Source organism: Crotalus tigris, unplaced genomic scaffold (assembly GCF_016545835.1).
Source record: "Crotalus tigris isolate CLP2741 ecotype Arizona unplaced genomic scaffold, ASM1654583v1 scf7180000024422.1470167, whole genome shotgun sequence".
In the NCBI taxonomy this organism is placed as follows: Eukaryota; Metazoa; Chordata; class Lepidosauria; order Squamata; family Viperidae; genus Crotalus; species Crotalus tigris.
The window spans coordinates 656,643-767,974 of NW_024100588.1; the positions used below are offsets into that span (position 1 = coordinate 656,643).

Genomic DNA, 111,332 nt, shown 5'->3' on the forward strand with positions numbered 1-111,332 from the left:
TCACAAGGACAAGGTAAGCTACAAAAGAGCGGATTCTGGACAAAGTAAATCTCCTCCTCCTCCTCCTCCTCCTCCTCCTCCTCCTCCTCCTCCTCCTCCTCCTCCTGTTTTAACTTCAGCTTAAAAATACTGCAAGCCACAGGATGTGGTTAGTGATGAAGATGCTAAAAAGTATTATAGAAAACTCAACAGTCAGTGAAGGCTGAAGGCTGTCTCAACATTGCCACCTTGTGCTTCAACATGATATTAAATATCATTGTTTAAAACAGTGGTTCTCAACCTTTTTAATGCCGCGACCCCCAACCGGTCATAAGTCGAGGACTACTCAACCAGTCATAAGTCGAGGACTACTCAACTGGCGCAGCACTGTTTGCAGACTGGGACTTTTGGCGGGTTCAGCAGGGCAGAGACAGCCTGGACAATTCCTATTGGCTTTTGAAAGCCAATAGAATTAGACTCTATTCAAGAGGGTCTATTCTATTGGCTTTCAAAAGCCAATCGAATAAAAGGGAGTAGCACAGCTAAGGGGGGAAAAAATGGCGGACTGCGTTGTTTGGCGACCCCCGTGAAATGGTCGTTCGACCCCAAATGGGGTCCCGACCCACAGGTTGAGAACCACTGGTTTAAAAGTAAGCTAGAGTTGTATGAAACCCAACTCCCAGTGCTGATATGGGTGTATCTGTGTGAGAGAGAGACAGAAAAAGAGACAAAGAGAAAGAGAGACAGAGAGAAAGCGAGATAGAGGGAGGGGGGGGGACAAAGAGACAGATATGATGGATAGATGCTACAGCTATTAAGTGAATCACTGCAGTTGTTAAATTAGTAACATGGTTATTGAATGAATCTGGCTTCTCCATTGACTTTGCTTGTTAGAAGTTTGCAAAAGAGGATCACATGACCCAAAGACACTGCAACTGTCATCATCATCATCATCATCATCATCATCACAACAACAGCAGCAGCAGCAGCAACAAAACAACAACAACAACAACAACAATAATAATAATAATAATGTTGGAAGGAACCTTGAAGGTCATCAAGTCCAACCCCCTGCTCAGGCAGGAAACCCTACACAATTTCGGACAAATGGCTGTCCAGTCTCTTCTTAAAAACTTCCAGTGTTGGAGCATTCACCACTTCTGGAGGCAGGTTGTTCCATTGGTTAATTGTTCTAACTGTCAGGAAGTTTCTCCTTAGTTCTAGGCTGCTTCTCTCCTTGATTAGTTTCCATCCGTTGCTTCTTGTCCTGCCTTCTGGTGCTTTGGAGAATAGCTTGACTCCCTCTTCTTTGTGGCAGCCCCTGAGATATTGGAACATTGCTATCATGTCACCTTTCGTCCTTCTCTTCGTTAAACTAGACATACCCAATTCCAGCAACTGTTCCTTGTATGTTTTAGCCTCCAGTCCCCTAATCATCTTTATTGCTCTTCTCTGTACTCTTTCTACAGTCTCAACATCTTTTTTACATATATAACTTAAATAACTTAGATAACATTTTCTCTTATCCCAGCCCAGATGGATATTCTTCTTCATATCAGACTACTCAACTGCTACAGCATCGTTTGCAGAATGGGACTTTTGGCGGGCTCAGCAGGGCAGAGACAGCCTGGACAATTCCTATTGGCTTTTGAAAGCCAATAGAATTAGACTCTATTCAACAGAGTCTATTCTTGTTGTTGTTGTTGTTGTTGTTGTTAATTGCGAAGTCGTGTCCGACCCATCGCGACCCCATGGACAATGTTCCTCCAGGTCTTCCTGTCCTCTACCATCTTCTGGAGTCCATTTAAGTTCACACCTACTGCTTCAGTGACTGCATCCAGCCATCTCATTCTCTGTCGTCCCCTTCTTCTATTGCCCTCCATCTTTCCCAGCATTAGGCCCTTCTCCAGTGAGTTCTTCCTTCTCATCAGGTGGCCAAAGTATTTGAGTTTCAACTTCAGGATCTGGCCTTCTAAAGAGCAGTCGGGGTTGATCTCTTCTAGGACTGACCGGTTTGAACGCCTTGCAGTCCAAGGGACTCGCAGGAGTCTTCTCCAGCACCATAGTTCAAAGGCCTCAATTCTTTGGCACTCAGCCTTTCTTATGGTCCAACTTTCACAGCCATACATTGCAAATGGAAAAAACATGGCCTGGACTATACACACTGAGTCTATTCTATTGGCTTTCAAAAGCCAATAGAATAAAAGGGAGTAGCACAGCTAAGGAAAAGGGAAAAAAAATGGCGGACTGCATTGTTTGGTGACCCCCGTGAAATGGTCGTTCGACTCCAAATGGGGTCCCGACCCACAGGTTGAGAACCACTGTTCTAGAGTCTCAACATCGTTTTTACATCGTGGTGACCAAAACTGGATGCAGTATTCCAAGTGTGGCCTTACCAAGGCATAAGTACATACCAGTTGCCCAAGCTTCTGAAGTTTGATCACATGACCACGGGGATGTTGCAATGGTTGTAAGTGTCAAAAATGGTCGTAATTCACTTTTTTCAGTGCTGTTGTAACTTTGAACAGTCACTAAATAAACTATTGTAAGTTGAGGACCACCTGTATTTTTTTTCTCCTGTTTTTTGATTGGCTCTCTTTCTGCTGCATCTCATTATGTCAGCTAAAGCACAGAAGTAGACAACAGAGTCCTCCAACTGGATGGCTTGTTTCTCCATGTTGAAAATCCCTTTATTCTTGTTTTCATAGTGAGTAGCCTGGAAGCCTTGGACCTTGTTGTCAACTTTGGTCAGCCAGATCTTCAGAGGCTTAGCAGGACACTGAATATACCAGTATGGGTAATTTGTGACAAGAAATTCTGCCTCATAGGAGCGATTGAGAGAAACAAGTTGTCCTTCCGTCACAATCAGAATGCCAGATGTTTGATCCACTGACTGACCTGTGCTTCCCCCTGGAGAGAAGATCATGAAGAAGACATGAGGTGAACTGGAAAGATAGACAAATAGGTCCTTTCCCCTCTTTTGCACCTTGTGTTGTTTGTTGCTGACAGCAAACTTTTATGCTAATTAGGAGGATTATCCTGTACAAATTCCTTCTTTGCATCATGCCCACCATCACTCGCATTAAACAAACACACACAAACATACACTCAACCTTCACTACAGCTGATTACATCTGTTCTTGTCCTTATAATTCCTTGCAGATAATCTACTGCCAATTTTCAAGATATGTTTCATGGGATTCTATTCTGCCTGATTTCAAGGAACCCCAATAATTGAATAAATGACTAGCAAAAACTTTCGTCTAACATTGTGAGAACACAAACACTTACTTAAAAGTGAGATGATGATGGCCGAAATAGGCCACAACCACATTTTTTCCAGATGAAGAATGGGGTTACTAGCCCCAAAAATATCTTTGAAGAACTTCAAAGCTGGTGATCAGCTTTAGAGCTTCCCCGTGAATTCTGCTGTGAAAGAGACTTAGAGGCTATTCAGCTTCTTCCTCTTGAAAAAAAAAACTGGTTTCTAAGATGTAAATTTGGTGGTAAATGGAAGACAAACCACAGGGTATGGTTCACAGAGCATATGTGCTACAGAAGAGGTCATGTGTGTCATCAGGTAAAACTGATGTTGTTTCAAGGTTGCCACCGTGTGTTTCAAAATAGGTGTAAAAATTAGTTGAAAGACGGATCCCAATATTTGAACTGATTTCTAAAAGAAATATACATGATTGGCCAGATGAAAGGAGAGGGAATTGGGAAGATAAATAAAACAGAAAGACAGAGAGAGAGAGACGGAGAGAGAGAGAGAGAGAGAGAGAGGGAGAGGGAGACAGAGAGAGGGAGACAGTGAGACACACACACACACACACACAGAGAGAGAGAGAGAGAGAGAGAGAGAGAGAGAGAGAGAGAGAGAGAAGAAAGATTCTCCATCATATGAAATGTGAGTTGGAATGAGTCATTTTAGAATCTGAAAGGTTTAAAATGGAAAGATGAAGTCCTAAATTCAAAGTGCTTCCAAACTGAAAACTCACAATGCTGTCACCTAAATGACACGAAAGTTTTTTCAGCATGACTATGGAGATAAGTGGTGTAGGAAGGCCACTGTTGCCTGTAAATCCAGTCATGACCCCTACATGATCCCATAGGAATCTGGCAACAGCCATTAAAATATTAAGGACACATTCTTGCACAGGAACAAGCATCTCAATCACAAAGCCCCAAAATTGTATAAAAGCCCATCCACTCTCAATCCCAATTTGTCAGCCACCCCAGAAACATGCTGTTGTCACTGTTGTTCCTGGCCACCAAATAAATGGAGACCTCCTTTACAACTGCAGCTTGCCTCCTGCATCTTTCTCCCACCTTGGAACCGGACCAGAGTTTTCTTCCAACAGTGGTTCCAGATGGTTAGGTAACATTTCCTCTTGTCCCAACCTGATTGGTCATTATTCTTGGTGTGAGATTATGAGGAACTTCTATCCTGAAGGGTTAATATGACTTTCTACATCTCAGTTCCATTGCAAGGTTGATCTGGATGCAAATCCAACTATTTCAAGGAACTTTAAAGTCTATGCATGACTATGCAGCTAAGTGCTACATCATCATCATCATCATCAACATCAACATCATCATCATCATAAAGTTGGAAGGGACCTTGGAGGTCATCGAGTCCAACCCTCTGCTCAGGCAGGAAACCCTACACCATTTCAGACAAATGGCTGTCCAGTCTCTTCTTAAAAACTTCCAGTGTTGAGTATTCACCACTTCTGGAGGCAGGTTGTTCCACTGGTTAATTGTTCTAACTGTCAGAAAATTTCTCCTTAGTTCTAAGTTGCTTCTCTCTTTGGTTAGATTCCATTTTTTGCTTCTTGTCCTGCCTTCAGGTGCTTTGGAGAATAGCTTGACTCCCTCTTGTTTGTGATAGCCCCTGAGATATTGGAACACTCATCCTTCTCTTCATTAGACTAGACATACCCAATTCCAGCAGCCGTTCCTTATATGATTTAGCCTCCAGTCCCCTAATCATCTTTATTGCTCTTCTCTGTACTCTTTCTACAGTCTCAACATCTTTTTTACACAGATAACTTAAATAACTTAGATAACATTTTCTCTTATCCCAGCCCAGATGGATATTCTTCTTCATATCAAACACTGAGGAACGTCTACTCCAAAATAATTTGATGAGCTAAAAATCTCAAAGGTGCTTTTTCAAAAAACAACTGGACTTCATTTTTCCTTGAAGACATTTCCAAGAAGCTTCTTAAGTTCTTTAGTTATCATCCAAGAAATGTCTTCAAGGAAAACAAAGTTCAGTTGCCTTTTGAAAAAAGCACTTTTGGGACAACCATGACCTTGCATAATTGAGAATCTCCATAGACAAGAGTTAAGAATATTTTCCACATCTTCAATTTCATTGCAAGCTTGATCTGGATTAAGTCCAAGTGCATTCAGGGACTGTAATCCCAAAAGAACCATTAGAACATTGATTTCTAAGTTCACCTTCATCGCTTTTCTGCCCCTTTGTGCCTTTTTTGTTAGCTTCTCATCTACTTTGCCTCACTGTGTGTCTCTCAAGGCTTTGAAGCCAGAAAAAGAACAAAAATAGGCAGCGGAGTCATTCAGCTGACTGGCACGTCTTTGTAAATTGAAAGTCCCTTTTTGTTGGCTTTCATGGGGAATGTGAACAGCTTGAAATCCTTGGGAATTGTTCCAATAAGATGCCAAATAGAATCTCAGTGACTGACCAGGAAACTGAACATACCAGAATGTGAAAAATGTGTCACTAAATGTTGCTTCATAGGAACAATTGAGAAAGACGGATTCTCCTTCAGTCACTGCCACAATGCCAGATGTTTGGTCCACTGACTGTCCTGTGCTTCCTCCTGGACAGAAGATAATGCAGAAGGCATGAGGTTAGTTGGAGAGATGGACATGTAGGTCCTTCTGCTTCTTTTCAGAAACAATCTTAATGCTGCTATGAACCACATTCTCACAGTCTTCAAACATCTATACTAATTATGAGAGCAACCCATAACCCATTCCTTCCCAGTTTTATATTATTTTCATAATGCTCACCACCAAACACATAACACACTCAAAGACACAGAGAGACATCACACAACTACAAGAAACTGGTGAAGGAGAGGAGAAGAAAAAGCAAGGGTGGTTTTGGCTTAGGAGAAGGACATGTCTAGACAAGACTCTCCCATCTGATTGCATGAGACCATTAGGCACACAAATAGGGAAAGATACTGAAATACCCACAAGGGTGGAATGACTGGGAAAGATGACAAAATTTGCAGAGAAGCAACATTGACTGTATTGGACTGGGGGAAAAATAAGTACACTTATTAATAACGGGAAACCCTTTATGGACTTTTTGCTGAAAATTTGAAAAAAATGAACCAGGAATGTATGGATTCAGAAAGAGCACAATATGGAAGACAGAAAATGATGATGTTCTTTTAAAAAATAGATGATAAATTTGTCTGTAAGTGCTGTTTAAAGCAGTTCTTGTAACACCTTGCAGAAAATTTACTGCCAATTTCTCAGAAATCTTGCAGGGAATTCTTCGTTATCTCATTTCAATGAACTCAAAGGAATGAGTAGATGCCCAGCCCCAAACCATAGTTTAACATTGTTAAGAAATAAATACTTACTGAAAAGTGAGGTGATGACCAGAGACCACAACCACATTTTTCAAAGTAAAGAATGTAGGTAGTAACCCCCAAAAGTCTTTGGAGAACTTTCAAGGTGGTGGTATCAGCTTCAGAGCTTCCCTGACAACTTTGCTGTGAAAGAGACTTAAAATCTATACAATGCTTTCCTGTTACAAAGAAATGGGCTTCTAATATGTAAATTTGGTGGTGAAAGAAAGACAAACCACAAGGTATGGTTCACAAGAATATGTGCTCAAGGGGACATCAGAGATGTTGTCTGTTAAGACTCATGTTGTCTCAAGATTGACATCCTGTGTTTTAAAATAGATTTAGCAGCTGGGTTGAAGGAAAGATCCTAGTGTTAAAGGTGATTTCTGAAAGAAACCAATATCATCGGCCAGCTAAATGGAAAGTAATTGGGGAGATAAATAGAGGTAAAAGAAAAAGAAAATGAAACGAAGAGAGAAATAGAGACAGAGATGAGTTAGAGTCATTTTTGACCCTGAGATAAAAAATAGAAACATGAATCTCAATATTAAAAGTGCTTCTGAATAGAATAGAATAGAATAGAATAGAATAGAATAGAATAGAATAGAATAGAATAGAATAGAATAGAATAGAATAGAATAGCAGAATTGGAAGGACTTAAAGGTCTTCTAATCCAACCCCCTGCTCAGGCAGGAAACCCTATACCATTTCAGACAAATGCTTGTCCAATCTCTTCTTAAAAACGTCAAGTGTAAGAGCATTCATAACTTCTGGAGGCAAATTGTTCCACTGATTAATTGTTCTAATTATCAGGAAATTTCTTCTTAGTTCTAGGTTGCTTCTCTCCTTGATTAGTTTCCATCCATTGCTTTTTGTCCAGCCCTGAGGTGTTTGGAGAATAGCTTGACTCCCTCTTCTTTGTGGCAGCCCCTGAGATATTGGGACACTGCTATCATGTCACCCCTAGTCCTTCTCTTAATTAAACTAGTCATACCCAATTCCAGCAACTGTTCCTTGTATGTTTTAGCCTCCACACCTCTAATCATCTTTGTTGCTCTTCTCTGTACTCTTTCTAGAGCAGTGGTTCTCAACCTTTTTAATGCCGCGACCCCCAAGCGGTCGTAAGTTGAGGACTACTCAACCGGTCGTAAGTCGAGGACTACTCAACTGCTACAGCATTGTTTGCAGATGGGACTTTTGGCGGGCTCAGCAGGGCAGAGACAGCCTGGACAATTCCTATTGGCTTTTGAAAGCCAATAGAATTAGACTCTATTCAAGAGAGTCTGTTGTTGTTGTTGTTGTTGTTAATTGCGAAGTCGTCTCCGACCTATCGCGACCCCATGGACAATGTTCCTCCAGGTCTTCCTGTCCTCTACCATCTTCTGGAGTCCATTTAAGTTCACACCTACTGCTTCAGTGACTCCATCCAGCCATCTCATTCTCTGTCGTCCCCTTCTTCTATTGCCCTCAATCTTTCCCAGCATTAGGCCCTTCTCCAGTGAGTCCTTCCTTCTCATTAGGTGGCCAAAGTATTTGAGTTTCAACTTCAGGATCTGGCCTTCTAAAGAGCAGTCGGGGTTGATCTCTTCTAGGACTGACCGGTTTGAACGCCTTGCAGTCCAAGGGACTCGCAGGAGTCTTCTCCAGCACCATAGTTCAAAGGCCTCAATTCTTTGGCGCTCAGCCTTTCTTATGGTTCAACTTTCACAGCCATACATTGCAACTGGGAAAACCATGGCCTGGACTATACGCACTGAGTCTATTCTATTGGCTTTCAAAAGCCAATAGAATAAAAGGGAGTAGCACAGCTAAGGAAAAGGGGGGAAAAAATGGCGGACTGCGTTGTTTGGTGACCCCCGTGAAATGGTTGTTCGACTCCAAATGGGGTCCCGACCCACAGGTTGAGAACCACTGTTCTAGAGTCTCAACATCGTTTTTTCATCGTGGTGACCAAAACGGGATGCAGTATTCCAAGTGTGGCCTTAAGTACATACCAATTGCCCAAGCTTCTGAAGTTTGATCACATGACCACGGGGATGTTGCAATGGTTGTAAGTGTGAAAAATGGTCGTAATTCACTTTTTTCAGTGCTGTTGTAACTTTGAGCAGCCACTAAATAAACTATTGTAAGTTGAGGACCACCTGTATTTTTTTTCTTCTGTTTTTTGATTGGCTCTCTTTCTGCTGCATCTCACTATGTCAGCTAAAGCACAGAAATAGACAATAGAGTCCTCCAACTGGATGGCTTGTTTCTCCATGTTTTAACCTCCAGTCCCCTGATCATCTTTGTTGCTCTTCTCTGCACTTTTTCTGGAGTCTCAACATCTTTTTTACCTTGTGGTCACCAATACTCGATGCAGTATTCCAAGTGTGGTCTTACCAAGCCATTATAAAGTTCACTAACACTTAACACTTCACATGATCTTGATTCTATCCCTTGTTTAATGCAGCCTAGAACTGTGTTGGCTTTTTTTGGCAGGTACAGCACATGGCTGGCTCATATATTTTTTTTATTAAAAAGTTTTACAAAAATTACAATATATACCCCAAACCCACCCACCCTTCCACCCTCCCCCCTCCCCCACTTCCCAGAGCTGAATACAGGGTAAAAAATATAATAATCATAATCTAACTAACATTAACCAACTATGTAAATAAACAAATACAATGCGCTTTAACTCCCTTTTAACACAGAATAAACAATTTGCAAATAAACTTAATCATATAAACAAATTAAAATCCTAATTCATAAACAATACAATATAATAAAAATTCCACTATACTAAACTAATAATAATAATATTAATATTCTAAAATTTATTCATAAAATAAATGGAACTTTTTAGTCCCATATTTATTCTGAATATAATCTATCCATCTTCTCCAAACTGAAATGTATCCTTCAAATAAGCAGAAATCTTAGCCATTTCTGCTAAATTTGACACTTTAAGTGTCCATTCTTCTATAGTTGGCAAACAATCCTTCTTCCAATATTGCCCTACCAACAGCCCTGCTGCTGTTATTAAATTCAACATCAAATTAGTTTCCTTAACATCAAAATCTACAATTATACCCAACAAAAATAGTTGAGGAGTAAACTTTTATTTATTTATTTATGAGACTTATATACCGCTTTAAGTGCAAGCACTCTCTAAGCGGTGTACACCAGTAAGCAATGTATATATATATTTACATTGCCCCCAACAATCTGGTCCTCATTTTACCTACCCCGGAAGGATGGAAGGCTGAGTCAACCTTGAGCCAGTGAGATTTGAACTGCTGACCTGCTGAACACAGTCAGCTAAAGTGGCCTGCAGTACTGCACTCTAACTGCTGCGCCACCTCGGCTCATATCTTTATCTTTCTTTTAAAAATATTTTGAATGTTCCACCAAATTTTAATCAAAAAAGCTTTTATATATCTACAAGTCCACCAAAGATGAAAGTAAGTTGCATCCAAACTACCACATCTCCAACATTTGGGCTGCAAGTTAGGATACATACAAGACAACTTTTGGGGATCCAAATGCCACCTATGGCTAGCTCATATTTAAGTGATTATCCACTAGAACTCCAAGATCCCTCTCATAGTTCCTACTACTGAGCATGGTACCACCTACACATTTTCTATTACCTCAGCCCAGATGGACATTTTTCTTTGAACTAAGGAACTTCTAATTCAAGATACCATGAAGGGTTAATATGTTTTTCAGCCTCAGTTCCATTTCTGGCACATTTTGATATAAGAGACCTTAATCCCAAAGGAACTTTCATTGGTGAGCCTAGGTTCACTACTTTTCTCCCCCTTTCTATGTTTTTTGTTGGCTTCTCCTTTACTTTATCACATTGTGTCTCTGAAGGCACAGAAGTAGACAGCAGAATCTTTCAGCTGGATGGCTGGCTTCCCCATGCTGAAAGTCCCTTTTTGCTTGTTTTCGTGGGGAATGTGAGTAGCTTGGAATCCTTGAGCATTCTTGGAATATAAATCCAGAAGGTATTTTGGAGGTTGACCAGGATGTTGGATGTACCAGTATGTCTCAAATTCACCTGTAAATTGTGCTTCATAGGAACAATAGAGAGAAAGAGATTGTCCTGTAGTAATGGTCACAATGCCAGATGTTTGGTTCACTGTCTGTCCTGTACTTTGTCCTGAAGAGAAAATAATGGTGAATACATGAAGTTAATTGGGGAGGTGGACAGGTAGGTCCTCCTCCCGCTTTTCATAAACAACCTTGGTGTTGCTTGGACCTACTTTCTTGCTGTCTGCAAACTTCAATGCTAATTATGAGAGCTATCCTGGACAAATTCCTTTTCAGTTTTATATTCTTTCCATTATGCCCATCATCAAACACACTGAAAACACACACAAACATCATTTCAACTGAATACTTTTCTTTGGATTCTTTAAATTCCTTGCAACCAATCTACTGCCAATTTTCTAGGCATTAGCCTAGGCATCCTGGTCTACCTGATTTCATGAAACCTAAATAACTCAAGATATTCCCAGCCAAAACCAATAGCCTAACATTATGAAGAAATAAATTATTACTTAAAAGTGAGATGATGGTGACGATGAGCAGAGGCCACAGGCACATTTTTCCAGATGAAGAATTGGGGTACTACGCCCCCAAAAATCTTTGGAGAATGTCAACACTGGTGCTGCCACCTTCAAAGCATCCCTGCCAAATTTGCTGGAAATTCAACTTAAAGGCTATAAAGCTCTTTCCTTTCACAAAAATATTGGCTTCTAACATGCAACTGTGGTGGAGAAATGAAGACAAACCACAGGATGTGGTTCACAGCACATATGCGCTACAGAGGATATCATATGTCGTCCAGTAAGACTCATGTCTCAAGATTGCCACCATGTGGTTTAAAGTGGATGTAACCTGCCAACTTTGCTGTGAAAGACACTTTAAAAGTCTATACAACGTTTTTCTAGTACAGAAAGAAATTGGCTTCTAATATATAAAATTGGTGGTAAAAGAAAGACAAACCACAGGGTATGGTTCACAAAAAAAATACGTGCTCAAGGGGACATCAGAGAGATTGTCTGTTAAGACTCATGTTGTCTCAAGATTGCCACACTGTGTTTTAAAGTTGAGGTTAGTTAGCAGGTGGTTTGAAGGAAAGATCGAAGTATTGAAGGTGATTTCTGAAAGTAAAATATTGTCATGGTTCCGGCTGATGAACCCAACAAAGTAAGCACAGCTGAGACAGTCCAATCTCCAATGCAAAACTTTATTGAGTACATCTCTTTGGCACGGATGAAAGGAAAGCTAGCTTTTACATATATGGCAACAAACTCAGCTTATTAAAAGTATAGAAACTCCCGTTTCCCTGATAGTGCAGGTCACGTTGTCCAATTAAGCTCCAGACAGTTATTATGAGAGAAAGTCAGTTCTTTGTAAACAGCATTTGGTTGACCTTGGTTCTTATGGCCTGGCCTTTTGGCACCTGAAATCCACACTCCACTCCTCCCCCCTACCCCCCTAAGTCCGAAGGTAAGCTAAGAAGCAATAATGGCCGAAACAACATGAGCATTCTTCACAGCTTGATAAATATATTATTGGCCAACTGAATGGAGAGGAAAATGGAAAGATAAATAGATGTGAGAGGGAGGGAGAGGGAGAGAGAAAGAGAGATCTACATGATACAAAATGTGAGTCCAGAAAGATTAAAATGGAAAGAGGAATCCTGATATTCAAAGTGCTTCCAGATGGACAACTCACAATGCTATCATCTAAATGGCATGAAAGGATTCTGTCCGTGACTATGGAGATAAGTGATTCCAGATAGTTGGATAACATTTTCTCTTATCCCATCCCAAATGGTCATTTTTTTTTATTTCAGATGCTGAGGAACCTCTAGGGCAAGATATCCTGAAGGGGTAATGTGATTTTTCTACATCCCAGTTCCATTGCAGAGTTGATCTGGATGCAAATCCAACTATATTCATGGGAGCTTTTATTTCTGAGCTCAGCTTCACTGTTGTACTTTTTCTGTTGGCTTCTCCTCTGCTTTGTCACACTGTGTCACCGAAGGCACAGAAGTAGGCAGCAGAGTCCTTCAGTTGACTGGAATCTTTCTGCAAATTGAAAGTCCCATTTTTCTTGTCTTTATGGTGAGTAGCCTGGAAGCCCGGTGCATTGTTCTCATATGATCCCAAAAGAAATTTCAGAGGTTGACCAGGATACTGAATGTACCAGTATGGGTAATATGAGCCAATAGTCTGTGCTTCATAGGAACAATAGAGAACGACAGGTTGTCCTTCAGTAGCAGCCACAATGCCAGATGTTTGGTCCACTGACTGTCCTCTGCTTCTTGCTGGACAAAGGATAATGTAGAATTCATGAGGTTAGGTGGAGAGGTAGACAAATAATTCCTTCTCGCTTATTTCAGCAATAACCTTGATGCTACTGCAACCCTGTTTCTCACCATCTTCCAACATCTATGCTAATTATGAGGGTCTACCTTGAATAAATTCTGTCTTAGTTTTATATTCTTTCCATCATGACCATCAGCAAACACACTGAAACCACACGCACACACATTAATAACATAAGTGCAACGAACCAGTAGAGGAGAGGAAAAAGCAAGGGTTTTTTTGTTTTGTTTTTTACATACAAAGTGATCGTGTCTAGAAAAGATATCTCCATCTGATTGAAGCACAACTATTAATCACACAAAGATTCTGGAAAGATTCTGAAATATCCACAAGGGAGGAATGGCTGGGGAAGATGACAAAATTTCCAGAGATGGCTAAACTGAATTCTTGGCTTGCTATAGAGTGGGAACGACTGGAAACCCTTTATGGACTCTATGGACTTTTTGCTGCAAATGAACTGATGATGTACAGTATGTCTACGGAGATGCTCAGTCATTCAGGTCACAGTTATCCCAAAGGTGCTTTTTCACGAGGCAGCTGGACTTTCTTGCTTTTTTTTTTCTTTGAAGTTGTTTCACTTCTTATCCAAGAAGCTTCTTCAACTCTGACACCATCCAGTCAATGCTGAAGAAGCTTCTTGGATGAGAAGCAAAACGTCTTCAAAGACTGGAAGCTAAAACATATAAGGAACGGTTGCTGGAATTGGGTATGTCTAGTCTAATGAAGAGAAGGACGAGGGGGGACATGATAGCAGTGTTCCAATATCTCAGGGGCTGCCACAAAGAAGCTATTCTCAAAGCGCCTGAAGGCAGGACAAGAAGCAACGGATGGAAACTAAGCAAGGAGAGAAGCAACCTAGAACTAAGGAGAAACTTCCTGACAGTTAGAACAATTAACCAATGGAACAAGCTGCCTCCAGAAGTGGTGAATGCGCCAACACTGGAAGTTTTTAAGAAGAAACTGGACAGCCATTTGTCCGAAATGTTATAGGGTTTCCTGCCTGAGCAGGGAGTCGGACTAGATGACCTCCAAGGTCCCTTCCAACTTTATCATTATTATTATTATTAAAAAACAAGGAAGTCCAATTGCCTCGTGAAAAAGCACCTTTGGGATAACTGGTGATGTATGGATTACGTAAGTAGAAAGGATAAAATACATAAGGAAGGAAATTGGGATGCTCTCTTGAAAAGGATGATAGATAATAAATTTATGGATTTTTTAGAAAAAATGCATTTATTTGTAACTGCTGTAAAGAAATTCTTGTAATTCCTTGCAGATAATTTACGGCCAATTTCCCAGAAAGCTTCTAGGGGATCCCGCGCTACCTCCTTTCAAAGGACTCAAATAAATGAGCCAAAATATCGTAATCTAACATTGTTAAGAAATACATACTTACTTAAAAGTGAAATGATGATTATGAGCACAGACCACAGCCACATCGTTCCAGATGAAGAATGAACGTAGTAAAACCCCCCACCAAAAAAAACCCTCTTTGGAGGATTTTAAAGATGGTGTTGTCACTTTCAAAGCTTCCCTGCCCTGCCAACTTCGTTGTGAAAGAAGGTTAAAGGCTATACGACTCTTTCCTATTACAAAGAAACCAGCTTCTAGCATGCAAATGTGGTGGTAAAAGGAAAACCAACCACAGGATATGGTTCATATGCTACAGGGGACTTCAGAGGAGTTGTCTGGTGAGACTCATATTGACTCAAGATTGCCACCCTGTGTTTTAAAGTAGGTTTTAGATGACAACAGGGTTGAAGGAAGGATTCCAGTATTAAAGGTGATTTCTGAAAGAAATAGATAATATTGGCCAGCTGAATGGAAGGTAATTGGGGAGATAAAGCATATAAGGAAAGGCTGCTTGAATTGGGTATGTCTAGTTTAATGAAGAGAAGGACGAGGGGGGAACATGATAGCAGTGTTCCAGTATCTCAGGGGCTGCCCCAAAGAAGAGGGAGTCAAGCTATTCTCCAAAGCGCCAGAAGGCAGGACAAGAAGCAACAGATGGAAACTAATCAAGGAGAGAAGGCACCTAGAACTAAGGACAAATTTCCTGACAGTTAGAACAATTAACCAGTGGAACAACCTGCCTCCAGAAGCGGTGAATGCGCCAACACTGGAAGTTTTTAAGAAGAGACTGGACAGCCATTTGTCCAAAATGCTATAAGGTTTCCTGCCTGAGCAGGGGGTTGGACTAGATGACCTCCAAAGTCCCTTCCAACTTTATTATTATTATTATAAATAGATGTGAGAGAAAAAGAAAATGAAAGAGAGGGGAGGGAGGGAGGGAGGGAGAGAGAGAGAGAGAGAGAGAGAGAGAGAGAGAGAGAGAGATGAGTTAGAGTCATATTTTAGCCTGAGGTTAAAATAGAAAGACAAATCCCAATGTTAAAAATGCTCCTGGATGGAAATACTATAACTAAATGACATGAAAGCATTTCTGAAAGAAACATTGTTCACCAGCTGAAAGGAGAGGAATTGGGAAGAAAAATAGATCAGAGAGGCAGATGGTGACAGACAGACAAAATGTGAGTTGGGAAGAGTCATTTTAGAGTCTAAAAGGGTTTCAGAGGAGAGATACAGGCCAATGCTTAAAGTGCTTCCAGATGGGCAACTCCCAAAGCTATCAACTAAATGATATGAAAGGATAATCTGCCTGACCTTGGAGGTAAGTGGTTCCAGATGGTTAGGTCACATTTCTTCTTATCCCAGCTCAGATAGTCATTCTAGTTGGTATCAGGTGCTGAAAATGTTCTAGACCAATATACCCTGAAGGGTTAATGTGACATTCTAATCTCAGTTCCATTGTAAGGTTGATCTGGATGCAAATCCAACTGCTTTAAGGGACCTTAATCCCAAGGGAACCATTGGAATAGCAATAGCAATAGCACTTAGACTTATATACTTCTCCATAGTGCTTTACAGCCCACTCTGAGTGGTTTACAGAGTCAGCCTATGACCCCCAACATTCTAGTCTTCATTTTACCCACCTCGGAAGGATGGAAGGCTGAGTCAACCTTGAACTAGTGAGAACTGAACTGCCAAACTGCTGACAGAAGGCAGTCAGCAGAACTAGCCTGCAGTACTACATTCTAACCACTGGGCCATCACAGCTCTTCAGAAATGATAAGACTCATATGTCTGCTAAGACTCCTCAACTCATTTCTCTCAAAATTACTACTCTGTGTTTTAAATTAGGTGTACGAAGGCAGGCAGTCAAAGGAAGGATCCCAAAATTAAAGGTCCTTGGGAAGGGACCCTCCCTAGCGTCTTGGCTTGTGAAGGCATTGGGGGAGAAATTTTCATTCAAAGTTGCAAGATTCTTTTCATGTCACCTTACAATAAAGTAGAATTACTTCATCTGGCTGTTTTTCTTGTCTAGACTAAGTTGTCAATGGCAAAAAAACAACAACAAACCCATACTATGTGGACCCACACATAGACTACACCGATACATTAGGACATCTCCTTGGGAATAACCTGATGAGAATGAAGGCCAACACCAGATAAAACAGTGGAAGCTGGGGATTCGTTTTGTTGTGTATTTAATAATAATAGTAATGTTTTCTTAAAAATTATGTCTCCTGATTCTCAAATTTCTGGGAAGCTCAAGCAACAAGCTAAACCAAGTCTCTTAGAAGGGGCTGGAGAAATAATGTCATGGGAAACAGAATTGCATGTTAGAATAGAATAGAGCTGGAAGGGGCCTTGGAGGTCTTCTAATCCAGTCCCCTGTTCAGTCAGGAGACTCTACCATTGTCTGAAAGCAAGCTGTTCCACTGGTTAATTGTTCCCACTGTTAAGAAGTTTTTCCTTAATTCCAGGTTGCTTCTCTCCTTGATCAGTTTCCCTCCATTGTTTCTTGTCTTGCCTTCTGGTGCTTTGGAAAAATAAGTTGACCCCCTCTTCTTTGTGGCAACCCTTCAAATACTGGAATACTGCTATCATGTCCCCCCAAGTCCTTCTGCACTTTCTTAGATGCTTTCTGAAGCATCTCAGAAAGAAAAAAACATGAGAATTATAGCAGCTTCAGATGTATTGCCAATAAAACATTTTCCTCTCTGGCCCCACTTGTATGGTGGACAAAGTGGTCAAGAGAAATGTTTAGCTTGAGAACAATTTTGTGTGTACAAGTGGCCCATCTCCTTGACTATAGCAAAATTCTCCTATCTCTGCTCTTAATTGTTTTTCTTCTGTTTTTGATTGGCTCCCCTTCTGATTCCTCTCATTGTGTCTCTTTAAAGTTCCTTTTTTATCATTTTCATAGTGACCAGCCTGGAATCCTTGGGCATTTTTGTTAAACCTGGTCAACAAGATCTTCAGAGGCTGACCAGGATGCTGAATGTACCAGAATGGGTAATGCGTGCCACTATACTGTGCTCCATAGGAACAATGGAGAGAAACAAATTGTCCTTCCATCACAGTCACAATGCCAGATGTTTGATCAACTGATTGTCCTGTGCTTCTTCCTGGAGAGAAGATAATGGAGAAGGCATGAGGTTAGTTGGAGAGGTGAACAAGTAGGTCCTTTTCCCTCTTTTGCAAAACAATGTTGGTGCTGTTTGGATCTACTTTTCTGAAGTCTGCAAACTTTTATACTAATTATGAGGGTTATCCTGGACAAATTCCTTCCAAGTTTTATATTTTTTTGCATCATGTCCAACACCAAGCATGCTGAATTCACATACACAACCTTCGTTTCAGCTGAATACTTCTGTTTGTGTTCTTTAGATTCCTTGCAGATAGTTTACTCATTAATAAAGAAGAGTATTTCTAGCTCAGAGTTGACATGAGGGATCCTTGGTGCTCTCTGAGCTTTCTTGTTTTCTTGTAGATGTTTCATTACTGCACTAATGATGTTACCTAGTTTGGGTAATGAAACATCTGCAAGAAAACAAGCCAGCTCTGAGAGCATTAAGCCACACACACCCCAATTTACTCATTACTCATATATTTTACTGCCAATTACTCATATATTCAATGCCATCATTCCAAATATTCTTCTCACTAAATTGACTCATCTAGCTGCAATGGAACCTGAGATGTGGATCATAAGCTTTCTAACAGATAGGAAGCAGCAGGTGAAGCTAGGCAAAAATTGCACCAGATACCATACAATTAACACAGGTACAATCCCAGGGCTGTGTGCTCTCTCCATTACTCTTGTCTCTCTATACCAGGGGTGTCAAACTGCTGGCCTGTGGGCCAGATGTGTCATGGCAAAACCACACCCACCCCATTGCCGGCAATGGAAAAAAAGTCATGATATGTCACAACACATAAGATGTTCTTGCTTGCCATATATGAAGAAGCAAACATGTTTTATTTAGCCTGCATATCACTTCTAGAGTTAAAGCAGATAATACTAGCCTAGTGGATGGGAAAATATACTAGCTAACCATAACAATATCTCAGCACAGCATGCTAGGGTCAGCTGTAATGGGAGGGACACTTCACACTTCACATTAATTGGAGAATGTGATTGATGTCTGTAAAATGAAGGAGTGAGTTATGCCTTGTTACGGGTGATTGGGGGAGGGAGGATTCAGTTTTTGGCTTAATTTTGTATGTGCCGAAGCTATGCAGAAATAAAAGGATTCTTTAAGGTAAATAAGCCTCAAAGTTCTTTGAAAAGCTGCTTCTTTTCAGAACCATGACAGTGACATTGTGAGTGTGACACCCCTGCTCTATACCAATGACTGGATCTCAAAAGATCCCTCTGCTAAAGTACTGAAGTTTTGCAAATAATACAACAGTTATTGATCTCATTCAAGATGAAGTTGAATCTGCATATAGCTGGGAAGTTGAACAGCTGGCCCCATGGTGCAGTCTGAACAATCTTGAACGGAACACATGTAAAACTGGAGAGATGATAGTAGATTTTAGGAGAAGCCTTCCTATTCTACCACCTCTTACAATACTAGGCAACACAGTGTCAACAGTAAAGACCTTCATGTTTCTGACTTCTATAATATATCAGGACTTGAAATGGACACCTAACATCAAAAATGTCATTAAAAAATCACAACAAAGAATATTCTTCCTGCACCAACTCAGAAAGCTCAGACTGCCCAAGGAGCTGCTGATACAATTCAATAGAATAGTTATTGAGTCTGACATTTGGACCTCTAGAACTGTCTTTTTTGGTACAGCAACCAAACAGGATAGACACAGACTTCGACATATAGTTAGGACTGCAGAAAAAACAACTGCAATCAGCCTGCCTACCATTGAGGATCTGTACACTACATGAGCCAGAAAGAGGGTTGTGAAAATATCTACAGACTCCTCACATCCTGGACATAAACTGTTTCAACTTCTTCCCTTAAGACGACACTAAAGGGCATTGCATGGCAAAACAACTAGAAACAAGGTCAGTGTTTCCCCCCATGCCATCACTCTGCTAAACAATTAATTCCCACAACATTGACCTATGCCCTAGGATATCAAACCATGTAAGAGGGTTGTATTACTATTATCCGTCTCATCTTTCCTATTATCTATTTCTTTAGCATCTTAGGACTATAACTTAGTTGTTTGTATCTTATGATTTGTGTTGATTACTTTTATTTAGTATCCTATTATGATTTATGTTGGTTGCTTTTATTTGGTATCCTATGACTATCACTGAATGTTGTATCTTATGATTTATGGAGATTGTATTTTATGATTATGATCATGATTTATCACTTGTTGCTTGTATGGTAAAACTCTTTGTCTCAAGATTGCCACCCTGTGTTTTAAAGCAGGTGTAATAAGGCAACTGGGTTGAAGGAAGGATCCCACTGTTGAAAGTCTTTGGGAAGGGACCCTCCCTAGTTTCTTGGCCTGTGAAGATATTGAGGAAGGAATGTTCATTTAGTGTTGCAATATTCTGTTAATGTAACCTTACAACAATGTACAATTAGTTCCTCTGGGTATACTTGTTGTCTGGACTACCTTGCAAGGCAGGTAGGCATAGAGGTAGACAAAACTAAGAGAAGAATGCCTCAAAGTTCTGCTTTGTGTATAATATGAAAAAATAAGGGGAAATGCTCACGATAATTCTTAATCTGATCCTGCTTTTTTCATCTAAGCATTTAGTATCTACCAAATAATAACAATTCAAGATACAAAAATCAAAGTGGAAAAAAATGGCATAACTTGTCTGTGGTCATCCAAAGTGTTTACCAGGACCTTTGCCTTAGCAAACAATCTTTGATGGCACTTAGAAAATCAGCATATTGACAAAATTTCCATCTGTCAATGTCAAAAGACTTGGATCCCCACATAGACTATGCTGATACATTACAACATCCTAGGTCCTTGGGAAGAACTTGGTGAGAATGAAGATCAACACCAGCTAAAAATCTGGAAGCTGTGGTTTTGTATTGTTGTGTCTGTAATGATGGTAATAATACCTTATTACTTCCTACTCTCAAATCTCTGGGGCCAGAGGAATAATGTCATGGGAAAATTGAACGGCAGAACATCAGAAAGAAAAAAGAAAGAAAGAAAAACGAGGATTATAGCAGATTCAGTTCAAGTGGCAATAAAACATGACTTCTCTGGTCCCACCGGTATAATGGACAAGAAGATCAGGATCTATTTTTACCCTTGAGAAGAATTTGGAAGTGCCCCAAATGCAAATTTCTCCTGCCTCTACTCTTAATTCTTTTCTCCTGTTTTTGATTGGCTCCCCTTCTGCTTTATCTCATTGTGTCTCACTGAGGGCACAGAAGTAGACAGCAGAGTCCTTCAGCTGACTGGCATCTTTCTCTAAATTGTAAGTCCCATTTTTCTCTCCTTTATGGTGAGTAGCATGGAATCCTTGGGTATCCTTTTTATACTCACTCAACAAGAGCTCCAGAGGCTGACCAGGGTGCTGAATGTACCAGTATGTATCCCGGTAAGTTGAGCTACTAAATTGTACTTCATAGGAACAACTGAGAGAGAGATGTTTTCCTTCAGCAACAGTTAGAATGTCAGATTTTTGCTTCACCGACTGTCCTGTGCTTCTCCCTGGGCAGAAGATAATGCAGAAGTTATGAGATTAGCTGGAGAGGTGCACAAGTAATATCCTTCTGCCTGTTTTGTGAAACAATCTTGGTGCTGCCTTCTTGCTGTCTGCAAACTTCACTGTTAATTATGAGGGCTCTCCTGAACAGATTCCTTCCCAGTTTTATGTCCTTTACATCATGCCCACCATCAGACATACTGAACATGCACATGGAAGCTTCATTACAGCTGAATACATCTGAATACATCCTATTCTACCTGATTTCAAGGAGCCTAAACAACTCAAGATATACCCAGACAAACCCTATACCAGTGGTTCTCAACCTGTGGATCGGGACCCCATTTGGGGTCAAACGACCATTTCACGGGGGTCGCCAAACAACGCAGTCCGCCATTTTCCCCCCTTTTCCTTAGCTGTGCTACTCCCTTTTATTCTATTGGCTTTTGAAAGCCAATAGAATAGACTCTCTTGAATAGAGTCTAATTCTATTGGCTTTCAAAAGCCAATAGGAATTGACCAGGCTGTCTCTGCCCTGCTGAGCCCGCCAAAAGTCCCATTCTGCAAATGGTGCTGCACCAGTTGAGTAGTCCTCGACTTACAACCGGTTGGGGGTCGCGGCATTAAAAAGATTGAGAACCACTGACCTATACCCTTATCAAACAAATACTTACTTAAAAGTGAGATGATGATGATCATGAACCGAAGGAACACCCACATTTTTCCTGATGAAGAATGGGGGAACTACCCTCAAAAAAATTCTTTGGAAGATTTCAAAGCTGGTGTAGTCACCCTTCAGAGCTTTCCTGCCAGCTTTGGTCTAAAAGTGACTTAGAGACTGTACAGCTCTTTGCCTTCTCAAAGAAATTGGCTTCTAATACATAAATTTGGTGGCAAAAGGAAGACAAACCACAGGATATGATTCACTGAGCTTATGTGCTGCAAAGGATATCATATGTGTCATCTGATAAGACTCATGTTGATTCAAGATTGCTACCATGTGTTTTAAAGAAGGTATAAGAAAGCAATAAGAAAGAAATCCTTCCATTCCCCATCATCCAGTCAGAGCTGAAGAAGCTTCTTGCATTGGAAGTGAAATGTCTTCAAAGAAAAACAAGAAAGTCCAGTTGCCTCATGAAAAGCATCTTTGGGACAACTATGGCCTGGATGACTGAAAATCTCCATAGACCTATAAGAAAACAGCTCCTTTAAAGGAAGGATCCAGGTGTTGAAAGTGATTTCTGAAAGGAACAGACAATGCCCAATGAAAGAAGAGAGAACTGGGAGGATAAATAGGAGGGGGGAGAGGGAGAGGGAGGAGAGAGAAGAGAGAGAGAAAGAGAGAGGAGGGAGATAGAGAAGAGAGAGGTGAGAGAGGAGAGAGAGGAGAGAGAGGAGAGAGGAGAGAGAGAGAGAAAGAAGAGAGAGAAGAGAAGAGAAGAGAAGAGAAGAGAAGAGAAGAGAAGAGAAGAGAAGAGAAGAGAAGAGAAGAGAAGACAGATGGGGAGAGAGAAGAGAGAGGAGAGAGAGAAGAGAGAGAGGAGAGAGAGAAAGAAGAGAGAGGAGAGGAGAGAGGAAAGAAGAGATAAAGAGAAGAGAGAGAGGAGAGAGAAGGAGAAGAGAGAGAGGAGAGAGAGAGAAAAGAGAGAGAGAGAGAGGGAGGGAGAGAGAGATGTATCATATGGAATGTGAGTTGGAAAGAATCATTTTGGAGTCTGAAATGATTTAAAATGGAAAGGTGAATCCTAATGTTCAAAGTTCTCCTGGATGGACAACTCACAATGCTAAATGATATGAAAACATTCTCTGCCATGGTTATGGAGGCAAATGCATCCAGATGTTTAGGTAGCATTTACTCTTATCCCAGCCCAGATGGTCATTCTTCTTGGTATCAGACACTGAGGAACTTCTAGCCCAAGAAATTCTAAAGGATTATATGACTTTTTACATCTCAGTTTCATTCTGTGTTTTAAAGTAAATGTGAGAAGGCAGATGGTTTGAAGGAAGGATCCCACTGTTGAAGGGAAGGAACCCTCCCTATTTTCTCCCAGAGTAAAGACCAGGAAGGAGAAATGAACTTTCAGACTTGAAGATTCTGTAATCTTACAATAAAGTAGAATATATGTTCATCCAGGTGTACTTCTTGTCTGGCCCACCTTGCAAGGCAGTAGCCAAAAGGAAGTGAAAAAATAAAAGACTTTCCTAAGAATTCTGCTTCTGAAAAAATAGGGATAAATTTTCATGTTCGTACTTAATCTAATCCTGCTTTTTTCATCTAAGGAACGAGAACGTGGCTGTTAATCCATCAAATAATAATAATTCAATCATTACAATTCAGGATCTGGAACAAAATTATGGCATAACCTGTCTATGGTACTCCAGGTGTTTACCAAGACATTTGACTTAGTAAATAAACTTTGTTGGCACTTAGAAAATTTACTGACAAAATTTCCATCTGTCAATGGCACCATATTACTTGCATCCACACATAGGATGCCAATACAATAAAACAGTCTAGGTTCTGGGAAAATGAACACTAATGCCAGCTGAAAAGCTAGAAGCTGTGGTTAGATATTGTTTCATAATAGTAGCAATAGTGCTTTGTTATTCCCAACTGTCACATTTCTGGAAAGCTCAATCAACAAGCAGAAGAAGTGAGTCTCTTAAAAAACTTCAAAATGCCAGAGGAATAACGTCATGGAGAAACCAAATTGCAGAACCTCAAGAAGAAAAAAAGAAAGCAAATAATGAGGATTATAGCAGTTTCAGTTCAACTGGCAAAAAACAGTACCCAGCTGGTGTGGTGGACAAGGAAATCAGGAGCTATTTTCATTCTTGAGGACAATTCTGAAGTGCCAAGTGCCTCAAATTTCTCCTGCCTCTACTCTTAATTCTTTTCTCCTGTTTTTGATTGGCTCCCCTTCTGCTTTATCTCATTGTGTCTCACTGAAGGCACAGAAGTAGACAGCAGAGTCCTTCAGCTGACTGGCATCTTTCTCTAAATTGTACGTCCCATTTTTCTCTCCTTCATGGTGAGTAGCATAGAATCCTTGGCTATCCTTTTTATACTGGCTCAACAAGAGCTTCAGAGGCTGACCAGGGTGCTGAATGTACCAGTAGGTATCTCGGTAAGTTGAGCTACTAACTTCATAGGAACAACTGAGAGAGAGATGTTTTCCCTCAGTAACAGTCACAATGCCAGATGCTTGCTTTACCGACTGTCCTGTGCTTCTCCCTGGGCAGAAGATAATGCAGAAGTCACGAGATTAGCTGGAGAGGTGCACAAGTAGGTCTTTCTCGCGCTTTTCAGAAACAACCTTGCTGCTGCTTGCACTTATTTTCTTAATGTTTGCACACATCAGTGCTGATTTTGAGATCTAACCTGGATAATTTCCTTCCTGGTTTACTATTGTTTCCATCTTGCCCACCACCAAATACTCCAAAAACAGACATACAACTTTCTTTTCAGTTAAACACTTCTGTTCTGGCTTGCAATTCCTTGCAGATAATTCCCAGAAATCTTCCAGGGATTCTATTTTACCTGATTTCAAGGAACCCAAACAGAAGATTCACCCAGCCAAAAAACTGTAGTCTAATACTGTGAAGAAATAAATACTCACTTGAAAGTGAAATGATGATAATGATCAACAGAGGCCACAGCCACATTTTTCCAGATGAATAATGAGTTGCCAGCCCCAAAATGTTCTTTGGAGGACTTCAAAACTGGTGTAGTCACCTTCAGAGCTTCCCTGCCAACTTTGCTGTGAAGGGTTATATTTCACTTCACAAATACATTGGTTATTGCCATTTAAATTTGATGGTAAAAGGAAAAGAAACCACAGGATATGGTTCTTAGAGCATATGTACCAAAGAAGAGAACACGTGTGCCAGCTGGTAAGACTCATGTTGGCTCAAGATTGCCACCCTGTGTTTTAAAGTAGCTGTAAGGAAGCAGCTGAATTGAAGGAAGGATTTAAACATTGAAGGTGATTTCTGACACAGTTGGTGAGATGAAAGAAAGGGAGTTGGGATTATAAATAGATGAGAGAGAGAGAGAGAAAGAGAGAGTGAAAGAGAGAGAGAGAGAGAGAGAGAGAGAGAGAGAGAGAGAGAGAGAGAGAGAGAGAGAAAGAGAAAAGAGAGAGAAAGAGAGAGAGAGAGAGAGAGAAAGAGCCACATTTTTTAAAGATGAAGAATGGGGTACTACCCCCAAAATATTATTTGGAGGAGTTCAAAGATGGTGTAGTCAACTTCAGAGCTTCCCTGCCAACTTTGCTGTGAAAGGTATACAGCTCTTTCACGTCACAACTACATTGGTTATTGCCATATAATTTGGTGGTAAAAGGAAAAGAAACCACAGGATGTGGTTCACATAGATTTTGTACTACAGAAGGTAACATGTCCACCATCTGGTTGTCTAAAGATTGCCATGTTCTGTTTTAAAATAGGTGTAAGAAAACAGCCTGGCTGAAGGAAGGATCCACATGTTGAAGGTGATTTTGGAATGTCCAGACATTTTCCAGGGAATCCTACTCTACCGTACTGAGCATGTGATCCTCAATGGAACCACATCTACATGGAGGGAAGTGTGTAGTGGGGTTCCCCAGGGCTCTGTTCTGGGCCCAGTGCTCGTCAACATCTTCATCAACGATTTGGACAAGGGGATAGATGGGGAACTTATCAAATTTGCAGATGACACCAAGCTGGCAGGAATAGCCAACACTGCAGGAGACAGGCTTAAGATACAGAAGGTTCTGGACAGACTTGAACACCGGGCACTAACTAACAAAATGAAATTCAGTGGTGAAAAAAGCAAGGTTCTACATTTAGGCAAGAAAAACCAAATGCACAAGTACAGCATAGGTGGCACCATGCTCAATAGTAGTAACTGTAAGAGGGACCTCGGAATCCTAGTAGACAATCACCTAAATATGAGCCAGCAGTGTGCTGCAGCTGCCAAAAAGGCCAACACAGTGCTAGGCTGCATTAACAGAGGGATAGAATCAAGATCACATGAAGTGTTAATACCACTTTACAATGCCTTAGTAAGGCCACACTTGGAATACTGCATCCAGTTTTGGTCACCACAATGCAAAAAAGATGTTGAGACTCTAGAAAGAGTACAGAGAAGAACAAAAAAGATGATTAGGGGACTGGAGGCTAAAACATATAAGGAACGATTGCTGGAATTGGGTATGTCTAGTTTAATGAAGAGAAGGACAAGGGGGGACATGAAAGCAGTGTTCCAGTATCTCAGGGGCTGCCACAAAGAAGAGGGAGTCAAGCTATTTTCAAAGACGCCTGAAGGCAGGACAAGAAGCAACAGGTGAAAACAGAAATTAACCAGGTGGAAGAACAGAGAACTGAGATAAGAGGAGGGGGAGGGTAATATAAAATGTGAGTTGGAAAGAATCATTTTAGAGTCTGAAATGATTAATATGTAAAGATGAACCCTAATGTTCAAGGTGCTTTCGGATGGACAACTCACAGTACCATCCCTTCAATGATATGAAAACATTCTCTGCCATGATTTTGGAGACCAGTGCATCCAGATGTTGAGGTAACATCTGCTCTTATCCCAGGCCAGATGGTCATTCTTCTAGGTATCAGATGCCGAGGAACCTCTAGTCCAAGATATTCTGAAAGATTATCTGACTTTCTACATCTCAGTTCCACCCTGTGTTTTCAAGTAAGTGTGAGAAGGCAGATGGTTTGAAAGAAGGATCCCAGTGCTGAAGGAAATGAACTCTCCCTGTTTTCTCCCAGAGTAAAGACCAGGAAGGAGAAATGAACTTTCAGACTTGAAGATTCTGTAATCTTACAATAAAGTAGAATATAGGTTCATCCAGGTGTACTTCTTGTCTGGCCCACCTTGCAAGGCAGTAGCCAAAAGGAAGTGAAATATAAGAGACTTTCCTAAGAATTCTGCTTCTGAAAAAATAGGGATAAATTTTCATGTTCGTACTTAATCTAATCCTGCTTTTTTCATCTAAGGAACGAGAACCTAGCTGTTAATCCATCAAATAATAATAATTCAATCATTATAATTCAGGATCTGGAAAAAATTATGGCATAACCTGTCTATGGTACGCCAGGTGTTTACCAAGACATTTACTTAGTAAGTAAACTTTGTTGGCACTTAGAAAATTTACTGACAAAATTTCCATCTGCCAATGGAGGCATATTACTTGCATCCACACATAGGATGCCAATACAATAAAATAGTCTAGGTTCTTTTTGGAAAATGGACACGAATGCCAGCTGAAAAGCTAGAAGCTGTGGTTAGATATTCTTTCATCATAGTAGCTGGTTTGAAGGAAGGATCCCACTGTTGAAGGGAAGGAACGCTCCCTATTTTCTTGCAGAGTAAAACCAGGAAGGAGAAATGAACTTTCAGACTTGAAGATTCTGTAATCTTACAATAAAGTAGAATTAGTTCATCCAGGTGTACTTCTTGTCTGGTCTACCTTGCAAGCAGTAGAGAAAAGGTAGAGAGAAAACAAGAGAATTCTCTAAGCATTTTCCTGCTCAAAAAAGAGTAGGAAATTCTCATATTTCTTCTTAAGCTGATGCTGCTTTTCATTTAAGAAACCAGTATCTAGCTGCCAATCCATCAAATAATAATAATAATTCCTGTGTGAGCAGGGGGTTGGACTAGATAGGGGGAGAGGGGGCTTCCCACACTTCATAATAAGAAATGTGAGTCTGAAAGAATCGTTGTTGTTAAGTGAATCAATGGACAATAGCAAAATCCCCTGGTTCTCTGCTCTTAATACTTTTTCTCCTGTTTTTGATTGGCTCCCCTTCTGCTTCCTCTCACTCTTTCTCACTGAAGGCACAGAAGTAGACAGCAGAGTCCTCCAGCTGGATGGCTTGTTTCTGCATGTTGAAAGCCCCCTTTTTACGGGTTTTATTGTGAGTAGCCTGGAAACCTGGAGCCTTGTTGTCAATTTCATCCAACAAGATCTCCAGAGGCTGACCAGGAAGCTGAATATACCAGGATGGGTAATTATTGCCACTGTACGCTGCTTCATAGGAACATCTGAGAGAAATAGATTGTCCTTCAGTAACAGTCACAATGCCAGAGGTTTGGTTGACCAATTGACCCGTGCTTCCTCCTGAACAGAAGATAATAGAGAAGGGATGAAGTTAGCTGGGGAGGTGGACATGCAGATCCTTCTCCTAGTTTTCAGAAACAACCTTGGTGTTGCTTTGAGCTACTTTCTTGGTGTCTGCCCATATCAGTGTTAATTATGAGGGCTAACCTGGAAAAATCCCTTCCCAGTTTTATATTCTTTCCAGCGTGTCCACCACCAAGGACACTGAACACACACACACACACACACACACACACAGAGACACACACACACACACACACACACACACGCACTTTCTATTCCAGCAGATTACATCCATTGTTGTTCTTGCAGATAATTCCATACCAATGTCCCAAACATCTTCCAGGAGATCCTATTCTACCAGATTTCAAAGCACCTAAACAGCTCAAGTTATGGCCAGCCAAACCTATAATCAAAAATAGTGAAGGATAAAATGGACTTAAAAGTGAGATGATGATTATGAAGATGATGAAAAGAGGCCCCAGCAACATCTTTCCAGATAAGGAAGCGGTTATTTACCGCCCCTTTGGAGGACTTCAAAGCTGATGTGGTCACCTTCAAATCTTCCCAGCCAACTCTGCTGTGAGAAGTTACACAACTCTTTTCCTTCGAAAATAGATCAACTTAGGGTATCTAAATGTGATGGTAAAAGGAGACAAACCACAGGGTGTGGTTCACAGAGCATATTTTCTACAGCAGCTGAGGCTCATGTTGATTCAAGATTGCCACCTTATGTTATGAAGTAGGCATAGGAAGACAGCTGAGTTCAAGGAAGGATACCAGTGTTAAAGGGCCTTGGGAAAGGACCCTCCCTAGTTACTTGGCCTGTAACATCAATGGGGGACAAATAATAATAATAATAATAATAATAATAATAATAATAATAATAACAACAACAACAACAACAACAACAATAATAATGATAATAAAAAGTTGGAAAGGACCTTGGAGGTCATCGAGTCCAATCCCCTGCTCAGGCAGGAAACCCTATACCATTTCGGACAAATGGCTGTCCAGTCTCTTCTTAAAAACTTCCAGTGTTGGAGCATTCAAAGCTTCTGGAGGCAGGTTGTTCCACTGGTTAATTGTTCCAACTGTCAGGAAGTTTCTCCTTAGTTCTAGGTTGCTTCTCTCCTTGATTAGTTTCCATCCATTGCTTCTTGTCCTACCTTCAGGTGCTTTGGAGAATAGCTTGACTCCCTCTTCTTTGTGGCAGACCCTGAGATACTGGAACACTGCTATCATGTTCCCCGCTTGTCCTTCTCTTCGTTAAACTAGACATACCTAATTCCCGCAACCGTTCCTCATATGTTTTAACCGGTAATTGAGGGGCTGCCACAAGGAGGATGAGGTCAATTTATTTTCCAAAGCACCAGAAGGCAAGGATGTAAACTAATCAAGGAGAAAAACAACCTGGAATTAAGGAGAAACCTCCTAACAGTGAGGACAATTAACTAGTGGAACAGAAGTTGCCTTCAGAAGTTGTGGGTGCTTCATGACTGGACGTTTTTAAGAAAAGGGCGGACAGCCACTTGTCTGAAGTGATACAGGGTTTCCTGCTTGAGTAGGGTGCTGGACTAGAAGACCTCTAAGGTCCCTTCCAGCTCTATTGTGATGATGATGATGATGATGATGATGATGATGATTAATAGGGAGATAAGTGTTTCCAGAGGTTAGGTAACATTTCCTCTTATTCCATCCAACACAGGAATAACGTCACAGGAAAACCAAATTGCATAACATCAGGAAGAAAAAAGAAAGAAAGAAAGAAAGAAAGAAAGAAAGAAAGAAAGAAAGAAAGAAAGAAAGAAAGAAGGAAAATGAGGATTATAGCAACTTCAATTCAATTGGCAGCAACAGACTACTTCTCTGACCCAGTTGGTACGGTGGACAAGGAAATCAGGAGCTATTTTCAGTCTTGAGAAGAATTTTGACGTGCAAAATTCCCCTGTCTCTACACTATTTTTTTTCTCCTGTTTTTGATTGACTCCCCTTCTGCTTCATCTCATTGTGTCTCTTTGAAGGCACAGAAGTAGATAGCAGAGTCCTCCAGCTGGGTGGCCTCTTTCTCTAAATGGAAAGTCCCATTTTTCTTTCCTTTATCATGAGTAGCATGGAAGCCTTGGGCATCATTTTCATACTCTGTCAACAAGAGCTTCAGAGGTTGTTGAATGTACCAGTATGTGAAAAATGAGCCACTAATTTCTGCTTCATAGGAACAACTGAGAAAGACAGATTCTCTTTCTATCACTGTCACAGTACCAGATGTTTGCTTCACAGACTGTCCTGCACTTCTTCCTGGACAGAAGATAAATGCAGAAGGCATGAGGTTAGCTGCAGAGGTGCACAGGTTGGCCCTTTTCCCTCTCTTCAGAAAAAAATCTTGCTGCTGGTTGGACCTACTTTCATGCTGTATTGAAACATCGATGCTAATTTTCAGGGTTGCTATGGGCAAATTCCTTCCTTGTTTTATATTCTTTCATTCATACCTACCACCAAGCATACTGAACACACACAAACCATCACCTGCCTTCATTCCTATTAAATACTTCTGTCCATGTTTTTTGCAATATTTCTGTCTGTGTCCTTGCAATCCCTTGCAGACAGTTAATTTTCCAGACATTTTCCAGGTGATCCTACTCTACCTTATTTCAAGGAACCTGAACAACTGAATAAATTGCCTAGCCAAAACCAATAGCTCAACCTTCTGAGGAAATAAATACTTACTTAAAAGTGAGATGAGGATGATAAACAGCCACATGATTCCAGATGAAGAATAGGGTTAGTAACCAAAAATATATTTGGAGGATTTCAGAGCTGGTATATTCACCTTCAGAATTTCCTGGCCAACTTTGCTGTGGAAGAGACACAGAAATTTCATTTCAGAAAGAAGTGGGCTTCTCATATGTTAATTTGGTGGCAAAAAAAAAAAAAGACAAACCACAGGATATGGTTCACAGAGCATATGTGCTATACAGGATTTCATATGTGGCACTTGGTAAGACTCATGTTGCCTCAAGATTGCCACCATGTGTTTTAAAGGAGCAGTAAGAAAGAAGTTTGGTTGAAGGAAGGATCCCAGGGTTGAAAGTGATTTCTGAAAGAAAAATATATTATTGTCCAGGTGAATGGAGAGGAAACTGGGAGGATGTGAGAGGGAGAGAGAACTACATAATATGAAATCTGAGACTGAAAGAGTCACTGTTGTTAAGTGGATCAATTGACAATTGCAATATCTCCCTGTCTCTGCTCTTAATACTTTTTCTCCAGTTTTTGACTGGTTCCCCCTCTGCTTCCTTTCACTGTGTCTCGCTGAAGGCACAGAAGTAGACAGCAGAGTTCTGCAGCTGGGTGGCTGGTTTCTGCATGTTGAAAGTCCCTTTTTTGTCTTTTTTATGGTGAGTTGACTGGAAACCTTGCACACTGTAGTCAATTTCATCCAACAAGTGCATCCAGATGTTGAGGTAACATCTGCTCTTATCCCAGCCCAGATGGTCATTCTTCTAGGTATCAGATGCCGAGGAACTTCTAGCCCAAGATATTCTGAAAGATTATCTGACTTTCTACATCTCAGTTTCATTCTGTGTTTTAAAGTAAATGTGAGAAGGCAGATGGTTTGAAGGAAGGATCCCACTGTTGAAGGGAAGGAACCCTCCCTATTTTCTCCCAGAGTAAAGACCAGGAAGGAGAAATGAACTTTCAGACTTGAAGATTCTGTAATCTTACAATAAAGTAGAATATAAATTCATCCGGGTGTACTTCTTGTCTGGCCCACCTTGCCAGGCAGTAGCCAAAAGGAAGTGAAATATAAGAGACTTTCCTAAGAATTCTGCTTCTGAAAAAATAGGGATAAATTTTCATGTTCGTACTTAATCTAATCCTGCTTTTTTCATCTAAGGAACGAGAACGTGGCTGTTAATCCATCAAATAATAATAATTCAATCATTACAATTCAGGATCTGGAACAAAATTATGGCATAACCTGTCTATGGTACTCCAGGTGTTTACCAAGACATTTGACTTAGTAAATAAACTTTGTTGGCACTTAGAAAATTTACTGACAAAATTTCCATCTGTCAATGGCACCATATTACTTGCATCCACACATAGGATGCCAATACAATAAAACAGTCTAGGTTCTGGGAAAATGAACACTAATGCCAGCTGAAAAGCTAGAAGCTGTGGTTAGATATTGTTTCATAATAGTAGCAATAGTGCTTTGTTATTCCCAACTGTCACATTTCTGGAAAGCTCAATCAACAAGCAGAAGAAGTGAGTCTCTTAAAAAACTTCAAAATGCCAGAGGAATAACGTCATGGAGAAACCAAATTGCAGAACCTCAAGAAGAAAAAAAGAAAGCAAATAATGAGGATTATAGCAGTTTCAGTTCAATTGGCAAAAAACAGTACCCAGCTGGTGTGGTGGACAAGGAAATCAGGAGGTATTTTCACTCTTGAGGACAATTCTGAAGTGCCAAGTGCCTCAAATTTCTCCTGCCTCTACTCTTAATTCTTTTCTCCTGTTTTTGATTGGCTCCCCTTCTGCTTTATCTCATTGTGTCTCGATGAAGGCACAGAAGTAGACAGCAGAGTCCTTCAGCTGACTGGCATCTTTCTCTAAATTGTACGTCCCATTTTTCTCTCCTTTAAGGTGAGTAGCATGGAATCTTTGGGTATCCTTTTTATACTGGCTCAACAAGAGCTTCAGAGGCTGATCAGGGTGCTGAATGTACCAGTATGTATCTCGGTAAGCTGAGCTAGTAACTTCATAGGAACAACTGAGAGAGAGATGTTTTCCTTCAGTAACAGTCACAATGCCAGATGCTTGCTTCACCGACTGTCCTGTGCTTCTCCCTGGGCAGAAGATAATGCAGAAGTCACGAGATTAGCTGGAGAGGTGCACAAGTAGGTCTTTCTCGCGTTTTTCAGAAACAACCTTGCTGCTGCTTGCACTTACTTTCTTAATGTTTGCACACATCAGTGCTGATTTTGAGATCTAACCTGGATAATTTCCTTCCTGGTTTACTATTGTTTCCATCTTGCCCACCACCAAATACTCCGAAAAGAGACATACAACTTTCTTTTCAGTTAAACACTTCTGTTCTGGCTTGCAATTCCTTGCAGATAATTCCCAGAAATCTTCCAGGGATTCTATTTTAACTGATTTCAAGGAACCCAAACAGAAGATTCACCCAGCCCCCCTCCAAAAAAAACTGTTGTCTAATACTGTGAAAAAATAAATACTCACTTGAAAGTGAAATGATGATAATGATCACCACAGGCCACAGCCACATTTTTCCAGATGAAGAATTAGTTGCAACCCTCAAAAAGTTCTTTGGAGGACTTCAAAACTGATGTAGTCACCTTCAGAGCTTCCCTGCCAACTTTGCTGTGAAGGGTTATACAGCTCTTTCACTTCACAAATACATTGGTTATTGCCATTTAAATTTGGTGGTAAAAGGAAAAAAAAAACACAGGATATGGTTCATAGAGCATATGTGCCAAAGAAGAGAACACTTGTGGCAGCTGGTAAGACTCATGTTGGCTCAAGATTGCCACCCTGTGTTTTAAAGTAGCTGTAAGGAAGCAGCTGAATTGAAGGAAGGATTTAAACATTGAAGGTGATTTCTGACACAGTTGGTGAGATGAAAGAAAGGGAGTTGGGATTATAAATAGATGAGAGAGAGAGAGAGAAAGAGAGAGTGAAAGAGAGAGAGAGAGAGAGAGAGAGAAAGAGAAAAGAGAGAGAAAGAGAGAGAGAGAGAGAGAGAGAGAGAGAGAGAGAGAGAGAAAGAAAGAAAGAAAGAATGAATGAATTATAACAACTTCAGTTCAACTGGCAACAAAACACTACTTCTCTGACCCAGTTGGTATGGTGGATAAGGAGATCAGGAGCTATTTTGAAGTCTTGAGAAGAATTTTGACGTGCATGTGCCACAAATGCAAAATTCCCATCTCTGCACTAAATTGTTTTCTCCTACTTTTGATTGACTGCCCTTCTGCTTCATCTCATTGGATCTTTGACAGCACAAAATAGGAGCCAGAAGTGTGCTGCAGCTGCCAAAAAAGGCCAACACAGTGGTAGGCTGCATTAACAGAGGAATAGAATCAAGATCACATGAAGTGTTAATACCAATTTACAATGCCTTGGTAAGGCCATACTTGGAATACTGAATCCAGTTTTGGTCACCGCAATGCAAAAAAGATGTTGAGACTCTAGAAAGAGTACAGAGAAGAGCAACAAAGATGATGAGGGGACTGGAGGCTAAAGCATATAAGGAACGGCTGCTGGAATTGGGTATGTCTAGTTTAATGAAGAGAAGGATGAGGGGGGAACATGATAGCAGTGTTCCAGTATCTCAGGGGCTGCCACAAAGAAGAGGGAGTCAAGCTATTTTCCAAGGTGCCTGAAGGGATGACAAGAAGCAACAGGTGGAAATTAAGCAAGGAGAGAAGCAACCTAGAACTAAGGAAAAACTTCCTGACAGTTAGAACAATTAACCAATGGAACAACCTGCCTCCAGAAGCAGTAAATGCTTCAACACTGGAAGTTTTCAAGAAGAGACTGGACAGCCATTTGTCTGAAATGGTGTAGGGTTTCCTGCCTAAGCAGGAGGTTGGACTAGATGACCTCCAAGGCCCCTTCCATCTTTATTATTATTATTATTATGGATCATCGCACAATAAGCCAGATGTTCAGACTGGATTTGGCATTTTGTCTACCTATCAAGTCCTTACCCAGGACCTGGGATAGGCAGATGTGGATGTTTGATGGTATTACAGATATCGTCGCAGGATGGAAGCAGTTCCTAATAAGGCCGCCTTTTGCAATTGACTAATAGCGAATTTGTCAATGCCAATGGTGTTCAAGTGGTGCTCCAGTTGTTTCGGGATTGCACCCAAGGAGCCTATGACTATTGGTACTACCCTTGCTTGCTTTTGCCACAGTCTTTCTATTTCTATTTGTAGGTCTTTGTATTTTGTTATCTTCTCCAGTTCTTTCTCTTCTATTCTGCTGTCTCCAGACACTGCCACGTCCACTATCCAGACTTTTTTGTCTTTCTTATCGATAATTGTTACGTCTGGGGTGTTATATTGTTGTTTTTGTTGTTTCTTGTTGTTGTTGTTATTATTATTATTATTATTATTATTATTATTATTTAGCACTTAGCTGCATAGCCATGCATAGATTTTAAGATTCCTTGAAATAGTTGGATTTGCATCCAGATCAACCTTGCAATGGAACTGAGATGTAGAAAGTCATATTAACCCTTCAGGATAGAAGTTCCTCATCATCTCACACCAAGAATAATGACCAATTAGGTTGGGACAAGAGGAAATGTTATCTAACCATCTGGAGTCACTGTTGGAAGAAAACTCTGGTCCGGTTCCAAGGTGGGAGAAAGATGCAGGAGGCAAGCTGCAGTTGTAAAGGAGGTCTCTATTTATTTGGTGGCCAGGAACAACAGTGACAACAGCATGTTTCTGGGGTGGCTGACAAATTGGGATTGAGAGTGGATGGGCTTTTATACAATTTTGGGGCTTTGTGATTGAGATGCTTGTTCCTGTGCAAGAATGTGTCCTTAATCTTTGAATGGCTGTTGCCAGATTCCTATGGGGTCATGTAGGGGTCATGACTGGCTCTACAGGCAACAGCGGCCTTCCTACACCACTTATCTCCATAGGCATGCTGAGATTATTAATAATAATAATAATAATAATAATAATAATAATAATAATAATAATTTCAAGGAACCTAAATACTGACTAGATGCCTAGCCAAACCCTGTAATTCAACATTTTGAGGAATTAAATACTTAATTAAAAGAGAGATGATGCTGATGAATAGTCACATTTTTCCAGATGAAGAATGAGGTTAGTAACCAAAAATATCTTTGGAGGACTTCAAAGCTGGTCTAGTCACCGTCAGAGTTTCCCTGCCAAATTTGCTGTGGAAGAAGCGCAGAATTTTCAGTTCAGAAAGGAATGGGCTTCTACTATGTAAATTTGGTGGCAAAAGAAAGCCCAACCACAAGATATGGTTCACAGAGCATATGTGCTACACAGGATATCACATGTGTCACCTGGTAAGACTCATGTTGTCTCAAGATTGCCACCGTGTGTTTTAAAGGAGCTGTAAAAAAGGCACTTTGCTTGAAGGAAGGATCCCATTGTCGAAGGTGATTTCTGAAAGAAAAATATATTATTGGCCGGCCAAATGGAGAGGAAACTGGGAGGATAAATAGATGTGAGAGGGAAAAAGAAAGAAAGAAAGAAAGAAAGAAAGAAAGAAAGAAAGAAAGAAAGAAAGAAAGAAAGAAAGAAAGAAAGAAAGAAAGAGAAAGAGAGAGAGAGAGAGAGAGAAAGAAAGAAAGAAAGAAAGAGAGAGAGAGAGAGAGAGAAAGAGAGAGAAAGAAAGAAAGAAAGAAAGAAAGAAAGAACCATAATATGAAATGTGAGTCTGAAAGAATCATTGTTATTAAGTGAATCAATTGATAATTGCAAAATCCCCCTGTCTTAATACTTTTTCTCCTGTTTTTGACTTTTTTCTGCTTCCTCTCACTATATCTCACTGAAGGCACAGAAGTAGACAGCAGAGTCCTGCAGCTGGATGGCTGGTTTCTGCATGTTGAAAGTCCCTTTTTGTCATTTTGGTAATGAGTTGCCTGTAAACCTTGAGCATTGTTGTCAATTTCGTTCAACAAGATCTCCAGAGGCTGATCAGGATGCTGAATGTAGCAGAATGGGTAATTTATACTAAATTGTCCTTCATAGGAACAATTGAGAGAAACAGGTTGTTCTTCGGTAACAATCAGAATTCCAGATGTTTGCTTCAGTGACTGTCCTCTGCTTCCTCCTGGACAGAAAATAAGAGCAAATTCACGAGTTTAATTAGAGAGATGGACAAGTAAGTCCTCCTCCCACTTTTCAGAAACAATCTTGCTGCTGACTGGATTTACTTTCTTGCTATCGTGAGGATTACCTTCCTTGTTTGATATTCTTTCAACCATCAAATACACTGAACACGCGCGCGTGCGCGCACACACACACACACACACAAGCTTCATTACAGCTGAATACTTCTGTTTGACTCTTTATATTCTTTGCAGAAAATCTACTGACGATTACAAGATATTTTTCCAGAGGATTCTATTCTACTTGATTTCAAGGAACCTAAACAACTCAAGATATGCCCAGCCAAAACCTGTAGTCTAATATTGTGAACACGTAAATACTTACTTAAAAGTGAGATGGTGATGATGATGAACACAAGGCACAGCCACATTTTTCCTGAAGAAGAATGGGGGAACTACCCTCCAAAAAATTCTTTGGGGGAGTCCAAAGCTGGTGTAGTCACCCTTCAGAGCTTCCCTGCCAGCTTTGGTCTAAAAGCGACTTAGGGACTCTACAGCTCTTTCCCTTCAGAAAGTAATGGGGTTCTAACATGTAAATTTGGTGGCAAGAGGAAGACAAACCATAACAAAGTTATGTTTCCCTGAGCATACGTGCAACAGAAGAGATCATGTATGTCATCTGGTAAGACTCATGTTATCTCAAGATTGCCACCGTGTGTTTTAAAGTAGGTATAAGAAAGCAGCTCCTCTAAAGGAAGGATCCAAGGGTTGAAGGTGATTTCTGAAAGAAACAGAAATTAACCAGGTGGAAGAACAGAGAACTGAGATAAGAGGAGGGGGAGGGTAATATAAAATGTGAGTTGGAAAGAATCATTTTAGAGTCTGAAGTAATTAATATGATGAACCCTAATATTCAAAGTGCTTTCGATGGACAACTCACAATACCATCACCTAAATGATATGAAAACATTCTCTGCCATGATCCATGCATCCAGAGGTTTAGGTAACATTTGCTCTTATCCCAGCCCAGATGGTCATTCTTCTTGGTATCAGATGCTGAGGAACCTCTAGTCCAAGATGTTATGTCCCGAGCCTTGCAAACAGCTCGGGCGTTTGCAGGCAGTCCCAGGCAGGTGCAAGGCTGCCCGGGACCAGACAGGCTGTCACCAGCGCCGTGCGCATGCGCGGGTGCTGGCGCGGGAAAAGTAACACATTTACCTGGGAGTTGCCTATATAAGAGGCTGCGAGCGTTTGGGAAACTTAAGGAAAGCCATCTACTTGTAAGCTGAACGCAGAATAAAGAAAACTGAGAACTCCAACTGCTTCTCGTGTCTGCTTTGCGCCAAGGACTCAACACTGGCGACGAAGGTGGGATTGCCTTACACCGCCTGGAAAGGAAGAAGTGTAAGCTTACCCAAGTGAGTCCTGAGCGGCGGAACGGCGTCGACTCAGCAGCTACCCGCCAATCCAGTGCGCATTCGGGGGTAGGCTGGCTGATAGACCCGTCTCCTGAAGATGGCAAAGGTCGGAAGGCTTTCGGAGTTCGACGTCTCACATCCAGAGCGGTGGGAGTCATACGTAGCCAGGGTGGAGAACTACTTCAAGGCAAACCAAGTGAGGGAAGAGAGCTTGAAGGCTGCCACCCTGCTTTGTGTTTGCGGTCAAGACGCCTTCGACATCGCAGAAAACCTTGCAGCACCTGTTCCAGTAGAGTCTGTCAGCTACGCAGATCTGAAGAAGCTATTGAAGGAGCACTTCCACCCCAAGATGTCCGTCATCGCATGGCGCCACACCTTCGAGCAGAGGGATCAACGGCCCGGTGAGTCGGCCAAAGAATTCATCGCCGCATTACGGAAGGCCGCCAAGCACTGCGAGTTCAAAGACCTCGAAGAACGACTGAGGGACCGATTCGTGTGCGGGTTAAGGCATCGAGATCTACAACAGAGACTTTTCGCTAAAGAAGAGTTGTCCTACCAAGATGCCTTAAGGGAAGTCACCGCAGAAGAAGCAGCAGGCGGCGCTGTCAAGAACATGCGGCCGATCAGAAACAGTCCAGAGGTTGCATCCGTGCACCAGGAAGACGTCCAAAGAAACTCCGAGGAGGATCCGGACGAGGAAGTCGACCGTCTCCACCCCACGAAGGAAGAAAATCAGAAGGGAAGCTCTTCAGCTCCGCTCAAGTGCATCGGCTGTGGAGGTCGCCACAGGAGAACCGACTGCAAGTTCCGCTCCGCTACCTGCCGGGCATGCGGCAAACAAGGACACATTGCAGCTGTGTGTCTGGGCCGACGAAAAGGTACAACCTCAGGAAGAACTGCGCCTGAAAGGTACCAGGGTCCCCAGCCAGAATAGGGTAGGGTTTTGCGCTTCGCGAAGAAGCATCTTCAGGACAGGCACACACAAGCCCATCAAGAAAAAGCTGTCACTCAAGGTGAAGCTACAAGGGGTTCCATTGTCTATGGAACTGGACACAGGGTCTGCCCTTTCAATCATCTCCTTGCATACGTTTAGGAAGATTTGTTCCGGTAGTGGAACTCAGGCCAAGTTAAGGCCTTCTGACATTGTGTTAACAGATTTTCAAAATTCAAGAGTGTGTGTTAAGGGGGAGGCCACCCTTAACATGCAATACAAGAGTTTTGAAGGTCCACTAGACGTATTAGTAGTAGGGGGTGAACGAACGAGTCTCATAGGACTCGATTGGTTTGAGGCCCTGGGGATACACGTCACAGGACTCAACAGTTTACAAACACTCGACCTACAGGAAGTCTGCAAAGAATTTGCAGATGTTTTCAGCCCCCAGCTGGGCACATTCAAAGGACCCCCTGTGTCCTTAAAGCTAGACCCCACTGTCACTCCCATTAGAATTAAAGCAAGAAGGGTCCCTTTTGCTTTAAAGAGTAAAATTGACACTGAGTTAGACAAACTGATTCAACAGGGAATCCTAGAACCTGTTGATTCCAGTCCTTGGGAGACCCCCATTGTCACGCCTCTAAAGGCAAATGGGGACATTCGCATTTGTGCTGACTACAAATGCACTCTGAATAAGGCATTGCAGCAACATGCCTATCCTGTTCCTGTGGTCAGTCATATTGGCCTCCCTCAAGGGGGGGGCGCGTTTTTGCAAAGCTTGACCTAGCTCAAGCATATCAACAGCTGCCTGTTGATGATGATGCTGCTATAGCTCAGACTATTGTGACCCACAGGGGAGCCTTTAAGGTAAAAAGGCTACAGTTTGGAGTGAATGTCGCTCCTGGGATTTTCCAAAGCGTAATGGAAAACACACTACGGGGCATACCGGGGGTTTGCCCCTACTTTGATGATGTCTTAATTGCAGGAGACTCCACACACATTCTAGCTGAAAGGCTAAGGGCTGTTCTGTTAAGGTTCAGGAAAACAGGCCTCAAGCTCAAAAAAGACAAATGCAAAATTGGGGTGCCTTCTACTGAATTTCTGGGATTCAAAATTGATGCTGCTGGAATTCACCCTGCTGAATCCAAACTAACTGCCATTTTAGAAGCACCTAGGCCAAAGTCCAAGGCCGAACTTCAGGCCTTCCTGGGTCTCCTGAATTTCTACAATTCTTTTCTTCCACATAAAGCTAGTGTAGCTGAGCCTCTTCACAGGCTACTAGACAAGCAAGCAGTGTGGCGGTGGTCACAGACGCATGAGGCCTGCTTTAACGAAGTCAAGGCCTTGCTCACTTCTAACAGTGTACTTGCACATTTCAACGAGTCTCTTCCTGGTGTGCATCGCGTGTGATGCGTCCCCTTACGGGGTTGGAGCTGTCCTGAGCCACCTCAGGTCTGATGGAACTCAGGTTCCTGTTGCATATTATTCAAGAACATTGTCTTCTGCTGAGCGCAACTACGCTCAGATAGACAGGGAGGCTCTGGCTGTTGTTGCGGGAATTAAAAAATTCCATGATTTTCTATATGGCAGGCATTTCACGGTCTTCACTGACCATAAGCCTCTGCTGGGACTGTTTACCACACGTAAGCAGACTCCCCAAATCATTTCCCCTAGAATGCTTAGGTGGTCTATTTTTTTGTCTGCATATGATTTTTCTTTACTCCACAAGCCTGGGAAAGAAATGGGCCATGCTGATGGCCTCAGTAGACTGCCTCTGCCAACAGTGGAAGCTGACCCTGCGCCAGCTGTCAACATTCTATCAATCCAAGCCTTGCCCGAGCTCCCTCTTAGTGCCAGGGATGTTGCCGCTGAAACAGGTACAGATCACACACTTTCACGTGTCCGTTCCTGGGTTTGTCTGGTTGGCCTGAGGACTGCCCTAGTCCTGAGTTTCAGAGTTTCTGGTCCAAAAGGAACGAGCTGTCTCTTTCTCAGGGTTGTTTGCTTTGGGGAAACAGAGTTGTCATTCCCACATCAATGAGGACTAGGGTCTTGGAATCCCTCCACGAGGGTCATCCTGGCATTGTTCGTATGAAGGCTCTTGCACGCAGCCACTTATGGTGGCCTGGTTTAGATAAAAATATTGAGGCTAAGGTGCATGCATGCCACCTGTGCCAACGATCTCGCCCAGAGATGCCCCAAGCTCCCGTGCACAGATGGGAGGAAACACAGTCCCCATGGTCTAGGGTGCACATTGACTACGCTGGGCCCTTTCAGGGCCAGTTCTTCTTGGTCCTTGTTGACAGCCACTCGAAATGGCTTGAGGTTGTACCTGTCTCATCCACCACCACTGCAAAGACTATTCAGGTACTGAGGGGGATTTTTGCTGCACACGGGCTGCCAGATGTCATTGTGTCCGACAACGGCCCTCAATTCACTTCCTCCGAATTCCAAGCTTTTTTACAGGCTAACATGATTCGTCATGCCACGTCTGCGCCTTTCCACCCGTCCACCAAAGGTATGGCTGAACGCATGGTGCGCATCACAAAGGACGCCTTGAAAAGACTCACCTACGGGGACTGGCATCACAGGTTGGCTGACTTTCTCCTTTCTTATCGCACCACACCGTCCACTTCTACAGGGAGAAGCCCAGCTGAACTTCGTTGGGGGCGTCAACTTACTACTAAACTTGACCGGTTGCATCCGGACAGATTGCCTTCATCTACCTCACATCCTAGGGCACCTAGACAACTACTTGAGGGTGCCCCGGTCTGGACTCGCAATTACGGGCCTGGTCATACATGGGTCCCCGCTTCTGTCTCCAGGGTCACGGGTCCTCTATCCTACGAGGTAGCTCTGGACAACGGTCATGTCCTGCGCAGGCACATCGACCAACTCCGCCCTAGGCGGCATCTTCCAGCTGAGACTCCTGGGTCTTTTCCAGGGGGGGAGGGGGACCCTTTGGAGCAAAGGGAAGGGCACGAGCTGCTGCCCATCTCCACTGATGGAGCCACAAACGGCCCATTCCAGGGTTCCGCGAGAGCTCCGAACAAGAATTCTATGAGCCTACCCAACTACCAGGCATCCACGCCTACTCCAGCCAGGGAGTCACCCCGGGGGCATACTCACTTTCCACACATATCACACAGCACTCCAGTCACGGAGGATACCCGGGGGCATCCCAACAAATCATTCCCCGCAAGAGAGCTGGCACACAATCCCCAAGGTTGGCCTGACCTTACCCCAAATCCTACAGGGGGTCAAACATACAGGGAGGTGGTCGAGGAACCAAGTCCCGACTACAACACCTCTAGCCCAAATCAGGGAATAACTGAGTTTTGGGAAGGTACAGAAACCCACACAAGCCTGGACACAGAACGGGGTTCAGGGAATGGACAGCCTCCTGACAGGTCTTGGATGGACCTAGGAGGTTCAACAGAGACGCCCAGCAGTGGCTATCACTTCAGGGGGCCCGAGGGTCTACAGCTAGGCAGGTCAACCAGGTCACAAAGTGACAGAAGCCCTGGCCTGACGAGCCCGGTGGGCGAGCAAGCAGGCCAGGCATCAGGGCACAGCCCTTGGAAGGCACCAAGACAAAATAAGGAGAACAGGCTCACATCTCCCTCCAGTCAGGGAACTCCTGCTAGTAAACCAGAGCTGAGAAGGTCACAGAGAGCAAAGAAATCTCCTAAGTACCTAGAGGATTATATAACATTGCTGGCAAGGCAAAAGCCAGCAAACAGTGGAAGCACTGGGGAGCGGAACGCTGTATAGAACAAATGATTATATGTTGGTAGTAGTTTCAGCCCGGGGGAAAGGGGTGTTATGTCCCGAGCCTTGCAAACGGCTCGGGCGTTTGCAGGCAGTCCCGGGCAGGTGCAAGGCTGCCCGGGACCAGACAGGCTGTCGCCAGCGCCGTGCGCATGCGCGGGTGCTGGCGCGGGAAAAGTAACACATTTACCTGGGAGTTGCCTATATAAGAGGCTGCGAGAGTTTGGGAAGCTTAAGGAAAGCCATCTACTTGTAAGCTGAACGCAGAATAAAGAAAACTGAGAACTCCAACTGCTTCTCGTGTCTGCTTTGCGCCAAGGACTCAACACAAGATATTCTGAAAGATTATCTGACTTTCTACATCTCAGTTCCACCCTGTGTTTTCAAGTAAGTGTGAGAAGGCAGCTGGTTTGAAGGACCTATTTTCTTGAAGAGTAAAGACCAGGAAGGAGAAATGAACTTTCAGACTTGAAGATTCTGTAATCTTACAATAAAGTAGAATTAGTTCATCCAGGTGCACTTCTTGTCTGGTCCACCTTGCAAGCAGTAAGCAAAAGGTAGAGAGAAAACAAGAGAATTCTCTAAGCATTTTCCTGCTGAAAAAAGAGTAGGAAATTCTCATATTTCTTCTTAAGCTGATGCTGTTTTTCATTTAAGCAACCAGTATCTAGCTGCCAATCCATCAAATAATAATAATAATAATTCCTTCTGTGAGCAGGGGGTTGGACTCGATAGGAGGAGAGGGGGCTTCCCACACTTCATAATAAGAAATGTGAGTCTGAAAGAATCGTTGTTGTTAAGCGAATCAATGGACAATAGCAAAATCCCCTGGTTCTCTGCTCTTAATACTTTTTCTACCGTTTCTCCTGTTTTTGATTGGCTCCCCTTCTGCTTCCTCTCACTGTGTCTCACTGAAGGCACAGAAGTAGACAGCAGAGTCCTCCAGCTGGATGGCTTGTTTCTGCATGTTGAAAGTCCCTTTATTACGGGTTTTATTGTGAGTAGCCTGGAAACCTGGAGCCTTGTTGTCAATTTCATCCAACAAGATCTCCAGAGGCTGACCAGGATGCTGAATGTACCAGGATGGGTAATTATTGCCACTGTACGATGCTTCATAGGAACATCTGAGAGAAATAGATTGTCCTTCAGTAACAGTCACAATGCCAGATGTTTGGTTGACCAATTGACCCGTGCTTCCTCCTGAACAGAAGATAATAGAGAAGGTAGGAAGTTAGCTGGGGAGGTGGATATGTAGATCCTTCTCCTTGTTTTCAGAAACAACCTTGGTGTTGCTTTGAGCTACTTTCTTGGTGTCTGCCCATATCAGTGCTAAATATGAGGGCTAACCTGGAAAAATCCCTTCCCAGTTTTATATTCTTTCCAGCATGTCCACCACCAAGGACACTGAACACACACACACACACACACACACACACACACACACACACACATGCACCTTCTATTCCAGCAGATTACATCCATTGTTGTTCTTGCAGATAATTCCATACCAATGTCCCAAACATCTTCCTGGAGATCCTATTCTACCAGATTTCAAGGAACCTAAACAGCTCAAGTTATGGCCAGCCAAACCTATAATCAAAAATAGTGAAGGATAAAATGGACTTAAAAGTGAGATGATGATGATGAAGATGATGAAAAGAGGCCCCAGCAATATATTTCAAGATAAGGAAGGGGTTATTTACCGCCCTTTGGAGGACTTCAAAGCTGGTGTGGTCACCTTCAAATCCTCCCAGCCAACTCTGCTGTGAGAAGTTACACAACTCTTTTCCTTCGAAAATAAATCAACTTAGGGCATCTAAATTTGATGGTAAAAGGAAGACAGACCACAGGGTATGGTTCACAGAGCATATTTTCTACAGCAGCTGAGGCTCATGTTGATTCAAGATTGCCACCTTATGTTATAAAGTAGGCGTAGGAAGAGAGCTAAGTTCAAGGAAGGATCCCAGTGTTAAAGGGCCTTGGGAAAGGACCCTCCCTAGTTACTTGGCCTGTAACGTCAATAGGGGAGAAATAATTAATAATAATAATAATAATGATAATAAAAAGTTGGAAAGGACCTTGGAGGTCATCGAGTCCAATCCCCTGCTCAGGCAGGAAACCCTATACCATTTCTGACAAATGGCTATCCAGTCTCTTCTTAAAAACTTCCAGTGTTGGAGCATTCAAAGCTTCTGGAGGCAGGTTGTTCCACTGGTTAATTGTTCCAACTGTCAGGAAGTTTCTCCTTAGTTCTAGGTTGCTTCTCTCCTTGATTAGTTTCCATCCATTGCTTCTTGTCCTACCTTCAGGTGCTTTGGAGAATAGCTTGACTCCCTCTTCTTTGTGGCAGACCCTGAGATACTGGAACACTGCTATCATGTTCCCCGCTTGTCCTTCTCTTCGTTAAACTAGACATACCTAATTCCCGCAACCGTTCCTCATATGTTTTAACCGGTAATTGAGGGGCTGCCACAAGGAGGATGAGGTCAATTTATTTTCCAAAGCACCAGAAGGCAAGGATGGAAACTAATCAAGGAGAAAAACAACCTGGAATTAAGGAGAAACCTCCTAACAGTGAGGACAATTAACTAGTGGAACAGAAGTTGCCTTCAGAAGTTGTGGGTGCTTCATGACTGGACGTTTTTAAGAAAAGGCCAGACAGCCACTTGTCTGAAGTGATACAGGGTTTCGTGCTTGAGCAGGATGCTGGACTAGAAGACCTCTAAGGTCCCTTCCAGCTCTATTGTGATGATGATGATGATGATGATGATGATGATGATGATGATGATGATGATGATTAATAGGGAGATAAGTGTTTCCAGAGGTTAGGTAACATTTCCTCTTATTCCATCCAACACAGGAATAACGTCACAGAAAACCAAATTGCATAACATCAGGAAGAAAAAAGAAAGAAAGAAAGAAAGAAAGAAAGAAAGAAAGAAAGAAAGAAAGAAAGAAAGAAAGAAAGAAAGAAAGAAGGAAGGAAGGAAAATGAGGATTATAGCAACTTCAATTCAATTGGCAGCAACAGACTACTTCTCTGACCCAGTTGGTACGGTGGACAAGGAAATCAGGAGCTATTTTCAGTCTTGAGAAGAATTTTGACGTGCAAAATTCCCCTGTCTCTACACTATTTTTTCTCTCCTGTTTTTGATTAACTCCCCTTCTGCTTCATCTCATTGTGTCTCTTTGAAGGCACAGAAGTAGATAGCAGAGTCCTCCAGCTGGGTGGCCTCTTTCTCTAAATTGAAAGTCCCATTTTTCTTTCCTTCATCATGAGTAGCATGGAAGCCTTGGGCATCATTTTCATACTCTGTCAACAAGAGCTTCAGAGGTTGTTGAATGTACCAGTATGTGAAAAATGAGCCACTAATTTCTGCTTCATAGGAACAACTGAGAAAGGCAGATTCTCTTTCTATCACTGTCACAGTACCAGTTGTTTGCTTCACAGACTGTCCTGCACTTCTTCCTGGACAGAAGATAAATGCAGAAGGCATGAGGTTAGCTGCAGAGGTGCACAGGTTGGTCCTTTTCCCTCTCTTCAGAAAAAAATCTTGCTGCTGGTTGGACCTACTTTCATGCTGTATTGAAACATCGATGCTAATTTTCAGGGTTGCTATGGGCAAATTCCTTCCTTGTTTTATATTCTTTCATTCATACCTACCACCAAGCATACTGAACACACACAAACCATCACCTGCCTTCATTCCTATTAAATACTTCTGTCCATGTTTTTTGCAAAATTTCTGTCCGTGTCCTTGCAATCCCTTGCAGACAGTTAATTTTCCAGACATTTTCCAGGTGATCCTACTCTACCTTATTTCAAGGAACCTGAACAACTGAATAAATTGCCTAGCCAAAACCAATAGCTCAACTTTCTGAGGAAATAAATACTTACTTAAAAGTGAGATGAGGATGATAAACAGCCACATGATTCCAGATGAAGAATAGGGTTACTAACCAAAAATATATTTGGAGGATTTCAGAGCTGGTGTAGTCACCTTCAGAATTTCCTGGCCAACTTTGCTGTGGAAGAGACACAGAAATTTCATTTCAGAAAGAAGTGGGCTTCTCATATGTTAATTTGGTGGCAAAAAAAAAAGACAAACCACAGGATATGGTTCACAGAATATGTGCTATACAGGATTATATGTGGCACTTGATAAGACTCATGTTGTCTCAAGATTGCCACCGTGTGTTTTAAAGGAGTGGTAAGAAAGCAGTGTCCACCACAAAGGACGCTGAACACACACACACACACACACACACACACACACACACACACACACACACACACTTTCTATTCCAGCAGATTACATCCATTGTTGTTCTTGCAGATAATTCAATACCAATGTCCCAAACATCTCTCAGGAGATCCTATTCTACCAGATTTCAAGGAACCTAAACAGCTCAAGTTATGGCCAGCCAAAACCTATAATCAAAAATAGTGAAGGATAAAATGGACTTAAAAGTGAGATGATGAAGAAGACGATGAAAAGAGGCCCCAGCAACATCTTTCCAGATAAGGAAGCGGTTATTTACCACCCTTTTGGAGGACTTCAAAGCTGGTGTGGTCACCTTCAGATCTTCCCAGCCAACTCTGCTGTGAGAAGTTACACAACTCTTTTCCTTCTCAAATAAATCAACTTAGGGCATCTAAATTTGGTGGTAAAAGGAAGACAAACCACAGGGTGTGGTTCACAGAGCATATTTTCTACAGCAGCTGAGGCTCATGTTGATTCAAGATTGCCACCTTATGTTATAAAGTAGGTGTAGGAAGAGAGCTGAGTTCAAGGAAGGATCCCAGTGTTAAAGGGCCTTGGGAAAGGACCCTCCCTAGTTACTTGGCCTGTAACGTCAATGGGGGACAAATAATAATAATAACAACAACAACAACAACAATAATAATAATAATAATAAAGTTGGAAAGGACCTTGGAGGTCATCGAGTCCAACCCCCTGCTCAGGCAGGAAACCCTATATCATTTCAGACAAATGGCTATCCAGTCTCTTCTTAAAAACTTCCAATGTTGGAGCATTCAAAGCTTCTGGAGGCAGGTTGTTCCACTGGTTAATTGTTCCAACTGTCAGGAAGTTTCTCCTTAGTTCTAGGTTGCTTCTCTCCTTGATTAGTTTCCATCCATTGCTTCTTGTCCTGCCTTCAGGCGCTTTGGAGAATAGCTTGACTCCCTCTACTTTGTGGCAGCCCCTGAGATATTGGAACACTGCTATCATGTCCCCCCTCATCCTTCTCTTTGTTAAATTAGACATACCCAATTCCCGCAACCGTTCCTCATATGTTTTAGCCTCCAGTCCCCTAATCCTCTTTGTTGCTCTTCTCTGTATTCTTTCTAGAGTCTCAACATCTTTTTTACATTGTGGTGACCAAAACTCGATGCAGTATTCCAAGTGTGGCCTTACCAGGGCATTGTAAAATGGTATTAATACTTCACGTGATCTTGTTCATTTAGAGCTGTAGGATTCCATTAATGTAGCCTTATAATAAAATAGAATTAGTTGGGCATACCTCTTGTACGTCCTGGGCGTATGTCATGTCTAGACTACATTGCCAGACAGTAGGCAAAAGAGATAGAAATAATAAGAGAAGACTTCCTCAAGAATTCTGCTGCTGAAAAAAGGGGGAGAGTCTCACATTCCTTTTTAATCTGATCCTGCTCCTGTTCCTCTAAGAAACGGCTCTTTAGCAGCCAATCCTGGACAAATGATAATGCAGAAAGAATGAAGTTAACTGGAGAGGTGGACACATACGTCCTTTTCACTCTTTTCCGAAACAATCTTGCTGCTGCTTGGGGCTCCTTTCTTGCTGTGTTGAAACACCCGTGAAATGTGAGTTTTATATGAAGACCAGTTGCAGGATTTGGGAATGGCCAGTCTAGAGAAAAGAAGGACTGGGGGGGGGGGATATGTTAGCAAGTATTCCGGTAATTGAGGGGCTGCTACAAGGAGGATGGGGTCAATTTATTTTCCAAAGCACCAGAAGGCAAGGATGGAAACTAATCAAGGAGAAAAGCAACCTGGAATTAAGGAGAAACTTCCTAACAGTGAGGACAATTAACTAGTGGAACAGAAGTTGCCTTGAGAAGTTGTGGGTGCTTCATGACTGGAGGTTTTTAAGAAAAGGCCAGACAGCCACTTGTCTGAAGTGATATAGGGTTTCCTGCTTGAGCAGGGTGCTGGACTAGATGACCTCTAAGGTCCCTTCCAGCTCTATTGTGATGATGATGATGATGATGATGATGATGATGATGATGATTACTAGGGAGACATGGGTTACCAGAGGTTAGGTAACATTTCCTCTTATTCCATCCAACACGGAATAACGTCACAGAAAAACCAAATTGCAGAACTTCAGGAAGAAAGAAAGAAAGAAAGAAAGAAAGAAAGAAAGAAAGAAAGAAAGAAAGAAAGAAAGAAAGAAAGAAAGAAAGAAAGAAAGAAAGAAAGAAAAAATGAGGATTATAGTAACTTCAATTCAATTGGCAGCAACAGACTACTTCTCTGACCCAGCTGGTACAGTGGACAAGGAAATCAGGAGCTATTTTCAGTCTTGAGAAGAATTTTGATGTGCAAGTGTCACAAATGCAAAATTCCCCTGTCTCTACACTATTTTTTTTTCTCCTGTTTTTTTTTTTTTTTTTTTTTTTTTTTTATTAAAAGTTTTATAAATTTTACAAAAAAAAACAAGAACAATACAGAACAAAAAACAACATATACAAAAGAGGAAAAAAAAAAATTAAACAATACATATAAAAAAAACCCCCCACCCCACACCCCTCCCAAAAACCCTCCCTTCCCCCCCCCTGAGCTTCCCAGAGCAGAATATAGGCTTAAGAAATAATAATAATAAAAAAAAAAAATAAAAAAAAATAAAAATAAAAATTAAATTAAAAACTTTATATTTATATATATATAAAGGATATCTATAATATATATAAAAATAAAACTTATGAAAAAGCTATATAATATTTTTGTATACCCAATCTAAATTGTATAAATTTTATCCATTTGTCCCAGATAGCAAAAAACTTCTCTTGCGTTTGTTGTTGTCTCCTGTTTTTGATTAACTCCCCTTCTGCTTCATCTCATTGTGTCTCTTTGAAGGCACAGAAGTAGATAGCAGAGTCCTGCAGCTGGGTGGCCTTTTTCTCTAAATTGAAAGTCCCATTTTTCTTTCCTTCATCATGAGTGGCATGGAAGCCTTGGGCATCATTTTCATACTCTGTCAACAAGAGCTTCAGAGGCTGACCAGGTTGTTGAATATACCAGTATGTGAAAAATGAGCTACTAATTTGTGCTTCATAGGAACAACTGAGAAAGACAGATTCTCTTTCTATCACTGTCACAGTACCAGTTGTTTGCTTCACAGACTGTCCTGCACTTCTTCCTGGACAGAAGATAAATGCAGAAGACATGAGGTTAGCTGCAGAGGTGCACAGGTTGGTCCTTTTCCCTCTCTTCAGAAAAAAATCTTGCTGCTGGTTGGACCTACTTTCATGCTGTATTGAAACATCGATGCTAATTTTCAGGGTTGCTTTGGGCAAATTCCTTCCTTGTTTTATATTCTTTCATTCATACCTACCACCAAGCATACTGAACACACACAAACCATCACCTGCCTTCATTCCTATTAAATACTTCTGTCCATGTTTTTTGCAATATTTCTGTCCGTGTCCTTGCAATCCCTTGCAGACAGTTAATTTTCCAGACATTTTCCAGGTGATCCTACTCTTCCTTATTTCAAGGAACCTGAACAACTGAATAAATTGCCTAGCCAAAACCTATAGCTCAACCTTGTGAGGAAATAAATTCTTACTTAAAAGTGAGATGAGGATGATAAACAGCCACATGATTCCAGATGAAGAATGGGGTTAGTAACCAAAAATATCTTTGGAGGATTTCAGAGCTGGTATATTCACCTTCAGAGTTTCCTGGCCAACTTTGCTGTGGAAGAGACACAGAAATTTCATTTCAGAAAGAAGTGGGCTTCTAATATGTTAATTTGGTGGCAAAAAAAAAAAAGACAAACCACAGGATATGTTTCACAGAGCATATGTGCTATACAGGATTTCATATGTGGCACTTGGTAAGACTCATGTTGCCTCAAGATTGCCACCATGTGTTTTAAAGGAGCAGTAAGAAAGAAGTTTGGTTGAAGGAAGGATCCCAGGGTTGAAAGTGATTTCTGAAAGAAAAATATATTATTGTCCAGGTGAATGGAGAGGAAACTGGGAGGATATGAGAGGGAGAGTGGAAGAGAGAACTACCTAATATGAAACATGAAACTGAAAGAGTCACTGTTGTTAAGTGGATCAATTGACAATTGCAATATCTCCCTGTCTCTGCTCTTAATACTTTTTCTCCAGTTTTTGACTGGTTCCTTTTCTGCTTCCTCTCACTGTGTCTCTTTGAAGGCACAGAAATAGACAGCAGAGTCCTGCAGCTGGATGGCTGGTTTCCGCATGTTGAAAGTCCCTTTATTCTTGTTTTCATTGTGAATAGCTTGGAAATCTTGGTTCTTGTTGTCAAATTTGGTCAACAAGATCTCCAGAGGCTGACCAGGATGCTGAATGTACCAGAATGGGTAATTTATACTAAACTGTCCTTCATAGGAACAATTGAGAGAAACAGGTTGTTCTTCAGTAACAGTCAGAATGCCAGATGTTTGGTTCACTGACTGTCCTGTGCTTCCTCCTGGAAAGAAAATAAATGTAAAAGGCATGAGGTGAGTTGGAGAAACGGACATCTAGATTCTTCTCTTTCTTTTCCGAAACAACCTTGGTGCTGTTTTGACTCCTTTCTTGGTGTCCACAAACAACTATGCAGTCTGGAAACTAAAATATGTGAAGAATGGCTGCAGGACTTGGCTTTGGCTAGACTAAAGAAAAGAAGAAATAGGGGTGACATGATAGCAGTATTCCAGTATTGAGGGGCTGCCACAAAGAAGAGGTGGGGTCACATTATTTTCCAAAGCACCAGAGGGCAGGACAAGAAACAATGTTTGGAAGCTGATCAAAGAGAGAAACAACCTGGAATTAAAGAGAAACCTCCTAACAGGGAGGACAATTAACCAGTGGAACAGCTTGCCTCTCCAGAAATCATGGGTGCCCCATCACTGGAGGCTTTTAAGAAGAAACTGGACAGTCACTTGTCTGGGATGGTTTAGGTTCTCCTGCCTGAGCAGAGGGCTGGACTAGAAGACCTCCAAGGTCCCTTCCAACTCTGTTATTCTATTCTATTCTATTCTATTCTATTCTATTCCATTCTATTCTATTCCATTCCATTCTATTCTTAGGGATGCCTTGGAGAAATCCCATCCTACCTAATGAGGCAGAAAATGCATTGGTTCAAGACATTACCCAGCTGTCTTCTTCAGTGCTACTATCAAAAATTTCTCAATTCTAAATGCTTTCAAAACAGAAATGGGGAAGTCTGTTTATTGAATGGGACAAATATTCGAAGGACAAATGGAACTTGACATGCACACTCGCCTGCTACTCACGCAAGCACTTGACATGTGCACTCCTCTGCCACTTCCGCAGGCTAGTTGGGGACCCCTAGCCTGCGGAACATTCAGATACCAAACAGTATAACCTCTAGCTGAATAGTAGCTAGGGCAAGAGGCTTAGAAGAGACACTCCCTAATTTCTTGGGCTTTGAAAGGAGATGGTGGATGATTTGTACTTTCAACACTCTCTTAGTGTAGTTTCACAATAAAGTAAAATTAGTTCATCTGGTTATGTTTCTTGCCCAGCTTACTTAATGAGGCTGATGCTGCATTGGTTCAATGTACTACCCAAGTGCCTTCTTTAGTGCTACTATCAAGGATTCCTCATTTCTAAATGCTTTCAAAACAGAATTCATTGAATGTGACAAATGTAAAAAGGAGCTTAAGTCCATGTGCAGTATTCAGAACTACAATGAAATGTAGTTTGAAATCTTTCCCCAACAAAAAATACACACCGTTCATTGATGCTGAATACTTCTGTTTTTCTTGTAATTCCTTGCAGACAATCTATTGTCAATTTTCCAGACATTCTCTAGGGTTCCTACTCCACTTGATTTCAAAGAATTCAAAATATGCCCAGCCAAAACATATAGTCTAACATTGTGAGGAAATAAATACTTACTTAAAACTGAGATGATGAGGAGTAGGACAGACCACAACATCATTTTTCCAGATGAATAATGAAAATAGTAAAAAAAAACAAATATATGTTTGGGGGATTTCAAAGCTGGTATAATCACCTTCAGAGGTTCCTTGCCAACTTTGCTATGAAAGAAACTTAGCTATACCGCTTGTTCCCTTCACAAAGAAATGGACTTCTAATATGTAAATTTGGTGGTAAAAGGAAGGCAAACCAAATAACCAAAGTTATTTCAAGGTTGCCACCATGTGTTTTAAAGTACTGTAGGTGTAAGAAAGCAGTTTGGTTGAAGGAAGGATCCCAGGGTTGAAGGTGATTTCTGAAAGAAACAGGCATTGTTGGCCTCGTGAAAGGAGAAGGAACTTGGAAGATAAATAAGAGAGAGACAGAAACAGAGAGAAAGAGAGAGAGAGAGATGTTCTTCATATCAAATGTGAGTTGCAGTCAGTCTGAAAGGGTTCTTCTTCTTGTGCCATATCCGTTATCGGACATTGGCGATCATGTTGGCGATCCTGTTTTTATCAACAGCCGCACGAAAAAGTGCTGCTGAGTTTTGTCCAAACCAGTCCCTCAGATTTTGAAGCCACGATGTTCTTCTTCTGCCTGGACCTCGTTTGCCTTCAATCTTTCCCTGGAGGATTAAATGGAGTATGCGTATTTTTCTGGGTGTCGCATCACATGTCTGAAATATTCTAATTTTCACTTTTTAATTGTTTTGATGATTTCCCTTGGCTTTCTCAGGCAGCTGATCACCTCCTCATTTCTGATCTTGTCAACCTGAAAAGGTTAGAAATGGAAAAATGAATCCCAATGTTGAATGGAAAATTCACCATGCTAGAATCTCAATGACGTGGAAGCATTCTCTGCATGACTATGGAGATAAGTGGTTCCAAATGGTTAAATATCATTTTTCTATTTTCCCAGGTGGTCCTTCTTCTTGGGATCAGATACTGAGTGACCACAAATATCCTAATTTCCTACCTCTCCATTCCATTGCAAGGTTGATCTGGATTACGTCCATCTATGTTCATGAACCTTAATCTCAAAGGAACTATTGGAATTTTCATTTCTGAGAACACCTTCACTGCTTTTCTCCCCCTTTGTGACTTTTCTGTTGGCTTCTTGTTAACTTTGTCACACAGTGTCTCACTGGAGGCACAGAAGTAGACAGCAGAGTCCTTCAGTTGGCAGGCACGTATCTGCAAATTGAAAGTCCCCTTTTTGTTTTCATGGGAAACGTGAGTAGCTTGGAATCCTTGAGGGTTTTTCAAGTAAGATGCCAAAAAGAATTTCAGAGGTTGACCAGGATGTTGAATGTACCAGAAAAGGTCATTTGTCACAGGAAACTCTTTTTCATAGGAACAATTGAGAGAGACCAGTTGTCCTCCAGTAACAGTCACAATGCCAGATGTTTGGTCCACTGACTGTCCTGTGCTTCTTCCTGGACAGAAAGTAATGCAGAAAGCATGAAGTGAGTTGGAGAGGTGAACAAGTAGGTCCTTCTTTCTCTTTTCAGAAACAACTTTGGTGCCTTTGAGCTAGCAGTGTGCTAGTGTAATTAATACAGTCCTGGGTTGTATAAACAGAGGCATAGAATCAAGATCATGCAAAGTATTAGTACCGCTTTATAAAACCCTAGTGAGACCACACTGGAATATTGCAACCAATTTTGGTCACCATATTACAAAAAAGATGTTGAAATGTTGGAAACAGTTCAGAGTACAGCAACTAAGATGATCAAAGGCCTGGAGACTAAGACATATGAAGAACGGCTGCACGACTTGGATTTGACTAGTCTAAAGAAAAGAAGAAATAGGAGTAACATGATAGCAGTGTTCCAGTATTTGAGGGGCTGTCACAAAGAAGAGGATGTCAAACTAGTCTCCAAAGCACCAGAAGGAAGGTCGAGAAACAATGGTTGGAAACTGATCAAATAGAGAAGCAACCTGGAATTAAGGACAAGCTTCCTGACAGTGAGGACAATCAACCAGTGGAACAGCTTACCCCCAGAAATCGTGGGCACTCCATCACTGGAGATTTTAAAAAAGAGAGTAGACATTCACCTGTCTGAGACAGTATAGGTTCTCCTGCTTGAGCAGGGGGCTAGACTAGAAGACCTACAAGGTCCCTTCCACATTCCATTCCATTCCATTCCATTCCATTCCATTCCATTCCATTCTATTCTATTCTATTCTATTCTATTCTATTCTACTTTCTTGCTGTCTGCAAATATCTATGCTGACTATTAAGGCTGTCCCGGACAAATTCCTTCCCAGAAATTCTTTCCATTATGCCCATCACCACACACACACACACAAGACACACATATGTTTCATTTCAGCTGAATACTACTGTTCAGTTTTTGTAATTCCTTGCAGATACGTTACTGCCAATTTCCAAGAAATCTTCCAGAGAATCTACCTGATTTAAAGCAACCTAAACAATTGACGTTATGCACAGCCAAACACTATGATCTAATATTGGGAGGAAATAAATACTTAATGTGTTCATAAAGTATGGAAAAGAATCACTTACTTAAGAGTGAAATGAGGAACGCAATGCATACCCAGATGAGGGCCATGGATGAAGGAGAGGAGATCCACACACCCAAAAATAGATCTGAAGGATCAGTGCAGTCCTGAACAACTATTCTGGTGGATGAGAAAGACAAATGGCAATCTGTGGATTTCTTCTCAAGGTAAATAAGTTCTGTTTTTAAAAGAGCTTTAGGTACAAGTGCTGTAAATCGATTGATGTGGTTGGTTGTGAGGTCTCCTCAAAGCCCTATAGAAAACTCAACATTTGGCATTTAAGAAGACAAAGGTAAAGCTGTGGTATCTCAGGATCGCCACCCGGTGTCTCAATGTGGTATGGCAATTTCAGTGACCTGAAAGCACATTGAAGGTTAAAAAGTTCTTCATTCCAGAAGGATCAAACAGAGAGGGGGGGGGGAGAGAAAGGGTGTCTGTTACTCTCTCCTGACATAGACAGAAAAATAAATTTATAAACAACAACAACAAAAATAAGAATTGTAAATGTCATAAATAAATGTAATGAATAATAAATAAATCAAAATAAAAGCATGCTATTTATTTATTTATTTATTTATTTATTTATTTATTTTTATTTATATGCCGCCCAATCCCAAAGGGCGGCGTACAAAATTAAAACAATCATCAACAATAAAACAATAAAATAATACAATCATACAGCATGTCCGATCATATCCCCCCCCCCGGGGACATCAGCCCCAGGCCTGCCGGAACAGGAGAGTTTTAATGGCTTTCTTAAAGGCCGGCAGGGTGGGAGTAGTTCGAACCTCGGGGGGAAGTTGATTCCACCAGGTCAGAGCCACCACAGAAAAGGCCCTTCCCCGAGGGCCCGCCAGCCGACATTGTCTGGCCGACGAGACCTGAAGGAGGCCCAATCTATGGGACCTCACCGGTCTCTAGCTGCTAGCTGTAGCTAGGAAGCAATCATGGAAAAAAAAGAAATGAAGGATTACATGGAAAAATACATTTTTTTCAACTTCACAATTCTGCAGCATCAAAAGCTACAATTGTAGCTTTCCTGGACCATTTCAGCAAGAACCTTCGCACCAGGTGCGGAACTAGTTCACCCCCTGTGGTGCACCCTGGATAAGTGCATGAGTGCAAACTACACAATCTAGCACTCTTTTAGCAGCCAAACAACTATAGTACTAAGTAGTAATGTTGCTCCAACTCCTGCCCAGTTAGCAGTTCAAAAGCATGCAAATTCAACTAGATAAATAGGTACCACTTCGGTGGGAAGGTAACAGCAGCATTCTGCGGGCCTTGGCATATAGGAATTGTCTTCAGGCAATGCTGGCTACCTCAGCCAAGAAACAAAGATGAGCCCTAGAACTGAACACAACTAACAGGAAGGGGATGCCAAAAATAAATCCTCCCATTAATAACAGAGGGGGCACCCCCAAATTCTTCATGAAAAGCCTCATACAATGTTGCAAGTTAATAAATGCTTTGTAATGATCCGAATTAAAAATTATATGGGGGGGAAGGATCAAAGAGGTTGAATTTCTTTTATGCACTAGGCTGGAAGTCTCCTGGGAAGATACAGGTAGCCCTCAACCTATGGCCATAATTGAGCCCAAAATTTCCATTGCTAAGCAAGACAGTTAAGTGAGTTTTGCCCCCATTTTATGACCTTTCTTGTCCCAGTTAAGCAAATCACTGCAGTTATTAAATTAATTACACAGTTGTTAAGTGACTTCCCTAAGGTCACAACATGTGATCAAAACTGTCATAAGTTCATGCCAGTTGCCAAACATCTGAATTTTGGTCATATGACCATGGGGCTGCTACAACGGTCATATGTGTGGGAAAGGGTCCTCTGTCACTTTTTTCAGTGAGATTGTAACTTTGAATGGCCACTCAGTGGGGTTGTAAGTTGAGGATTACCTGAAAATACATTTCTGCAGCTATAGATGTCCAACATATTTTAGAGGATTTTAGAGGATTGCAGAGAATTAGGGCCAGGCAAGAATTCTTAACTGAACAGAAATACTTTTAATTGTGCAGACGCACACTCCTCAAGAATAAAATATAACCTCAGCAGTGTGAGCTCTGGAATTAATGTAGATAATTTTCTCCCTTTAAGTTCCATGGAAAGAGAGAACATTTCATAGGAGAGGAAAGTTATATGGGAGGAAAACATTATTTATTGTCCCTGCAAGACCCTTTCAAGAAGTCATAATACACAGAAGATGACAAGTATTGGAGCAATTTGATTCAAACTATACCAGGTTCACCACCATGGCGACTCAAAATAGTATCTTTTTAGCATCATGTCTGGATACACATGGGAAATTAAAGATATATTCCTCTGGAGATGTTATCCCAAGCTCCGTAACTTTTAAGTCCATGAGGTAATGGGCAGAAAAGACTTTGAAAATACTAAGTAATATGTTTTTCTTTATTGGAGTAGATAAAATATTTCTTTGAAATCTACTGAAACTGGAAGATTCTGTTTGTGGATCCAGAATATCCACTAAGAACTTGTAAAAATAATTTTTTTATTATTTTGAAATATAGTTAACAGGTGTCTCTATTACTGCTTTTCTTGTCTCACCTTGAAATGGAGAACAATCTCTCACTGTTGAGGATCTTGACTTCTTATTCCGAAGAATGCTTGGGTATATGCATGTGGAAATACATTACTTGTGTCCTTTCTGTAGTTTAGGATACAACCAAGTTTATCCAGGAAGAGAAAGGAATTTACCAAATATACATTTACAAACTGTGTTGATGCCTAGATAAGATTAGATTAGATTAGATTAGATAACCTTTATTATATTTTTCCTGTGGGCACAATGGCACACATTATAAATGAAATTTAGTTGCTTCCTCTCAAAGTGTACACATACATAACACACATTTAAAACATACTGTATACAACATATGTATAGACCTACACGCTTACATATAAGTAACATATAAATATTAATCACTGTCCATCTTGAATACACAATGGAAGGAGGAAGCTTTAGAGTTCACAAGGTTAATACTGTATGGAACAAAGCTGTGACTGAATCTGGATGTTCTGCTTCGGATACCACGGAGCCTCCTCTCTGAAGGTAACAAGGAAAACATGTTGTGAAGAGGATGAGTAGTGTCCCAGAAAATCTTGCAGACCTTGCTCCAGCAACACTTGTGTGCTATGTCCTGGATGGAAGGGAGGGAATGATCTTTTCAGCCATTCTCACCACTCTCTGCACTGCCTTCCTGTCTGAAGTAGTGAAGATTCCAAACCAGACCGTGTTGCTTTGTGACAGGAAGCAAACCACGAAATGACAAACCACTAAATGTGTTGATGCCTACAAACCATGAATCTTATTTGGTGGGGCATTCTTCGTTGCTGTTCTTCAACATCTCAACACATTTCTTATTGGCTGAGTATCATAATTTTATATCTTACATTCATAAATGCTTATCCATTCACCCTTTTATTTTCTTTCTCTCAGCAACACATCTATCTTGCGTATCCAAATGAGTTTCCACCTACAAATGTTCTCCTAATGTTCTCAATGTCTTCCTTTTTTAATGTAGTATTTAATACATTTTAATGAATTACAGAGTAAAATACAAAATACAAAGCAAATAGTGGGATACAATGGGGAGGGAAAAGGGAAAAAGACAAGACAAGACATTGACTTCTGACTTCCTCTGTTGCAGTACAATAAAGTGTTAACATTGAACCTCAACTTTTTACTTTTTCATAATAGTATAAACTAGCCATTTCTGTAACAACAAATCAATCTAATCAATAAAATCCAAAATCAAAGTTTCATTTTTTTTCCACCTCAAGCACAAACTCCAGAAGCGGTCTCCATGTAGAAACAAAAGTACTGATATTCTTCTCTTTATGTTCTCAACGTCTTCCATCAGAGTCTTTATTTTATTCGTCAATATTTTCCATCCACAGAAGATGCAAAAACTGGAACTGTAATTCATAAAAATTGTGTTTTAAAAAATGTAGCTAAAGACTGACTCAGTGAAGATTTCATATTTTCCTTTCTTATAGGGTAACATGGATTTGACCAACTGTACAAGAGTGGTAGAGTTTATCCTGGTTGGATTGCCAAGAGTTTGGGGACTCGAAGGTTTGATGCATGCTGGCATCTTTCTGCTCTACCTCCTGTGTCTGATGGGCAATGGGCTCATCATTGTGGTGGTAATTCTGGACCACCATCTCCAGAAGCCCATGTATTTCTTCCTTAGCAACCTGTCTTGCATTGACATTGGACATACCACAGCCTTTATTCCTAAACTGCTGGTCAATTATGTCTCTGCAAACAATTCCATCTGCTTCTACTGTTGCATAACACAACTGTACTTTTACTTCCTCTTTGGGGTCACAGAATTTTTTATCATGACTTTGATATCCTTGGACAGGTACCTCGCCATCTGCTATCCCCTGAGGTATGGTACAATCATGACTTCTGGGGTCTGCCTTAAACTAGCAATAGGTGCCTGGTTGGGAGGTTTTTTCTCCATTCTTTATCAGATAGTGATGATAGCAGAACTACCCTACTGTACATTCAATGTTATCAACCATTTCTACTGTGATGTGGGACCCGTGCTGAAGATTGCAGGAGGAGATATACAAGTCATTGAAGTGCTTGGCTTTCTAGTTACGGTGGTTGTGATTATGTCCTCTTTGCTTTTCACCCTCGTTTCTTACCTCTTCATCATTTCCACCATTCTCCGAATGCCTTCAACCACCAGACAGCAGAGGGCCTTTTCTACCTGTGCTTCCCACCTGATTGTAGTCTGCATTTTGTACGGGTCAGTCTTTTTTGTCTATTTAAGACCTACCATCAAGAACTCTTCCTTCAGTAGGTTGAAGTCTGTCTCCATACTGTACACCATGGTCGCCCCAGTGTTAAATCCTTTCATTTACACCATTAGGAACAATGAAGTCAAGGAGGCAGTGAGGAAACTTTTCGAAAGAAAGGCTCTAGGTCTCCCAGATCTCTTAGCATAGCCTTTGTTGACAAGTGATGGAAAACTACTATATCATCCTATTAGGAGCATCAAGCTCCGGAGCTTCAGAATCCATCTCCACACCAGATATTCTTTAACAAGTCTATCTTAACAAAGATGGAGAAAAACAGTGGCTAAACTGGTAGGTTACAAATGTCTATGGAGAGTCTCAGTCATCCAAGTCATGGTTGTCCCTAAGGTGCTTTTTCAAAAGGCAACTGGACTTTCTTTGTTTTTCCTTGAAGATGTTTCGCTTCTCATCCAAGAAGCTTCAGTCAGAAGTGAAATGTCTTCAAAGAAAAACTCCAGTTGCCTCTTGAAAAAGTACCTTCAGTAGATTACCAATTTTCTTTTTTTAATGTACAACTGTGTAATGATCATAGAATAAAAGGATTGGTGGGAAGCTCCTGTGATCTATTTATTACTTAGCATATGATGAGAACACAACAAAAGAGAGCTAAACACACAATCCATGTAATTATATACAAAGGTTCTGAGGGGGTATGAGAGGCAAACATGTACACACAATCCATGTAATTATATACAAAAGTTCTAAGGGGGTATGGGAGTGGCTTCATAACTTGATATCCAATTCAGCTACCCAGACAATCACCTGATGTTGTTTCATGCAGGTCATTTAAGGAACCAGAAAACACACATTGTGGGCAACATTGCACAATACATTTCATTGTTTGAACTTGTGATCTATTATTGTAAAGCATAAAACTAACTATTTTGTTGCATGGTCATTAGCCACCAACTTGGAGTCACAGCTTTTGAATATAATTCATTCTTGATTAAAGATATATCTCTATACAGTCTACAAAATTCATTTAGTATCTGGATTACCTAATCTGGCAAAGACTGGAGTCATGACCGTTTTGATGAAGAAATGACAGCCTATTCTTTTCAAATTATATTTTAGTGAAAGAAGTTCACTAGACTCGGAGAAAAAAAAATCTTGTTATAAAAGAATAGGACTTTTTTCTTATTGCCAATGTTTGTGAGATGAGCCTAAATAGCACTGCCCTTTAGGTATTGATCAGGATTTCAGAATAACAGAGTTGGAACGGACATTGGAGGTCTTCTAGTCCAACCCATTGATCAAACAGGAGACCTTATACCATTTCAGACAAATGGCTGTCCAATCTCTTCTTAAAAGCCTCCAGTAATGGAACACCCACAACTTCTGGAGGCAAGCAGTTCCACTGATTAATTGTTCTCATGTCAGGAAATTTCTCCTTAGTTCTAGGCTGGCTCTCTCCTTGATTAAATTCCATCCATTGCTTCTTGTCCTGCCTTCAGGTGATTTGGGGAATAGCTCAACTCCCTCTTCTTTATGGTATCCCCTTAGATATTGGAATACTGCTACATGTCATCCCTGGTCCTTCTTCTCATCAAACCTCATTAAATTCATACCATCATCAACCATTCTTTACATGTTTTAGCCTCCAGTCTCCTAATCATTTTTGTTGCTCTTCTCTGCATTCTTTCTAGAGTTTTAACATCTTTTTTACATCGTGGTGACCAAAACTGGATACAGTGTTCCAAATGTGGCCTTACCAATTATTATAAAGTGGTATTAACACTTTGTGTGATCTTGATTCTATCCTTCTGTTAATGCAGCCTAGGACTGTTGTTGTTGTTGTTTTTTGGCAGCTGCAGCACCAAAAGGACTGTGAACAGATGTGAAAAGGTAACTCGTGATCTATTCAGTTGTCTTCATCACTCACAGTAGCAGAGAAGCTTCATCTTCTGTTGTACTGGAGCAGCGGTTCTCAACCTATGGGTCGCGACCCCATTTGGGGTCGATCGACCATTTTTCGGGGGTCGCCAAAGAAGGCGATCTGCCATTTTCTCCCCTCAGGGGGCGGCGCCGCGCATGCGTGCCGCACATGGGGGCGCCACCGCGCACGCGCAGAACGTTTGTGTGACGGGGGTCGCCGTCACACAAACGTTGAGAACCGCTGTACTGGAGGGTTACAGAAAGAAATAGATGCTGGGTAAAACTGGGTGGATTAATTTAGCTTATACCACAAGTTTAAATACATTTGTCAGAATAGTTCCTTGAAATTGGAGAGTCATGACTGTATATCTCCATTACAAAGCTTTTGCTTGCATCTTTCTTTGCTATCACATGTTCATAAATACTCAGATCTGGTGCCTTGTTCCTTTTCTCATCTTTATATTTGAATTAGCTTCCTTAACCTGATGTCCTCCCAACAAGTTAGATAATTCCTCTTTTCATGTGAGCAAATCCTTCTTTCTTGAAAATCAGATCTGCGTTCACTGATGGGATTTTTTTCCCCATTTTGGTTTATTTTATTCCCTCCTTTGCTATATATTTCAAATCCTGTTTTCTGGATTATACAGATTAGGAAATTAAGCTTTTCCCAACTGTAATATCTGTACATTTGCTCAACCTATAATTTCTTTAAAGAAATTCTCTAAAATAATGTATATTTATATACTGTATTCATATCATAGATACACATTTTTATAAAGTGTCTGTTGAATATTCCTTGCTTTTAATATATGCAATGAGAGATGATTGCATAATTTTGATTTTACTTATTGATTCAAAGATACAACATTATGTAAGTAAAAACATATAGAGAAAATGAATTTTCTTTTTCCACTTCAGTGATGAAGATTGAGGTTCAATGATTCCAGACCTGTTGAGATGTTAGGTTTATCATAATGAATTGACATTGTATCATGATGCCTTTTCAATAAAGTTGGTTTTCTTTTCCTTTTTTTGCAATACCCGGTGGTTCTCCATAGTAAAACAGTGTGTTCAATGGATTGGTGTCTTGGTCCTGGAACGGAGAGGCACAGATTTAAGTTCCCCTTACTCCACAAAGCTCGTGGGTGACCTTGGTCAAAAATATCTGTGTCCTCGCTTCCGGTGGGAGGCGACGGCGATGGCGGCTAGCTTTTAGCCGTCCAGCTGGGGAAGTGTCAGAGCCGCGGAGCGCAGCGCGCATCAGCTGGCCCGCGGCTCGGAAATCCCTTCCCGGGCAAAGGGAAGGGACAGAGAACGCAAGAGTAGAGGTAGAACCCCTGAACCCCCTCTGGATTTATTTCTAGAGGGGGTGAAAGGAGTGTTCCCTCGGAGCTCTTGCTGATCTCCGCCTCCCAGCTGTTTTTGCTTCCTAGGAAGCAAAAGAAACCGCCGCTTCTATCTCCGTGTTTACAGCATTTTGGTGAGTAATTTTTAAACGGACGGAGCAGTTTAAAGGATTTTTTGTTATATTTTAGGTGTTTATTTTTTTATCTTTTGATTTTTACTATTTTTCCTCCTTTTTTTTGTTATACTAGTGAAAGGATTTAAGATGGCGTTTTGAAACTGTCGGAGTTTTTTTTCCTTTCTCTTTTGTTTTACTTTCCCTTTCTAAGGACTGTTTTTTGCTTCTGCTTTTGCTTTTGGTTTAGAATTTTTTCTTTTGAACTGTTTGCTCTTTTACTACTTATTCTTTGGATTTACTCTGGACTTTTAATGACTATAGTTTGTCTCTTTTTAAAAATTTTTTTTTTTCTTTCCTCCTCCCTTTTTGGCTGGAGGGGAAAGGGAAGTGACAATTGTGCTTTTTAAAATGGCTTCAAAGAGGCAGCAGCCTTCCTCAGCACCTAAGGTTATTTCTTCTCCTATAACTTCCACTGCACAGCTACAACAACAATCTAAACATGTACCACCGGCTCAGCCACCACCCTCCCCTCCTCTACCTGGACTTTCAGTACAAGAGGTTAGAGGCATAATGGGAGAGATTGTAGTTCAAATGAGAGAGGAAATGAATCAATTTGTTTCACAGATTAAATCAGAAATTAAATCTGATCTCAAAGAAGAGATAACGGGGATAAAGTCTAAATTGCAAGAAAATAATAATGAACTACGACAAGATATATTGGCAGCTGTTTCAGGTTTGGCTACTGTGGTGGTTAAGCTCGACGCAAGGCTTGAGGAAGTGGAAGACAAAGTTGACTCTTTGGATGACAAAATTCAAGACGTGGAAAGGAAGGTGGACTCCTCACAAGAAGATATTTTGATGTTTCAGTACAGACAGATGGAGTATGCCCTGAGGATTAGAGGCCTCAAGGAAGATATCAATCAAGATTTGGTGGAGGTGGTCCTTACTGATCTGGCGCTGGCCTTGGATATGGATAAAGGAGAATTACAGAGAGAAGTGGAAAAAATTTATAGACTCAACTCCTGGATTGCTAAGCAGAAGAATTTGCCTAGAGATGTGGTGATTTACTTTACAAAGAAGTCCCTGCGGAATGAGATTATACAAGCCTTTTACAACAAAAGATTTCAGATTGCCGCCCAAGATGTCATCATTCTAAAGGAAATCCCATCCAAAATTTTAAGAAGTAGAAAAGACTTTGCTTTTTTAACCAATGAGCTTAAAGCTAGATCGATGCCATTTAGATGGGAAATTCCGATGGGTATTGTTTTGAGCCATGCTGGGACACGCTACAGATTGAACACAGTTGATAAAGCTAGAGATTTTTATACTTCGGTCCTGGGTGCAGGCTCAACTTCATCTGGTCGGAAATCTTTGAGTGGTAAGGAAGCTGAGCAGCAATCTGAGGCATTAGATTTGGTTTCCGCAGGGATGATAGAAGCGGCAAAGCAACGCCAGACGGAGGCTAAAGAGCAGAGGATGACTCGTGCAGCCTATAAGCGTAAAGAGAAGGAGCAACGTAAAAAAGAGCCCAAAGAGAGTTCTCCTGGAAGTGCTTCACCGCCGGTGGGAGGAGCAAGACCCAAGAGTTATGCAACACACGCAGCTCTGTCAGATTTTGATGGTGTCTTCTCCAGGCTGCGTGCCAAGGGAGATGGCAAAGTTTTTGACCTGGAATGTTAATGGATTGAATTCTCCTCAGAAACGGAAAAAAATCTTTTATTATTTGAAGCAACATACCAATGATGTTATTTGTCTACAGGAAACTCATATTTTACTTAAAGACCAGAAATATTTAGTTAATGCTCGTTTGGGATCTCATTTTATATCTCCTGCTCCTGGGAAGAAAGGGGGAGTTGTTATATATGTTAAACAAAACCTACCAGCTTGTCTGGTAGAATCAGATCCCCAGGGGAGATATGTGATGATTGAACTTGGTATATATGGTAAGAAAGTACTTATAGTTGGACTTTACGCTCCAAATCAACAACAGGAACAATTTTATAAACAGTTACATCAAAAAATAACTTTGCTTGATTATAGATCAGTGGTATTAATGGGTGATTGGAATGGTGTCTTAGATACACTAAGGGATAAGAAAGGTTCCTCTCCTTTTCTTAAACAAGCAAGGCTACCTAAAGCCTTTTTTGACATGAAAGAAGACTGGGAATTAAGGGATTATTGGCGGGAACGTAATCAAGAGGAGAGAGACTTTACTTTTTTTTCTGATAGACACCAATCTTTTTCAAGAATTGACTTTTTCTTGATTACCACGGACTTGTATAATAAAGTAAAGAATGTAAAGATTTTTCCTAGATCACTGACGGATCATAGTCCAGTTTGGATGGAGCTGATTCAAGAGAAAGAGGAAAGAAGATCCTGGAGAGTTAATGAAAATTTGTTTAGACAAGAAAAGAATGTTCAAAAACTAAAGGAGTGTTTAAAGGACTATTTTGCTTTGAATATGTATAAGGGGACTTCAATGTCAATGGTATGGGATGCAGGTAAAGCATTTATGCGCGGTGTTTTGATAAAAATGAATAATTTTTATAAGCGAAATCAGATTCAGAAACGTAGAGAACTTGAAGATGAAATTAAATTAAAAGAAAGGGCTTTGATTTTAAATCCTTCTGATGAGAGTATTAAAGAATCTGTAAAGTTATTAAGGTCACAATTTAATATGTTGATAGCAGATCAAGCTGCAACCAACTTATTATTTATGAAACAAAATACATTTTGTAATGCCAATAAGCCTGGGAGATGGTTGGCTTATCAATTAAGAAAGAAACAGAGACAAAGAATAATAGAGAAAATAAACTATAAGGGTAAATTAGTTTCTCAGAAGGAATTGATTAAAAAATCTTTTTTGGATTATTATCAAAACCTATATAAATCTACTAATATACAAATGCTAGATATAAATAAATATTTAGCTGAGGCAAGTTTTCCTAAACTGACTGAGGATCAGAAATATGAAATTAATGGTTTAATTACTAAGGAGGAAATTACCTCAGCAATTCAACAATTGAAATTAGGGAAAGCACCGGGTACGGATGGGTTAACAGCTGTTTATTACAAAGTTCTAATAGAGGAGATGATCCAACCATTACATGATCTTTTTAATGGTATTTTACAGGGTTTAGAGATTCCTCCTTCATGGCGTAGTGCTTTTATATCATTGATTCCAAAGGAGGATCAAGATCTTACCCTACCAAAAAATTACAGGCCTATATCTCTTTTAAATGTGGATTATAAGATATTTGTAAAAATTTTGGTAAATAGGCTTATGAGGGTGGTGCATCATCTTGTGCATAAAGATCAATCAGGATTTATAACAGGAAGGTATATGAAAAATAATGTCAGACAAATTATTAATTTACTAGAATATTTAGACAAGAACAACCAAGTTCCTGCAGGGCTCATATTTTTAGATGCTGAAAAAGCATTTGATCAATTGAATTGGCATTTTATGTTAAGAGTAATGGAAGAAATGAATTTTGGTGAAAAGATATTACAAGCCCTTACGGTAATATATCAAAAACAAACGGCACAACTTATTGTTAATGGAGGTTTGTCGGAGGTTTTTACAATAGAGAAAGGTACTAGACAGGGGTGTCCTTTATCGCCATTGTTGTTTGTTTTAACATTGGAAATATTATTGATCAAAATTCGAGAGTCTCAGGAAATTAAAGGAATATATGTTAATAAAAAAGAATATAAGTTGAGAGCTTTTGCGGATGACTTGGTTGTTACTTTGTCGCAACCTGATTATTCTGTAGTAAACTTATTACAGTTGATTCATCATTATGGTTTGGTCTCGGGTTTTAAGATTAACGTAAATAAGACTAAAATTTTACCTAAAAATATGTCGAGTCAGGAGAAGCAGATTTTGGTCAACTTGACGGGTTTTGAGATTGTTAATAAGGTAAAATATTTGGGGGTGATGCTGTCTGTTTCTAATGCAAAATTATTTAAAAATAATTATGAAAGGTTGTGGGTCAGGGTACAGAAGGACTTGAAGAATTGGGAAAAGTTGCAATTATCCCTCATGGGAAGAATTGCAGTGATAAAAATGAATATTCTACCCAAGTTTCTTTTTTTGTTTCAAATGTTACCAATTTTGAAAAATGAGATTAATTTAAATGAGTGGCAGAAGGGTCTCAACAAATTTATTTGGGCAGGGAAAAAACCAAGGGTTAAGTTTAAAATTATGCAAGACTTCCGTGAGAGGGGTGGACTTAAGGTACCAAATTTGAAATTATATTATGATGCGGTGGTTTTAACATTAATTAGTGATTGGGTAAATTTGACAAATTCTGAGATACTTTACTTAGAGGGATGGGATTTACTTTATGGGTGGCATGCCTATTTAATATTTAATAAAAAAATAGATTGGGCTTTTAAATCTCATATTTTAAGAATTTCTTTACTTAGGATTTGGAGAAAATATTATAAAAGTGATTTTAAAGTACCATTATGGGCTATACCTTGGCATGCGATAGAAGGAATAAAAAGAGGGGTTAAAATGGATATGGTGTCTTATAGACAGTTACTTAAATGGGATGGACAAAACTGGCAATTAAAATCACGGGAAGAGTTAGCACAAGAAAATTTTACTTATTCTTGGTTCCAATATAGGCAACTATTAGATAGATGGAAGATGGATTGTAAGGTGGGTTTTCTTAGAGAAGATGAAAATCTTATTAAGCAACTGAAGGATCAAAGACAAACCCACATTAAGAGAATTTATGGGGTTTTAGTTGAATTGGACTCAGAAACGGAACTAATTAAAGATTGTATGATTAGATGGGCGCAGAATTTTGGTGAGCCAGTTTCATTGGACACCTGGGAAACTATTTGGGTGAGAAATGTCAAATTTACTCAAGCACAGAACTTAAGGGAGAATTTTTATAAAATGTTTTATAGATGGCACCTTGATCCACAAAAAATGTCTTATATGTATCCTGACGTGCAACCCAAATGTTGGAGATGTGGTTATAAGGAGGCTTCCTATTATCATATTTGGTGGTCATGCAGAGAGATAAAAGCATTTTGGATTAAAATATGGTGGAATATCCAGAGAATTTTTAGAAGGAGGGTAAAATTTACTCCGCAATTATTTTTGTTAGGTATTGTTACAGATTGTGATACAAAGGAGGTTGTATTGATGTTAAACTTGATCACAGCCGCTAGGCTGTTAGTAGGACAATACTGGAAGAAGGAATCTTTGCCTACATTGCAGGAATGGTTTCTTAAAGTAGCTTATCTGGCAGAAATGGCAAAGATTTCGGCTTTCTTAAAGCAACAAACGCAAGAGAAGTTTTTTGCTGTTTGGGATAAATGGATAAAATTTATACAATTTAGATTGGGTATACAAAAATATTATATAGTTTTTTCATAAGTTTTATTTTCATATATATCATAGATAATTTTTTATATATATAAATATAAAGTTTTTAATTTAATTTTTATTTTTATTTTTTAAGCCTATATTCTGCTCTGGGAAGCTCAGGGGGGGGGGAAGGGAGGGTTTTTGTTTTTTTTTTTGTTTTTTTTTTTGGGAGGGCTGGGGGATGGGGTTTTTTTTTTATTTAATATATGTATTGTTTAGTTTTATTTTTCTGTATATGTTGCCTCTTGTTTTGTATTATTTTTCCTTTTTTGTAAAATTTATAAAACTTTCAATAAAAAAAAAATATATATATATCTGTGTCCTATCATTACCCCTGAATTGTATCTGAAGAGGGGTGAGAGGGAAGAAAGGAGAGGAGAGAGAAAAGAGTAAAGGAGGGGAGAAGGAAGTAGGAAGGTTGGAGGAGAAGAGGAGAAGAGAAGAGGAGAAGTGGGGAGAAAGGGGAGGAGAGTGGTGAAGGAAAGAGAAGAGGAAGAAGAGGGAAGTAGGGAAGAGAAGAGAGGGAGAAAGAAGGTAGAGAAGAAGGAGTGTGGATACGGTGAAAGGGGAAATGGGCGAGCAACACCAAAAGTCATGTGTATGTATTTATTTCATTTTATTAAAAGTATCTTATATATGAATGTAAGAAGAATGTATGTTAACATCTGATAAATATTACGGTATATGTATGGGGGAGAGTTTGGAAAAATAAAAAATTAGGAAGTTTTTCAGACAGATGTCTAATTGATTACACCTTAGGGTGTGGCTAACTGAAGAGAGCAGAATGAGCTCGAAATGGCCATCTTAGTCTCCCAATTTAATTCTTTAATTCTTTGTCAGAAAAAGAAATTTGGAGATATATATATATATATATATATATATATATATATATATATATATGTTTTCTGAGGTTTTCGCGGGTATTTGTATGTAGGTCTTTGGTTGTTCGGGTTTTCTCCCGCGTAAAATTGGAAGTGTCTTGGCAACGTTTCGACGAAGTCACATTCGTCATCTTCAGGCTGGTGTTTTCAGCTTCGTGCTTTGAGCAATGCTCAAAGCACGAAGCTGAAAACACCAGCCTGAAGATGACGAATGTGACTTCGTCGAAACGTCGCCAAGACACTTCCAATTTTACGCGGGAGAAAACCCGAACAACCAAAGACCTACATATATATATATATATATATATATATATATATATATATATATATATATATATATATATATATATATATGTGTGTCCTATGTGGGGAAATATTGGAGGCCCAAGAAGAAAAATCACTTTTGACATTCTTGCCCTTCTGTTGCTTTACACATAGGTCAGCACATCTGCAGAGCTTTCCATATATCATAAATGCATGATTTTGTTCTCTGTGAGGAGAATAAATGGAACCATGAAAATGTAATGAATGGAGAACAGAAAAAAAGTGTCATAGACAAGAATCAAAATGTGAACTTTGACTCCTACAAAGGATCCTTCTTTGGAGTAACATTTTCAAGTCGGCGTATCTTACCATTTTATTGACCATATGAAGTGATTTACCGTGTCCTTTCTAGATCCCACATTTTGTGACTTCTGCTCTTTAGTAATATATAATATAGAATTATGTCGATGCTTCAAGTGTCAAACTTAGCAGAAATGGCTAAGATTTCTGCTTACTTGAAGGATCATTCACAAGAAACATACACTTCGGTTTAGAGAAGATGGATAAATTATATTCAGAATAAATATGGGACTAAAAAGTTTCATTTAGCTTATGAGTGAATTTTAGAGTATTATTATGATATTATTATTATTTTTAGTATTAGTATTGTTTAACAATTTGGGGATTGTATTGTTTAATAATTAGGATATTAACTTGTTTATGTTTTCCTTATTATTATGTTTATTTTCAATTTGTTTATATTTATGTTAAAGGGGAGTTAAAGTGCATTATGGACTTGATTATTTATATAGTTGGTTAATATTAGTTAGATTATGATTATCATATTTGTAACCCTGTACTCAGCTCTGGGAAGTTGGAGGGGGGGGCTTGGGAGAGTTATATTGTAATTTTTATGAAACTTTTTAATAATATAGAATTATGTCATCATAAAACACCAAAGTTGAAAGGGGACATTTAAGTCCCTACATTCTACCTCCTGCTTCCATTCTGGTGCAAGAATGCAAAGAGATATTTAAACTCTCTAGTTTCCACACAAAATGCAAGCAGTCTTGAGGAGACCACCATTTGCAATAAAGATGAATCAAATGGAGACGGGGGCTGGACACAACACTGAAGGAAACATGATCTCATAGAACATATGACAAAATTATGTATTAGATGCCATTAGATGGTAACATCTCAATGTCCCCATAATTAAGATCAGATATGCGGAATTCTGGGAGTTGAAGCCCACCCATCTTAAAATTGCCAAGTTTGAAAAGCACTTCACTAAGTATAAAAAGTTCTGGATCCCTAAATTATCCCCACACCCCACCCAATCTGAAGGAGATGTCAAATCTGTGAATCCCGGGGATAGTATGACTTCAGCCTAATTCCATGGAAAACTGAAAGGGGGATGGGAGCATGGGAAGAAAAACATGTTTAGACATCATCTCTTCCCCTTATTTTATTGAGCATTCAAAGATTATTTGAAGACTTAGTAATATAGAGATGTCTCAATTTCTGGGAATCTTGAAATTTGGTCCAAATAAAAGCAGGCATCATTCGTGCTGATTCAAAATCAACTCTTCTGAGCAGAGTCTATGAATACTCTTGGGAACTGAGAAATATCTCCAGAGATGATATCTCAAACTTCTGTAGAAAATTAAGTGCTGCAACTGTTAAAGTTTTAAGCACTCCCTTTTGACTGTTGAAGTGGAATGGGAATTAGATGAACTATGAAAGAGTTACATAGTTTGCCTTTATTAGGTTGCTTCCAAGGGACCTCCAAAAGACCTGCTGTCTTGGGATGGCACTAGAGGTTTGATCCAAAGGATGTCAGCCTTGAGTATATGCTTGGTACAATGCCTGGATACTCATGGGAAATTAAAGACAAGTATCCTTAACGACCAAGTTTTTATAGAGAAAAAAGTAAATAAAGTTTATATGATGCAAACTGTTGCACTTTCTTCAAGTGTTAAGGAAAATATTTTTCAAGAAGTCTACCACCTTTGCCCAACATACAGTACAATGCAGTACTTTCTATGGTTCTTCGAAACACTGTCTTGATGAACAGATAGAGAAATGGAGTGAAACGCACTTGGAGGAGACAAAGCAGGTAATGAAGGAAGAACAAGTCAAGGTAAAGCTGTAGAGATCTTTAGGTCCACCTTTTACAGAATGAGAATATGGAACAGACGTTCACTGCAGAAAGTTATTTTGAGTTCCTAGCATATACATATATTACCTCCCGTATAGAAAGAAATATCTAAAAGATAGAACATAGAATAACAGAGTTGGAAGGTCTTCTAATCCAACCCCTGTTCAAGCAGGAGACTCTATACCATTTCAGACAAATGATTGTCCAGTCTGTTTTTGAAACATTGATGGAGCACCCACAACTTCTGAAGGCAAAGTATTCCATAGGCTTTTATATTTCAACAACCCTTCATTTACTCATATCTCCATTATCTAAATTTTCTTATTAATGTTCATTCGTAGGGATACAGGCAAATGATCTATGAAGAGAAAAAAAGTGCTGCAGAGCATTAAGTTTTAATTTGCATCGGAATACTTGATAACTAGACTAATGCTTCCAAAAATGTTTAAGAATCTACCAATGACCTCTGATTTTCCAAAAGTGGCAAATTTCAGACATCACAATAAATCTAATAATGATCCTGTTGAAAGAAAGGTCTTCATCATGGTTCAGTCCAAGCCAGGAATAAACAACATGGCGACTGCTTTAGAAAGAAGGTTGTAGTTTATTGAAGAGGAGAGCCAGACAGAAAGATGGTCTGGAAGAAAAGAGAGAGAGCACATGTGGGGAGTGAGTTTTTATATCTTCTGGAGCCTTTTGTTTGGAGTTGTTCCTGTGCCATGAACTTTGACTTGAGTCTGAGTGTGCCCTTCGGCATCTGTGGGTTAATCCTATTATGTCCTGTCTTAGAGTTGGGGGTGGGGTATGTAGATTTTAGGTGTCTTTGTCTTCCTAAACTTTTAGCTGGGGGGCTCCAACCTTCCTGGATTATTTACATCTGCATTTCTACAGAGCTGGTTTCTGCTTGGAGGAGGTAGCCTTGGGGCTATTAAGAAAATTGGGCATGCTTTTCTGCCTCTTTTAAGATTATTCCTGGGGGTGACTGACTTCCCACAATCCTTTGGTTGTGGCCTCAAATATTCATCAAGACAGTGATGGGATTTTAGAAATCATAACTGATTTTCAAATGTTTATATTCAAATGCTTCATTTAATTACCATAGTTAAATCAGACCACGTACAACTCTGGTTAGCATTATGTGAAAATCCAGACTTGTGTTCCCTGTGCTGCCTTCACAATAGCAGTGTATGAAAAATATGCTTAGGAATAGAGCTAAATTTTGACATATAAGTAAATAAGTCTTGATTCAAGCAAGATTTCAAATTTTTCTCTTTTTGTAGCAGAAAGTGAGTATGAATTTGACCAACTGTACAAGAGTAACTGAATTCATTCTTGTTGGATTGCCAAGTGTTTGGGGAATGGAAAATATGATATTTACTTGTGTCTTTCTGCTCTACCTCCTGTGTCTGATGGGCAACGGACTCATCATTGTGATGGTGATTTTGGACCACCATCTCCAGAAGCCCATGTATTTCTTCCTTAGCAACCTGTCTTGTATTGATATTGGACACACCACAGCTTTTATTCCTAAACTGCTGGTCAACTATCTTTCTGCAAACAATTCCATCTGTTTCTACTGCTGTATCACACAATTGTTCTTTTACTTCTTCTTTGGCGTTACAGAATTTTTCATCATCACGTTGATATCCTTGGACAGATACATAGCCATTTGCCATCCTTTGAGATACTCCACTATTATGACTTCTGGGGTTTGCTTTAAGCTAGCAATAACAGCCTGGTTTGGAGGCTTTTTCTCCATTCTGTATCAGGGTTTATTGACTGCAAGCCTACCTTACTGTGCCTCCAATGTTATCAATCATTTCTATTGTGATGAAGGACCTTTGTTGAAGATTTCTGGAGGAGATACACACGTGATCGAAGCCCTGGGCTTCCTACTGACGGTGGTTGTGATTATGTCCTCTTTGCTTTTCACCCTCATTTCTTACCTCTTCATCATTTGCACCATTCTCCGAATGCCTTCAACTACCAGACAGCAGAGGGCTTTTTCTACCTGTGCTTCCCACCTGGTTGTGGTCTGCATTTTGTACGGGTCAGTCTTTTTTGTCTATTTAAGGCCTAATGTCAAGAACTCTTCTTTTAGTAGGATGAAGTCTGTCTCCATACTGTACACTATGGTTGCCCCAGCACTAAATCCTTTCATTTACACTATTAGGAACAATGAAGTCAAGGATGCAGTAAGGAAACTTTTGGAAAGAAAGACTGCAGGGGTCCCAAATCTCATGGCGTAAGCTTTTGTCAAGAAGTGATGTGAAATGACTGTGCTGTCCTATTGAAAGCAACAAGGTCTGGCACTTCAGAATCGTCTCCAAAGCTATTGTGCAGATATTCTGTAACTAATCTACCTTCATAAAGATGGAGAAAGCAGTGCAATTTTGATCCCATGACAAAAGGATTGTTGGGAGGCTTCTGTGGTCTTGTACTGCCTAGTCAAGTTTAAGAACTTGTGGACCTCAACTCCCAGAATTCCTCAGCCAGCATGAGGTTGATGGGAGTTGAAGTCCACAACTCTTAAAGTTGCCAAGGTTGGAGATTTCCTGCTATAAGGTATGACACTAATAACCTATCTGGAATCGTAGCTTTTGAATATAGTTCATTCTTGATGATAGAAATACCTCTTTCTTATCCCACTAGATCAGTGGTTCTCAACCTTTCTAATGCTGTGACTCCATAATACAGTTCCCCATGTTGTGGTGACCCCCAAGTGGGTGTGGCCACCAATAAGAGGGAGTAGGACAGCTAGGGAAAAGGGGAAAAAATGGCAGACAGCGTGGTTTGGCCACCCCCGTGAAATGGTCATTCAACCCCAAATGGGGTCCCAACCCATAGGTTGAGAACCACTGCACTAGATGGACTATAATATTCACTGAGTATCTTATAGTACTTTGGGGAAGGGTGGCATCGTGACTGTTTTGAAGAAGAAATGACAGCCTATTCTTTTCCAATTATATTAGATTGAAAGATGTTTTCCAGACTCATAAGAAGAAACCTTAATATAAAAGAGTAAGATTTCTTTAACTGAAAACGTGCAAGAAATGAGCTGAGTTAGCAATATATTTTAGATATTCATTAAGATTTCAACACCAAAAGAATAGTATGAAAAGGGACTTATGAATATAAGCTGTATAATGGTCTTCGTCATGCATCGTAGCAGAGAAGCATGATCTTTTCTTTTTATGAGAAGGTTCCAGAAAGAAATTGACCTTTTTTGGGTAAAACTGGGTGGATTATTTTAGCAAATACCAGAGGATCAATCACATTTCTCAATGGAAGTGGAGGGACAGGGCTGTATAGCTCCGTTACAAAGCTTCTGTCTGTACCTTTCTTTGTTCATAAATACTCAGATCTGATGGTGGCTTTTTCCTGTTCTCATCTTTAGCTTCCTCAACTTGGTGTCCTCTCAACAAGTTAAAAAAAAAATTCCTCTTTTCATGTGAGCAAATTCTTCTTTGCTGAAAATCAGACGTTTATGGTGATGGAGATTTTTCCACCTATTTTGGTTTACCTTATTCCCTCCTTTGGTGTATATTTCAAACCCCCTTTTCTAGATTATAGAATCGTTTTTCAAATTATGAATTACAGCTTTCCCCAATTGTAATCTCTGGGCATTTGCCTAACCTATCATTTCATTGAAAAAAAAATCTAAATCAATGCATATTTATATTGTACATTTACATAATAGATATATATTTTTTATAAAATTCCTGTTGAATATTCCTTGCTTTGAATATGGGTAATGAGAGAGATAAAGGCTAAATTGGTTTCTTCCCCACTTCTAGATTATCAGTGATAAAGATTGTGCAATAGGTGATTTTAGAGCAGTTGGCTCATTGTCATAATGCATTGACTTTATATCATTATGTGTTTTCAATAAAATCTGTTTTCTAAGCCTTTTTAAATTTATTTATATTCTTGCATGAGCTGTATGCAAAAAGTAGTCAGATACATTTGTGGTACAAATGTGGTACATTTGTTGAAGTGCTGGGCTAGCAACGGAGAGGCACAGTTTAGCCCTTGAAGGGTGACTTCCATCTCTGGCAAAGACCACTTCCTGTGGACAAATGTTGGAGGCTGACATGAAGAAAAACATGCTTGACATTCTTGTTCTTCTCCCACTGAGTTGTGTCATTTATAAATTAGACACTGCATCTGTAGATGTCTATGGAGATTCCCAGTCATCCAGGTCATGGTTGTTCCAATGGTGCTTTTTCAGGAGGCAACTGGACTTTCTTGTTTTCTGCCCTGGGTCCCTTCACTGTTGAAGACAAGCACAGGCTGCTGGGAATGAGTCCGTGTTGTCTGCATCTCAAACTGAAGCCCAAATGGTCCATGTAGTCTGCAATGTTTTCTGGAAATCCGTTCATAGTCCCACATCCTTCTAAGGGTGTTCATCCCAAAGTGCATAGCTAAAAGTCTATGGAGAAAACATCCTGCAGCCAAGAAGGCTCCACACACATTTGCACCACTCAGGTGACTCTGAGGACACAGATAAACCTCCAGGTGGCCTCAGTGACCCTCTAAAAGAAGGCAAATGACCAGCTGTCTGCAAGGAGTATAAATCCTTCCATTCCCCACCATCCAGCCAGAGCTGAAGAAGCTTCTTGGATGAGAAGCAAAATGTCTTCAAAGAAAAACAAAAAAGTCCAGTTGCCTCTTGAAAAAGCACTTTTGGGACCATATCTGTAGATCTTTCCAAATGTTACGAATTCATGAATTGTCTATGAAGAGAATAAATTCAGCTGAGAAAATGGAAAGGCATGGAGGACATAAAAAAGAGTCCTGAAGAAGAGATTTATATTTATATTGTGAACCTTGACCGCTAAAAAGGAACCTTGTATGGGATAATGTTTTTAAGCCTATGTGTCATGGTTCCAAAAGATGAAACTCTTCAAAGAACTTTGAGGCATTGTTTACCTTAAAGAATCTTTAATCAAGCAGCATAGCTTCGGTAGTTGAAGCCAAAATCTGACTTCCCCTTCCTTCAGCACATAGATCAAAGCACAATTCCCTCCTACAACTAACAGTTATAAATCACATTCTCCAATTAGTTTGAAATGCTGGCTTCCCACCCAGTTTTCTCTCCCACCTTTCTTTATCAGCTCTTGTTATGATATTGTATGTCTAACTAACTTCCACCTCATTCCTCCTCCAGATCATCTAATTCTAAGAGTACAGTATAAGAAAGAAAAAGGCTGCATCTCCATCTGTTGTCAAAGCAAGAACATCAAATGTTAGCAGCATTGGTTTAATCTGAACTGATTTACTGTGTCCATTCTAGATCCCTCATTTAGTGCCTTTCATTCTTAAGCAACATTCTACTTCATGATAGAATAATATCATCATGAAATCCAGAGTTGGAAGAGGATGTTTAGGTCACTTTATTTAATCTGTTGCCTCCACATTGGTGCAGGAATCTCAACTTAGGTATCCCAAAGATATAATGAATCTCTCTAGTTCCCAAATAATTACAACTAGTCATGAGGAGGCTACCATCTTCAGTGCAGATGAATCAAGAGGAGGTGGGGGTTGGACACAACACTGAATACATAATAATGTCACAGAAGATATGACAAAATTGTGTACTACACATCATTGGACGATAACATCCCAATGCATGGGACATCATTTTGCTGTCCTTCTTATTAAGACCAGATATATAGAATTCTAGGGGTTGAAGTCCACCCATCTTAAAATTAGAAGAACACTAAAGTGTAAAATTTCTGATTGCCTAAATTATCTTGCTCTCCCCAACCAGAAGGGGATGTCAAATCTATGAGTTCTAACTATGGTTAATGATTTCAGCTCAAATTTCAGGAAAACTGAAGGGGGAAAGGGGAACATGGGAAGAAAATCATTGTTGGACATTGTCTCCAGTCTGTTTCTTCCCTTTTTTTTTACTGAGCAATCAAAGACTTAATAATGTATAGAAGACTCTAATTCTGGGATTGGCCCTTGGAATTAGGTCTAAATAAAACCAGATATGAATTGTGCTGATTCTAAGCCATCTATTCTGAATATAGTCTATGTATTCTTATGGGAACTGAAAGACCAATATCTCTAGAAATGGTATGTCAACGTTCTGACTGATGGACCCAACCAAGCAAACACCTTCGAGACATTCCAATCTCTTAATGTAAAACTTTATTGAGTACATCACCTCGGCATTAATGAAAGCAAAACCAGCTCTGGTAAGATCCTTCCCAAACCCATATAGTAAAAGCATTGAATTCTCCCTCTTCCCTCTATCTATCTATCTATCTATCTATCTATCTATCTATCTATCTATCTATCTATCTATAAAGTTTCCTGATGCTGTACTTAAACTCATATTTGTGTTTGCATAATGTGATTTATTAGTGTTGCATTTCAGTGTTTTTATGACCTCTGTTGATGGCATACGCTAACTAAACCTGATAGGAAGTCACCATCATTTTCTAAGAATCAGTGCTTAGAAATATGACACACCAGCGATCAAGCACACAAATTTAATCATTTTTTTCCCTTCGGTTGAAGCAAGCAGCAACGTCTTTGTACACATGGATCATAATGCAAGGACTCTTCTTTGGTCTTCAAAAAGAACAAGGCCTACCTATGTTTGCATTCTCAATATTTATGCTTCCCTATTCAGGTTAGAATTGAAGGCAAAAGGAGAAGAGGACGGCAGGGTCTGAGATGGTTAGATAGAGTCACTGACACAATGAAAATGAATTTGGGCAAACTCCAAGAGACAGTGGAGGACATGGGGGGAGGGGGGCTGGCTTGCTATGGTCCATTGGGTTGCAAAGAGTCAGACAAGACTTAGTGAACAATAAGATCGCCATGTGATATAAAGCAGATAGTACTTCTTCCAGGTTAGCAATTGAACCAAAGTCACCCCTGTACTTCCACAATTAAGGTAGACCTAAATCTGTTGTTTTCCTTCTTTCCATTTAATGCCTTCATTACTCCACCAGCTCTTCTATGATGATCTCAAAATAGCTACATGGATCTCAAGATTCGCTTCTGGGAAATGCTGGTCATTCTGCTCTACTGAAAGCAAAATTTGGCTGATCTACCAAAACAAAACAAAACAAAACTTAAAAAGTGTCAGGCTTATTTGGTTGAGAGATCATTGGAAACCAAGGATTGAAGAAGGCAACTGTGACAATTCCAAAATACAACCCAGAAGAAAACCACAGCAAATCCCTTTCACGTAATTGGCAGGGGAACCACAAGAATGTGTCTGTGGAATCACCAGGAGAAGTAGTCAACTCGATGGGAAATTTTGTAATCTGCCTGCCACAACCATACCTGACTATATCACAAAGGGGTGGCTTAGTATCTTCTGATGCTGAGACTCTAGAAAGAGTGCACAAAGGTGATTAGGGGGCTAAAACATATAAAGAATGGTTGTTAGAATTGGGCATGTCTAGTTTAATGAGAAGAAGGACATGATAGCCGTGTTCCAATATCTCAACGGTTGCCACAAAGAAGAGGGAGAAGCAATTCTCCAAAGCATCTGAAGGCAGGACAAGAAGCAATGGATGGAAACTAATCAAGGAGAGAAGCAACCTAGAACTAAGGAGAAATTTCCTGACAGTGAGAACAATCAATCAGTGGAACAAATTGCCTCCAGAAGTTGTGAGTGCTCCAACACTGGAAGCTTTTAAGAAGAGATTAGACAACCATTTGTCTGAAATGGTACAGAGCAGGGGTTCTCAACCTTGGCAACTTTAAGACTTGTGGACTTCAACTTCCAGAATTCCTCAGCCAGCTTTGCTGGCTGAGGAATTCTGGGAGTTGAAGTCCACAAGTCTTAAAGTTGCCAAGGTTGAGAACCTCTGGTATAGAGTTTCCTGTCTGAGCAAGGGGTTGGACTAGAAAAGGTCCAAGATCCCTTCCAACTCTGTTATTCTGTTCTGTTGTGTTCTTCTCCACTTTCTCTGCTCCATCTCCCTTTGCAATAGCTCCTCCTGTGTTCAGTCTCTGAGAGAGGTTCATGAATGGCAACAGATCCGTCCTTGAGACACTGTGTGTCTCTCAGAGCACAGAAATAGACAGCAGCATCTGCCAGAGTGACTTCATCGATCACAAGCATGCTGGATGTCTTGTCTTGAGAAAAATACAACTTTCCCTTTGGATTGGCAACTTCATCTTCATTGTTTGGGTAGGCCCCACCAAGGTACTGTGGTATCTGCCCAGAGAACTGCTGATACCATTGGATCATTTCTGTAGTTACAGAAGAGAGATTGCAGCTAAGGTGATAAGGTTTTCTCTCCAAGGCTGTTGCTGACCCAGGCTGATTGATCGTTTGTGCTCTTCCAGGAGAACCTACAACAAAGGTGAAAATGGATATCTGATCAACACCTGATCAACAGAGTGTATATATTTAATGCATTTTCTTCAGGTTTCTCTTTAGAAACCTGAAACACGTAAGAGAACTAAACCTCTTCAAATGATCTAGAACAATGTTACTCAACCTTGGTAAATTGACAGTGTTTGGACTGACTGAAGAGTCTGCTGGCTGAAGAGTTCTGGGAGTTGAAATCCAACTTGCCAAAAAACAAACAAAAAAAAAAAAAACACTGATTTAGAAGATCAGTGACCACCTGTGGCAAAATCCAAATTATCCTATAAATAGGAATGATAGCAAGGTTTGGGTTTTTCTAAAATATATTGTATAACAGAAACGTGGACAATGTTTTGAGATCCATAAGCTATAATGAGATGGTTTGATATTATTTTGGCAACTTTGGACCCCCAATTACTGATGCTATCACATTGTTAGAAGTTCTCCCATTCTGTTCTCAAATGGAAGGCTGGCAAAAGGAACTAATACAGAAAGTCAATAGGTTAGAAAATGCTAATGTTAATGATGACAGCTAACCACACAATATATTTTCCTCTTTTATGTATAACTTCATTATTCCTTCTTAATTCTGATTAGATCATTTCTACATAAGAAAAAAATCCTGATGAGATGGTGATACTTGAAATCATGAGGCCATCCTCAAGGAGAAAGATAATTCAAATGTGACTGTGTTTTCTGAGGAGATGTAGAAGAAATTTGTAAAATTGAATTGCTTACACCCTACTAGGAAAAAATATCACTAGTTTTCAGGTTAAGGAACACTGGCCTAGTCTGAAAAAGAAAGAGACAAACTTTGCTGCCATCTAGTGGAAGAAAAAGAAATACTATATTTAGTAGTTAATAATTATAATAATAATAAAGTTGGAAGGGACCTTGGAGGTCATCAAATCCAATCCCCTGCTCAGGCAGGTAACCCTATACCATTTCAGACAAATGGCTGTCCAGTTTCTTCTTAAAAACTTCCAGTGTTGGAGCATTCACCGCTTCTAGAGGCAGGTTGTTCCGCTGGTTAATTATTCTGTCAGCAAGTTTCTCCTTAATTCTAGGTTGCTTCTCTCTTTGGTTAGTTTCCACCCGTTGCTTCTTGTCCTGCCTTCGCTTTGGAAAATAGCTTGACTCCCTCTTCTTTGTGGCAGCCCCTGAGATATTGGAACACTGCTATCATGCCCTCCCCTCTCGTCCTTCTCTCCGTTAAACTAGACATACCCAATTCCAGCAACCGTTCTTTATATGCTTTAGCTTCCAGTCCCCTAATCATCTTTGTTGCTCTTCTCTGTACTCTTTCTAGAGTCTCAACATCTTTTTTACATTGTGGTGACCAAAACTGGATGCAGTATTCCAAGTGTGGCCTTACCAAGGCATTGTAAAGTGATATTAATACTTCACGTGATCTTGATTTTATCCCTCTGATAATGCAGCCTAGCACTGTGTTGGCTTTTTTGGTTGTTTAACAGAATAACAGAGTTGGAAAGGACCTTGAAGGTCTTCTAGTCCAGGGGGTCCCCAACCCCCAGTTCGTGAACTGGTACCGGTTTGCAGCATGCCAGCAACCGGGCCGCACAAACAAGCAAAGCCCCATCCATGGGATGCAGGCAGCACACAAAACCACACCCTCTCTGGTCCATGGAAAAATCTCTCTCCATGTAACCGGTCCCTGATGTCCAAAAGGTTGGGGACCCCTGGCTTAGAGGGACTCAGATCTAAAATTAAAAGTGGGGAAAGGGGAAATCTGAAGAGAAACAAAGAAAGGATTAAACAAGTAATATAGTGGTTGTCCAAACTGTTCTTAAAAATGTCCAGGGTTGGGGCATCCACAACTTCTGGAGGCAGGTTGTTCCACTGATTGTTTAATCAAGATTGTTTAATCAAGTTTAATTAACTAAAGTTACTGGGAGACCTTTAAGAGTTTGGGGATAGTTTTAAAATGTTCCAATAGCTTCCTTGGAAGTGAAATTTGCAGCTACTTCAATGCTAATGATATCACCAGTCACATATCCATTCATCCGACGTTGGGAAATCCATTTTCTATTCTTTTTAAAAAAAATTTCTTTGTTGAGAGGACATTAAGGGATCTGTGATCAATCACCAGAACCCATGGTTAAATAACCCACTGAGGCATCACTTATGTTTGAGTTTGTAGAAAATCAACACCCAACGACCCTCCTAGAGAATGAAATATTAAATATTAATATTAAAATATTAAAAATGGCAGGATAGATTATTTCCTCTAAGGGAGAAATGGAGAAAAATCTTGACAATGGGTAGAAAGCAGCCCCAGCCTCAAGCAAAAACACAAAGAGGCCAGTCTTCAAGAGATTGCAATCCTTTCAGAAAGACTGGGGCCAATCTATAGAAAAGAAGAAATAGGGGTGACATGATGGCAGTATTCCAGTATTTGAGACGCTGCCACAAAGAAGAGGGGAGGGGGTCAAATTATGCTCCAAAGCAACAGAGAGCAAGAGAAGAAACAATGGTTGGAAACTGATCAAAGAGAGAAGCAACCTGGAATTAAGGACAAAGTTCCTAACAGTGTGGACAATTAACCAGTGGAACAGCTTGCCTCCAGAAATCGTGGGTGCTCCATCACTGGAGGTTTTTAAGAAGAGACTGGACAGTCACTTGTTTGAGATGTTATGGGTTCTCCTGCTTCACTGGGGGGCTGGATTAGAAGACCTCCAAGGTCCCTTCTATTCTATTATATTCTATTCTAATCCCTATTCTATTCTATTCTATTCTATTCTATTCTATTCCATTCCATTCTATTCTATTCTATTCTTAAGCAAAACAACTTCAGCCCCCACAGCTGATGGGTTTAAGAATTTACATTCCCGCACCCAGCTCCAAGGACAGAGCATGACCTTTAGGACATAATAGGATTAACCCACCACCCTTAGAATAGCAAAAGGCACAAGACTCACTATATTGTACAACCCCCTGGAGTATCTCAATCAGAACCCTATAAAGATCCATCCACCCTCAGCTCTGTTTGGTCAGCTGTCCCAGAACTGCATGCTGTTGCTGGTTCTGCTCATCAATAAGCAGGACTCTTCTTTCCTAAGCAGTCAGCCTCCATTTTATATTCCCAGCTTGGAACTGGACTTGATTATTCTTTCAACAATCCCATTCAATTATCTATTTAATCCAACTTCCTGGGATACAATGGCAGACTTGAAGACAGATTCACAAGGAGTGGAGCCCACACTCATGGTAAAACAGGAACTAGTGAATGCATCAGCTCCCCAAATTTCTATCTGAATCAAAAAAGAGTACCAGGATTGCTCACAAGGGCTTCTTACAGAAGATCTCCATGAGGGATCACAAAACAGCATAGACAAAAACATTGTTCAGTAGATTATCAAGATCTTTTGCACCGTTTCTTGTCTTAGGCTTTCTACTGCAACTTGCAGATGGCTAACATGTGGACCAACTGGGGGAAAAATGTATAGTGAAAAATAAGCAGATGTCTGGTTGTGATGCTTAAGAGGTTCTTCTGATGTTTTTTTCAGAGGGACACCAGTAGGTAGCTCTAGTTCTTCTCAATTGTCCCCAATCTTTGGTGACAGCCAGGAAGTGTCTTTCTACCACTGTGCTGCATGCCACAGAAATAGACAGCTGAATCCTTAAATTGGATGTTCTTCAGATACAAAGAGGTGGTCTTCTTATCTGTGTCCAGAGTCATTTCAAAATTATCCTCTGCTTTAGTCTCTGATATAGTCAGAAATATCATGAATTCTGGTTGACTTCCTGGATATTGCTTGTACCACTGAAGATTATATTCTATTCCCTGATAAGAGCAGTTCAGCCAGATGGAGTTTCCTTCCTTAACAGATAGAAATTGTTGCTCCTGGGTGACAGTAGCTTGACCTGATACAGCTAGAATGGAAGAGAAATGTTTAGAGGGAGGGAGGGAAGGAAGGAAGGAAGGAAGAAGGAAAGAAAGAAGGAAAGGAAGGAAGAGAAAAAGAAAGAAAGAAAGAAAGAAAGAAAGAAAGAAAGAAAGAAAGAAAGAAAGAAAGAAAGAAAGAAAGAAAGAAAGAAAGAAAGAAGGAAGACAGAGAGAGAGAGGAAGGAAGGAAGGAAGGAAGGAAGGAAGGAAGGAAGGAAGGAAGGAAGGAAGGAAGGAAGGAAGGAAGGAAGGAAGGAAGAAAGAGGGAAGACAGAGAGAGAGAGGAAGGAAGAAAGGGAGGAAGGAAGGAAGGAAGGAAGGAAGGAAGGAAGGAAGGAAGGAAGGAAGGAAGGAAGGAAGGAAGGAAGGAAGGAAGGAAGGAAGTTTCAGTAGCTGAAACTTTAGAATTGTGAGTTTCTACCGAAGCAATTGCCATACAATGCTCATAATCTTACTTTTACATGTTTAAGTATCTCCAGTTGAATTTTGATAGGTGGATCAGACTATGCTACTTCTCATCCAAATACAGTCACATGCAGCTAAGAGTATTTTGTGTTCAACAAAGTTAAGGTTCAACCTTGGCAATTATGGAGAAACTATTTCCAACGTTTATTGACTTGGTGGTCCCAAACAACAAGATATTTCAGATGGGATCCCAAACTTGTTCTCTTAAATTAGTCTTGAAAGGTAAACTATTCTGGTCTCTTATTGAAACGAATGAATTTTCTCTGAGGTTTTGCTGACTTTCTTTTTATGGCTTTTGAAAGATTCAGCTCCCAAACTACCTTGCTTCAAAAACAAATGAGAAGTAGGCTAAATATTATTTCCATCCATAAATGAAACAATAAGACGAAAAAGGATACCTGTGCAGATGACCAACAACAAGGCAACGATTCTGCTCCCCTGATCTCTCATCCTTCTTTCTCTGCAACAGACAAGACAATTCTGTCACCAGAAACACAGGAAAGCGAGAGCCCAGCCACAGTCTTGTGGGTGGCTTCATGCTTAAACTTTCCAGCGACTGAAGATCTGATCATCTTTTGTTTTGACTCACGTAGATCAAAGGAGGAACACACCACAAACCCAGAACATAGAAGCTTTGTCTTAACTCATGCTCTTGAGCAAACAAGCCAAAATAGACTCTGTTGTTTACTAGCTGGAATAATCCACAGTAGGGAACATACTCATGTATGAGATACTATCAGACGTGAAATGTTGATACCACTTTATAATGCCTCGGTAAGGCCACACTTGGAATACTGCTTCCAGTTTTGGTCACCACGATGTAAAAAAGATGTTGAGACTCTAGAAAGAGTGCAGAGAAGATCAACAAAGATGATCAGGGAACTGGGAGGCTAAAACATATGAAGAATGGTTTCAGAAATTGTGTATGTCTAGTTTAATGAACAGAAGGACCAGGGGTGACATGATAGCAGAGTTCCAATATTTGAGGGGCTTCCACAAAGAAGCAGGCATTAACCTATTCTCCAAAGCACCTGAAGGCAGGACAAGAAACAATGGATGGAAACTAGAGAAGCAACCTGGAATTAAGGAGAAATCTCCTGATAATGAGAACAATTGATCAGTGGAACAACTTGCTTCCAGAAGTTGTGGATGCTCCAACACTGGATGCTCCTCAGACACTGGAACACTGCTATTTCTTCTTTTCTTTAGACTAGCCAAACCCAAGTCCCATAGCCGTTCATCATATGTTTTAGTCTCCAGGCCTTTGATCATCTTAGTTGCTCTTCTCTGAACTTTTTCCAAACCCTCAACATCTTTTTTGTGATATGGTGACCAAATTTGGCTGCAGTATTCTAGGTGTGGTCTTACTAAGGTTTTATAAAGTGGTACTAATACTTTACGTGATCTTGATTCTATGCTTGTTTATACAACCCAGGATTGTGTTAGCTTTTTTGGTTGCTGCTGCACACTGCTGGCTCATAGTCAAGTAATCAACTACTAGGACTCAAAGGTCCCTCTCACAGTTACTGTTTTTAAGCCAGATCTCGCCCAATCTGTATTTGTACCTTTGGTTTTTCATGCCTAAATATAAAACTTTGCTTTTCTCCACACTGAAATTCATTTTGTTGGATAGGGCCCATTGTTCAAGTTTGTCAAGATCTTTTTGGATCCCGAGTTCGTCTTCTGGAGTGATGGCTACTCCTGTCAGTTTGGTGTCATCTGCAAATTTGATGAGTTTCCCTTCAATTCCCTCATCTAAGTCATTTATGAAGATATTGAAGAGTACTGGGCTTAAGATGGAACCTTGTGGTACCCCACTGCTTACTTCTCTCCATGTGGATGTAGTGCCATTGAGGACTACTCATTGAGTACAGTTTGTCAGCCAGCTACAGATCCATCTGGTGATGATGTTATCTATTCCACTTTTTCACCTATGATAATGTCACTTTTTTCTTTTTTATATTGACCCATATACATTCTATTCTATTCTATTCTATTCTATTCTATTCTATTCACTATTCTGCTCTGTTCTGTTCTAGGTGATAATTGTTAAATAAGAACTACATTAATTTATCGGTGAGGCATCCAGTGGGGATCCATCCAGTGGGTTTCCTTTTAGCCTTACTGACCTTTCCTGGGGAAAGGATCTTCTGGAGAAAGTATCTTTTTTATATTTTGATTTCTCTTTTTACCAGAACTTGGAATTTCAGTAAGGTTTCTGGTTCCTTCATGGAATTTCAGCCATGCAGCTTGTTCCAAATTGGGGACATCCATAAATCAGACCATGCAAGGCCCATCTTCTATCTCACTATAGACATACTCTGGGGCAGGATGAGAATGACAAAGAAACTCTTGGTCATAAGCATTGGGGGCTGCTATTGGGTGGTCTGGAGCTTCATCTCCATGAGACCTTATAAGGAGGCAGACAGTGGAGCAAATGACAAAGGAGACCTTGAAAAATGACAGGAGAGAAGAGTTTAGGTCCTGCGTCTAACTTTCCAGCGCTATGATATATGTTTGCATCAACCTGGTTTCCATCAGACACAAGTCAATTGCAATCTGAAGAAAATGGAATAAGGGGACAAGGTCATGATCATCATACCTCCTTCTCTCCTTTCAGCCATCACTAGTATGAATACCCCATCAGAAGGAAAAAATCAGGTCCTGTTCCAAGCTGGGAGGACACTGTAAAAATGAACTGATGGTAGGCTGCATTTTGGAAAGGAGGACTCTTTATTTAGTTGCCAGAAACTTCAGTGACTGCAACACGTTTCTGAGGTGGCTGACAAAATGGAGTTGAGAGTGGATGGATCTTTATGGGGCTCTGAAACTTTGAAGTGGAACTGTTTCTGGGTTGTGCAATGAGATGGGCTTTTGTGTCTTTTGCTAGTCTAGTATTGGTGGTGATTTAATCCTATTAGGTCCTAAAGGTCATGTCCTGTCCTTAGAGTTTGGGTGGGGGGAATGTAAATTTTAGGAGTCTTTGTTTTTCCAATCCCGTCAGCTCCAACCTTAATGGCCCCAGTCTTCCTGAAAAATCTGCATTTCTAAAGAGTGGCCTCCTCAGATTTCTGCCTAAGATTTTTATCCATTTCTCCTTCAGGAGAAATACTCTTATTTATTTATTTATTTATTTATTTATTTATTTATTTATTTATGAGACTTATATACCGCTTTAAGTGCAAGCACTCTCTAAGCGATGTACACCAGTAAGCAATGTATATATATATTTTACATTGCCCCCAACAATCTGGGTCCTCATTTTACCTACCCCGGAAGGATGGAAGGCTGAGTCAACCTTGAGCCGGTGAGATTTGAACCGCTGACCTGCGAACACAGTCAGCTAAAGTGGCCTGCAGTACTGCACTCTAACTGCTGCGCCACCTCGGCTCTTATCTTGCCTTTTTAAAAATATTCCCCAAAAGATTTCATTCTTTGAGGAGGGGAACTTCTGACTTTTTACAACTCCAAAATGTGTTTCTCTATCCTTGCTAGGATTATGAAACTACATAGCATCAGGCCTGATTTCTACTTGGGTGGGAGACCATAAGCAGATCCTCAAGTTCTAGTCTCCATTAGGAAGTAAGACAGGTGTCTTGTGAAGAAAGTGTTGGCAAAACACTTTTCTAACTTTGCCGAGAAAACTGGAGCATGCTCCCTCTTCCGCATCAGCAGTCCAGCTCATCTTCAGGAGATTATTAGTCTATCTTACTCTTTTGATAAGATTGTGGACAAGAAATCTGGAAGACCCCACATATCCTTTGCTATCATCCCCAAATGTCCAACTGACATTTCTCTGCTCGGAAAATGTTGTTCTCCATCTTTTGGGCACCTCATGTTAGGATTATTATTATTATTGCTACATCAAGGAACTAAGTCACCACTCAAACATTTCTTTTTTTTTTTTTGTAAAAATTTTGTATTTTCAACTTTACAATACATGACCATCTTACAAATACTTCAGATAAAAAACAAAACAAATTGATACACACCACATTCAGTCTTGCCCGCCCATTTCCCCCCAAACCGCATCCCACCTCAAACCAACTTACTTCTTTCCCTCTTTTTCTTCACTCACTCCCTCTCCTCCTTCACCTCAATCTTCCTACTTACTTCTCACCTTCTTAATATTATATACAAGAAGACTATTTCTACTTTATCTGAACTACTTAAACTTCAACCCATCCACCCCCCACCCTCCTCCACCCCGACTTCCCACAGCAAAATACAGGATTATGCAAACATATTAAACATAATCTATTTAAGTTTACTAATTATACAATGAACAAAATCATAAAAACCCTTAACTCTCTTCAAACTTTAACATCATAAGTTTATAAACAAAATCATTACTCATAGAATAAGTGAAACTTTGTAGTTCCATATTTCTTCTGAACATATTCTATCCATCTTCTCCATATATTAAAACATTTCTTGAGATTGCTGATCTGTCCTATCAGGGAGAAGTCTTAGAAAGCCAGAGAAATCAAGAAGAGGGCAAAAGAATCACATAAAAACTGTAAAATATCCCCTTAAGACAGTGGTTCTCAACCTTTCTAATGCCCTGACCCCATAATACAGTTCCCCATGTTGTGGTGACCCCCAAGTGGGTGTGGCCACCAATAAGAGGGAGTAGGACAGCTAGGGAAAAGGAAAAAAAATGGCGGACAGCGTGGTTTGGTGACCCCTGTGAAATGGTCATTCGACCCCAAATGGGGTTCCGACCCACAGGTTGAGAACCACTGCCTTAAGAGAACTTTGCTGGTATCTGGTTGGGAGTTCTACTGCCCTCTTGTGGGGAGAAGGAAGCAAAGTGCAGGTGAAAAAAACCCAATTTCATCAAAAATTGACCAATCAACTCCAACATTTTCTTCCAAGATGAGCTTTAGGAAGAATCGTATGATTGTAAGGTTCGTCCTCACATCTAGATGAGCAATGCACACACATTCCCCGAAAACCACACTTATATCATGTCCTCATACCATTGCCAGCCCATGGCGGAGATGTTTTAAAATATGGAGCTGTTGCAGTTTTAAAGTGTTTTCTATCTTCTTCCTGGCACATTTTAATCATTCATTGCCAATGGGGTGGCTGATATAATGCTGGGTGGGATATATCCAAGACTTTGGGACCAATTTAGGCTTCTGTATGCATTTTGTATGCAATTGGGCTTCTATGATCATTTTGGTTGGTACAGCAGGAAAATGAAGACCCCCTTTATAACATCCCAAGTGACATAGACTTGAAACTTAGAATAACTTTATTGTCACTTTAAATGTACATTAGTTGGCATACATTAAAATGAAATTTCATTGCATTCTCAAAGGGTCAAAGGGTCACCACCTCCAAAATACACTACATAAATATGACAAAAAAATGCATATACCCACATAGTCACATATATTCTATGACACAGAGAAACAACACAGTCTAATTCAGATGTATACATGTACATGGCGATAAAAATGAATCTTGTGAGTTTACTAGATGGATGGCATAGGGAACAAAGCTGTTACAGAATGTAGTAGTCCTGCTATAAATACTTCAAAACCTTCTCCCAGAGGGGAGCAATAGAAACAGACCATGAAGTGGTGTTCGGGGTCTCTAACAATGCTTCGAGCTCTAAGCACATATAAACGCTTATCAGCAATGTTCCTGAATCACAGGAAGTGAGCTTCCTATAAACTTCTTGGTTATCCTTACCACTCTCTGTACGGACCTTCTATCGGAGGCTTTGCTGCCACCAAACCAAACATGGATGCAGTTTGTTAAAATGCTCTCCATCATGCCTTTGTAAAAAGTGGCCAGGACAGAAGGAGAAAGAGGTGCTCTCCTCATCCAACGCAGGAAATGCAGACACTGGTTTGCACACTTCACTAAGGATGATGTGTGGAGAGACCAAGTCAGATAGTTAGTTATCTGCCTATCATATCTTATCAAGGTTTGTTTACAAAAAGCATTATACGTTTAATGTTACGAATGGCAAGACTGCAAGTAGATCTGTGTTGAGGTTTTGCTCTTTTGAATCTACACTGATCATGGTAGAAAGCCATTTGTGTGGCTTTCTACAGTCCACTTTGGGAGGCTGCCAACCACAAGGACAGAAGAATGCCAACTCTTGCATCCCTTTAGTTTGTGAACAAGAGGGGTAGGATCATTTTGTCTGCTTCCACATCATTTCTCCTACTTGACCAGCTGCCATCAGGTGCTACAGACCAGAGTCACCCACTGTTACATCTCTCAGCCAGGATGCTTGCTACATATTATTTGGGGTTCTTGGTCCTTCTCCCTTTCTCCCATGTTGGGCTGAATTTTTTTTTAGAAGCAAATTTCACACTTCAAGAATAGCACGAATTATCAGTCATCTCCACAGCTGATGGTCACCAGCTTTGTCATCCACAAGAAATTGATTCTCAAACCTTGTTCACACCAAGACGGATGCTTGTTCTCACCCAGCCATTCCACTTTGATCTCCACCAGTCAGACCAGAGGAACACCAAAGAATACAGATACTTGTGAAACTTCAGAGGAGCTGAGGTTTGGGTTGGGAGGTGCCTCCTTACTATATCACTGTGTCTTGTACGGCACAGAAATAGTTTCCTGAATCCTGCAGCTGAGCTGTAGGGCGATGCAGCTGGCTTTCTTTCCCATTCTTCAAATATTTTGCCATAAAACCTTTATTATTCTGGCTTTCTTGAGAAGATATAGATAAGATTAGAGATATATGTGCTCCAGGCAGCTGATGGTACCAGAAATAGGGTTGATATTGGCTGGAATAGTTGCACTTCAGAGTGAATAAACTTCCTTCTTGAACTTCCAGTTTTTCGGGTGTTTGGATAATTTGAGCATCCAATCTGGGGACTGAAAAGGAAAGAAAAGGAGGGATAGTTTTACAGGTAAGATGCTCCATTCCCACATGCTGACCTCAGAGGGAAGAGGAAGCTAGGAAACAATTGCAAAGCGATAAATCCCTTAATGTTTGCCTTGCCATAGTTAGGCTTTAGGGCACTGTTTCTCAACCTTGACAATTTTAAGGCATGTGGACTTCAACTCCCAGAATTCCACAGCCAGCAATGCTGGCTGTGGAATTCTGGGAGTTGAAGTCCACATGCCTTAAAATTGTCAAGGTTGAGAAACACTGCTTTAGGGCTAGAGACAACTTGTGTTTTTTCCAAGAGGAAGAGTTTAATCTAGTGATTAAGGAAGAGGATGAGAAACCAAGAGAAGATGAGTTCTAGTCTACCTTTAGCATGAAAATCTGACTGGGGCACTTTTGGCCCAACCCATCTCCAACAATTATATAATTATAAGGAAGTTTCTCCTTAATTCAAGGAGAGAAGCAACCTGGAATTAAGGAGAAACTTCCTAACACTGAGAACAATTAACTAGTGGAACCACTTGCCTTCAGAAGCTGTGGGTGCTCCAACACTGGAGGTTTTTAAAAGAGACTGGACAGCCACTTGTCTGAAATGGTATAGGGTCTCCTGCTTAAGCAGGGAGTTGAACTAGAAGATCTCCAAGGTCCCTTCTAGCTCTATTCTATTCTAATTGATGTTATAAGGAAAATAGGAGGTGGGAACATTATCTATGCTTCCCTGAGTTGTACAAAATAAAATCTTCTGCTGCAATCTGCCGATGACTTTACAAAGCAATCAACATGGTTATTCGGGTTTTCTCCTGCGTAAAATTGGAAGTGTCTTGGCGACGTTTTGACGAAGTCCCATTCGTCATCTTCAGGCTGGTGTTTTCAGCTTCGTGCTTCGAGGAGCTTCAGCATGAAGCTGAAAACACCAGCCTGAAGATAACGAATGGGACTTCGTTGAAACGTCGCCAAGACACTTCCAATTTTACGCAGGAGAAAACCCGAATACCCAAAGACCTACATACAAATACCTGCGAAAACCTCAGAAAACAAATATATAATATATATGCTGAAAAATAACCAGATCTTTGTCTACGGAGAGTCTCAATAGAGAAAATATCTGTAGCTCGGGTGTAGGATGAGGGTGAAGTTTCTCCGAGCTTGTGGGTTGGTTTCCGAACATTTCATTACCAGGCTAGGTTACCTCTTCAGTGGAATTTAGGGGATTTAGCCCCTAAATGCCATTGAAGATGTTATCTAGCAGGGTAACAAAATGTTCAGAAACCAACCCACAAGCTCAGAGAACAAACCTTTACTCTCAGAGTCTCAATCATCCAGCTCATGGTTATCCCAAAGGTGCTTTTTTCAAAAGATAAATGGGCTTTCTTGTGTTTTTTTTTTCCCTTTGAAATGTTTTGCTGTTCTTCAGTCAGATAGAACTGAAGAAGCTTCTTGGATGAAAATCAAAATGTGTTCAAGGAAAAAAATGAAGGAAGTCTAGTTGCCTTTGGGGAAAAGACTTTTGGGACAAATAGATTTTTTTAGCTACGATGCTGTGTCTCAAGATGTTCTCCTGATCTTTCTGCAGAAGGCCTCCAGTAGGCAGCTCAATTTCTTCCTCTTGGTTGCCCTCCACCTTTGGTGACAACCAGCAGGTGTCTTTCTAGCACTGTGGCTCCATGCACAGAAGTAGACAGCTGAATCGTTAAACTGGGTGTTCTTCAGATACAAAGATGTGGTCTTGTTTTTTGTGTTCAGAGTCATCTCCAAATTATCCTTTGCTTCAGTCGTTGATGAATACAAGGCCATCAGGAATTTTGGCTGGCCTCCTGGACATTGCTTGTACCACTGAAGACTAGAAGCTGTTTCTGAATAGGAGCATTTCAGCCGGATGGAGTCTCCTTCCTTGACTGAAAGAAATTGGTGCTCCTGGGTGACTTGACCTGATACAGCTGTAATAAAAGAGGATTGTTAGGAAAGGAGGGAGAAGGAAGGAAGGAAGGAAGGAAGGAAGGAAGGAAGGAAGGAAGGAAGGAAGGAAGGAAGGAAGGAAGGAAGGAAGGAATTCCACCAGTAAGTTTAGTTAACTAAACCTTTAGAATTTCCAAAGGAGCCATTATCATTCAAAGTTTGCAATCCTACCTTCCACATTCTTAAGGGATTAAATAAATGAATTTTTCTGCTTGATGCTTTTGCTGGTGTTCTTTTTATGGCTTTTGAAAAATTCAGCTCCAAAGCTGAAGTTTTGAGGAGGCCTTGCTTCAAAAAACAAAAGTAAGCATAAACATTATTTCCATCAATAAATGAAAAAGAAAAGATGAAAAGGATACCTGTGGAGATGGCCAGCAGCAAAGCAATGATCGTGTTCCTCAGATCTCCCATTCTTCTCCCTTTCTCTTCAAGAGGCAGGACAACTCTGTCACCAGAAACACAGGAAAGTGACAGCCCAGCCACAGTCTCCTGAGTTGCTTCATGCTCAGACCTTCTGGGGATCGAAGATCTGCTCAGCTCTGCTTTCACTTACGTAGATCAAAGAAGCAACATACCACAAACCCAGTACACAGAAACTTTTTTCTTAATGCACTCTCTCTTGAGCAAACAAACTATACCAAACTGGGAAGTAAAAGAAATATTCTGCAAAGAAAGGAAACCACTTTCCTAACTTTGCCAAGAACACTGGAGCCTGTTTATCCTTTGGCACCACAGTTTGAGCTCAAATTCAGGACATTATTATCCTACCTTACTCACTGGAGAGAACTGTGGGAAATGAAAGCTGGAAGACCCACATCTCCTTCTCTTGTTCCCACAATACCTGGATGTCATATTTCTGGCTGGATGTTTTTTTCTCTCCATCCTTTTGGCATCAGATATTAGGATTATTATTTGTACATCAAGCAATGGAGTCACCACTCAAACATTTCTTGAGATTTCTAATCTCCGAGAAGTCTCAGAGAGTCAGAGAAGTCAAGAGGAGGGGAAAAGAGCCACAAGCTTCATATTTCTGGCTCTATAACCTCCCAGGATTTGAAATGGGCACCTAACATTAGAATCATTATTAAAAAGGCACAACAAAGAATGTTCTTCCTGCATCAACTCAGGAAGTTGAGACTGCCCAAGAAACTGCTGATATAGTTCTATAGAGGAATTATTGAATCTGTACTTCTATAACTGTCTGGTTTGCTACAGCTACCAAACAGGACAAGTTCAGACTTGAAAGGAAAGTTTAGGACCTCAGAAAACAACAATTGCAACCAGCCTGCCTTCTACTGAGGGACTCTATCCTGCAAAAGTCAGAAAGAGGGTTGAGAAAAAATCTATAGATCCCTCACAGCCTGGACAGAAACTGTTTCAACTCCTCCCCAGAGGACATAGGGCATTGCATGCCAAAACAACAAGACACAGAGACAGTTTTTTTCACTCATACCATCACTCTGCTGAAAAGAAGAAGAAGAAGAAGAAGACGAAGAAGAAGAAGAAGAAGAAGAAGAAGAAGAGGAAGAGGAAGAGGAAGAGGAAGAGGAAGAGGAGGAGAGGAGGAGGAGAGGAGAGGAGGAGGAGAAGGAAAGGAGAAGGAGAAGGAGGAGAAGAAGAAGAGGAGGAGGAGGAGAGGAAGAGGAAGAGGAGGAGGAGGAGGAGGAGAAGAGAAGGAGAAGAGAAGAAGAAGAAGAAGAAGAAGAAGAAAGAAGAAGAGAAGAGAAGAAGAAGAAGAAGAAGAAGAAGAAGAAAGAAGAAAGAAGAAGAAGAAGAAGAAGGAAGAAGAAGAAGAGGAGAAGAGAGAGGAGGAGGAGAAGGAGAGAGAGGAGGAGGAGGAGGAGGAGGAGGAGGAGGAAGGAGGAGGAGGAGGAGGAGAGAGGAAGGAGAGAGGAGGAGGAGAGGAGGAGGAGGAGGAGGAGGAGGAGGAGAAGGAGGAGGAGGAGGAGTTGGAGTTGGAAGGGACCTGGGAGATCTTCTAGTCCAACCCCCTGCTTAGGCAGGAAACCCTATACCATTTCAGATAAATGGTTGTCTAATCTTTTCTTAAAAACTTTCATTGTTGGAGCATTCACAACTTCAGGAGGCAGGTTGTTCTACGGTAGTGTCTTATCTCTAATTCCCACAGTACTATCTAAATATACTGTCTAAGTATATTTATCCGTGTAGTATGGCTGTATTACTATTATCCTTCTTATCTTTTCTGCTACCTTCTCTTATTGACATCATTACTTTGCTATTAGAATTATTATTACTTTGCTGTTTTGCATATAAACTGAGAGCTTAGACACTGAAGACAAATTCCTTGTATGTCTAATCACACTTGGCCAATAAATTTATTCTATTCTAGTCTAATCTACTCTAGTCTAGTCTAGTCTAGTCTATTCTTTCTATTTCTATTCAACTCTTACAATATCCCCCTTAAGAGAACTTTGCTGGCATCTGATTGTGGTTCTTCTGCCCTCTTGTGGGGAGAAGGAAGCCAGAGTTTAGGTGAAAAAAACCCACATTCATCAAAATTGGCCTGTAATCCCCACCATTTCCTAACAGGATGAGCTCTGAAAGAATTATGTGACTATAAGGTTAATTCTCACATTCAGATGACATACATACATGCTCTGAAAACCACATTCACATCATACCATTGCCATCTCATAGTGGAAATATTTTAAACTCTTTAGCTATTGCAGTTTTAAAGCAGTATTTTCTGTCTTCTTCCTGGGACATTTTAGTCATCCATTGCCAATAGAGTTGATGATATGGTCCTGGGTGGGTGATGTCCATGTCTCTGGGGCCAGTTTAGGCTTTTGTATGCATTCTCCTTCCATCCATTAACTGCAGTTGGACTTATACAATCCTTTTGATTGGGGCAGCAGGAGAGAGCAGACTCCAAAGTCACCTGCCTACATAATGTCCAAAGTACCTGTCATGTCCTACAGGGATTCCTTTAGCCCCAGACTCTCAATATTCAAAATGGTAGGACTATGTGTAGGTCAGAGGCGAATGTTTGGGGATTAGCTCCAGTGAATCTACATTGATGATGAAACCCTGATGATGCAGTGATGGCCAATAAAGTATTATAATGTGGGAAGTCAGCCCCCCAACCCAGAGAAAGAAATATTTGGGGGATATTAAAAAGGCAGAATATTATATTTCACCAAAGGAATAATGGAGAAGTTCTTTAAAAAGGCAGAAACGTACCCCCCCAGCCAGAAACTCAGCAGAAACCAGGCCAGCTTTTAGAAATGCAGATTTGATCATCCTATTAAAGAAGGTTGGAGCCAGGAAGCTAGAAGCTGCTGAGATTAGAAAGACAAAGACCCCTAAAATCTACATACCCCACCCAAACTCTAAAGACATGAACTTTAGGACATAATAGGATTAACCCACCACCATCAAAATACCAAAAGGACATGTGCAAAAGCTCAGATCAAAGTTCATGCCACAGGAATAGGAAGAACAACTCCAAACACAAAAGCGCAAGAAGGTATAAAAACCCACTACTCCCAGCAACATGGGATCAGCTTTCCCAGAGCCACATGCCTTGTGGTTCTGCTCTTCAATAAACTATAACCTTATTTCTAAAGCAGTCTCCATTTTGTTTATTCCCAGCTTGGACTGGACCCTGATGAAGATTTTTCTTTCAAACTAGAGTTAGCAGTATTTCAGGCTAACTCTACTCATAATCTGGAAGTCGATCCTGACGAAGCTCGAGGTTGACTCAGCCTTCCGTCCTTTCGAGGTTGGTAAAATGAGGAGCCAGATTGTTGGGGGCAATATGCTGGCTCTGTAGTCCACTTAGAGAGGGCTGTAAAAGCACTATGGAGTGGTATATAAGTCTAACTATATACCACTATGGAGTGGTATATAAGTCTAACTATATACCACTGTGGAGTGGTATATAAGTCTAACAGCTACTGCTATTGCTATGATAGCCATATGCATGGGTATCTACAGTCCACTCCTGTGCACTGGTTACCAGTACTTAGCAATATCGTAACTCCTCACATTAGAAGACAAGAAGCTCTTTTGTCATATTCTTATCATACGCTAAATAATAAATAATAGCACAATCTACTTTGGGAAACTGCCAATCACAAGGACAGCAGTAAACTCAGTGCCAAGACTGCCGTTCTCTTAGTCTAGAGACAAGTTGGGTGGGAACATTTTGTCTGATCCCACCTCATTTTTCTTACTTCTCTTGCACATCATTTATCTTACTTCTTACAAGTAGGAGAACATCAGACAAAATGATCCCACCCAATTTACCCCCAAACTAAGCTTCCTCCATGTCTGCAAACCACAATTACTCACTCTATCACTGTCAGTCCCTCTAAGCACCAGTTAAGGATGAACTTGCTTGTTACCAATTGTTTGGGTTCTCAGTCCTTCCCCAATCCCGCCATGCCTGACTGAATTCTTTGTAGAACAAGGTTTCACACCCTTTAAGAATAGCACAAATACTCAGTCATCTCTGCAGCTGATGGTCACCAGCTTTTCCATCCACAAGAGCTCGACTCTCAGGCACAGAAAATCAGGAGTCCAGGCAGTTCAAATGAATATAGGTGCATTGTATGCTAATGCTCTCTACAAGAATCTGAACTACTAACAGTCAACGCAAATTAGTGGTAGATAAGAGCAGTGGTGGTATTCAGCCAGTTCGCACCAGTTCAGCAGAACCAGTAGCTAATTTTTTGTTGCCCAGGCCCAGAGCGGACTTCCGGAAGCGGCATCCACACAGAGAACCAGTTGAATCCCACCACTGGATAAGAGTCAACAGAATTCAAAGTGGGCTGGACTTGGATCTTTTATGGGCATGAAGGGACCTAAAACTGATGGCATGTTTGACCCCTCCTTCAGGTTCAGCCTAGTCATCTCCTACACAGACTCTCAAACCTTGTTCACGCAAAAATTGCTGCTTCTTCTAACCCAGCTATTCTGCTTTGATCTCCCACAACCAGACCAGAGGAACATGTGCACCAGAAAAGCACAGAGAATACAGACACCTATGAAACTTCAGAAGAACTGAGGTTTGTGTTAGGAGGTGCCTCTTGCTACATCACTGTGTCTCTACAGCACACAAATAGTTTCCTGAATCCTGGAGCTGAGATCTAGAGGAACGCAGATGGCTTTCCTTCCCATTCTCCAAATACTCTGCCACAAAGGGTTTCTTGGAGGTGCTTCCTACAGAATCCACAGAGAGGATGAGAGATGGCTGAGCTCCAGGCAGCTGATGGTACCAGAAATAGGGACGATATTGGCTGGAATAGTTGCACTTCAGAGTGAATGGGTTTCCTTCTTGAACTTCCAAGTTTTCAGGTGTTTGGGAAACTTGGGCTTCCAATCTGCAGACTGAGAAGGAAAGAAAAGGAGGGATGGCTTTACAGGTAGATGCTCCATTCCCACATGGCCATTGGAAGAATAGGAAACTAGGAAACAATTGCAGAAACACACATTCCTTACTCTTTGTCTTACCATGGTTTGGGTTAGGGATAGGAACAGCTCTCATGTTCTTTCCAAAAGAGCCAGTTTAATAATAATAATAATAATAATAATAATAATAATAATAATAATAATAATAATAATAATACAGCAGAATAGACGAGAAAGAACTGGAGAAGATAACAAAATACAAAGACCTACAAATAGAAATAGAAAGACTGTGGCAAAAGCAAGCAAGGGTAGTACCAATAGTCATAGGCGCCTGGGTGCAATCCCCAAACAACTGGAGCACCACTTGAACATCATTGGCATTGACAAATTCGCTATTAGTCAATTGCAAAAGGCGGCCTTACTAGGAACTGCTTCCATCCTGTGACAATACCTGTAATACCATCAAACATTCACATCTGCCTATCCCAGGTCCTGGATAAGGACTCGATAGGTAGACAAAATGCCAAATCCAGTCTGAACATCTGGCTGACTGTGCGATGATCCATAGTAGTAGTAGTAGTAGTAGTAGTAGTAGTAGTAGTAGTAAAAAAAGTTGGAAGGGACCTTGGAGGTCTTCTAGTCTAACCCCTGCTCAGGTAGGAAATCCTATACCTGCCCAGTCTCTCCTTTAAAATTTCCAGTATTGGAGTACTCACAACTTCTGGAGGCAGATTGTTCCACTGATCAATTATTCTAACAGGAAATTTCTCCTTAGTTCTAGGTTGCTTCTCTCTTTCGTTAGTTTCCACCCATTGCTTCTTGTCCTGCCTTTAGATGCTTTGGAGAATACCTTGCCTTGACTCCTTCTTTTTTGTGTCAACCCCTGAGATATTGGAACACTGCTATCATGTCACCCCTAGTCCTTCTCTTCATTAAACTGGACATACCCAATTCCAGCAACTGTTCCTTATATGTTTTATCCTCCAGTCCCCTAATCTTCCCTGTTGCTCTTTCTAGAGTCTCAACATCTTTTTTATATTGTGGTGACAAAAACTGGAAGCAGTATTCCAAGTGTGGCCTTACCAAAGCATTGTAAAGTGGTATTAACACTTCTTGTGATCTTGATTCTATCCCTCTGTTAATGCAGCCTAGCACTGTGTTGGCTTTTTTGGCAGCTGCATCACATGGCTGGCTCATATTTAAGTGATTGTCCACTAGGATTCCAAGATCCCTCTCACAGTTATTACTATTGAGCAAGGTACCCCCTATGCTGTACTTGTGCATTTGGTTTTTCTTGCCTAAATGTAGGACCTTACTTTTTTCACCACTGAATTTCATTTTGTTAGATAGCGCCCAATGTTCAGGTCTGTCAAGACCCTTCTGTATCTTAAGCCTGTCTTCTGGAGTTTGATGTAGTTATTAAGGAACAGGATTAGAAACTGAGAGATGGTGAGTTCTGGTCCTCCTTTAGCATGAATGTGACAGGACACTTTTGGGACAACTTTTTCCCCAACCCAACGCAACTCCAGAATTACTTTTAGGAAGAAAATGAGAATTAATCTATGCCTCCCTGACTTGTATAAATTAAAGCGGAAATAATAAAATCTCATCCTAATTCTTGGAAAACGTTTACTTACACAGAATGAATAATCCAATGAGAAGGGTCCTCCATTGAGTTTTCCAAGTTCTTGAGAACATTCTAAAGGTTTTCATGCTTCAGCTGGTGTGTCTCGCCCTTCCAGGAGAAACAGGGAAGACAACAGTGAAGTTTCTCCTTTCCCAAACTAAGTCAACTTTGTCTCTTTTCAAGGTTGCTGTTTGCTTTCTCCATCTAATGATAAAAAGAAAAGCCCTTGTGGTTAACCTAGTCAGGGTTAAGAAAAAACATCTTCAGCTATAACTGAAACTTCTCTCTGTTAGGAATGAAAGCAAAATGAGTGCCATCTAGTGAGAAAACTAAAAAAATAGTCATAATTTACCTTGGAAGAGTTACTGAGAACGTTAACTGTTGCAGAAAGTGGCAGTACCAAATAATTTTGGCTGATCTGATTTGGTACCCTCTAAGCAAGATCAGGACAGCCTGAATTGGACCACATGGAAATTTGGGGGGCGGGGTGTAGATTTAACTGGCAGATTTTTTTTAAAAAAAGAATACGTCCTGGGTGAATTTAATTTACTTTGAAATCAAAAACAGTCAAACTCAAGAAAATAACACGACTTTTAGGAAATGACTGCCTCCCCCATGGTTCCAACCAAGCATCCAGGAATTCTCTTTCTGGGAAAAATGCTATCAGTTTTTGCCAAAAAAATATACAGCATTTCATAAACATCTCATGTCCAATGTCCAGAATGTTTTAGCAGGGGGAGAGCATTTAAATGAATTTCACATGGTATTTGTAAATACATATTTAGCCATCTCTAATCAGGGACATGCAGAATCCATAATTCTCAATAAATAATAATAATAATAGTAATAATAATTAATAAATGTGGAAGGGACCTTGGAGTTCATCTAGTCCAACCCCCTGTTCAGGCAGGTAACCCTATGCCATTTCAGACAAATGGCTATCCAGTCTCTTCTTAAAAACTTCCAGTGTTGGAGCATCCACAACTTCTGGAGGGAAGTTGTTCCACTGGTTATTTGTTCTAACTGTCAGGAAGTTTCTCCTTAGTTCTAGGGTGCTTCTCTCCTTGATTAGTTTCCATCCGCTGCTTCTTGTCCTGCCTTCAGGCGCTTTGGAGAATAGCTTGACTCCCTCTTCTTTGTGGTAGCCCCTGAGCTATTGGAACACTGTTATTATGTCCCCCCTCATCCTCCTCTTCATTAAACTAGTCATATCCAATTCCAGCAACCTTTCCTTATATGCTTTAGCCTCCAGTCCCCTAATCATCTTTGTTACTCTTCTCCGAACTCTTTTTAGAGTCTCAACATCTTTTTTACATCATGGTGACCAAAGCTGGATACAGTATTCCAAGTGTGGCCTTACCAAGGCACTGTAAAGTGGTATTAACACTTCACGTGATCTTGATTCTATCCCTCTGTTAATGCAGCCTAGCACTGTGTTGGCCTTTTTGGCAGCTGCAGCATGCTGCTGGCTCATAATTAAGTGACTTCATCAATTATTATTAGCTATGATGTGGTAGTGAAGAATTAAGAACCTGCAGCCCAACACATCTTATGTGGTAATCAACAAAATCAAGTTATGTTAGAACTTCAGGTCACATCCACCTACTCTCCTTGACCCATATTGAAAGATAACTGTATTGAGTCCTTTGCAGAAGTTATAAAACTCTTGACTCTCAAAAAAAAAAAAAAAAAAAAACTCTAAGCAATGCTTAGAGTTTGACAAATCAGGATGGAGCTTTTATGCACAAGGAATCCCAATGTACTTGGGCCTTGCAAGTGGTGGGAATGTCCATCTTGGCTATATTGATGTAGGAGATGACCAGGCTGAGCCCAAGGGAGAGGTCATCAGTCATGAGTCCCTTTGGACCCACAAGAGATTTAAGTTCAGCCCACCTTGAATTCCTTTGACTCTTATCTACGAGGGCAATTCTGAAATAAACCTCTGTTTGGTTGTCAATGACAGACACTCGCAGATACAGAACTTTTATTATACACATTGGAAAACTACAACATTACATTACAAGGTTCTACATTTAGGCAAGAAAAACCAAATGCACAAGTACAGCATAGGTGGCACCATGCTCAATAGTAGTAACTGTGAGAGGGACCTCGGAGTCCTAGTAGACAATCACCTAAATATGAGCCAGCAGTGTGCTGCAGCTGCCAAAAAGGCCAACACAGTGCTAGGCTGCATTAACAGAGGGATAGAATCAAGATCACGTGAAGTATTAATACCACTCTTCAATGCCTTGGTAAGGCCACACTTGGAATACTGCATCCAGTTTTGGTCACCACGATGTAAAAAAGATGTTGAGACTCTAGAAAGAGTACAGAGAAGAGCAACAAAGATGATTAGGAGACTGGAGGCTAAAACATATAAGGAACGGTTGCTAGAATTGGGTATGTCTAGTTTAACGAAGAGAAGGACAAGGGGGGACATGATAGCAGTGTTCCAATATCTCAGGGGCTGCCAAAAAGAAGAGGAAATTAAGCTATTTTCCAAAGCACCTGAAGGCAGGACAAGAAGCAATGTGTGGAAACTAATCAAGGAGAGAAGCAACCTAGAACTAAGGAGAAACTTCCTTACAGTGAGAACAATTAATCAGTGGAACAGCCTGCCTCCAGAAGCAGTAAATGCTCCAACACTGGAAGTTTTTAAGAAGAGACTGGACAGCCATTTGCCCGAAATGGTGTAGGGTTTCCTGCCTGAGCAGGGGGTTGGACTAGATGACCTCCAAGGTCCCTTCCAACTTTACTGCTATTACTATTACTACTTTTCAGCTTAATCGCCATTCAAATTGAGGCACCTGTCATAACATCTTACAAGGTTTGAAATTCCTTAGTAGTAGTCGCTCAGCGCCAGATCTGGTCTATGGGGGGGGGGGATGATTAAAAACATCCCAACGGAACTGCTTCAAAAGTTCTTGGATGTGTGTCTAGCAGTGTGCGGGCGAGCATTATTGTGAACCAATGCCACACTGGAAGTCAGCATGCCCCATCACTTGTTATGGATGGCTCATCTAGTTTTCGTAACGTTTCACATAGACTTCTGAATTGATGGTCGAACCACATTCCATGAACTTCACTAGCGGTACTCCTATGGCATCTTCACATTTGGTGGAATTTTCTATGGCACCACTTCCGGTGTGATGTTGGTTCACAATAATGCTCACCCACACACCACTAGATGCACCCAAGAACTATTGAAGCAGTTCCGTTGGGATGTTTTTGATCTCACATACACACACCCATAGCCCAGATATGGCACCGAGCGACTACTACTAAGGAATTCCGAATCTTGTAAGACATTATGACAAATGCCTCAATTTGAATGGTGATTATGTTAAAAAAATAATGTAATGTTGTAGTTTTCTAATGTGTATGGTAAAAGTTCTGTATCTGCGAGTGTCTGTCATTGATAACCAAACAGAGGTTTATTTCTGAATTGTCCTCGTACCTCCAATTTGCTTGGACCATTAGTAGTTCAGATTCTTGTAGAGAGCTTAAGCTTGCAATAAATCTTTTTATACCCATTTGGACTGCCTGGAACTTCTGATTTCCTTGGCACTTGATTATCACTTTTGTTCCCCCTTGCAACATCATGTTACAAATGTAAGTTGTACTCATATGTGCCTTGTTTGGGGTCAACTGGTCCACTTTGCATCCCAGTTCCCCAGCTGAGATTCATTTACCCTGCACAGAATTGCTCAGCCTTAGAGGGCTTTTGTACAGACAGCAGGTGTCTCTGTGTTGCTGTCATCTTGGGCCCCACAGAAATAGACAGCAGCATCTTTCAACTGCACCTTTGTGATGTTGAACTGACTCTCCTTCTTCTGCTTGTCTAAAGAGGCACTAAAGTGGCCCTCTTTCTCCCAATTCACCAATGTAACCGTTAGGAGAAACGCAGGTGCTTCTCCTGGATATTGCCTGTACCAGTGCATGCCATAGACATTGTTGGGATTGAACTGACAGGCAATGGTGGAATCATCTCCTTCTTTGATAACTTCTACAGCCTTCTGATCCATTCGATCCTGGCACTGGACACCTGGGATAGAAAGACATGGAGACCATTAAGTTGATTGTGAGGAACCTTCAAACTATCTCTTTGTCTTGGGCATTCTGCTGCCATTTGCAGAACTCAACATGGGCAGAACTCATATAAGCTGAAAAATAACCAGGCCTTTGTCTATGGAGATTCTCAACCATCCAGGATGTGATTGTCCCAGAAATACTTTTTTCCAAAATGTAACTGGTCTTTATTTTTTTTCCTTTGAAAATACCTTGTTTCTCTTTGGTCAGGTAGAACTGAGGAAGCTTCTTGAATGAGAAACAATGTCTTCAAGGGAAAAAATGAAGAAAGTTCATTTGGGAAAAAGACCTTTGGGACAAGCAGCTCTTTGGTTACAACGCTGTGGCTCAAGATGTTCTCCAGATCTTTCTTCAGAGGGTCCCCAGTAGGCAGCTCAATTTCTTCTTCTTGGCTGCCCTCCTCCTTTGGTGACAACTAGCAGGTGTCTTTCTAGCACTGTGCCTCCATGCACAGAAATAGACAGCTGAATCCTTAAGTTGGGTGTTCTTCAGATACAAAGAGGTGGTCTTGTTTTCTGTGTCCAGAGTCATCTCGAAATTATCCTTTGCTTCAGTATTTGATGAATACAAGACCATCATGAATTCTGGCTGACCTCCTGGATATTGCTTGTACCACTGAAGACTATCTTCTGTTTCCTGATAGGAGCAGTTCAGCTGGATTGAGTCTCCTTCTTTAACTGAAAGAAATTGGTGTTCCTGGGTGATTCTAGCTTGACTTGATATAGCTGTAATAGAAAGGGAATATTAGGAAAGGAGATGGACAGTGGAAAGAAGGAAGGAAGGAAGGAAGGAAGGGAGGGAGGGAGGGAGGGAGGGAGGGAGGGAGGAAGGAAGGAATTCCCCCAATAACTTTTAGAATTTCCAATGGAGCAATTATCATTCGAAGTATTTAAATGTATTAATTTTCTGCTTGATGCTTTTGCTGGTTTTCTTTTTATGGATTTTGCGATTCAGCTCCAAAGCCACCTTGAGAAGACCTTGCTTCAATAAAAAGTTAGCATAAACATTATTTCCATCAAAGCATGAAAAAAATATTATGGAAACGATACCTGTACAGATGGCCAACAGCAAGACAATTATACTGGTCCACAGATGTCCCATCCTTCTTTCTGCAACAGGCAAGACACGTCTGTCACCAGAAACACAGGAAAGTGAGAGCCTTGTGGGTGAATTTAAGCTCAGACCATTTGGGGATCAAAGATTTGCTCATCTTTGCTTCGACTCACATAGATCAAAGGCAGAACATGCCACAAATCCAGAACACAGAAGCTTCTGCCTTAGCTCACATTCTTGAGCAAACAAACCAAAAGTGGTTTTGCTGTCTTCAAGCTTGAAAAATTCTTGGTACAGAACATATATATTCCTGCCATGCATGAGAATGGTGATAATTATTAGATACAAAATGCAAATCCTCTCAATTGTGGATCCAATTGGAATCTATCTGGTGTGTTTTCTGTCAGCCTCCCTGATCTTTCCCAATAAAAGCCTCTTCTGAAGAAAGTGTCCTTTGGATCTTTGGATTTCTCTTTCTATGAGAACTTGGAAGTTGAGCAAGGATTCTGGGTTTCTTCATGGAATTCTAGCCATGCAATTTGTTCCAATGCAAGGGCATCCATCTGCGGAGATTACTAGGTCCATCTGCCAGTTTATTGTAGTCATGTTCTGGGGGATATTGGGAATGACAGTGGGACTCTTGGTCACAAGAGTTGGAAGCTGCTATTGAGGGCTCTGGAGGAAAGGTTGCACCTCCAGTAAAATTTGATAAACAAAGGGTATATCTAACACTGCATGTATTGACAGCAGTGAGGATTGTATTTGCTCAGCACTGGAAGAAGGAAGAAACACCATCAGATGAAGAGATAATTAAGAAGATATTGGACTGTGCTGAAATGGACAGACTCATACTGAGGATTAAAGAAAAAGAAGATAGAGAATATTTTCAAAGTAGGAATTTATTTTATTAATGGCTGGAAAAACAGTGTAGACTAGGAATATAATTTGTATTACTGAACAAAACAAAAAGTAACCCAGATAACATGATGTTTATCAAACACTAATGAAATGTAACAATAGAAAACTAATTTAAAAAGGCAGCAAGTGAACAAGAGCCCGTGCAACACAGGAGATTTTACATCCTGACCACTGCAATGTTATAACACATGTTTGCATCATTCTGGTTCTGACTCAACTTCAGGACATTATTAGCCTACCTTACTCTCTTGATAGGACAGTGGGAAATGAAAATGGCAAGGTCCATGTCCTCTTCTCTTGCTTCCCCCATGCCAAGAAGACATATCTCTGCCCAGAAAATAATCATCATCTTCTTCATCATCATCATCATCATCATCATCATCATCATCATCATCAAGTTGGAAGGGACTTTGGAGGTCATCAAGTCCAACCCCTGCTCAGACAGGTAACCCTATACCATTTCAGACAAATGGCTGTCCAGTTTCTTCTTAAAAACTTCCAGTGTTGGAGCTTCACAGCTTCTGGAGGCAGGTTATTCCATTGGTTAATTGTTCTAACTAAGTTTCTAAGTAAGTTAATTGTTCTAAGTAAGTTTCTCCTTAGTTCTAGGTTGCTTCTCTCCTTGATTAGTTTCTAGCCATTGCCTCTTGCCTTGCCCTCAGGCGCTTTGGAAAATAGCTTGACTCCCTGTATCCCCTGAGATACTGGAAGACTGCTATCATGTTCCCCCTCATCCTTCTCTTCGTTAAACTAGACATACCCAATTCCAGCAACCGTTCCTTATATGCTTTAGCCTCCAGTTCCCTAATCATCTCTGCTGCTCTTCTCTGAACTCTTTCTATTGCTCTCCATCCTTTTAGAATCAGATATTAAGATTATTATTTCTAGGAATGGAGGAATGGAATCATCATTCAAACATGAGATTTCTGATCTGTCCTATCATGAGAAAGTCTCAGAGAGCCAGAGGAGACAAGAGGAGGGCAAAATAGCCCCATAAAACTCTTACAGTCCCTCCATTTAAGAGACCTGAAATACTGCAACCACCTTTGGTTACCATAGTACAAAAAGAATGTTGAGACTTTGGGGAAAGTTCAGAGAAGAGCAACTAAGATGATCAAAGGCCTGGAGATTAAAATGTATGAAGAACGGCTGCAGGTCTTGGGTTTGGATAGTCTAAAGAAAAGAAGAAATAGGGCAGCCATGATAGCAGTATTCCAGTATTTGAGGGGCTGCAACCAAGAAGAGGGGGTCACGTTATTCACCAAAGCACCAGAGGACAGGACAAGAAACAATGGTTGGAAACTGATCAAAGAGAGAAGCAACCTAGAACTAAGGAGAAATTTCTTGACAGTGAGAACAATTGATCAATGGAATGACTTGCCTTCAGAAATTGTGGGTGCTCCGTCACTGGAGGTTTTTAAGAAGAGACGGGACAGTCACTTATCTGAAATGGTATAGGTTCTCTAGGCTGGATTGGAAGACCTCCCAGGTCCCTTCCAGCTCTATTCTATTCTATTCTATTCTATTCTATTCTATTCTATTCTATTCTATTCTATTCTATTCTATTCTGTTCTATCGTTAGTGGAATCTAGTTGTGGTTATACTGCCCTCTTGTGGAGAGAAGCAAGGGGTAGGTTAAAAAACAACAACCCACATTCATCAAAATTAGCTTGTAATTCCCAACATTTCCTAACAGGATGAGTCTTGGGAAGAATTGTGTGCCTGTAAGTGTCAGAAGAATAATCTTGGATGGCAACTCAAGCCGGGGTTTCACAAGAATAAATAAAAATGAGAACCAGAAAGCTGTGAGGAAAGAAGAAATATGTATTCCTAAAAGCAAACATTTTGCCTTTAGGGGCAGGCTGCAGAGAAATGGGGTACAATGGCAAACTTTTATAGGTGGACCATATCTGGGGTGTGGAAGTTTCTATGTACTGATCCTATGATGACACTTAATGTGTGTGTGTGTGTGTGTGTGTGTGTGTGTGTGTGTGTGTTTGTGTGTGTTAGTGGAATCGGGTTGTGTGTGCATGTGTGTGTATGCTTCTGAACATACAGTTCTGTTATGAGACCTAATTTAATTAATTCTATTTGTGTTTACAGACCTTATCCTTTGGTATATGGATTAGGTCTGGGTAACTTGAAGTTTGGGTAAAGGAGTTTTCCCACCGTTTGCTATTTTTACTTGATGAATTTAATTTCAGCTTGACTGTCAATTATCTAGTGGAGACGCTGATTCTCTGATCATGTGGATTCTGTTAATGTTTTAAGGGAAGATGGTGTCAGAAGTAAGTCTTCATCCTGGTTCATCCAAGCCGGGGATAAATAAACAACATGGCGACTGCTTTGGGAAGAAGGTTACAGTTTATTGAAGAAGCAGAAAGATGGTCCTTGCAAGAAAAAGCAGAGGAGAGGAAAGAGGAGTTGACCACGTGAGCAGTAGGTTTTTATACCCCCTCTAGCCTTTTGTTTGGAATAGTTTCCTGTTCCTGTGGCATGAACCTTGAGGCTATTTCTGAGTGTTTTTCTAGGCCTTGATATCTGTGGTTTAATCCTATTATCATATCCTGCTTCCCAGGTGATGGGGCTAATGACTCCTAGAGTTGGGGTGGGGCATGCAGATTTTCTCTTTGTCTTCTTGAGTGCTCTGGCTTCAACTTTCTGATGGTTTTACATCTGCATTTGTATGGGGCTAGCTCTTGCTTGGGGCAGAGAGATAGATTTGGGGCCAGGTTTGGTTTTAAAAAAATCCTTTTGAGGAAAAATATATTTTTCTGCCCTTTTAATATTTCCTTCTCTGGGCTAACTTCCCTCAATGGAAACAGTACAAAGGATATTATATACTTTTATATAAAACTTCTCACATAAGGTTCATCCTCACATCCAGACGAACACCACAGGAACATGCCCTAAAAAGTATTGCATGTCATGCCCTCCTGCTATTGTCATTTCATCCCCAACTCATAGCAGATACTTTTAAATTCAGGTTTAGCTATTGCAGTTTTAAAGGAGTGCTTTTGGTCTGTTTCCTGGAACATTTTGGTCATTCATTGCCAATGGAATTGATGATGTGATCCTGGGTGGGCGATATCCAGTTTTGGGGGGCTACTTTAGGCTTTTGTATGCTTTCTCCTTCTTCCTATTATCTGCAAGGACTTTTTGGCTGGTGCGACGGGAGAGAGAGAGCAGACTTCTGCTCTCTATAACTTCCAAAGTGCTTGTCATGTTTTCTTGAAGTTCTTTTGGAAGGAGCACTAGACCCGATAAAAAATAAATAAATTCAGCAATAAAAAGAATATGCATAGCTCCCAGTTGAACATTAACCCGGGATGCTTTGGAGCTTATCAGTTGATTGATCTGATTATTGTAAACGACAGGTGTGGAGGTTTATTGGGAGTTGTTTGGGGTTTTGATTTCTCTAAGCTGCCTGGAGACACCTTGATTGACATGTCCATTTTCTTAAATAAATGAAAATAAATAACTTTTGTGGATTTGCACCACTGAATTTGCGCAAAGCCATCTGAATGGCTATCCGCAGTCTACTTTGGGGGGCTGCCCACCACAAGGACAGATGTGAACTCAGTGCCAGGACAGTTATTCCCTCAGGGGGCTGGTCTAGAAGACCTCCAAGGTCCATTCTATTCTATTCTATTCTATTCTATTCTGTTCTGTTCTGTTCTGTTCTGTTCTGTTCTATTCTATCCTTTCTTCTACTTCACAAGATGCCTCCAGTTGCGGCAGACTATAGTCAATCACTACTATCATTGTCAGATGCTCTCAGCACCAGATGATGATAAACTGTGGGGTTGTTGGTCTTTCTTTATGTCCCTCCTTCCCTGGCTAAATTCTTTCTAGGTCCAGGTTTCACACACTTCCACAATAGCACAGACCCTGGTCTTAACTGCCCCAGGCATTAAAGTCAGGAGTTTGCTTGTTGGACAAATATGTTAAACAGGTTGATGGGCATTCAAACAATTCATCCAAGCACTGACCTACATTCATACAAGCACACCCTGCCTCATTAGGATGAAGTGTCTGGGCACATGTATGTTTGGGAACTCTGTGTTATTGGGTATTTT

The 111,332-nt window shown here is 40.6% G+C and overlaps 2 protein-coding genes and 8 gene segments (V, D, J or C); 2 read left to right on the forward strand and 8 right to left on the reverse strand.

The window, feature by feature from the left end:
- Positions 1-11,813: 11,813 nt before the first annotated feature.
- On the reverse strand, positions 11,814-14,654 carry LOC120302041. The segment is given in 2 exon segments: positions 11,814-12,918; positions 14,376-14,654. Coding segments are annotated over 2 exon segments (345 nt in total).
- Positions 14,655-22,633: 7,979 nt separating this feature from the next.
- LOC120302043 lies at positions 22,634-25,017 on the reverse strand. The segment is given in 2 exon segments: positions 22,634-24,213; positions 24,599-25,017. Coding segments are annotated over 2 exon segments (348 nt in total).
- A 1,212-nt stretch (positions 25,018-26,229) lies between these two features.
- LOC120302046 lies at positions 26,230-30,943 on the reverse strand. The segment is given in 2 exon segments: positions 26,230-28,096; positions 30,824-30,943. Coding segments are annotated over 2 exon segments (336 nt in total).
- A 1,689-nt stretch (positions 30,944-32,632) lies between these two features.
- Positions 32,633-33,502, reverse strand: LOC120302042. The segment is given in 2 exon segments: positions 32,633-32,949; positions 33,344-33,502. Coding segments are annotated over 2 exon segments (348 nt in total).
- A 17,573-nt stretch (positions 33,503-51,075) lies between these two features.
- On the reverse strand, positions 51,076-53,780 carry LOC120302044. The segment is given in 2 exon segments: positions 51,076-51,781; positions 53,218-53,780. Coding segments are annotated over 2 exon segments (342 nt in total).
- Positions 53,781-53,957: 177 nt separating this feature from the next.
- On the reverse strand, positions 53,958-56,046 carry LOC120302035. The segment is given in 3 exon segments: positions 53,958-54,012; positions 54,217-54,676; positions 55,771-56,046. Coding segments are annotated over 3 exon segments (534 nt in total).
- Positions 56,047-58,259: 2,213 nt separating this feature from the next.
- LOC120302022 (olfactory receptor 6X1-like) lies at positions 58,260-61,805 on the forward strand. The gene is made up of 2 exons (XM_039329930.1): positions 58,260-58,408; positions 59,797-61,805. The coding sequence occupies exon 2, from the start codon at positions 59,803-59,805 to the stop codon at positions 60,757-60,759; it is 957 nt and encodes a 318-aa protein (XP_039185864.1). The 5' UTR covers positions 58,260-58,408; positions 59,797-59,802; the 3' UTR covers positions 60,760-61,805.
- A 10,498-nt stretch (positions 61,806-72,303) lies between these two features.
- On the forward strand, positions 72,304-76,558 carry LOC120302021 (olfactory receptor 6X1-like). Of its 5 annotated transcripts, XM_039329929.1 has the most exons (3): positions 72,304-72,623; positions 73,922-74,691; positions 74,815-76,558. In XM_039329929.1, the coding sequence occupies exons 1-3, from the start codon at positions 72,603-72,605 to the stop codon at positions 74,888-74,890; spliced, it is 867 nt and encodes a 288-aa protein (XP_039185863.1). In that variant the 5' UTR covers positions 72,304-72,602; the 3' UTR covers positions 74,891-76,558. The 5 variants fall into 5 exon arrangements, with proteins under 5 accessions (XP_039185863.1, XP_039185858.1, XP_039185859.1 ...); XM_039329924.1 differs by having other exon boundaries at positions 73,922-76,558; XM_039329925.1 differs by having other exon boundaries at positions 73,925-76,558.
- A 3,918-nt stretch (positions 76,559-80,476) lies between these two features.
- Positions 80,477-91,812, reverse strand: LOC120302037. The segment is given in 3 exon segments: positions 80,477-80,969; positions 85,759-85,820; positions 91,780-91,812. Coding segments are annotated over 2 exon segments (474 nt in total).
- Positions 91,813-93,674: 1,862 nt separating this feature from the next.
- LOC120302038 lies at positions 93,675-95,650 on the reverse strand. The segment is given in 2 exon segments: positions 93,675-94,174; positions 94,553-95,650. Coding segments are annotated over 2 exon segments (444 nt in total).
- Positions 95,651-111,332: the final 15,682 nt, after the last annotated feature.

Bases quoted from the DNA above. Each gene is read 5' to 3' on its own strand.
- LOC120302022 (XM_039329930.1), top strand. From the start codon at position 59,803: ATGGATTTGACCAACTGTACAAGAGTGGTAGAGTTTATCCTGGTTGGA.
- LOC120302021 (XM_039329924.1), top strand. From the start codon at position 72,603: ATGAAGGAAGAACAAGTCAAG. The intron at 72,624-73,921 runs GTAAAGCTGTAG...CTCTTTTTGTAG, and splicing joins TGAAGGAAGAACAAGTCAAG to CAGAAAGTGAGTATGAATTT.